This window comes from Carassius carassius, chromosome 8 (genome assembly GCF_963082965.1).
Source record: "Carassius carassius chromosome 8, fCarCar2.1, whole genome shotgun sequence".
Lineage (NCBI taxonomy): Eukaryota > Metazoa > Chordata > Actinopteri > Cypriniformes > Cyprinidae > Carassius > Carassius carassius.
The window spans coordinates 11,557,761-11,700,748 of NC_081762.1; the positions used below are offsets into that span (position 1 = coordinate 11,557,761).

Here is a 142,988-nt window from a genome sequence, read left to right on the forward strand (position 1 = left end):
ATAAAACTTCCAGAGTGCAAGTTAAAATGCTGATGCTTTACAGCTCATTTAATGGTAAAACTATGTTTGTATGGATCTAGAGCAAACAAAAACCATGCAAAGAGCCTTAAATATAGCCTCAAATATAAAATGTACACCCCCCGTAAATGTGATCTATAAAAGGGTAACTCTATAAGGGGCAACAGACAGGCAGCTTCAACAAATCAATTAAAAAGCACATCAAACATGAGATGAATGCATCACATCAGGACTGCTTTCTGTCTGAGTAAATTAAATCCAAAAGACTTGAATCAGCCAAGCTCAAGACATCCATTAAGATAAACACGCTCTCTGATCCTTGGCTTATATGGATCCTATTTAGAAAAAGGGGGTTGCTAACAAACCCATATGCGTGCACAAGTGCAGATTTCATCGCCTGCCCTCATCCTCACACATTCAGATAAGAGAACGGAAATCATCTCCACCCCTCCAAGGCTGATTCACTGATAATGAATCTTTAACTGGGATTTCACACGGACATAAGTGGCCTCCAGAGAAGTGGAAATGAATGGTAGAGAGCAGAGAAGGCAAACTCTGACCCACTTAAACACATTTACATTTATTAGGCATCTTGTAACTGCACAGTCTGTATGGATTTTACTTCATAGATGGTACTTTAAAGATTACAAATCTGCTGAAAATGAACTCACCTTCAGCCTTAGGCCAAATTATATTAGGTTTTTAAAATGAATTTAACTTTTCCACTACAGACACCAACATTATGGATAGAAGACTTGAAGTTAAAGACCACCTTGTTACTACAAACACAGCATTCCTCTTCACATGGTGTTAATTAAAGGAGTTGCATGGATTACTTTAAGTTATATTTTTGGAGCTTTTTATTCCTTGATTTAGACAGGACAGTGGAGAGTTGACAGCAGAGTTTTGGGTAGAGAGAGGGGAGTGGGACCAGTTTAGGACCTTGAGATGGGAATTGAACTCATGTCCCCGTGAACCCAACTGCAATGTATATGTCTAAGTTTTTGAAAGTCACAATATTTAGGTATCACACAAAACACAATGGAATAAAAGTCTTTTATTGGTTAGCCATGTCATTATCCATGTTCCCAAAAGAAGCCACACAGGCTAACAAACAATGACGTTGCTTCAATAGAGAGACTACCTCCAGATAGCATAGAAAAGATTTCGGTCTCTGTGTATACCTCATAAACCCCATCTAAGCCCCACCCACCCTTGCTGCATCCACACCCTTTTTGGAACAGTGACACTGAAAACTGCTTCTCCTTGCTCAACTTTGTAAGAATGCATATAATTTTTTGTACTCCCAACAACCACCATTTTAACTGATCATATAAAAAAAAAGCTACACATTGTTACACTTTCAGTCAGATTACATAGGAACCAAGATTAGTGTTGTACACTAGCACGTGATAAAGATCCAGAAACCAATGAGGCAATTCCACTACAACTTAACACTATAGAAAACATACAAACAAAGAAAAATATGGAATACAAATTAAAATGGCAGACACGAAAAAAGATCAAGCTAGGGTCAGTACCATGATAAGGCTAATTAAAGGAAAAGGAAAAGAAAAAAAAAGTTAAAAAAGTTCCATCTTAAAAGATCCTTTTCATGTGCACTCATCAGCATCCGCATCACAATCCCTCTGTACTTGCATTTTTCCATCCAGGGCAAAAACAAAAAAAGGGGTCGTAGCAATAAAAGGAGACTCATATCCACCATTTCCCCATTAGATATGTTTCTTTTGTCTGCGACAAGTGCGTGTTGTGTGTCAGGCACTTTCTGAAACACTAGCCCACCCTCTGGCAAACCTTCCACGACTCTTCAAATCACAATGCAGATTCATTCAACATACAGCTGTGAAGAGACAGAAGTTCATTAATGTTCACTTAATTCAAACTTAAGCAGAATACAGTGAACAAGTTTTTGAAGCTCATCTTACCATCCATACTTGTAGACCGTGAATGTTTAGAGGTCCGTGTCGAACCAGGCCAGCTGATTGGAGTCTGTAGGGGGCAGGCCATCCATCAGGTCCTGAGTGTGGCCCAAGTCGGGCAATCCCTCTACGGGGTACTCTGCTCCAGGATGGTGGCCTACCATCTCATGCTCCAGCATGCCATCCATACCCAGACCATCCTGACCATAGCCAGAGTGGAAAGAACGATAGCTGGGGTCTAAAAGCGATGAGAGATTGGGAGTCTTGTTTAAATAAAATGTCTAAATACATAAATGTGTTTTCAAATATATGAAGTGCTTTCAAACATTAAAAAAAAAAAAAAAGTTTACATAGCATGTACAGTGTATATTTATTATGCATCTATAAATACACACATGCATGTATACATTTTAGAAAAATTTTACGTTTATACATTCAAGATTTATACATGATCTACATTATGAATACAAATCACAATTTTCAAAATATATGCTGTGTGTGCATTTATATACACGTATACACAATACACATACATTATGTAAACAAAAGCATTTTGGTTGCAATTAATCGTTTGACAGCACCAACGTATATATTTATATACATAATCTATTATAAATACAAACAAATAATTCATTTTTATTTGAAAGACTTATTCCATTTTAAACAAATTTATGCATGTTATTTATTAAAGTGATTAAAATCAAACTAACTTTTGATAGTTAAAATTAGTTCATAATAGCAAAAAAAGTTACAACATTAAAATTAAATCAAAATGTTTTGAACTTTAAATCAAACATTTACATGAATAGATGTGATTAAATTGTCTTAAAATAAATTAAATGATTTCATGAAATGATAAAAAGGTTAATAAACAATTGAATTTATTTATAAATAAAATACATTAGTGTCTTACCATCTGGTCTGTATCCAAGAGGCTCTCCCTGAGCACCAATATCAAGGCCTAGGTCACCAGTCTGACAAAAAAAACAAAAAACCCCAACGAGGATTTTTGGTTTTTAAAAGTATATTCATACAGACTTAATGATCTTCATCTGAGAGCAGATGATTGTTTGTACCTCGTTCCAGGCCATGGGCTCCGTTCTGAAAAGAGAGCTGGTAAGTTCCACAGAAAGACGTTTCTTGTAGTCCTGAGGCTTATCCTCAGACATGCGGAACAGAACTGCTGCAGCGTATGTGGCTACACAGAGATAAGTACACAAGAGAGTCAAGATTAAAAGAAAGCTTCTGTGTCCTAGACCTCTTACACCCTTCAGCTGGTAATACGATCCACATCAAAGAAAGAAATTGGTAAGATTTGTCCACTGATATGAAGAGACTTTTTTGTTATAATGCTGTATGGTGTCTGTCAATAGGGGGCAGTCACTCACCCACTCCTTCGTTCCTGGAGTGCAGCAGCTCTGTGAGAGGAGCTGTGGCTCCTTCTGCCTCAATGGCCTCTGCTGCCTCCTTATCCTGAGCCAGCTCACACAACACTCCTGCTGCTACTCGCTGGATATTCTCAATAGGAGAATACAGCAGCTATAGAGCAAAAGAAACCCTTTGAAAAACTCACAGGTTTATGGAGGTCACAACAGCAGCAATCTTGCATGTAGAATGGCGGACATAGGCAATTAGCAAGTTAGTCATACTTGTACGAATAAGGGGATGGTGTTGAGCCCCCTGATGACGATTCTGTTGTGTACGTCTCTGGCCAGGATATGAAGTGCTCCAGTGCAACCTTCAACAATCTCCTCCATACGAACTCCCTCCTGAATATTACGAGCAGACAATTAGAGGAAAATTAAATGTTACAAGTACAGAAAATGCCAACAAAATCCAAACCTAACATACCACAAACTGTTGCTGTGTGCCACCCATTGAAGTGCGCCTTTGGGTGTCCTGGTGTGCCCTCACCAGCAATTGGACCAACCGGGGAATTGCACCCTGCTCACGGAGTGGTGCATGATTGGCTGGGCATAATGCCAGATTACGGATCAGCCCGACTGTGGCCTAGAAGGATGTGGGAAGATTTGTTAAAATGTGCAATATTTCAAAAGACCACGCACAGAAAAACTGGCCACATACTTTAATTAAAGGCCAGTGTGAGGGTGGGTGCAGCAGTTTGACCACTACAGGCAGGCCGTAGTGAAGACGCACTGCATTCTGAGCCATCTCAGCATCTTGGTGTCTGGATGTTAGATGGCGTAGCGCACAAACAGCAGGTTCGGTTATGTCCTCTCTGTCGCCAGCTCTGAGAACAGTACGGACCAGGGCCTCGATTCCACCCACTTGGCAAACCATCATCTTGTTCTTGTAGTTGTTACACGTGAGGTTGGAGAGTATACCGGCGGCACATGTGACCACATTGATGTCATCGGAAGCAAGAAGCTGAACCAGAGTGCCAAGAAGTCCTTCCATTCCTTCCTACAAGGCAAAATGTTACTTTAATAAAAGTTGTGCAAATATTCATAACACAAAGGGTTAATGGTTTACATGAATTTACCTGCTTGGTGGCAGCATCTGACAAGTTTCTGAGAGTCCACAGGCAGTTTTGAACCAGACGCTGACTGGGATCAGTCAAGTGAAGGCCAAGAGCCTGCATACCACCTAAAACACACATAGAAGCATAAGATGAGACCTTGACATAACATACATGAACACATTCTTAATCGGCACAAGCAGAGATGAACGTACCAGCCTCAACAATGGCTGGTTTGTTGCTGGAGCAGACAGACAACACCTTCAGCACACGACTTGTGGTCCAGAGCAGTTTCTCATAGGTATATGTTCTCATGATGTTGACCAGAGCTTGAGGTCCTCCACTGGCCAGGATGATCAACTGTGGTGGCAAGAGAGGAGACCAATTAACATGAGAACATCTAGTACATTCTCCCCCCACCCAGTTAGCAAGACCAATTCATGCAATATATGTACCTTGCTCTCCTGGTTGCCATATGCCAGGATCTGTAAGCAGTCTGTGGTGATGGCAAGGAATTTGACATTGGTTTTGTTGAGCAGGGCCACCATCTTCTGAAGTCCTCCAGCAAGACGGACAGCCATTTTAGCACCTTCCTGATGAAGCAGGAGGTTGTGAAGGGTGGTGATGGCATAGAAGAGCACACTATCAACGGGGGACCTGGAAAACCAATCATTTGAGATCCATTTAGTAGAGAACTGGTACAAGCAAGACAGCAAAAGGGATTAAAGCTTCAGCGTCATGTTCAAATTGACTAGTACAACACGAAAGCATCAGTGTGCCAGATTTTCTACTTTGGTGCTCTTACCCGAGCATTTTGACAAGGGCAGGAATTCCTCCTGACTTAAAGATAGCGAGGAGGCCCTCTCTGTGATGGGACAGGTTGTGTAAGGTGCCGGCAGTACAACGGGCAGTCTCTACATCATTGGTGTTCTGCATGGTCCTCACGATTGCAGACACCATCTGGGGAGAGCGCATGATGGCGTGGCGAGAGGCCTCTTTCTTGGAGAGCTGGTTCACCATCACTGCGGCTTTGTTCACCACCACCTGGACAGGAAGAGTGAATAAGAGGGAAGTGAGACTGAGCAGATTTGAACTTGCTTGACTACTTTCCATTAAGCAGTGCAACTGCAGAGAAAATCTGGAGTGAAGGGACTAATTTGCTTGTCAGATGCAGAAATCTTTCAAGGGTCACTTCAAACTAGTGATTTTCTCTACCAATCTCAGATCTGCCAACAGGAAACCACTAGCTTATGCAAATGACAACATCCAAAAGCAAAACTTAAGGGGATTCAGACAGAACTGTCATTGCTTTCCTATATGGCTAAAAATAATCTTAATGAAGGCTCTTTTTGCTAACAGATCTTCCATCTTTAGGTTTCAGCTGCAAATAAACATTCCCTGAAGAAGGAAAGCGTGTCTTGTGGAATGAAATCGCAGTTTTGATGGCTTAAGCATGAAGTATGGGACTTTTCTAACCTGGTCCTCATCATTGAGAAGTTTGGTGAGCTCAGGGATTGCTCTGGTGGCCAGTTCAGCATCATCCTGGTAGTTAATGAGATTGACAACGGCATGTTTGAGCATTTGGGAAGGCTCGGCCAGCCGCTGCACATTGGTGGGGTGGGTAGAGTCGAACTGGGTAGAAGTAATCTGCATGCCCTCATCGAGAGTCTCAGGAAACATGGCAGCACGGACACGCTGTGCACGGGTCATGGCATACTGCCCATCCAGGTCTAAGAGAGGAAGTTTGTGATCAGCCAGAAAAAGGGCAAGACTAAAAATATCCAGTTAGAGGGGCTTCCATTTTTAACTAATGCAGACATCATGTGTTGGAAGCAAATACAGCCACATACCTGCCACCTGCTCAGGTGTGAAGGGCTGGTTGAAGCCCTGCTCCCACTCAAAGAGCACCTGGTTGTCCAGATCCTCTTCCTCAGGGTTGCCTTTGCCTGACAGAGATGGTGCTGTGGTGGTGGCCCCAGAGTGAATACCTGAATCCAGGTAGGACTGCTGCTGCCAGTGACTGACAGCAGCTTTACGATCCTGCTCCATGGCCATATCAAGCTCCATAAGGTCAGCTACAGGACATAATACATCAACGTCAAACATTCAATTTAAAGTTCTTCCAAACCATTTTCTTTTTTAAATCTACTCTAAAGTCTCATGTAGGGATGGGACGGTATGAAAATTTAATATCACGGTTATAGTGACTAAAATTATCACGATTATCAATATTATCACGGTTTTGTTGAAACGAGATGAAAGTGTTCAAAAATAGTTGATGCTCACACTGAAAACATTTCAGCAAGTTTTATATTTAATAATCAACAAACAACTAATAAAACAAGCAACTCTATGCACTTAATTTAAAGAAAGATTAAATTCTGTGGCATTTCCTTCCTTACAATGAAAAGTGTAAAAGCATAGAAAAGTCACTGACTTTCGCCATTCCTTCTCGAAAAAAAACAAAAAAACATTGTGCGCTGCGCTTGCGTCAGACTGTTGCTGGCTGGACATGATTTAATAGCGAGTTATTAAAACCGCGATAATCAAACATGGTTTTAATGATAATTCATTTTTAAACGATATTACTAACCTTCAGCACATTTTATCACGGTTATCGATAAAACCGGTTATCGTCCCATCCCTAGTCTCATGATCATGCAATATTCTTACACCTCATTGAATTTGCAGTTAAGATATTTCAACACCTGCAATGCCCTCTATAAAAGCAATGCTGCTATTTTTTTATTGCCATATCAGCAAAGGCTCTCTTCATGAATAAGTTCTACAACATTACAATTAGGATGTCTAGTATGAAATTAACTGTGGTTAACAACTAAATGAAAAAAAAATCCAATTCCAGTTCCATTGCAGTACAAACAGTATTTAGTATTCTTGGCGATATATTGGGTCTGTGAGGGTTAACCGAAATCATTCAGTAAATAAACCGGTTCTTTATCGGTTCATCTGTGTTTGTGTCCGCGTCAAGCTTCAGTGATTGGACAAACATGTTGTTAAACTGACAGGTTAACTTAAAAAAAAAAAAAAAAAAAAACTCACACTGGGTAGCCATCGTTGTGTCAATCCCTCAGTCTGAGTGACGTCCAAACCTGTTGAAAAAATACAGATAAATAAAGTTAAACCGATAAAAGGACAAAAATGAATCTACATAACAGAACCAGTCAAGTATAGAAAGGTCCAGAAAGAGCTCTATTTTACAAATTAGCAGCAACATTTGTCTATTCCCCCTCAGACACCAGCTGTTTTACAAGCGAGAAAGAGGCTTTAATCTACATTACAGACCCTAAAGGTAGAGTTAACTGTGGGGAAACTCCCCTCATTTAATCTTTAGGGTGTCACGCGAGAAGTCGAGAGAGGGAGACAGGACTGTGAGTCATCTTGGCAATGCCAGTAAAAACATGCTGAGGGGGTTACTCAGCTTCATTCATCCAAAGCGGAAAATAATACAGCATCAAGCACCACAAATTATGCGATTCTAAACAGCCAGAGGACACAAAACCAACACCGATCTTAAGTTGCTTATTAGGATCTTAACTTAAAATCAGATTTACCCCTTTCATTATTAGTGCAGCAAATTTCACTATAGGTTCCAGACCATTATTCTGGGATAATGGGATAGACCCAAATTTAAAAAAAAAAAGAAAGATGATGAAAACAAGCAACAAATTTCACAAAAATGTGTAACTAAATTGACCTTTTTGGGTTATAAGTAATCAGCCATTAATTTACAGGTGACTCAAGCTGAAAACTCTCCCCCGACTGTATATTCAGGGGGTGGGATGGGGGGGGGTTAGATCACTACAGAAACAGATGTGTCATTTATTAGCAACTAAAATACAATGAACATACCCTAACATGTAGGGTCACACAGAAAGGAAGTGATTAAAAGAAAGCAAAAAAGTGTATGAAGTAAATACTAAACCACCAACTAGACTATTTACAATTTAGCATAACTTATTTAAAAAAAAATAAAGACTTTTCCTAAGGGTATTTACACAAGACACATTCTTGTTCAAAAGCAGCTGGATGGAGTGCAACAAATGAACAGAACACAGGGACCTCAAGACAGATTTTAAGTTGGACTATTTTTAACTTGACACACGGTCAAAAAATGCAACCTTCATGTTGCAAGATGCTTAAGTGTAAATGACTAACGTTTCCAAGGTTTTTACGTGACAGAATGCTGACAGCATTATTCGGTGCTTTAACTGTTATTTAAAGAATGGAACAACAAGAAAAAAAAAAAAAAAACTTACCAAACCCTTGGGTCAGTAAGCTTTTGTAATGGTCAAGTCTCCTATGCTTACTAAGGCTGCATTCATTAAATTATGATTTCATGTTACTACTATTACAATAAAAAAAGGTCTTATTTTAATCCATTTTAAAGTGATTTCTTCTGGTGATGGTAAAGCTAAAGATTGTTAAGAATTTCATGATCTCTCAGAAATCATTGTAATATGCTGATTTGGTGCCCGAGAAACATTTCTTCTGCGTCAGACATACGCCGTAGACTCTATGCCATGGGATGTACGTTGGTTTCCCTTTATACTACTGCGTTCATTGTCCGCATCAACGTGCGGTACACATGCAAACCGCTAGCCTGCAGTGTCCACGGGCATGTTGCTCATGTAACCGCAGACAACGGCAAAAGCTGAAGCAGCAGCAGTTTGTTGGAGAAGCATCAAATAAAGAAAAGACCATTTATTTAAGAAATAAAAAGAAACAGAACAGCAGAAGATGACATTCTTTCAATCTCCACAAGGACTTGTAACCATGGCACAACAACCGTTTGCTGCGGACAACAAAGTGATATAATGCTACATTTTATAATAAGGGATGACACTTGTTCTGTGATTGATTTTATTTTGTAACATTAAAATATATTAAAATGCAAAACATACAAAACTCAAATAGATATGGAGGGAGGGGTACTAGCAGACCAATCACAATCAGCACGGTGACATTTTTGGAGAGGGGCACGTCAGGCTACGCAGCAGCCTGCATGTACTACGCACAACCTACGGCTTCGTTTCGATTCAGAAGTATAAATCAGCCTGTCAACAATGTGGGTCTCCTTGCTGAATAGATCTTAATTTCTTAAAATTCTTAGTGAACCCCAAACCCTTGAATGGTAGTGTTTAAACTTAAAACCATTTAAAAACAGTATTCATTGTAGGAGAAAATGTAGGTGTCTGAAGTTAAATCTGAGTGCTATAATGACCTCTCTAAAACTCAGATGCCTAGAATTCTCCAGAATCTCGCGCAGAGCCTCAGGCTAGTGATGCCAGTTCATGGGGTAGAGGACACATTTAGAAGCGTGAAAAGATGCCACAACGAAATGAAAGCTGCCAAGCATTTAGAACGTGAAAGTTTCCTCATGCTGGCCTCAAACCAGAGCAGTCGATTTTTCTTTCCATAGGAAACTGCTCATGTCTTCCTTCCTGCATGAGCCTACAGTGCGCCAAGCAGCAATTAAATCAAAGAAATGAGTCTAACATCCCTCCTTGGCTCAAAAAAAACCTAAAAGCTGTCTAAATCAATGCAGCTTTCAGTATAAATCAGCATAAGATTAAACTCTTCCATATAATGAGGTTAATTGATAGCCTTACTGACTTGAGGGGACATTTTCAGAGAATAAACGTAGAGAAAGTGGACAACCCTGGGAAACGGAAACGTTGACAAAATGTGTCTTCCTGCAGCGGAGAACATCAGCTTTCACATCCTGCAAGCCACAAAAGACCCAATATGCGTCATGTTATCGGGGTTAAATGTAAAGTACATACTGCGACAACATGGGAAGAAACCGAAAGGCTTGTTTCCAACTTAACTACACATTAGGTGTCATCAATCAGTGGAGTTAACCCGACCACAAACAAATATCCGAAGAATTAATTTGGTGCCGTGGAAAGAAAGAGCATCACGTGGCAAAGGGGATCAGTCCAAGTTTACAACTATGAACACAGTTCAAATAGTTACAAAGACAACCTAGTGCTCGACCAATATTGATTCTTGGGTAGCCAATGCAGGTATCCTTCAAGATTAGTAAATAGGGCTGCAACTAACGATTATTTTGATAATCGATTAATCTGTCGATTATTTTTACGATTAATCGGTTTATGTACTTATATTTTAGTTTTTTCAATTTTTTCCCCAAGTAAATTATTAATAAAGGGTCTTTATCATTCAGCATAGATTTAAGAGATTTTAACCATTTTGCACTGTCATATCCTCATTAAAATTTACCTGGAGTTGTTTTATTATGTTAGTAATCCTTTGTCGAACTCTTCTGCAATCAGAACACTGACCCATACTCTAGCAAATTTCACAAGGAGATATCAAATAATGTTTTCACCATGGCAGTCCTTAGAGCTCCTAAAGTAGTTTAACATCCCGAACAAAGCTTAAGGAATCTTTCAGAACATATTTTCACGAAGAATAAGGATAAAACAGAATAAAATTGCAGTGCATTGTATTTTATTATTTACTGGGAAAAAGCTTTATAGCTTTTGCTGTGAAATTGTAAACGATCCTTCAAAAAAAGTGCCAATGGCATGAAACCTGAATGGAACTCACAATTTAAAGTAAAATCCATCAGAAGGTTGTCCTGAAAAAAAAAAATAGGACACACACAAAAAACCTGCTGTGTGAAAAAGAGCAGTGAATAATACTTTGGAAAAAAGTGCATTTCAAATACCTACATTTACCTCTCTCATTCAGTCATAATTAGGCTGCACGACTGAATTTTGAACTGGTAAACGACAAACTGATCACAGAACATGTTTGTAAAGCTTTAAATGTTAACTGTTAAAAAGCAATGTTATCAGCTTTTACGACTAAACATTTGCAAACAACATTGTACTGGAGAATCTGCACAAATAAAAGTCTTAGGGGCCGTTCACATATCGCGCCTAAAAACGCGCCTGAAAACGCTAGGCGCACCGCTTTCTCCTTCTTTCCAAAGCGCTCGCGCAGAAGCGCCCCTGAGGCGTCTGCCTTTGCTAAGCAACCATGACGTGCTCTCTCCTTGAAGACGCGGAAATTTCAGCAAAGGATAAATGGATTTGCAGCTCAAAAAAATCGCTTGCAGTAGCTCTGCTACTAAATTTATTTCAAAATGGAAATCCATATACAACTATGATCAGCTGTTCCTTTCATCTTGACTGAGCTTTTAACGTTGTTACGGGAAAGGATGAAGCTGATTGGTTAGTTCTTGTCACATGACCCGCGGTGCGGTTGCTGCATTCTGAAAAGTTTAAATGTTTTTAACTCGATGCGGTGCGGTGTTGGAAATAACGAACTTGAGCGCGCAAAAGACGCAATATGTGAACGTCCCCTTAAACAGTTCAGTAGTGCAGAGTTTACAGGTTACTCTTCTTTTTTAAAGGCTCAATGTAAAGTACTCCCACATCACGCTGAATGCTGCAGACATAGACATCATATGATGTCTATGGCTGCAGAGACGCTGTTCGGGAAGCACGTGACATAAAACAAGGCCAGCTATTGGCTATTCGCTACTTCTCCTGTTGTACTGGCTGAGTAAAACCTCCGGTGGCTCATTACTGCCACACTTTGGTCACCGCAGATTTGAAATATGCACGAAATGAGCCGCTTACGGCAAATAAAAGTTATTTAGCAATGAATCGATGACTAAATTAGTTGACAACTATTTTAATAATCGATTTTAATCGATTAAATCGATTCGTTGTTTCAGCTCTATTAGTAAATAAAAAAAAAATCTAAACAAGGCCTTGAATATCTAACAAACATTTAGTGTATGAGTGTGCATTTTCTGAATACTAATGGTGAATGAGGAATAACATTTGCACTATTACTAAATCAAAAAGCAAACAAACAAAAAAAATTTGTAAAAAAAGTGTACCTTAACAGTTTGAATAATAATAATAGTTAAACAAATAAAGTAAACTAATGAAGACAGAATGTGAGCGCCATGCAAGATATTCCTCCAGATATCGTCAACACAAACAAATCCCTAATATCACATCGGCTGACCACTAAGAATCTATGCACAGTGTCACTGAGAACAAGTGTAATAAGCCACAGAATAATTTGCACACCAGTAAGTGATTTTAAAGCTAGAACATTATTATTGTGACCATAAATTAAATCTGTATTAAATATTGCAGCCTTTTTTTTTTTTTTTTTTTTTAATCGCTAAATTTACAGGTTATTTATGACAAACTTAAACTCTAAAAATTGTAAAGTGTCTAAAATCAGAAGGTACAACAAGTGTATTGGCAACTGAATTAACGTGTAAAGAAATTCCAGAACTCAATCTTAAATTCGAGAACGCTGCAGGTTATTCTAAAATGAATAAAGTTGTCAAGTAAATTGAACTTCTACAGATGTCCCACTGTCACGGCTGCAGAGACTGTGTGCATCAGAACACGGCTCAAGTCACATGCACTCCAGCTCTTGTGCTAAATTGCAACCCTCTGCAAGTAGGTTAAGTGCTGGTTCTCAGCTGGAAGTGCATCCAGGCTGTCTGAGAACATACGGCTGAGTGAGAACCACTTTTTAATGATGAAGCTGCAGAATCACAGTGTCATCCTTCACACAGTCACCAAAAAAACCACCTTGGTACGTACAGCGTTCTAAAGCACTACTGTAGCAGAAAATTTTGACATGACCCTCCAAAATATATCAAGAGCTGCTTTCACATACAGGTATTTACAGGAAACCTTGCTTATTATAACATCCTGCAGTCAGCGATGGACATTCCTTTCCTGTGTGTGTGTGTTTGTCTGCATGACACAAGATACAGCACTTCAAATACAGGCCTGCACTGAAAGACCCCACTAGCGGGAAATGCATCGCTGTGAAGTTGTGCCAATGTTAATAAATTAGGCTTTTTAAGGGTGCATGTGAAGGCAGAGGGATGATTTGAGAGCAAACAGAGGCAGCTGTGGTAGTTTATGCAAAATGCATGTGTAGTCCTCCACAGTGGCGAGACTGACCTGGAATTAGTTTACCAGACAATAAACACTGAAGGGAGTCAGACATAAATTTACAGGGTTTTCCTTGCGGCACCAGTCAGCATTCCATACAGGCGCACGGGAGGCGGACGTGCAAACGAATCACTGTGTGATTATGAGACAGATTTGGACACTGAACCTTCAAGTAAAGGAAGGCCTTCTGATTAGCCCTCTTGATGGGCTCATTTAAGGTTTATTCACTGTATCCTGTTAACAGAAGCTGAAATGTTGCTGCACAGGGCCGGAGCAAAAAAAAAAAAAAAATTAAGTTTACAATTAGTGCAGTCAAATGATTAATCATATCCAAAATAAAACGTATAGTTTACATAATGTGAGTGCAGTTTGTATATTTATTATGTAGATATAAATACGAGAGAGCGCACAGATGTATACATTTAATAAAAATGCTGCTCATTAAATATTTATATATAATGTATATATCAAAATGTATATGTAAATATTTTCTAAATATATACACCATACACATACAAATTATGAGCACAAACTTATTTTGGATTGGATTAATCGTTTGACAGCATATTTACAAAAGCCATTCAAGAAGTGGTTCTCTTGTAGTTTTGAGTGGCCTGTCCCTTGTCAGAATAAGACCATTTACTTCATTACAAACTCCTATGCGGATTCACAATCGTAGTGTTTGTTTGATAACAAAAAACTGCAGAACTGGCAGCCCTTTTCACACTAGAAAGTGAACTATTTCTTATTCATTCATATATATATATTATATATTCAATTCCACTGAATCTTTTCTCTTGCTCCTCAATACAATGAAAGTGAATATACTACTTTTGGCAAAGCCATACAAGTTTGTAACATAAGGGCGAGTGTCAAGTTTTGTTTTGGGGTAAACAATTCCTCTAAACAATCTTTTGTTGAAAGCATTTGATATAATTTACAAAAGAAAACATGTATGTATATTAGACAAGCACTATCTTCTGGTTTGCTTAAAGCGGCATGAAAACATCCCTAGTAAACAAGCCCAAATTATGTTCCAGAGGCGATCATTTTCTTATCTTCTTCCATAAACCCGGCATTTATGCTCATTATGGGAAACCGAGGTTGTTTTTAAACAGACTTCTGCGGGTATTTCCCAAACAGGTACGAAACTCATAATACATTCGCCGCTGAAAACGCGACCATACACGCGTAATCGTGGAAAAGTTTCGACCTTCTTCAGTTTCCAGAGCACACGCTGCCGTCGGACTTTAGCCCCGCCCACACTTACCCCAGCGGAGCTGATCTGAGGTCAGCTCTTACCGAGCCTCTCAAGGTGGGGACGTCTAACTAAAGTGTGTGAAACAGCTGTGCCCCGGACTCTGGGAGCAGATAAACCCGAGCCCCTCTTGGAAGCCCGCAGGAAATCGGCCACCAGGACCTTTGTTTCGAAGAAGAGTAATGAACCCTGAAATGTTTCGACTCCGATCTATCGGATGACAGAGAAATGCAATTATAATTCATCACACCAAATCTGTGAGGAGACGCCAAAACCATCTTCTCCTCACAAATCATGGTTATCCTCTCAAACAAAATGAATTGACAATTTATCCAGCAACACCTTTCGAGAAAACCACTTTAGATACGTTAACTCATTTCAACCTAACGTCTGATCACTTCAAACTGAATTAGGAGTTTCCATTACACTCTTTTAAGCTGACTAACACGTAATTTACATAGTTATGCAACAGGACTGAAAATATTTTACAAATAAAAGGTAAAACTGATTTTTCTCCATTCTCACGAATGGATAAACTATTGATTTTCTTGCTGACATACTTTTACCCGACTGACTTGACAATCTTACGGACTACAACGATCATAAACGATCGGCTCGGTTTCCATTATTATTTGTAAAAGACAAGCACAAATAAAAGTTCCCCGGTACGATACTTATGACGACATAAACGGTTGAAGCCGAGGAAACTAAATCACGATGCGGTTAACAAAAACAAGGGTAACGTTATAATATTAGTGTGAAAACCAACACGGGGAGTCCCAGGTGAAATCATGTGTTATTACCAACACTGTTTATCGTTTTGAGATCTGCGGTTTGCTCGCTGCTCGAGCCATAGACCTGAATGAAAGCTAACGTTAGCCAGTGTGCGCGGAGCTAACGTTACAGTAAACAAACACAAGAGTCAATGTGCGGTGTGTATAAACCTGCAATTTAGATCAACACAAGCATAAAATAAGAGTAAAAACCTAAACAATGCGAATTTAAATATTCAGCTCGCGGAAGGTAGATCCAGCCTCAGGTTGAGCATGGAAAACCCTGGGAAGATCCTCCCGATGCTCCGATCTCCAAACTACTAGGAATTGTATCATTCCGCGTTTAAAACGCTTAACGTTACCTGAAAATATAAAGATGAACTCCTTTGTTTGGCCGGCGAAGTCTGACCAACGCGTCGGTATCCGAGAAGGAATGAAACAGCCAAACCAGCCGGTGAGATTCCCGGACGGGTCGCGACTCTCCTGTGTTAGCGGCGCTGCAAACCTTCCGCGCTGATGTGATATAGACCTTAAAATGGCGTCGCTCAGACGCAGCTCTTATACGAAGAATGCAGTTCATGTATCCTACCGCATCCGAAAAACTAGGGCGCAGCAGCGGCTTAGACCAGCATGAAGCTAAGCGTTAGAAATATACATATATATAAAGTGACATATGATAATCATGAAATACTTTTTTATATTCCAAGTACCTCGTCTGAGATCTAGAAGTTCTTTAGTCGACACCGGGAATGTGATATGCGCGGAGTAATATAGCAACTACAGGAAGGGCGAGGTGCGTCCATTAGGTTGGAATGTGGGTGTTTTGAATGGGATGACGGGAGCAACTATACAAAGGTAACAGTTGTATTAGGGTTAGAGCAAACGCTGCTCATGCTGCAGGATGCAGCATTTTCCCCATTTTGTATTATAACTACATTTCTTGAAACATTTTATATTGCTTTATCTTTGTTAAAACATTAGGACTAAAACGGAAATAATAAACACTGTAAGTAGCTTTTACTGAAAAAATAATAAATTATAATAAATTAAAAATAATAAATTATAATAAATTATAAATAATAATAATAAAAAACACCACTTTATTATTTTTACTTCAGCAAATAGCTGTTTGCCTTTAAAGTTTTTTTTTGTGATTTTACTTAGCCTAAGTAGCCTAAAATAATGTGCATTATTTCCTGTTTTCAAAGGCATTTAACAATTCAAATCCAACAGCACGATATAAATTAATAAAGGCATAAAAAAGAACACATGCTATCTAAATATTCTGGATGTTTTTAATATTTTAACAAAGATAAACAGAATTCATGTCCATCTGAAATTCACATATCATGTTTAAAAACTGGCAGATTAAAATCTAATGATTATAGAAAAAGGAACACACAGCAGACTCCAAATGAGAAATTAACAAATGTATTAAATAAGATAATTGAGACTTACAGATTTAAACAGCAGCTGTCTAACACTGAGAGTGGTGATTAAGGAGGTAGGTTTAATCACTGTGTATTCTGCAGATGTTTTGTGTGTGTGTGTGTGTGTGTACAGTCCTCATTCATGACATTATTCAACATGCAGAGGTAAAAAAAAAAAGGTTAGCCTATTTAGCACTTCTGGCAAGAAAACATCAATTTCCCTTAATATAAATGTTAAACAGGTGATGACAAGCACAATTACATTCAACAGCAAGTAAATATTCATCATTTTAATAGGAATATGCCTTGGGATGGATGCAATTTAGAGATCCCATTGTTTTATAGATACAAACACTTAATTTGTGTTAGCACATCAATTTTAAATCCAGTATGTATAACAAAAGACCTGGAAAATGTCAGTTTATTAATTAAAAGCATTAGTGTTTGTAAGTGCTTGTGTGTGTTTCCATATCACCCTCCAATGGTAATTGTGTTTGCAGATTTTGGGGAGTGGCCACACTAAGTGCTTTTGAATGGTGGGAGTGCCCTTAACAACTTTAAGTGCTTTATGCCTTTCATCAGACCAACCCCCATGACCCGCTCCCAAAACAGATAGGATCTCTTATATTATGGGCCTGTTCACCTTAAATAAATAAATAAATAAATAAAAAAAAACTCTATAGGGCTGGTAATTGCATTATTATTAAAATTATTTGGAATTGAAATCATTAAAATGTTATCATTAACATTTTTTAAATATTTTTTTCTTATGTTGCTGTTACATAATGGAATATAAATAAAAAAAAATACATGCAGCTTTATAGTAAAAAAATAAAATAAAAGAAAGCTGTGTGAGGTAGTCAACTAAAAACCGAACAGTCATATTTTAATAACCTCCTCCTGTTCCCTATTTCCCTAACACGCCATTCCCCAGTATAGACTTGCCAAATTCACTGCAGCCTACAGAATCTGTCTGTCTACCTTAACAGGCAGATACAGAAACTATACCCTAGAAAAATATTGATTTTGTTACATCTTACAATTTTGCTTTTGAGCATTTTAAGGAAATATTTATTTAACTGTTTATTTTAAATTGGAGTGGATCTGATGCCATTTTAGCATTACACAAAAACATATTTTTAGCATTAACCATTTTAACAGTAAAGTAAGTAACTCTGGAGTTTAAAAAGCATTAAAAAAATTTAAAAAATTATAATATGAAATGTAAATCGAAACTGTGTTATAAAATAGCATGACAAATAATCCATGATTCATTCATTTTTAGGCAATAAATGATAATTGGCGTAAACATATTTTCTATATCTAATTATTTCACTGTATAAATAGATTATTTGTTTGTCACAAATTAAAGAATTATAAAATGCTATCTATTTAAGGTTTTCTTTGTGATGTGGTTTATCAGACAAATATGGAACAAATATGAATTCGACATCGACATTGTGTGTCCTTAGGAAATCAGTGAGACTGAGGCTTTTGTAATGAAGATTAGCAAGCACAGATCGATTGCAGATGGCACGCAATAAAAAGAAGATAAATTATCCATATTGATGCCAAGTTAGTTTCACCTTAAATCACATTTACATTTACAGCATAAACGCCACCGAAATCGAAGGAGCTGGCTCCTCGGGTCATCTTAAAATAGACTCCATATCTTGTTCTGCTTTCACAGAACTGCGTTTGACTTTTTTTTTTTTGAAAGGATCCTCTTTAAAACCAGAGCACACCTTAAACCTAGTAGAAAATCAATCAATTCTCATCTCCTTGCCTTAAAAGGTGGGGATGTGTGTGCGTGTAAACAGCAGAGCAGGTGTAAGGAATCGGTCGCTTCGTATAAAGTTTTGACAATGCTGCGCTTCACTAAATAAACTCTTGTGTGTGGTTGGATTAAACATTATTCATGGAATATTGTCATCTGCATGCTTGTGAACATGTAATAGGGTATTGTAATGAACAAACAGATGCAGTTAGGATTAAAAACCTCTCCGTCTGTCCTTTTTTGCCATGTATTTTCCCACTAAGCAGATTCCTAATGGAAGTATAGTCTATATGTTCAATACACTATACAGAGACTTTCCCGTTGGTCTCATTTATACACTGCTTGACTATTGTCCCTTTTCTCTCTCATCCTCTCCAATGATCTAATCCTTTCCTTCTGCTCATGCTCAGTTTGCAGACACTCACATACTCTCTCTCTCTCTCTCTCTCTCTCACACACACACACACACACACACACACACACTAGTTTTTATTATATTTTCTGTTATATATATTTTCTGTCCTATAGCTAAATCATTTTAATTAAAGCATCCCTTAGTAATATGTTTTTCTCATACAGACCACTGACTGGTAAAAAAATAAAACACACAATGTAAGGGATTTTAGTGTTTTACTATCATTAACATTTGGTCCTCAGTGCAGGCACAACCTAAGCTTCAAATTTTTATTCACTATAATGACAGTTCAAAAGTGCTCAAAATAATCATTCAAAGTGCTATTTAATCAGTCTTATGAAATCCATTTCATTATTTCATATGCAAGCTGAAACCATTTTCATCATACAAGTTCATTTTGCCATCTTGGTTTCTACATCACATGCTGCATTCCAAAAATATTCCATGTCTGTTGAACCTTAATTGTCCACTCTTGAACACTGTGATGCTCTTGAATAAAATATCTTCATCTTTGATTTCTACTCCAAACCCACCACAGCAAAACATGAATGTATCGAATGTATTCAAGCAAAATCTTACCCATAATAAAGTGCAATTTCTTCCATTCCTGATGGGTCAGATTCACATATAAGCAGCCCAGATGTTCACCAGTATATAAAAAAGAATTTGATTTACAGCATATAACCCAAAGTGACTGTGGTTGCTCACGTTCACCGTTCGCAGCCATTTCTGAGTTCATCTCTTGTTTCTCCTGGGATAGAAGGGGCATATGCGCGCTCCAGGAGGGGTGGGTTGGCGGGGGTGGCACCCTGAAATTTTAAGCCTAGTTTTCTAAGCTCTTTTTGTCGGGAAAAGACGCTGCAATCTGGGCCTCTTCTCCCCAGGAGCCATTAGGCATGGTTTGGTGGCCAGTGTGAAAGGAGTACAAGGACTTGGCACAAAAGGGAAAAAAAAACTTTATGCTCTTTATTGAAAAAGAGGGCTTCAGGTAGATTTTTTGTGCTTTTTGGTAAATGACGCAACCCTGGAGTTTTGGTAATGTGTGAGCTGAGAAGTGAGGGGCCTCGGCTGGCATTGCAGCTCTTCAAATGAAAAGCGGGATGTTTGGCCAGAAAAGAATGCAGGATTATGCTCTGATAAGGAGTCTGTCTACATTATTTCTATTTAGCAGTCTCTATTCATTATATTTATCACTCTTTTACCATCCATATTTTGAACACAAGCCTACAAACAAATGCACACTCCTCTCTGCACTGGATTCATGATATTATATGCCTTTTTGAGACCTTTTTTCACTAAATGTGTTCTTGCGTTTGGAAAAATCCGAGATGGATCAAAGCAGAATTTTGAAAGGCTCATGCACAGTACAATGAATTTGCCGAGCAATGGTGGATGTTCACATAAAAACAGCGCAATAAAATGGATAAAAAATGTTTGGTGCAAACTGACTGTTTGGGGCAGACTTTGGTGCAAAAGTATTCAACTGCAAAACCACAATGTTAAAGAATGGAGAAAAGACAAGGTCTCCAGGTGAATTTTGAAAAGCTGAACTTCTTTTAACTCGAAAATGGCATCTTAAAAATGCAGTGCTTATGTGCAGGATGTTGAACAATAGCGAGAGAAAAATGACAGTCAAAAATGCATGTCTAGCTCATGTTTACATAGAAAATCAATTAAAAAGCAGCATAGTGGAACACAAACTGTTACCAGTCAAAAACCAACAAACACAAACATTTAGAAATGGCCCCATTGTTCTGTTTTATACACCACTTAAACCCGTTTATGGGAGATTTTTTAGCTTAGTTAAAACTGAAAAAGAATTGAATTGAAAATGTGAGGGAACGTTTGGACAACAGAAACCACAACGTAAGCAGATATTGTTCAATATATCTGAAATGCATTGTTTTGCAAATATTTCGAAATGATGCATTATTCGGTGTGTTGGCTTTACGCAATTTACAGTAAACCGTATAGTCACTTCCTGTGGTTTTATGAAATATTTTAACCAGTGTCAATCTTGTGAAATTTCTCCTTTATTTTCCCTCCAATAAGTCATCAACAGTTATGCTGGTAATTAAAAGCATACCAGTTCTACTAAAAATAAATTAATTTCCTGGAATAGATCTTATGTGCGTGAGTGAGAGAGGGTGAATGAGAACAAGCATTGTGAAAGCTATATCACTGAAATTATTTATCTCCATTTCACATCCTCCTCCTCCTCATCCCTCACACATAATCACATCCAGAATCAGATCTAAATTGTGCATATGTATTTCCGTCTCAGAGAATGAAATGAAACCTTCTGCTGGATTTTACTTCAATACAGCATAACTAGATGTTCTTCCTCTGATCAGCATCATTCACACTGCCGCTGTCGGCTTTCACAACACTAGTATATGCGTCAAAAAATAGGACATCATCCTGTGACAGATGCTGCACTTTGCATTATTTATAGACTGTAGTAAAAAACAGATGCAATTTTGCAAACAAAATGCAAATATTCTGTATATCGTTTGAAAGAAGCCTCTCAAGGCTGTAGACTTGAGTAAAACAGCAATATTGTGAAATATTATTATAAACTATAAGAACCATATTCTATTTTAATATATTTGAAAATGTAATTAATTCACAAAACTGTGTTTTCAGCATCATTGCTCCAGTCTTCAGTGTCACATGATCCTTCAGCAATCATTTTAATATTCTGATTTGCTACTCAAAAATAAAAAAATAAAATAAATAAATAAAAAAATATATATATTTATTATCAGTATGGAAGTATGTGGTACTTATTTTTCTGTAAACGGTAATACGTTTTTTTTCAGGATTAAAGTACAGCATTTATTTGAAATTATAAATGATCTGTTTATAAACATTATAAATATATTTAATTATTATAAATATCTAATTATAAACATTCTGAATATATTTACTGTCACTTTTGATCAATTAAATGTGTCTTTGCTGTTTAAAAGCATCAACTAATTTATTTCTTTGTACATTTTTGAAAGAATCTCCTATACCCCAAACTTCTGAATGCAACGTATCACGTCTCTGTTAGATTTTTCTAAGAAAATAAGAATAATAGTATTTTAGTATTATTGTTTTACTGTATTTTTGGACCAATAAATTCAGTCTTGGTGAACATAGAGATTATTAAATATAATCTTAAGAAAATAAAAAAAAACCTGCCAGCCCCAACCTTTGACCAGTAAATGAAAGGGTCAATATAAAATGAACTGTGTTAAATATATTTCATTAATCCATTATTAATCTATTAATACATTCATATATATATATATATATATAGCGAATAATTTGTTTACACATATTCACACACATTTAACATCAATGTGAATAGGCTTATTTTACAGATGCTACACTCAACATGAGCTGGCATGGAAAGGTTAACAGAATTGATGGGGAATTACCTATCTTTGTTTATTGTGTGTATTGATTAAAGCATGGGGGAAAACTAAAAACACGTCACACAAACAATCCTCACTCACACACTTATACTGTCAGCATAACCTTGGCATCAAGACGTGTCCATAAGACATCCACGTATCTTCAATATACACACAAGCTTTCTTAGCCGCTGCTGGAAAGATGACCTCATCCAGCGTCAACCTTGACAGGAAAAAAGGGCTGGAAAATAAATGAAAATTTATGTCTGTGCCTTTTCAGATTGTATTATACCATATAAGAATACCCAGTATAGCCCATCACTTCAAGATGTCCTTGGACTCAACAGCCTTTGAGATGAAGGCCTCATTTTATATCAAAGGAAACATAAATTCCATTTTGCTGCCTGACTTTATAGATGGACAAACAGTTGATGTTCAGTTCTGAGTGAAAATGTAGGGCAACAGGATCAATTTAGATGAATAGTTTTCCCTACAGCAGGCCTTTATTTTTATACTAAATGTGTTATTTTGTCTGACATTATTCCAATTAAAGCTGTGGTTTTCCTTGATTAATCGTAATGCTCCAAAAGAGTTGCATAACCTGTGGTACGAAATGAACTAAATTATTTTAATTATTCTGCTGGTAATTATATTTCAAATTGCACCTCTTTCAAGCCAGCACAGTTTCAGTCTCCACTGCACATTTCTGATTGGTTAGTAAATCACCTAAACACATAATAACAGTTTCTGATTGGCTACAACATTTGTTTGTATGATTCAGAGCTGTAGGCGTAGGACATCGTGTGCCTTAATGTTAGACATTCACAAATGAGAAAAATGCAGAGATCAAAGCTGTGTCATTCTTTAAATATAAAATCACGTAGACTCCCAATATTATGCTGCCTATTTTCACATGCAGCAATGTAATTGACAAAATTATATAACGTCAAATTATTTTTATTAGTCTCATTTAATTCATTCTCTTGCTATGTTTGATGTTTGAACGGGGGTGAGTGGGGGGGGGGGGGGTTATAAAGAAAATGTCAGATCTACTCTGTATGAAGATTCAAATTATTAGAATTAGAAGACTTCAAGTGGGAGATAAAAATGTTTTTAAAGAGAAACATCATAAAGCCATTTATTCTTTTGAAATATCAAATGTTAATGTACAGTAATTAGTAACAGAACATTGTACACTTTTAAACAAGAAAATCTTATATATATATTACCTAATTGGTAAAGGCAATTTTTAACATGTATTAAGGCAGTTACATTGTTTGTCACAATACATTTTCTATTTTTGAAATCAGTTAATCAAATTACATCAAAATGGAAATCAGAATAATTGTTCAGATTAACACACAGAATGAAGTCATGTTGTACTGAAAGGGATATGCAAGAATTTACAGTTCAATACCCGTAGAGCTGTTCAGGCCCGTGTTTCATGTGAATCTGTCTAATACCAATGTTCTTGTGTTCCTTCTAGATTGATACGATGGATTATAAATTGTCTTTCATCTAATAACAGTTTGCATTAAAGCCTTGTAATCATCCTAAACTTATATAATGCAACGTGCAGCGAAACAGCCCATTTCATGCATGCCCTTGCTTGTGATGAATCTAACAGCACAAAGATACAAAGACTAAGCTACAAAGACTAAGATTTACACTTTGATTATATTGCACTCACAGATGCACTTCTTTGTCATGGTTAAGGAAAGTGTTTTTTTTTTATTTTTTCAGGGTTGATTTTAAATCACAGATTTAGACTAGAGAAATTTCAAACAATTTAGCCTTGTATACAAACCCATATTCATGTTTTCTGAATAGGTTGTAAATTTAGTTGCTGCTAGGCCCGCAGTGACTATTATGGCATTTTCAGCATTGGCTTCCCACCAAACCAAACATCTCAGACTCTCCACTATGGCAAGGATTTGAACTCGAGCCAACAAGAATATGAAAATGAAAGCATATGCTGACTTTAAATGGTATTTCACCACAAAACTGCTCTTATACGGCACACCCAGAGAGGTGAGCCAAATATTGATCAGCTTCTAAAAGCTGTACGATTCTACCTCAGTTACCACATTGATCGAATTATGATGAATCTCCTCGAACCCATTTTATCATTATGCTTCTATAATGAGTGGGAATCCTCAAATATTAGCAACTCAGTGTATTGCCAGAATAGCATTCCGTTACACAGAATTAGTTATGACTGAACCCATGAGCCCATAACTTTACATACCTCAGATCTTCATCTCATCCTCAGAAATATATATATATATTATTCCAAGCTAGTCGTGAAATGGCTGGAATATCTGCATGTCGATTAACTCAAACTGGATTCTCCTGTTCCGGGTTTGACGTCCAGGTCCAGAAGGACATACAATTACGTTAAACTTAAGAAACTTAAGAAAATTAGTAAGCAGACCAAGACCGTGTTCAGTCCTCAATGGCTTTGTAACAAGAAAGTGAGGCTGGAAGACTGAAGATTTCGCTTTTCTTTCCCTAAATAAGTGGCTGCTGGAGCTTCAGGCCCCCCAACTGTGCACAGCATGGGCCTAGAGCTGGGAAAGCCAGAAACAGACTCGCTCAGCACAGAAAATGATATAAGGAGCATTCGTTTTATATTACATAAAAATGAAAATATATCAGAAATATTTAGGCCAACTTACAGGGAGAATTCCAGGTCACACCACTGGAGTAGTCCTAATGAAATAAAGACAAATTACTGGTTTTAAAATTACAATTTATTTTAAAACATATTACGTTATAATAGAATTAAATGACTCAAAAACACACGAACACCTTCAACGATGCATTGACTCACAATTGTAATGTCATGCATTTTGAAGTGACAACCAGTAATTAGGTGTGTAATGCTTAAATAAAAATCTGTTATATCCACCTAAACATTTAATGTGCCTTTGTTGTAGACTTTATTTAACATTTCCAGGTATAATAATTAGCATCATTGTAATATTAAAGTGTGTTATTAGGACTAGAAACACATTTATTGATCTACACATGCCCAGTATTATCCCAAAACCTAATAACATGGTATTATTTAAATGCACTTGTTCCAGCACTGCTTTTGCATACAATATAAAAACAAAGTATCTCCTCGCTACATACAGTCAGACTGTAACATTCTGTCTTTTCAGACTGAGATAGCAATGAAAGGACCAGTGCAGCTTACACACTAAACAAACACACACACATACACTCTATAGTCTGCGTCTGGAGATAATATCATGTTAATGACCCTGTGCCTAAAGGCTGCTGTGCATTAAAGCGTTTGTGAGTGGCCTGTCGGTCGCTTTAGAGCGGGTGGATTAGGGAAATAGTGTTGCCCCAGTGCTCGGCTAAAGAAGAGCGGGGTCGCAGGACTAAAGGGTTTACTCTGCACACAGACACAGACCGACACTCTCTCTTTCGGCTGTCACATTGACTCACCTCTGTGAAGCTCCGCACCCTCTCCTCACAAAAGCGTCTCTCTTGTTTTCTTTCTCTCTGCAGCCAGACGCTTCTGCCTTTGTCCACCCCCAGCTTCCTTTTTGTTTTCTTTTTTGTCATCGAGTCTTTATTTTTTTCTTGCTTGCTTTGTATTCATCTATGTTTTGTCCTTTATTGTAACCTGATATTCATTGCAATGTTACATTAAAAAAATTGGTAAAGCATGATTGTTTAAAGTTTTTAGTTTTTTCAAATGCCATATTAGCATCAATGGTCTTATTCATTAAATAGATTAAAAAATATTACAATTATAAAAAATATGTAAAAGCACACTACGGTAACTATAAAATTACGCATTTTTATATTTGAAACGTTTTCAATTGTAAAATTTGAATGCAGAGCAAATATATTAGTGATCGGCATTCACAAATATGAATTTCTAGTCACAACTTATTCTCTTATTTCTATGCTTTTTGCACCCTATGAAGCTGATTGGCTGATCTGTCATTACTTTTTTAATAAAATGGAAAGGTTATCTATTCATGCATTTATTAGCCTAGAATGCAGACACATATTACTATTGGGATTCAATAGGAGGCACAGAGACTGCGGAGCGCAGTTCCGTGGCTTGCTGTTATGCCATATGTTTTGACATAACAGGCTGTTTTCCAAAAATAGCATGACCTGAAACATGTTTGTTGGTCATATTCAAAACTATACAGAAGGCCTAAATAAACAATAAAGCTTAAATGAGGTACAACGTAGAATACTTTTGGCTCACTGAGGCTTTAAATGCACATACTGCAACAGGCTATTTGTGACAGAAACAAACACAAGCATGCAACAATCATGGTATCTCAATTGTGAGCCCTCCCATATGCTTAAAAAAACAAAAGGATTTTAGCTTCAAAACTTATTCCAGTGGTTCAAGACTAACTGTTGTTATACATATGGATTGTGTCCTAAAATATATAGAGATCAGTAACTGTGTAGTGATCTACAAGTATACAAGTAATCGCTCTGCATACTGTAAGTATGGATACAAATCATTTTTAATGTTACTGTGACAGCAACCTGGTAGAAGAGAATCGAACACATGCCGCCAGATGAATACTGATTTAAAATAAACCAAATAACACTGTATAATCTTCATCATGCAAATCAGGCAGAATATAAATGCTTAACAGACAGATGTTTACTTGTAAATTTAAATTCAAATCGTCCTAAACCACACAATCTATTGAAACTTATGTGTGCGGTCCCAAAAACCCAATGTTAATTTCTAATTTATGGTAACAATCCAACAGCAATTTCAAACAATTAACCTTATTTTTCCATTATATGATTAGAAGTAGTTCCTCTTACCTAATCAAAAGCCATTAGACAGATATTACTGAAGCCTTAACCATCTGTTTGAACAGTTATGATGTTTCCGTTTCGATCACAATGAAAATATGGGGTCTCGGATACCAAACATATGTAACATCTCATAGAATGCGCTGAAATGTTAAGATTAATATGTTTTTCCATCTAATTTAATGGATATTTCACCCAAAATTTAAATTTCTTTAATCACTAAACACACTCATGATCTTCCAAACATGTAATCATTCATTACTTTATTTTGTGGAACACAATTGATATTTTGTCCACACAATAATGGTCAATAGGGTCCAACAGTTGACCTTTCCTTCAAATATCTTCTTTTGTGTTTCACACAATAAAGTAAATGACACCAGTTTTCATTTTTGGTTGAACTACCACTTTAGGCAGCAGAAACCAGACATTTCACTGTATTTTGAGCTATTAAAATGTAATCTTTGAGACCCCAAACAGAACAAGAGGATTAAATCATGAAGACAACATAATATCTGAATTGAAATTCTTTTTGCGTATACTGTAATATTTGCACTTTGCAACTTCACTGGAAAATCGTATGCATTTGCAACCTTAGCCTGCACTTCCACAACACCATTTCTACCGGCTGCTCGAAGAGATGTCTAAAGTAGATATTTATGTGTGTGCGTATGATAGACAGGAGCACTGTCTCTTATGTTTTATTATCATTCCTGTTGCAGACCCTCCATGAAAGAGCAAAAATCCAGAGATTTATGAGGCGGCTTACCCCCCACAGAGCACACCATCAATGCTCTGCGCTTACCAGACTAACTCACAAAACACACACATATATACTTAGACTCTTGCTTTGCCCTCATCTATGGCTAAACCTTCATATGAGCACATACACAGATGCTTCATGACGTTTGCATACTGACAGACAGCACTGTATAGGGAGGCTTAAAATAGTCCAAGTGCACACTGTCAACGGACTGTCGCGTCGTGTGAGGACGTGTCTGCACGTGCAATTGGTAGTTTTTTCTAAATAAGAGACATATCAAAGTGTGATTCCTGCTGTGCGGGCTAGTTAGAGCCAGCAGACAAGGGAATTAATTTTTCACAGGCTAGCCTCTCTTCCCCAACACACACACACACACACATACATACAGTCCCATTCTGCTTTAAGTCTTTTTCATAAATAATAGTGTGTGCAATTTGAATGACAGTGTGGGCACAGGCAGTACAAATACTAATTAAGTTTCACAGCAGGGGGTGGAGCTGTAAGAATGATTACTTTTGACAAAGAGGAAATTAAACTCGCTGTACAATAACATAATTTGCATAGATATTTATTCACAGAGATATGCTATAGTTGGTTTGGACTGGACTGTTAAGCGAGAGCTTAGTTCTGTCTGCAAAACAACTAGTCCTTTCCAGAAAGATAGCCCAGTGGGTAACTTGGATTTTCACTTGTTTTCAAACTACTTTTCCCATGTAAATTCCTTTTTTGAAGACCTCATGAAAACTGTTTGGGATCTCAGCATTTGCAATTAAAGTTTGCTTTTGCTTTCGAAAAATATGTTCTCAAGTAAGACAGATGTGTATCTATGTGTGTTACAAACACAAACAAGTCTGCCAGGTGACTCACCTCAGATACTAGTGAGTTCATGCACGAGGTGAGGGGGAGACAATGACCTCTTTGGATAAAAAGAATGAGTCATTATGAGTAACCCTACACGTGCTGTCATACACACCCATACACACAGTCCCGCGTATCGGGTTAAAGAGCTAGCTCACGCAAAAATGAAAATTATGCCACAATTTAGGCCAAGAAACGTTTGGTACATACACAAGCGCTTGGCCAGTGTGTGTTCCATTTGAACATATCTAACGTTACCTGGGTTTAAACTGGTGTGTACCATAAATGTATTATCTTTATTATGAACACACTGGTTTGTACCATTTATGGCACTTGTTATTCTTCTCGTTATTTCCCTTGCGGCTAATAAAGCGGAAGTCTCACACATTTACAAAAAAGACTTACTTCTGCGTTGAAAAATAAAGTGGATTTATTTATTTATTAATAATTTTATTTTTTGACTGTAGCCTACACTACTAAAAATGTGTATTTCAGTCTGTTACTTACATAGAACTATCGTATGGTTTCAAAATATAGTGAAAACGTTTTATAGATCACTTTTAAGATGAGATATTCGGCCTTTGGCGTTTTTTTTTTTTTTTTTTTTGTCAAATTCTGGTCGCCATCAGCTTTCATTTTATGGAACTGAGCAGCATGAACATTCTTCATAACATCTCTTTCTATGTCCCACTGAACAAAAAAATTTGGAATGACACGAGGGTGAGGAAATTATGAGATCATTTTTATTTTGTGTGAACTATCCCTTTAAGGTGAAACATGTCTTTGTAGTAAAATGATTGTACTGATCAGTCTCCAATTTACTTTTTTTGTATATGTGTGTGTTTGAGTTCTTTCACAGATGTTTTGTTTCTTGTTTTTAAGTATAACTGTTACCCTGTGTAATAAACGCACACACATGCTATCACATACAGGAAAGGGGCCCCACCATTTGATGCTGACTTCCTGCCATTCTACTTTTAAATCAATGCAAAGTATAAAAAAAAAGAAGAAAAAAAAAACATTGCGTGTGCTTGTGAAGGCCAGGTAGTAGTTTGTGAGAGATGTGTGTGGGTGGATTGTTAATGGCTGCGAGAAATGGGGACAGTGTGTTTATGTGCGTGTGAGCAGAAGTGTGTGTTCAGTCTTGTAAGTCACTGCTGAGTGAAGCACAGTTTTTGTGTGAGCAGGTGAGTTTGCGCACATTTGAAAAGAGAGCCAACATTGGCTTAGTTGTAAATTCTGCAGAACCATGGTTGGATGTGTATTGTGTGCTTATATGCCAGCTTTTATTACTTTCTGTGACTGACATTTCATTATTTATCAAACACTGTTTATGATGTTTTAATCTCATGTCAAAGGACAGAATCCGTCTATTATATCTGACTGCTGTGCTGGTATGGCGTCTATTATGTCTGATCACTGTGCTGTACTGCCATCTAGTGGCATCTCTGCAAATTCATTTAGTCTACCATTTTTATATTATAGACTAATAATCTAATTAATAGAGTAATACTTGCTTTAAAGGCTACGAAACAAATATTGAACAATTGCACTATTATTATAATATATGAGATTCATACGCTGAGGTTCACACGTTGTGAGAAGAAGTTGTAATAATAGAAACACACTTTGCCTCGTTGCAATAAGAATAGACTACAATACCCAGTGCGCAATGCGCGAAGTGTACGGTTGCTAAGCAATGTATTCAGACGAATATGGACGCTTCCGAGACGCTAACAGATGAACTTACTTCACCAGGTGAAATAACATTTTCTATACGTTAATTCGACTCAGAAACAATGTGTTTTGACAAATACTTCATGTTCACGCAGTTCTTGTGCAATTTTAACAAAATCTGAACGTTTTAACTCTAGTCATCATCAGACGTAAACAAACTTGACATCTGTTTGCCCAACAAACAATTACTGTCACGTAGAGAAATATAAAATGTTGATTGATTAACACTTATTATCACATTCATCTTATATATTTTCTAATTTGTGTGTCAAATGCTTAATGAATCCATATGAAGCTCCTGATTTAATGGAGTTTTTATTTCAGAGCAGACAGTGGGGGTTGAGGAGTGTGATGGAAACCCTGAGGAAGAGCAGAAGAAGTCGATCCCAGATGACATGCATTACAGCTATGAGGAACTGTGCTCCAAACCCTTCATCACTGCAGACTCCAACATCCCACAGAACCTGCTGCACCTCTCGTATCCACAGCAGATGACATAAATATATGACAAAAATGCATACTATATATTACTTCAGTAATATATATATATAGCCAGTCAAAAATTTGAATAACTGATATTTGTAATAATATTTTTGAACAATCTCTCTAATGCTCAAAGCTGCATGACTTGATTTGATATGATCAAAATTAAAAATTAAATAAATTAATATTGTGAAGTATTATTACAATTTTACAACTGTTTTTAATATATTTTAAATATATTTTAAAATGTAAGTTATTAATGTGATGTTGAAGATTAATTTCCAGCAGACATTACTTCTGTCTTCAGTGTCACATGATTCTCCAAAAATCATATGCTGATTCATGAATCATTTTCAATGTTGATCTTTTGGGAACCATGATACACATTCAAAAGTATAAAAATATTTAAAAAATAATATTCAGTTAGGACACAATAAATTAATCAAAAGTGACATTAAATACATTAATGACAAAGTAAAGATTTATATTTTTATATTTTTATATAAATTTACATTTATAATGTTACAAAAAATTTGTATTTCAAATAAATGCTGTTCATTCACTTTCTATTCATTAACGAATCCTGAAAATGTGTAACGGTTTCCACAAAAATATTAAGCAGCAAAAACTGTTTTCAACATTGATAATAATAAGAACCATTATTAATAATTTCAGAAGCATCATGTAACACTGCAGACTAGATTAATGGCTGCTAAAAATTCAGCTCTGCCATCACAGGAATAAATTACATTTTAAAATAGATAAAAGATAAAACAGGTATTTTAAATTAAAGCAATAGTTTACAATATGACCGTTTTTGATCAAATAAATGCAGTCCTGGTGAGTGAACGAGACTTTTAAAAAACATATAAACTGCAGTTATTACAAACATATGACCTGTAGTAGTTTGTTGCCCTGTGATGAAGGGTGGTGGATTCATGAATATCTGCTTATTTCATTTGATCCTTAAACTGAGCCCAGACATTCATTTGGCTATGACTGTGGTCGGAGAGGAAACCTACAGCTGTTGGATGAGCATACGTTGACCTTCATAGCTGGGAATCTGCTTATCCTATTGGATATGCACACCAAAAAACAGCATTACATCCGCTCTAGCAGCGGGGGAGGAATCGGAGCCATTATGGTATATTAATACTGTTAGTTAGATGGTTATATATGTGAATGAAAAATGCAAGGGCAAACTAAAATATCAACAGCAACAGAAAAAAAAATGTCCTGATACATGAGTGTATGAGCAACTTAAGGAAGGTTGTAGCACTTATCAGGCTTTGTGGACCTGATGACCTAATATAAGAACTAAAATATAATTTCTCTCTTCAAAGACTCATCCAAGTAAGCAGTATCTTGCAGTGGCAGAGAAAGGCCATCAGCCTAACATCATCATATATGAGTATCCATCCCTGCGCCCTTACAGGATCCTCAGAGGTAGGACATCAGAGGCAGCTCAGATACAAGGCCTACAACAGCATTACTCAAATATAAACAAGAAATGGTTTGAGATAGAAGCATACATGCATAATTTTAGTGTGTTTGTGTTTAATTCGAAGGTGGCACAGGCTGTGAATACAGCTTTGTGGATTTTAATCGTGATGGCTCTTTACTGGCCAGCGTGGGTGGAGCTCCAGACTACATGCTTACGCTGTGGGACTGGAGGCAGGAACAGGTGACACTGTGCAATAAAGCTTTCTCGCAGGATGTCTACAGGGTCACCTTTTCACCCGACAGTGTTGGACAGCTCACTACATCTGGCACTGGGCACATTAGGTTTGTAATGCTGTCATTTTTTCGCGTATGCATTTGCATTTAATAAATTTACACTTTTTTATGAAAACATATGTTTTCTATATTAAGGTTGGAAGGTTTGGGGTCAGTAAGATTTTTCTTTCTTTTTTTCTTTTTTTTTAATACTTAATACTTTTATTCGTCAAGTTGCATGAAATTAAAAACTTTTATGCTTTTTGTTAAAAATATTTATTTCAAGGAAATGTGTGTTCATCATCATCAAAAAAAAAAAGGTCAGGTTTCCACAAAAATTTTAAGCTGCACAACTGTTTTCAACATTCATATTTCTTGAGCACTAAATCAGTATATTATTAGAATGATTTCTGAAGGATCATGTGACAGGAGTTATGGCTGCTGAAAATTCAGCTTTGCCATATTCACAAGAAAAAAATTACATTTGAAAATATATTCAAGTAGAAAACAGTTATGTAATATAATTTGTAATAATATTTCCACAGTATTACACTTTGATCAAATAAATGTATCCTTTCAAAAACATTATCAAATCTTACTGACCCTTGTGAATGTTAGTGTATACATGTGCTGATAGAGGTTTTTTTCAGATTCTGGAAAATGGCTAATACATTCACTGGTTTAAAGTTGCAAGGGTTGCTGGGAAGTTTTGGAAAAACAACAGTTACAGATATAGAAGGATATGTGGAGCTTCCTGATGGAAAGGTTCAGCCGCTTATTATTTTCCATGTTTACACAAACAAATCTACACACTTTTTAAATGAACAAGTTCTTGAAGTGAATTCTCCGTCTCTCAGGTTGTGTCAGGATCAGAGTGGGGTAACATGCTCCTTTGGGAGGGGGGTCTGATAAAAGTGGAATTATGCCGTAAAGGTGGACGCACTTGTCATAGCGGCACCATTTACCAGTTTAACCTGGATGAGGGAGAACTAATGACCATAGGATCTGATGGAGCAGTCAGAGTAAGTGAGATCGTGCTACTTCACTGATTGTTGCTATTGCTAAAAAGTATAACCTTATTTGAGGCAAATGATGAGGATGTTTTGTTTTTTGAAAGTGTTAACAGCGAGTTCTCTATCGTTTTCTCAGAGCTGGAACCTGGAGACCATAGACACGGCAGATGCAGTTGATGACAGCGGCCTGTTTGAGATTGAACCCATGAATGAGATAATAATCGGCCGTAATGTCAGCTTACATTCTATGGTCAAGAGCTCCATCCCAGAAACTTCCATCTGGTTTGCTCAGGTGTGCAATTTTATTTTATTTTTTAGATATGGACTTGCTTTTTATTTTTATTTTTTGTCAATATTTCAAAGCAACTATAAGGCCCAGTCTGAATATTTTTGTTTTTTTTTATTTTAACAGGACTCTAATGGCTGTATTTGGAAATTGGATCTCTCATTCTCCAACATTGTGAGTCATGTTAAACGGTTGCTTAATCTTTTTTATTTTTCCATGGTAGGTTCGATAAGATTTTTTCTGTTTTGCAGACCCAAGATCCAGTGTGTCTATTCTCATTTCATGCTGGTGCCATTCAGGGCATGGATGTTTCTGAAAAGAGCCATCTCACGGCCACTACAGCCTTGGACTGTAAGGAAAGATTGAACCCTGACCAAACATGCACCCACATACACAGACCTATGATGTGCTTTATGTGAACATTGACAAATACCTTTTTATCTTACCCAGCCTCAGTCAGGGTGTTTGACTTTCTTTCAAAGAAAGAGCTCACGATATGCCGCTTCAAACAAGGAGGGACAACACTCACATGGGCTTCAGACATGGTAATGTAAATCAATATCAAATAAAATAAATAAAATGGCTGAAAATAATATAGAAATAGTCGAGTAAAAACATGCAAAAAATGTTGCTTTGGTAACCAACTAAAATAAATAGTTAAAGTACTAAAATTAATGAGACTAATACTGAAATAAAAACAGAGCAGAACAGAAATGTTTTAAAAAAATAATAAAAATGTCAAAAGCAGTTAACAGCATTTCCAGAATTGAAACGAAAAATGAAAACAATGAAAATATAAAAATAAAATCTAACTCAAAACATTAATTGAATTGAATGCTATAATAATAATAATAATAATAATAATAATAATAATAATAATAATAATAATAATAATAATAGTAATAGTAATAATATCACATATGCCGAAGTCAATTTGGGCACCACAACATTATAATGTACAGTTTCAAAATATTAATTTTGGAGATTTGCTAAAGATTATAGTGTTCTTAAGTAATTTTTTTCTTAAATAATGTTAAATATTTTTTTTAAGTAATAGTTTTTTTAGATTAACTTTAAGTCAGAGCAATTTAAATGTAAAAAATCTGATCAAATAAAAATAGATATCAAATCAAACAATCGATCATTATTATTATTCGAATAATATCAAATGATGACCAGTATGGTACCAATTTTTGATGCATCCCTATGTGGTCATATTGTTTGTCTCTGCAGGTGAACACTGCCGGGGGTCTGCTGGTTGTGGGTTTTGAAGACGGCGTTGTACGTCTCTTGGAGCTGTTTAACACTCAGAGTCTGCACGCGGTTGCAGGACGCACACGCTCTGGAGATGCTGAACTCCGCCTGAGACAAGCTCTCAAACCCCACAATGCACCTGTGACCGCCATCGCCTACGAAAGAACTGGAAAGATCATGGCTACTGGGGTAGGGGTTGAGTGAGTGAGAATGATTTGTGTCTCTATATTCTGCTGTGTTAACATGATATTATTTTGCACTCTCTCTTTTCAAGAGCGCAGACAGCACTGTTTTCTTCTTCACGGTGGGGGAAAGATACACACCAGTAGGGTTTGTTACAGTCCCAGGTCCTGTGCAAGGTCTGGAGTGGTCACCTCAGTCACATGTGAGTGATGATTGGTAGCTTTGAAGCTTGCTTAGTTTCATGTGGTGACCATATCCTATGTGATTTATTGACACTGAAGATTTGTGCATTCGTTTAAAGGAGAAAAACACTCTGCTGATCTTCTGTCAAAATGGTCATGTGGTGGAAGTTCAGTGTCCTGATCCCGGAGCTCAGACTGGTGGAAACACCTTTCAACTCTCAGATCTTCCCACAATGCATTTCTGCTTCAGCAGCATCAAGTCCCGAATTAAGGTTATGCCCTGACTCTCTCTTTGACGTTCTCTCTTTGTTTCTCCTAAAGTGTATTATTTCAAAATAAAACCTTTTAAAAATAATATTTAAACTTTTATCAATTTATTCTATTTGTTTTAAATAATTCTACTTATTGGCTTTTATATGAATAAAATTGATTCTTAATATCAACTGTGATGATACACACACAACTGAATATATTGTTTAATGATCTGCTGCTGAATGCATGTGTGTTTGCAGAGAGAAGCAGAGGTAGCACTCAGGCAGGCCAGAAAAGAGGAGAAGAAGAAAGAGAGGGAAAAACGCTTGAAGAAATTAAAGGAGCAGAAGCCAGATGCCACAGAGGAGGAACTACAGGAGGAAGAAAAAGAAGAGGATGAGAAGGAAGAGGAACTGCCACCTCTTTACATTCCATCTCCACCCAGTCCTCTACACTGCGGCTTTTACTCAACACCAGGGTCATTCTGGCTTTCTATGGTACATACATATTCTCACAGACATGCATTATATTTGAAAATAATGGAATAAATCGGGAATAAACCATATTTTATATATTAAAATAGAAAACAGATATTTTGAATTATTATAATATTACACAACACTAATGTTTTTATTAACCACTTGAGCTGTTATTTTGATTTTTTGAGAATTAGGCATATGCAATATTGGACCCACCGGTGGGTCCCCAGAGTTGATGTGGTTAAAGTTTAAAAACATTAAAAGTTTTCCTTAGTAATCTCAAACTTTTGAATGATAGTTTAACTTGTTGTGCAGAACATGTGTCACTGTAATGCCTCCCTCGTTCTCTCTCAGGGTGGCTATGACTCAGGGTATTTGTACCACTGTAAGTTCTCTGAACAGCAGAGCGATCCATTAGAGAGGACAGATGAGCCCTGTTCCTTCATACCTGTGCATGATGCAGACAGAAACCCCATTCTCACCATCAATTTCAAGTGAGGTTCTTCTGACTCTACACTAGTAGCCTAGGACTGAGTAATCATGGTTATATTCATGATTTGATTTTATTTCAGTTTTGAGTCAGTATTGTAGTTGATAATTACCTAATAAGTAATTTCTTACTCTTCTTGTCTTCAGTTCGAGCAGACAGTTGTTGTTATGTGGCATGAAGGATGGCAGTATTCGGGTGTACCCTGTACAGGCCTCAGACCATCAGCTCAGCTCCATGCAGGTGTACTGGGCCCTCAGCGTCCATGACAACCACTACGGCCATGTGCGCCACATCCGCTTCAGCTTTGATGACACATTTGTCCTGACCGCAGGAGAGGATGGCAACATCTTCTCTTTCAGCTGTTTGCCAGAGGAGGAGCTCCAGAAAGCCATGCTCAAACATGCCAAAGTGCCCTCTCCACGGGTCAGTGCATGTGTTCATTTCCAGAGGGCAGTTGTCTACTTGTGTGTTTCAACTCTACCGTTTTACTCTGTCATGAAAACAGGTTGGGCTGGAGACGGAGAAAGCGGTGCAGGACATAGAGGATCCTTCTGCTTACAGGTGACTATGTGCATTTAAATAAAACAAGTAATAAGGGTCAAAGCGAGTGCCTTTCTATTTTGTGTAGCCCCCCAGAGGGCTACATAGGTACTGCATAAGGGCTGTCAATTATTAAAAAAAATTATAACTTTTTAAAATCATTTTATACAGAACATAGCACATTGTAAATATTAATATTTTGATAGACCTATTTACATCTGATTATACATATATGTAATCATTTATGTTACATTATAGATAACAGTGTGGTAATTTATTTAAATTTTTTTGCCAGTTTAATTTTTTGGGCCACAAGTTTAGCCCTGAATAGTGTCATATTTATTTAAGTTGTTTGTTTGTTTATTTATGAAGAGCCAATTTGCAAAAACAGACAACTCTGTTTTTAACAATTTTCAAAAATCATGTTTTTTCATTGTGCATTCCAGTTAATCTCAATCAAACTGCAGTTGGGTTATTTTGATTAGTTTTTTGTTTTGTTTTTGTTTTTGCAAATGAACTCTTCATATATAAAAGTAAATAATGATCACAAGAATTAAACTTTCTCAAGATTCAAGAACATATTTATCTTAAGAAAAGAGTCTCATTTACAAGATTTTTTTTTTTTTACATTAAATGCACTTAAATATGGGATTAAACATATCACATAATACAATACTATGAATATAGAAAAGTAGATAAAAATAATAAATATAAAAAATCAGATTTCAAAAATCTCACTGTTCTTGATTTTAATTCAAATAAATTTTACAATAAACAATAAACAATTTAACTAATTAAGCATTTACAAATAGAAAACTTCTATTTCCTAAATATGAATACACTGTGATTTTAAGCTATGAGCAGGAGAAAGACAAAAACAGTATTTAATTTCAGTTAATTACAAAAACAAGAAAAGCTATATATTTTTATCCATCACATCATACAGCTTCAGAAACACATATTTTTTTTGCATTTTTATTATAATGCATAACCGGAGCTTGTTTATTTATCATAAGTGTGTGTGTGTGTGCAGCATAGAAACAGCTAAACAGAAGCTGGAGCTGGACCGCATGCATAAGAATGCAGAACAGAGGAAACAGGAGCGGCGTAAGAGGCTGGCGGAACTGCAGAGTCGATTTCAAGCTTTACTGGAGCAGAACCAGAGTCTTCCTGAACACATCCGCCTCCATCGCTCGGTGCATAGATCTCACACCTCCTCGCTCACTCACCTATCTCAGTGTAATGATTACACAGACACAATGATCTTACATAATGTTTTATGGGTGCTTGTAGGAGTTTGAACTGGACCCGAGCTTCCGTGAAGAGACTGAAAGACAGACAGAAGAGAGAATGATGGAGGTCAGGAAAGAACTGGCCTGGGAGGAGGAGAGATACCGCATCGGCCTTAACAAACTACAGACAATGTACTATATCTCCATCCAGAGCTACTTTTCTCCATTCTTTTTCTGTTACACAATTTTTCTTCTTCTCTAAAGAACAACTGCTTTTCTTGAAGTTTCATTCACTACCAGTCAAAAAAAAAAATTCAGCATCATTACTCCAGTTTCCAGTGTCACATGGTCCTTCAGAAATAATTCATATGCTATGTTGCTGTTCAAGAAAAATTTATTATTATTATAATTATTATTATCAATATTTAAAACTGTTTTTTCATGATTCTTTGATGAAAAGAAAGATCCATGGGGGGGGGGGGGGGGGGTGATTATAGAAATGAATACTTTTATTTAGCAAGGATGCTTTAAATTGATTAAAAGTGATGATAAAGTAATCATAAAATAAATAATAAAATAAATGTTTTTTGAACAGCAAATCAGAATATTAGAATGATTTCTGAAGGATCATGTGACTAGAGAAATGATGCTAAAAATTCAGCTTTGAAATCACAGGAACAAATTACATTTTAAACTATATTCAGAAAACAGTTATTTTAAATAGTACAACTATTTCAAAATGTGACTGTTCTTGTTGTACTTTGGATCAAATAACTGCAGGCTTGGTGAGCAGAAGAGACTTCTTTAAAAAACAAAAAAAATCTTACTGTTCAAACACTTGACTGGTAGTGTATATATATATATATGTTAAAAACATTTACTCGCCTTAATGTTGTAACAAACTTGTTTGACTTACTTTCTTCAGAGGAACAAAAAAAAGATATTTTTAGCAATGTTTCATCCTTTTTTTAAAGTAATATTTTTTTTTAAAGTAAAATTAAAGTAGATACAAATGAAGCTATTGTAATATAGGTCTATAAAAACAAATACTACAAAATACTACTCAAAGCCTGTTTTTGTAAATCTCAATTTGCTAATTTAATTTATTGTCATTGAATTGCGGGAAGAAACGATTGAGCATCACTGCTCTTCTATTGCTGTTGTCTCTGTAGGTTCTGGGAGTCAGTGGTGGAGGACACGATTACGGTCCATGCGTTTAAGAGTGGACATAAGGTTTCTAACTACAGGCTGCTGGCTCTGTCTGCCATTCAGATGCACCTGCACCAGCATGGCACAGCGCCATCTCAGAGCGGACCCATGGAACAGGATCACTGGCAGAGCAAAGCACAGCCTGGCAAAGAAGCCAGCAACATTTCACGTAAGACAGGATTAGTGTGTTAAAAGAACATTTAGACTTGTGTGTGTGTGAAGTAGTCATGGTTCTCCTTCTCTCTAAGCAGTGCAGGATGAGCTGGTAACAGATCCGGTGATGCAGTCGGGAAGCATGCAGGCAGGGTCTCGTAAACTGGCCAGCAGAGAGGCGGAGAAACTCCAGAAAGCTGCCGAGAAGGCAGAGAAAGCCCTAGCCATGATAGAGAAGAGGAAAAAAGAGTGGGCAGAACTGTAAGCACCAGTGTGTGTGTATCTTTCTGTCTGTTTATATGTGTTTGTGTATGTAACATTGTTAATGCTTCCTCAGCTATTCCTCTAAGCCTAGTGAGGACTATGAGGACCCTAAGGATGTGGAAGCGATCCGATTGGCTAAGGAGAAAATGGGCGACTTTAAGCTGAAGTCAGCAAAAGACTTTACTGTTCCTGAGCACCTGCGGATGAACGTGGAGAAGAAGAGACTGCAGTTAGTCGAACTGGAAAAAAAGGTGAACGATACAAATGTATCACCAACAATGAGGCTTTCCATAACAAAGACGTAATACTGTATTAGTGTGAGTGAACAATATTACAGTATGATTGATGTTGCCATGTGTTGATACAATATTTTTATAGATTTTAAAAGATTTATTTAAATAAAAATACAGTTAAAACAGTACTATTCTGAATTATTATAACATTTTTACAATCAGCAGTTTTTATTTTAATATGTGAATGTAATTTTATTACTGTGATGGCAAAGCTGAATTTTCAGCAGCCATCACTGTGGTCTTCAGTGTCACATGATCCTTCAGAAATCATTTGGAATATACTGATGTGCTACTCAAGAAACACTTATTATAAAAGTTTATTACTAACTTTATTATTAAAGTTGAAAACAGCTGTGCTGCTTAATATTTTTGTGAAAAACCATGACACATTTCTTTAGGATACTTTGATAAATGAAAAATAAATATTTTATATGATCGCAAATTTAATGCATCCTTGTTGAATACAAAGTATCAGTTTCTTTAAAAAATCTTACTAACTTCAAACTTTAGAATGTCAGAGTACATTTTCTCATTTTTTGCATATTTTTCTCAACAAAATTGTTGTTTTCATCAGCAGAAGAAAAAAACATTTTAGTGAGATTACGATTTTTGAAAATGATCAAAATGAAAAAATAAAAAAACATCATTCTGATTTTTTTTTTCCGACAAATGAAGTAAAAAAAGTGGATCCCATAACAATAATTGTCTATTGTTATGACAACATCTTTATACCTCTTTTTGTGGCTTTTTAACTAAAATAAGCCGAGCTGTTATGATCTTTGCATGTGGTGATCTATGTACTTTTCTATATTTTACAGATCTTTGAGAAGAAGTCTGAGATGAACTCCCGTGTGATGGCTCTTAGGGACAGTAAGATGGAGATTGTGTCTCAGCTCCAGGCCCAGGTGGAGCAGTTACTGGAGGTCCAGCAGCACCTGCCACCTGAGAAGCATTGTCCACTGCCAGCTGTACCCGTCTTAATGCCAGAAGAGATGCCAGAGAGGAAACACAGATACACCCGGGCCACCCTGGAGCGTTACGCCACTCTTAGGGACAAGATGGCTTCCACTGGCCTGGAAGAACAACAGGATGAGCAGAATATCCTCGAGCTGCTTGAACAAGAGGAGCAAGGCACACACACTGAGGCTCAGGACACACACATTGAGAACGAAGGTGATGAAACGCACTCTCATAAGCAGGAAGTGGAGCTCACAGAGCTAGAAAAAGAGATTAGAGATATTGAGGAGTTCAGAAACCTGTGCCAGCAAGACCAGCTTCTTAAACAGGTGAGTTTGGTAACTTAGGAATCTCAAGGGGAGTTTATTTATCACAGTCGTTTAAAAGATCCTTCTTTCAATCTTTCTGCAGATGGAAGAGGCAGTGTGGCGCTTCGACGCCGAGTTGTGTGTGTTGCGTCATGAGAAGCAGGAGATGGATGTGTACATGAAACTTGCTGATCTGAGACACGTGACGCTTTTTGAGGAGCTGCTGCTTCTGAAGGAGTTTGAGAAGAGGGAGGACATACTACAGGAGCGACTGACCACCTATTTACAGGAAGAGGAAGAAATCAGGGTGGGAGTGTTTTCATTTGCACGTGTGTTTAGTGTATGCAGTACAGAAGAGTTTCATATTCAGCATTTTGTTTTGCAGACCAAGATGCACGAAAATAAGAAGCAGATGGAGCTGAAGAAGAGAGACATCCTGAGACTTCAAGGAAAGGAGAAAACAATCGCCGCCACTTTTCAGGCCTCACTGGGGGAGAACAACAAGTTTGAGGAATTTCTCACCAGAGTGTTTAAGAAAAAGATCAAGCGTACAAAGAAGAAAGAAACGCAGGGACGTGACGGTGAGCTGCAAGTGTTCTGTGTATTTCACAAAACCTGTCTAAAAGTCACATTTCACATTTCCAAATCTAATACAAAGAAGTCATATTTTGCATAAAGGAAATGTGTTAAGATCCTTGGATTTTTTTCGTTTTTTCATTAATTAATATATATATATATATATATATATATATATATATATATATATATATTGTAATGATAAAAACTCCATAATCATCGGGAAGAAGGAGGCAGGAACCGGCGGACAAGCAACTGAAACTTTAATAATCAAAATAAACACAAAACAGCGCACCAGCCCCTCACGGACGACTGGTGCGCTCAAATAAAAACCAAAACACAACTAAAAGCCCAGGCCTGGTCCCCTCTCGTCCTTCACTGTCGTCGCTCCAGTTTTATATCCTTCCATCTCCTCTGTGGGACTCGAGACCGGCAGTGGGTTGCAGGTGTCACTGATTTCCCAATCATTGCCGGCCTCCCTCCTTGTTCCCACGTCCCTCGGCCCCGCCCCACTCGCCACATATATATATATATATATATATATATATATTTTTTTTTTTTTTTTTTTTTTTCAATATGATAAAGCAATTGTCATTATTGTCTGATATTTGTCTTCCTATTTTTTTAAATATTTGCAGTTATTAATAAACAGATTTCTTTTCATAAATTAGATACACATAAAATGATTATTATTTATATCCTAGTATAGTTTTTATTATTTTGAATAAGCTTTTATTTAATATTTGTAGTTTTTGCTATGCTTTTTTTTTTAAATTAATTTATAAAAAAAAATTGTATATATCTTTAAGATTCATTTATATTTTTGGTTAGCAAATGTAGTGCTTCTTATTGTAATTAATTTAATTTTAATTAAAAGTTTTTCATCTAATATTTATGTTTTAATTCAGCTTTATTTAAGTTAACAAAATGTTTGTAAAAGGTTTAGTTTCATTCAGGTTTTTGTTCATTCAAATGTAATATTCGTTTTGTTCCTCCTTCCATCAGGTGGTGATGTGACGGAGGAGGAAGATGACAGCGATGAAGACTCTGATGAAGAATCAGATGGGGATAATGATGAGGATTATGATGACCCTGAGACTGGAGTTCCTCTGGATGACAGTGTGTGTCCACAAAGTAAGATCAACAACCAGCTCCTCAGAGAGCAAGTGTCTTGTTTACACCCTGTTGTTCACCTGTGCATTGCACGTAATATATAACATACATTTTGTTATGCACAATACCATTCAAATGTTTGTGGTGACTGAAATTGGCATCAGATGTTTCCTTAAATTAATACTTTTATTAAGCAGGGACACATTAAACCATTCAAAAGTGATCGTAAAAAACATTTACAATGTAAAAAAAATATTTTCAATAAATACAATTCTTCAAAAAACCCTGAAAAAAAGTATCACAATTTATAAAAAATATGAACTGTTTTAAACATTGATAATAGGAAGAAATGTTTCTTGAGAACCAAGAAACATTTTTTTTAATTGTAGCATTATTTAAATTACAATATAACTTTTACTTTCTAATTCAGACTTTCAAAAACATGCAAATAGACACGTATATAAATCATGAAATATATATGTCCTGTGTGTGTGTGTATCAGACTGTGATCCCGAGCTTTTTGAGAACACACTGAGGTTGCGTGAACATCGTCTGGATGTGGAGGAGCAGCTGCAAGAGGAGATAAAAACTGTTGACGGTTTAAAGAAGGAGTATGACACACTGACCAAGAAAGTGAGAGAAATAGTTCTTTCCACTCCTCTCTCCGTTCGTTCTAAACAGCCTAAAGAGACAGTACCTTTGTTTTCGTAGGAGAAGATTGTGCAGAACAATCGTAAAGCAGCAGAGGGTGATCTGGAGCTCATTAACCGAGAAAAGCAGCAGAAGCTGAATGAAGTGGATGTGGTGGTGCCACTCAGACTGCATCAGGTGTGAACATAATTAAGTGCTGATTATCTTTTGTGTTATATTGTGTAATTTACATCCAGTTTCAAGTCTCTGTCTCTTTCTCTCTGTCTGAGCAGATTGAATATGTGAATAATGGTCTATTACCGGGTAAGCTTGACTCAGCGTTAGTCCTGAACACAGCCGATCTACAACATCTGGAGAAGCGCATTAAGGAGCTGCAGCAGGAAAAGACTGAACAGCGAGAGCTCTATAAACACGCCAAGCAACAACACGTACAGCTCAGACATGACCTTAAAGACATGGAGGCCAAAATAAAGGGTCCGAGACTATTTCAAATCACACACCTGCTGCTAGTTATAAAATGCAGCTGTAAAATATACTATAAACTGTTACTTTCACACTGAGGGATGAGAATATATTTCCTTAAACTTGAGTTTCAGTGGATGAAGTGTTACATTAAATATATTTCTTTGCAGTGTCGGAAGTACGTTGCGAGCAGCTGATGCTCAAGAAGTTCGGAGAGCTGGTTGATCTTGAAGTTCTGCAGACTCTGTCAGGCAACAGGAGAGTAGAGGAGATGAGACAGGAGATCAGAGAGCACGACACCAAATACACTAAGGAGCTCAAACACTGGGAGGTACAATGACACTTACCCTACCTTTGCCTTACACTACCATTTAAAAGGTTTGAAATGCTTTTTGAAAAAAATGATCTTATCAAAAATGCAATAAAACAGTAATGCAGTGAAATATTACTATTATGATAATATTATTATCATCATCATCTTTAACTGTTTTCTTTTCTAACCCTTAATGTCTCCTTGGGGTCCAGCTGATACCATTTGAATTTTCCTTAGTTATTAAAGTGTTCCCTTCATCTCAGTGACATGAGATTCTGTGACTTTTCCTAAATAATCTAAACACACAAAAATTCGGGGTTTGATTTGGTTGTTCTAAAGGTGTTAAAAAATGACTGTTTATAAGGCTCAATATATTAAAATCCAATTTATTTCTGTAATGGCAAACTGAATTTTCGGCAGTCATTTCTCCTGTCTTCAGTGTCATATGAAATCATTCTGATACGCTCATTTGATACTCAATTTTTTTTTTTTTTTCAGTTTTCTTTGGTATTTCAGTATTCAGTGAATTTAAAGTTCAAAAGAACAGCATTTATTTTAAACAGAAATCTTGTGTAAAATTATTAATATATCTTTTGATATATGAATATATCTGTTACTTTTGATCATTTTAATACTTGCTGAATAAAAGTATTACATTCTTAGCAGACTTAATATGTGAATAATGGTCTATTGTCACGTGAACTTTTAAACACTCATATATGTAATGAACCAATTATGATGTTAAATTGAACAATCTAGAGGAATTTTTCATGATTATGTGTTTACCAGGCAAAAGTTATAGAAGCAAGAGAGGCACTGACAGAAATCACGAAACAAAACACGGAGAGACTACGTAAAATGAACAGCCTGCTCAGCCAGAAAAAAGCATTGGATGAACAACTTAATGCCAGACAGCAGAAGACGGTATTTTCATTCACTATACACATTTGATCAATTTCTTTATTGAATTCTTCACATATTTGTTGTTAATGAAGTCATGCTTCTGACATGATTTAGTTTACTCAATTCCAGTTTGAAAAACCATCTTGAACGGCTGCAATATTTACTGCAGTTTATTCACAAATTAAGCAGTCGCAGCACCTGCAGTTGTGAATGTACAGTGTATGCAGGACACTCCTCAGACATTCAAAACGTGTCTGTGTGTGTATGTTTGTTTAAGGTGGGTCAGTTCCGAGGCCGTCTGGTTGAGAAACAGGAATTGCAGAGGCTGCAGCAGCTGATAGCAGCTCAAACACAGGACATCGAAGCTCTCAGTGATGAGATCCATGCTCTTTCACGCAAAGATGGCCATGTTCTCCCTCCGCTCGAACCTGTCCTGCCTCCCATTCCTACCCTGCAACACAAACACACAGCAAGCAATTCTGGTGTGCACAGGAAACTTAACCTCAGCAGCAAAGCTGTGAAATAGATCCACACACACACTTTTACCCTAAGTGCAAAATCAGCACGATAAAACACAAACCTCAATCTATCAGTCTGTTCCTGTAGACATGTACGACAGGCTAAAAATGCAATTGTCTAATTGTAATAAATTCTTTCCTTGGTGATTTTAATGTGTGATATGTCTCCTTCCACTTGGGGTTTCCTATTTAGAAAATGCTCTGGAACCTTGGGGATTTTTCCCATTATTTTATCATCTTAATAAGGCAAGTGTCAAATCTAGAAAGATTGCAATTAAAGAGCTTTTAGGCCTGAAATATCACCTGTGGTGAGAACATAAATAAATGTGACCCTGGACCACAAAACCAAAGTCATAAATGTCAATTTATACTGAATAAACAAGCTTTCTATTGATGTATGGTTTTTTTTAGGATAGGAAAATATTTGGCCGAGGTACAACTATTTGAAAATCTTGAATCGACTGGTGCAAAAAAAAAGAATCTAAATATTGAGAAAATCCATCATTTTGACTAATACAATGTGTTGTTGGCTGTTGCTATAAATAAACCCATGCTACTCATGACTGGTTTTGTGGTCCAGCATCACAAATAGACCAATTTTTCTACTTTTGGAGCTGTGGTGTGCGAACTTTGCTTTTCAAGCTTCAAATCTAGAATGTGAAAGCACTACTCAAGCATATAATAGAAATATAAAAAGAAACATCTGTATATAAGCAGTTAGAATGTGACAACATTGTGCTGTAGTGTGATATGATATATCTAAAAGACTTAATTTACATTCATTATATGTGTGCTTTTTGTGAAATCATATTAAATAAAAGAGACTCCTGACCTACTTAAGTAAACTAAGTAAAATTATAACAAGTAAAAAGGTTAACAGACAAGTAAAAATTTGATAAAAGGTGAAATATGACAACATAATGAATATTATTAAAATAAATATTGACATCCAAAAATATAAACAGATTTGTCTGGCATAAAAAATGATGGTGTCATTTCCAAATATACCTTCTCCTGTTTCTAGTATCAATGAATAAACACATACATTAAATTAAATTTAAAAAGCTATTAAATGTAGCCCAGTAATCGTATACAGAGAAACTATGTCACGTCCTTTGTGTGACATTCTGGTGTGTTGTGAGTTGCTGCAGTAGCGCGAGGCTTGCGCGTTTGACGTGTGACGTCACAGACATTGCGGCGCTCTCAGATTGAGAATGAAAGGAGGTGATACAGGAGGAAAGGATGATGAATAAGATGGGCAAAATAAGAGTAACTAAGAATTAAGGTTCAGCGGTTTTTGGAGATTCGACGCCTGCTGTTGAAGACATCTGTAACAATCCCGTTGTAACGTTAGTGAAACAATCCGACAATCTAGGTTCTCGGTTCTTTAGAGACAAAAGCAAAATTGAAGACTGTGCTTTATGGTTGACGTGACTAACGCCGTCCATTTGGAGAAATCGGTTCATCTGTGGTTCATCTGCGCGTATTATCCGGACGACGATAAATGAATTAACGTTAACGTTACATGATTTCCACACGAACTGGAGTTTCCTTACTTGTAAGTAAGCAGACTCATCTATATAGTCACTATCACAGTCATGACATTATTTTGTTTGATAATATGTACCAGTGGCTAAAAGGTGGTCTACAATGAAATACAGATGTTCATTTTTAATGACTTAAAATCTTGTTTACGCAAGGTGTAGGTACCGCAGAAGATACGAAGGAACGTCATGACGACACATGCGTACACACGCCCATTACAAAAACAAACCACGTGATCTCGCTTTACTATTCCTGTATCTGAGATGTTCTGTGTGATTTATAATCTCTGACTGTATGTGCACATTGCCAGAATCTGCAATATTTTCTGTAATTCTCTGTGATTAAGATGATGCGTTTCATTCTACAGGGAATGTGTGATCTGAGCATGTTTGTCATTTAAAATGTTTTCTAAAATGTGTGTGTGTGTGTGTGTGTGTGTGTGTTCTTGTTTATGTTACATTGTGGACCAAATGTCCCCACAAGGATAGTAAAACCTGACATTATTGACGAGAGAAAAAAATAATAAAAAAAAATAGTAAAAGTGTAACAATGAAAACTGTTTTCTGTAAGAGGTAGGTTTAGGGTTAGGGATATTTTACTTTTAATATTATTTAATATTATTTTGTAATTATTACAGACTGTATCTTTTTTCTACGCACTGTTAGTTTACCTTAAAGGATCCTCCTTGCTGCACCTGGTGGCCTAACTGTCAAAAATTATGAAAATCGATTTCTAAAAAAAAAACCTTTACAAAAACAAATACAAACCGGCCTACATGTTTGTGGTTGTTAATGAAATAATTTGTCTGCAAGATCCTTAGATAACTAATACCAAAGCAGGCCTAAAACAGCATATAGGCCTACTTTTGTTTTTTATAATCTTTAATCTCATTTGTCTGTGTTGTTTACAGAGGGGCAAAGCTGGGCATGTTGTAGTATCTCACTGAGAAGTTGCCAAGCTGGACGAGTCCAGTTCTGAGTGCTCAAGATCAGATCCTACAGAAGCTGTACACCTTGGACCCATCCCAGAAGAGCAGTATGTAGGCGAAGGAACCGAGGAACCAGTGCCTCAAGCGCCACACGCCTTCTACAGGGACGCAGAAACAATCACAGGTCAGAACGCATGTGAATGTGTGTTGTTTCGTACTAGTGTTGATTTGCACATCTCGGTCTCTCTCTGTTGTAGATGTTTGTAACAGCACAGAGCTTCCTGAGGTGGAGATTATCAGTCTGTTGGAGGAGCAGTTGCCGGTCTACAGGCTGAGGGCAGACTGTGTGTACGGCTATGAGCACGACGACTGGATCCACACACCTCTCATCTCGCCCGACACACGCATAGACCTCACCTCAGAGCAGATCGAGGAGACACTCAACTACTTTTGTGAGTGAAACAGGCTTGTTGTCATTAGAAAGAATTTTGACCACTAACAGGGGTTCTGCAGGCCTTAAAAAGGTCTTAAATTGGAACTAAAAATCATAAATTTATGTAATTAAATGTTGCATGTGCTGCAGTAGTATCTTCCTCAATATTTTTGTTTTGTGTTCCAATGCAATTATCTAAATATCCTTAAATTAAAATACATGAAGTTTTGTTTTCTGTGAAATTAAGCAAAATTAAGTGTGTTTATGTTTAAAACCAGAACAAATATCTGAGTGGGGAATGAAAACTTGTTTTCCCTTGGAATTAAACTGGCTTTTCTAAGACCACTGCCTTTTTTTTTATTATAAACTCATTTGATTTTGATAAATTTCTCAGAAAACAAGACTTCTTATGTAATTTTCGTATTTAGATTTTTTTTATCTTTATACATTTGCACATACGTTTGATCTCTAATTCAATTCGTTTTAATTTTTTAATTTTAACATTCAATGATCTTGTCGTGCATTTCTGCATTGTGCTGGTTTTAGAAGCATGAACATTGATATTAAAAAAAAATACATTTAGTTAATAAATGCATTTTATATTTCATATAAAATGCATTGCTAATAAATCAAAGTTATATTTCGTGGTTTAGTTGGCAGAAAAAAACATTACTTTTGAAACTTTGGTAGCTACCTAAATAATTGCTAGACTAGAGTTCTGCAGATTCCTCTTCCTTTTATCTAATGGAGTGAGATCTGCTCTGATATTTGAGGTTTTTTTTTTCTTGCCATATAATATGGTTTTGCTGATTTTTCCATTTTTAAGGGACCTAGATGTAACAGAATATGTAGTGAGGATATATGAAGGTCATCGTGAAAAGTGAATGGTGTTGTCACTGAAATGGCTCAGCCAGTAGATGGCGCTGGTTTCTTTTGTATCCACACTTGTTTGGTGCCTGAGATACAGAATTTAAAATAAAGTGAACTGGTGTAAGCCCATATATATGCTCAGTCAGACCACATATTATGTAACCAATATATGTCACCTTTACTGTTTTACACGCCTCTGTGAAGTTGTTCTTGTTGTTGTAATGCGACCTGTGAACTGTTTTGTAAGTTAAAACATATACATGTTAGAAGTTAGAACATATAAATATCACATATTAATGTAGAAGTGTTCATAGTAAAAGATCAACTACCATACCGTTATGTATTTAAAGTAGTCTCTTTTGCTCATAAAGGCTGCATTTTTCACAATATCAGTAGTGTATGTTTTTTCCACTTTAAATAGGTTACAGCACGTATTTCTCTTATTTATTTGCGCTGAACTTAAACTTATCATTAGCATTCTGAGAATTTGTGTAATTAACCTCTCAGCAGCCTTTATTATTTAAATTGGTTCTGGTTACATAACTGTTATAGATTTCCCCTCCAGGGTATCAGACATATTGGAGAGTCTGACGCACATACATCAGTGTAAAAGACTAACGCACAATTCTAAAGTTTCACTGATTGGCTGCTGCATGTGCTAGTGTGGAAAAGCAATAATAAGTTGACACACTTTTTTAGTTTAAATGTTTCAAACGGGTTCAGTTGGATAATTGTGTACAGCTCTTGACTCAAGCCCATCTGAATAGCTCCTACTGAGTCATGTTTACTGTCTGAATCATGCCTCATATCAGCTTTCTGTGCAGACAGAATATTACTGAATATTAATATATACTGTCAAAGACTGAGAAATCAGCTCTGCCTTTGCCATAATGAATGATAATACAATAAGTAACAGACTGCAAGGATATTATATTTCAGTTGCTGGACAGTTAAGGAATTATTCCAGGAAAACTGCATTTAATTAATCCTAGAGATAATACTAGGGTGGTTTCTGTTATTCATTACCCTTTGAATTCTATCTTTTTTAACTATTTCGATTTCTATAGAATATTACAGACTTTCAGAATCATGCTCTGGTCAAACTCAGGCTTGTAAACTGGTTTACAAATAATTAAAAGACCAAATAAGGCATTTAATAAATGATTATAATGATTATTTGCCATTTTTAAATACATTTTTAATTGTCATTTGAAATTTAGATATATAGTATCATATATCAGTTAATCAGTTAAAAGGTCACAGAACAAGGGATGCATTAATTTGTCCGGAAATGCAGTAAAAACAGCAATATTGTGAAATACTGTTAAATTTACAAAAAAAGAAACATAATAATAATTAAATGTAGTTTACTCCAGTGATGGCAAAGCAGAATTTACTCCAATCTTTAGTCTCACATGATCCTTCAGAAATCATTATAATATTCTGATTTGGTGCTCAAGAACATTTCTTATTTATCAATATGAAAAAACTTTTTGTGCTGCCTAATATTTTGATGTGAACCAGGATACGTATCAGGAATCTTTGATGAATAGAATATTTAAAAGAACAGTAATTATTTGAAAATACAAGTCTTTTGTAACACTATCAACTTCTTCATTGTAATTTTAGATTGGATTTTCTTAAAAAATATATTTTAAAACATTATTATTACCGGTACTAAATACATGTTTCCAAAATTACCTGACTTAACTAAATAATAAAAAAAAATATATATGATTACCAACTTTACAAATTATATTTTATTGGATTATTTTATGATAATCATGGATGATATTGCATAGTCATGTGTCAGAGTCATAGAAATACACTGACTCGTATGAATGACCCACTAGTTCACATTAGATCATAGTCCTTTACATTTGACCTTGTGATATCAACATTACCTTCATGTTTCCCACATCCCCCCCACCACTACAGCCCCCCCCTCTCTCTCTCTCTCTCTCTCTCTCTCTCTCTGTCTGATTCCTTCCCTCCCACAGTCTCTCTCTCTCTCATCATAGAGTTAAATATAGTCACTCTACTCTTATTGCTGTAGCTGACCACACTCTCAGCATCACTCAGTACGGTTACGGGAGGAAGGAAGTGTAGCGCTAACGCTCGGTCTGGTCCTCTCCTCTCTGCTGAGTGGAGAGGGAATAAAAGGATGCACAAGATCATGGGAGCAGAAGACTTTGAGCTGGAGTGGTGCTATGAGCAGTATGCTGATGGTAAAGTCATGCATTTGTAGTTCCTGCCTTTATTTCTCATTATCGGAGGGTGTTTTTGAACATTTGAGGCATTTCTTTTGCATGCTGTGGGCTAGTTTTATCTGTAAATGTTTTGGATGGGATTCAGATGTGCTTTAAAGCTAATCACATTCTCCTTTTAACCCTTTCTCCCTTTTGAGTGTAGCCTGAGGCCTCTGGATATCTTTGTGTGTGTGTAGAGAGGACAGCAGTGTTGTCTTATTTATTCCTCTGTCCAGAGTCTGACACTATGTCCTCATAAAACTTTCTCATTACTAGTCTAGAAGCGTTTTAATATCTTTACAGTCAATGTCCCGAGTTTGATTTTAGATATACAGTCCTCATTAAAGCAGGCTCACTGTGGATGGGGTTGCTGAGTAACAGAACCATGGAAACAGTCGCGGGGCAGTCATGCATGGTTTGTCATTGATGTTATTGTAATAGCATGATGGTGCGAGGTCAGCAAGCCAGTAGCTTTTTCCCCTTCTCTTTATCTACTTAAATTGACATTACATGTCTGCAAGCTTGAGAGTTCTCTTATCAGGGTCATTTTTAAGGTCAGGATGTAGGACGTTTGCCTCATTGTACTGAACTATTGATTTGGAATTTTTTGGGGTTCAAGTGAAATTGTTTAAGTGTACTCAAGTGTTTTTTCGGTCTGTGTTTCAGTACTATGTGCTGAGCGAGTGGGCCAGATGACCAAGACCTACAATGACATCGACGCTGTCACAAGACTTCTGGAGGAGGTGAGGTTTAAAAAGATATTGTGTGTTTATTATGATGCTAAAGTCTTGGGTCATTAATAAGAAATAATGCTTTTATTCAACAAAGATGCATTAAATTGGTTAAAAGGGGACACTAAAGATACATTTAATGCAACACAACATTTCTATTTCAGTGCTGTTCTGAACTTTCAATTCATCAAAGAATCCTGAAAAAAAGGAATCATGGTATTTACAAAAATATTATGCAGCACAAAAAAAAATATAATAAATTTTGCATGAGCAAGTCATTATATAAGAATGATTTCTTGAAGGATCATGTGAGACTGAAGGCTGGAGTAATAATGCTGAAAATTTGCTTTGTCATCACAGGAGTAAACTACAGTTTAAATGACATTAAACAAGAAAACGTTTTTTTGTTTCAACTGTTATAATAATTCACTTTTTCTCCTGTATTTTTGATCAAATAAATGCAACCTTGGTGAATAAAAGAGAAGCATCTTACCAACCCCAAACTTTTAAGCAGTAGTGGATTTTCAACTCTTTTTTCTCAACTCTACAGAAAGAGCGGGATCTGGAGCTCTCTGCCCGCATCGGTCAGTCCCTCCTGAAGAAGAACCATGTTCTGTCAGAGCAGAACGAATACCTGGAGGAACAAGTGGGCACCATCAGGGAGGAGGTACTTGAACAGATTCATTTCAAAGTTTTCTCTCGCTGGGAATTCATTTAAAATGAGTTGCTCCTGCTGATAAACTGTTCAGTTCTTAGTGAATTTGGCTCTCAGTTATCAGAAGCTTTTTTATGGTTGATCTCAGTTCATGTCTGTAATACTGAATTATAATTAGCAATGAACGAATTCTTGCTGTTTAAATTGTGTTTATATTATTGTACACAGGTGGCTCAGCTGCACCATGAGTTGAATCTAAAAGACGAGCTCCTGCAGTTCTACACTAATGCAGCGGAGGAGAGCGAAGAGGGGTCTGGATCGCCCACGTCAGTCCACTGTTTTATAACACTGTCCTCTTTTACCTATCGCTCAAGGCCAGTGAAGCCGGTTCTTTTGGCTTCAGTTAGGATATTATTAGCTCAGGTGTTTTTAAGGACTTCTCAGCTGTAGTTTCAAATGTATAATGTACAACAGTTTTCAACAACCTCAACACTTGTTATTTCTGTTGAATCAGACAGTTGTTCTTCAATGGAAATAAAGAAAACAGAATTGCAAAATGCCCACATTAGGATTGATTTCTTAGCCATACAGTCTTTTGTTTCTGGATCAGGAGTCAGCAGGGAAGGGCAGGAGTTTCCGCTCGTGGTGGTTCCTCTCTGGACATTCTGCAGCAAAAACTACGAGACCTGGAGGAGGAAAATCTCTCTCTCAGATCAGAGGTACTACATTTAGAAACGCATTATTGTTCAAACGTTTGGAGTGGGTACAAAGTGGAAAATATAGTCAAAGTTTATTGCAATTTTGTCAGTAATTGCATTTGTTTTTTTTTCCCTAATTTAATATATTTAATTTAATTTATTCCTTTTAATGTCTAAGATAAATTCTTTGATATATCAGAAATTTCAGAAGTGCAGGTATTACTGGAAGTAGAAAACTTTTGAAACATTATGAACGTCATCCCTGTCTCCTTTGATCATTTAACGGGTTCTTGCTGAATAAAAGCATTGATTTCACTTAAAATGAACTACTAACTGGCAAGACTAAGCAAAAGAGAAAGAAGACTTTGGGCCCCGGGCAATGTGTGTGCCTCTGCCAAATTTCCATGCGTGAATAGAAAAAGAATTGATTTCTATTGTGCGTGCATGCTGCGATCACAGTAGATTGAGAATCTTTCCGAATGTCTATAACCTCTGTTATTCAGAGTCGTTCTGAACACACAGTGAACAATCATGGATGGGATTTCATGTTTCTGGAGGTTTATGGACTCCACTATACAAAGATTGCAATCGTTTTACTTTTATTAAATGCCCCACCTTGATTTGATGATTGAATGTTCTTAGAAATGACACAGACCAGAATGAAACAGACTTTTTAAAACACACTTGATCTTTGTCCTCAGGCGAGTCAGCTGAAGTCTGAGACTGAGTCCTATGAGGAGAAGGAACAGCAGCTGGTGAACGACTGCGTCAGAGAGCTAAGTGAGGGAGATGTTGTTTTAGGGATTAAGTGGAGGTGTATTGCTCTATATTTTGACAAAACAAGAATAAGTCCACCCTTTCTCCTCATAAAGGGCAGTCCAGCATCCAGATCTCCAGTATAGCAGATGAACTGGCCAAAAAAACTGAAGATGCCTCTCGCCAACAGGAGGAAATCACACACCTTCTCTCTCAGATAGTGGACCTGCAGAAAAAAGCCAAAACCGTGAGAACCGTTTCATCTTTTTTATTGGTGAATGAATTGTACAATACGTGAGATAACGATGTTCTGAGATGTATGCGTTTGTGTATTTTTTGGACAGTTTGCTGTCGAGAACGAAGAACTTTCTCAGCACCTTTCGTCAGCTAAAGATGCTCAAAGACAGCTTACAGTCGAGGTACTTTATTTTAGACATAATAAATCAATATTCCACGTTTTTCACCTTACAAAAACATACATGTACCTTCATAATATATGAATTCATTCTTTCTGTGTTAATGTTATTGTAAATGTTGTTGGTTTCTCACACACACACAGCTCCAGCAGCTGGAGGAGAAATACTCAGAGTGCATTGAAATGCTCCATGAGGCTCAAGAGGAGCTCAAGAACCTACGGAACCGCAGTGTGTCCGCAGGAACTCCTCGACGCTATCACCCTCTGGGACTTTTTCCCATGGTAGACACACACACAAACACACACACACATACAAAGAGTTATATAACTCATGCTAGGCCAGTGCACTAAAATTCAGCTTTGCCATTACACGACTAACATTTTAAAATATATTAAAATACAATATTACGTTTTTTTATGCCTACTGGAAAAAGCTATTCTGAAATCTGGTAGTTCTTGTTTTAACCAGATTATAATGTTTTCCAGAAGGTAAAGATCTGAAAAGATTAAATGCAGGATGTAAAGGATCAGGGACAATCCTCTAGAAAAGATCCCCATGTAGATAGTTTAGTAAAAGTTTGTGCATGTGTGTTTAGGACTCCCTGGCTGCTGAAATTGAGGGAACCATGAGGAAGGAATTGAGTCTGGAGAATCCTGACAATGAAGAACAGAGGTTTGAAATTTTCCTCCCTGTTTTTCCTTTTCCAATACAGCATATTTTCTTTCATTGCCATAATCTGAAGTAGTTAAATATCTCCTAACAAAATATGCTTTTGTCTCAAGGGTTCGTCATAAGCGTGTGTTTGAGACCGTGAAGAACATCAACCAGTCTGTCAGACAGCGATCTGCTAATTCTGCTACCAACATCCCAGGGTCCAATCAGACGCTCTCCTCCCTTAGCTCCGCCCTCTCTGACAGCAATGCAGCGCCTGATAACCGTACACAGAGCATGCTCCAGGAGACCGGCCCCTCAGATGCTGCGTGAGTCTATTATGAAGCCATGTTTACAGAGACTGTATGCTAATAACTTGAAATTGACCTTTAAGTTTTGTATATTTCATTATTATTTTCTTTGAAAAGGTCAGTGCTGAATGTCCAAAAGTCATATTTTTCAGCTACACTTAATTTAACTCATTACAACTGATGTACTTATCATTTTGAATAAGTTCTAGTACTATCATTCAGATTTCATATTTAACACTGTTAATGTTATTTCCCTCTTGCAATGAATGTTTAAACTTTTGATTCATCATTTGAACGTTTTATTCATTGTTTAGGATGTTTCTATTTTTATTTTTGGATTATTGAATTTTGAATATTTTGTTTGTTGCTACCCCAAATGAAGAAATTAAATCACATATGAGATTTAGATTTATCATATGAGCAGCTGCTTTGAGAATTTGTTATCATTTATTATTAGAAGTGAAATAAAAAATATAATAATGATACGTACTGTAAGACTAAACTCACATCTGTCACCTCATCATATTACTATTTTTAAAATATCAGACAGTTTTTAAATAGGAGAATCCCTTAGCATACCGGGGTTAAACATTATGTGTGAATACAAAGACAAATCCAGTATTTTATCATAAAATGTTCTTTTTAGGTTAAAATATATAATGCATAAAGCGAGTTATTTAATTCAAATAAAATCTGAAATTCACTATTCTAACCTTAAAATAACACGTTTGCAATGTAACTTTGATAAATGGGGTCTTGCAAATTGCCGGACATTACTAATGGAAAATCATACATTTAAGGATAGAATCATTTTAATTTTGCATTACAGAATAAACAAATTTGAATCTATCAAATAATGTAACTAATTTCAGCATCCTTTAAAATAATTTTAAACAATTGACCTAAGAATGAGTCTTGTTTTCAGTCACACAACTCTCCTTGTTTTCTGACTGCAGTGTGGACGCCCCTGAGAAGCGATCTGGCTCTGATGAGCTCAAACTCGCTCTGAGGCGACTGTCTCTGCGACGGCAGAACTGTCTGAGCGAGCGTCTCTTCTTTGAGGGGGAGCGGGAGAGGCGTAACCGAGAGCCAGCGGACAGTGGTGATTACTCAAACAGGCTGGTGCACAGCGAGAGCATCATGTCCCTGGGCGCTTGGGCCAGCCGGCCCTATCTTCCCGACAAGCTCCAGATTGTCAAACCTCTGGAAGGTGACCGAAATACCCAAAATGTCTATCCTAAGACATTTCTTCGTTACCGTTCCAGGCCACGTCCACCCACTATGATGCTTTTCAATTCGCTGTGGGGGCTAATGCATCCTCGCAAACACTCGTACTTCAGAGAATCCCGCTCCTGGATACATTTACACTAGCGATCAGGTTATGGCATACTTTTGAATATTGATAAATGTAAGGAATAGTTCACCAGAAAGTCAAAATTCTGTCACCTAACCCTTTCATTTCAAACAAATGATAATTTTGAAAGGAAAAACTCCCTCCACTGTATTACATGGCTAATGCAAATTATTTTTCATATGATGGTGCTGTTATGAATATCCATATATTCTATGAAGGCTCTTTACTATAATGAAAAAGGCAGGACTTCATTTGTTTCATCTGTGCTAAACCATGTATGTGAGATGTGAAAGAGTCTGATCAGTTACATATATTCTAGTGTCGTGATGAATTATAGTGTAGTGCTTAAGCTGCATGAAGTAGTGATTGAAATACTGATTTTAAACTTTGTTGTGAGAGTTTTTACTTTTATTTTTACTTTGTCTCACTCTTCATCCATATTTTCCGTTTCTGTAATTCTTTTATTTTCTTATATTTTTTCACCCCTCATTTCGTTTAAAGTCTGTTCTGTTCACTTTCAATAAAGTCACTTCTTCTTATTCCTTTTTGGCATTCTCATTCTTTCTTTCCTTCATTCTATATTTTTCATTATCACATCATTGCACCATTGTTAACATGTGTTTGTTTACACACTGATCTGATATAGCTGCAGTTTAAGGTTATATAATCACACACTTCTTCTCTGCATCCCTCGTGTCTTTTTCTTTTCCTAGGCTCAGCTACGCTTCAGCACTGGCAGCAGTTGGCTCAGCCTAATCTGGGCGGTATCCTGGATGCTCGACCTGGTGTGGTCCCGAAAGGCTTCCGTCCCTTGGAGCTGGACCTGGAGGAAGTCTATCACTATGCCGATTATGAGGAAGATGAGCCTGGAGAGCAGTATTTCCAGAACCTTCCCACCACAACCACATCCAATTCCAGTGTCCCTCCTGCCCAAAGCCTCGCCCCCTCAGCCTCCCCGTCACCATGTCTCAGCACAGGTCACGCTTCCATCGAGTTCTCAAGTAAGTTTTGAGTCATAGATTGACATTATAATACTATTTATGTTGCTTATTGTATGTTTAATATGGACATACGTTGTGTAAATATATATCTAGAGAGAGAGAGAGTCCTTATTCACTATTTGCTATAATTTTTATTATTATTATTGTTTATTTATTTATTAAAAATCAAAACAAACAATTTCCTATATGTTAGTCTAACAAATTTCTCAAATTATTTTAAAACCAAATATTTGGTAAATATTAATTTAGATAAAATTAATTGAACTAAATATTTGTTGTGACTAGTTCTTATATTAAATATGACTTCAGATTCTAAACTAAGTATAAAATCTATTTATTTATTAAAAAAAAAAACTGCATTTGCCCATTGTCATGGATTAACAGATTTTATAATTAAAAATTTCTGAAATCAATATATACACACACACACACACACACACACACACACACACACACACATATATATATATATATATATTATATAATTGCGATTAATCACATCCAAAATAAAAACATTTGTTTACATAATATATGTACTGTGTATTTATTATGTATATATAAATATACATATAGTTTATATTTTAAAAATATTTACTTGTGTGTTGTGTGTGTTATGTTCTTATATTTCATATTTAATATATAAACATAACATCTTTTTTAAATATATACATGAATGTGTTTGTATTTATAATACACATAAAAAATATACACAGTATACTCATTATGTAAACAAAAACTTTTGGAATTTTGGATGTGATTAATCGTTTGACAGCTATAGATATATATACAGATATAGATATATAGATATAGATATATAGATATATATATAGACATATAATAGATATATATATATATATATATATATATAATGTGCTTTTTTAAAAATACATAATTAGAACACTTTTCATAACTTATAAATTATTCATTTAGATAAAAATAAATGAAAACTGTTTGTTTGACTCTCAGCTTTTGTATCTTTTCCAGTGTATTTCCCGGGCAAATGCATGGCTCACACAAGTTCAACCTACACCTTCACCACCTGCAAAATCCTCCATCCATCTGATGAGCTCACAAGAGTGACACCCAGGTAATGTACTGTCCTGTCACTGACACAATAACTGACTAGCCAATCGGCACATCATTTTCTGCTTTTCTGTCCAGTTTAAACCCCATCCCCACCTCGTCCTGCGTGATGTCAAGCAGTATCCGCTCGACCCCTGCCGCCACGCCGTGTACTCCTCGGCGAATGAGTCTGTCCCAGTCTCAGTCATTCACCAACCTGCGGGACTCCACCAAAACCTTCAGCACATCTTTGGGCCTGGTTCGCCTCCTGCAGGAGAGGGGCATCTCTGCTGCCGTGTACCAGCCTCAGAGCTGGGACAGAGGAAGCGGAGGAGTCCTCTTCTCCACCTCAGTTCTTCCTCCTCCACCTCCCGACCCGAACAGACCCACCACTCCGCCAAATTCCCCCACCCGTTGCACTCCCAGCCCAGGTTCATCGGTTTCTGATGCGGACACCTCCATGCCTTTCTCTTTCAAGAGCCCGTCCTATGAAAACTTCTTGGCTTCCAAGCCAGCAAGGTCTATTTTGAAAGAGGTGGCAGGGGTGTCTGGGGCTCAGGCTAAAGACTGTGAGAGCCAAACTGATGTCAGTATGTATAGTCTCAACTTGGTTGATAAGCTGAAAAGGTTAGGGTTGGCAAGCCCTGGGGCTTCTGGGGCAACGGGGGGAGGGATTCCAAGGCCAAGCCCACTTATAGGTCCTCTGGGTGGGCTTCGGAGGGCAGGGTCCCCCTTTAGTCCACTAAACGAAGGTATGAGGAGGAATCGAAGCTATCCTGCTATGGTTGGGGCCAGTATGGCAATGAAAGGGCCCGGTCCTCAAGGGGACGAAATGCTACTGGCTCCAAAACTACCCAAGCAGACAAGTCTTAAATAATCAGTTATGCATAATAATGAATCACACAATCAGTGGATTGTACCTTATTAACTTACTAACACAGAATTCAAGTCATAACTTAATATATATACACTAAAAAAACACTCTCACATAAAGTGATAATTCACCCCCCTCCAAAAGGACACTTTTATATTTACTCACCCTTATATCATTCCAAATCTGACTTCACAGAAGAATACATTATTTGACCTTGTTGACTTGTGTTGCCCTTTTAAGAAGAAAGTTAATCATACTGAAAAATGTTGATTTAATTTACATGTTGTTTCAAACCTGTATTTCTTTTTTCTGCTGAACACAGAAGAGGATATTTTGAAAAATGTTGGCAGCTAAACAGTTAAACAATATGGACAATAAAATACATTTGAAATCACTGGGAACCAAAACTATTTGGTTATAAACACTCTTGAAAATATCTTCTTTTGTTTTCAGCAGAAGAATCAAATGCTTACAGGTTTGCAACGACATGAAAGTGAGCAAATGATGAGAGGATTTTTATTTTTGTCTTAATAAAAACACATATGCAGATGGTAGTTTATTTTTATTCATGCTGATCTGTCTGTATGTTCTCTCCTCACTAACTCCTTGATTTGCCCTGTACAATCTAATGTACGTATCCTGTACAGATGGTGCTGATTGTATGTAACCTTTGACCTCACTTTGACTTCCCAGCCAGTGCACATGCAGGAAGGAATAAATCAACAAAAACCAAATGAACTAGAAAATCTGCAGTCACATGTATGGTTCATTCACTATGAATTAGAGCGAAGTTCAGTTATCACACTTGATGTGTATTTTTCGAGCTGAGGGCATTTCCAGGGTATAGGATAATGTATCGATCCGGGATCAATGGTGTTCTGTTCCTGCTTTTGGCATCTATAAAATGTATGTTCCCCGGTTGCCTGCTTGTTTTGAAGGATGGCATTTGAATTGATGTATTGATGCTAGCAGATAGGATGTGCAGCACTGGTTTAATCACCCACCTTGACCAATTCTCTTTTCCTCCATTACTCTGTCTATATTTATCTTTCTGTCTCAGGGCCATCCTTAGCTGATGCAGGGCCCGGTGTGAGGTAGGAAGCAGGGACCCCTCGGACCGTTCGCTGCGGGGCCCAGTTTTGACCGCACCAGTTGCACTGCTCAAAGGATTGCCCTGGTATGTCTATACCTTTTTTTTAAAGTAGATAAATCTTTAATAATGAAGTGACAAGTGTAGCTTTTCATACGATGAGTGGGTAAATGAATTGAGGGTTACTGGCTACATGAAAAACCTGATTTCAGAAAGTGCTTGCTGTCTTGCTGGTTTTCTATATAAAAAAGCGAGTGCCTGTATTTCAGTCATCTGTCATGTCAGAGTTTTTACTGAACAACTGGAAAACGTTGGAGAGCACTAATGAGCACTGAGCGATTTTATTCTCTTTATTTATTCATTTACCTTGTTTTGTTGTTTCATGTTATTTGAAATGTGCACTTTGTCTTTCTAATGTGCTGTTTAACACCCACCTGTTTCATAACGTTTTTGAGATTTAGTTGCTCTCAGGTAATGGTCGTACAAGGGAAAAGCTTTTAGATTAGTGACTACGCAATAATGTTCGTTTGAATTGTTTTATTTTCAAATAAAAATGTATGCTTCTTGTCTGTCGATACCCATAACTGTCACTAGAGGCCAGTGTGTCTTCACTCATTTGTTTTCCTTCCTTATTTTGCACAACCTGCTGATGGAAATTACAAATAAAATTTGGGACTTTCTTGAGACTGTGTGTTTCTCATGATAGAAAATAAATTAAATAAAAAGGCTTTCAATCTAAGTGTCCATAATTAAATGTTTCATGAGTAACTGAGGGTTTCAACTGAGTTTGGTATGAACCTCAACAATTTTACTTTTAAGATAGTTAGATTTGTTAAAAAATTTGGTTACTGCTTTATTCCTCTACCTAGATTTCAGTACTAAACATGTTAAAACAAGCGTTAAATAGAAGCAAAGGTAAACTGAAGTAAATTCCTATTTTCCAAAATGGCACGAAGGAATGAGGTAAGCAGTTTTTGTCATATTATGTTTATTTATTTATTTATTTTCAGATTATGCCTGATTTGGACTTGGTTTCATAGTTTTGATCAGTCAGAATGTTTCATGTGAATGGGTTGCATTTCTCCCATAACTGAATGGTATGGTTTGTTTGAAGAAGTACATTACAAGACAAAAGTGAAAGGGAGCAATTTGTTATCCCAGACATGATGGCGGCTAACCTACTTCAGACATTCTCTCCAAATTAAGTGTCCAAAGAAAAAAAAAAGAAAAGACCTAGGTTTTCATTATATTGCCATGGGAACAGGACTGAAATAATTTATTTTGGAGTATTTCTCATAAACCGCAAAGACCTCCAAAGATGAAGGAGCCCAAACAGTAGCATTTAATATCCTGAAGCAGGTAGGGCATCATTTGAAGATGTTTCTTAGGTAAGACTAAATATGACTATTTTTGTGAACTGCAATGACTTTTCCACTGTCTTGGGGGCAAATCCTTTATGAGATGTTTTAGGGGGAAAAAATCCTCAATTATATCATGAGATGTCCATCAGCGAATGTTAATCTCTGGTCACAAATAAGTAGCCATGTTTTGTTTTGTCCATTTGCCTCATCCAACCAGACACAAAATAACACAAACAATTGCTCAAGGTTTTAATTGAGGGCAAGAAGTTTAAGCTAACACAGGCACCAAGAATCTAACCAATGGGCCCAGTGAGAAAGTTTTACCTCAGTGTCGCCAGTTCAGTGTTCCTGCCCAGCAACAGTCCTGACTCCAATAACTTTATTCCCATTTGACTAAATAATGACAAGCTGAATCAAATCCACTGGTGGTCTAATGTGATGTAATACGTCTTCGATGTTGGATTAGATCTATAATTGAGGGTTTGATGTGATTAACATTCGTTCTTATTGGCCAGTATTAGATTACAGCTCAGTAGCATTTCGCCTTTATTAAGGATCAGTAGAGGAAAAGGGTGATGTTTTGAATATGACAGTTCTGTCCAGCTCTTTGCCTAATTATAGCAGACAGTGACGTGCGTGCATGTGGCGGCTGACCAGTCTGAAGACATATGCCATATCCACCACTGCAGCTTGATGGTTGGCCTGTTATTATATAGAGAGGTCTATTGCATCTGTCTGTCTTCCAGTCTATTTACGTCTCTGTGTGCCTGTCAAATGAAAATCTTTACCCTTGGACAGTGTATGAAGCTCAGTGAATCCCTTGAGTCTGCCTTGAAGCTTAAGAAACCTTCTACCCTCTCTTTTCTAACTCTTTCCACTTTTCTTTGCCTTTGTCTTAGTAGAGCATCTGAATAATTCAAATGGTCTTTTTTAACCAGAAATGTTTCCACTGCCTCCACTTATTGCTCCTTTAAAGCATTTCCTCCATTAATTCATTTACTCATTCATTGATTTTTCACTTTCTTTCCAAGCAAAGAGGCTTCCTGACAAAGCAGTTTGAGCCGCAAAGTCTTGTTAAGCCATTTCCTTCCATTAAAGGCGAGTTCTTGTGGTTGCGAGCTGTTTCGATGGACAAACTGCTGGAGTCTGTAGGATTTTAAGGCCAAAGTTGAATGCTGACCTGATTTATTGAAAACTGTGGGTTCATGAATCTGACAAGCACATCAGCTTAATGGTTCCCTTTATGCAAAAACCACTGCATATTTGACAAATAAAAACAACAAGACTGAAAAACAACAACAATACTTTGAGACTTTTTTGTCTTTTTTTGCAAAATTAGGCATATGTGTATATTGCATTATACTGGTTTCTTAACAAATGTACATTAGAATAATAATAACGGTAGTAGTAATAAATATACTCTTTATTTGTAGGTGAGGAACCAGCTGATATATATGGATTTTATGATGAGTATTCATATTCCTCAGCACTCCGGCGGCCAAAATCCATCCAGCCCACGTAATCCCGATCTTTTATCCGGTGGTTAATGCTGTTTGCTCTGTTGTTCATGGAGGAGCTGCGATGAACAGAACCTAAGAGAGAAAGAAAGAAAGGAAGAAGTTAATGCAAAATCTCTTAACATCCTAAATATATAACTAGTATTGACATGGTATAGATATGTAAGTAGAAAAAGTGGACTACTATATACGCACACATATCAGCATAAATCATCACTTTTAGACACAACTTCTAACATCTCTTACATAAAACCTTGTTCTAAATGGCAAGAGATCAATGAAGCTGGCACTGTAGCCAGTTTTCTGTCACCCATTAAAAAATGAATCATACTTAAGTAAGCGATTGAAGATGTTAACGGCAAAACAAAACAAAAAAAGATGTCAGTGTGAACTCTGGCTTATATTTAGATGTGTCAAAATGGCATTTAAAAAGTCAGGATTGTCTTGACTTGCTGTGAATTGTAATAATTATTTTTAATAGACATGATTGGAAAAAAAAATGATTTGAGTTTAGTGGCACGCTACTGTGTGTGGCAATGTTTGGGCAACGTTTCAGCTTCATACAGCATGTTAGGTGTCATTCAATCTTGTTGTCAAGGGTGTGATACTGTTTTCAACAGATGGGAGACTTTTAACACACTATACATACTATCTTTCGTTGTTGACTTGTTGTGACATGCTGACATGTGAAACTTGCACCTCCTACTCACAATTATTAAAAGAGAGAGAGAGAGAGCTGACCTTAGTGAGAAACTGAGTATGGTGAGAATCTAGGACTCTCTTTAATGGGATCAGTTAATTCCCATTACACACACTGAATATTTTCATCTCGTACACACACATTGGACATTCCATTGGCTTTTTGAAATACTAGGCTAATGATATTATCTGCCCCCTAACCTAAATTTAACTCTTGAAGAAAACCTTTCGGCTTTTTTAGACATTATTTATCTGTTTATTAAGCTATTTTCCTTTTGGAGATCATAAATGCTCCCCATTTTGTCCTTGTGAGAATATTTGGACACTATCGTGTATAAAAAAAGCCTGATCCACATACACAAACACACATTACAGATGCTCCCTGTTTACAATTTAGTGTTAATAAAATGTCATTTCACACTGAGCTTGCTTGTTCAGAGGTGCAATTCCCTGTTCCTGTGATTAGGAATGATAATAGTTAGATCCCCTTTGAATAGGAGACGCCCTAATGAGTGGTTATGCAATTTAATGGTGCACACCTGACCCAAAAATATCCGCCCCTCGTACACCTCCGGCATAAACAGGCTTCTCTCGGCTGTGTTTGTGTTTGTCAGTGCCCAGCAACGCTAACCTGGAGCTACTGTACAGTGCGTGACAAAGGTTTTCCTTTCATTATGTGGAAACCTGTAGTTTCATGTAATGATTTTACCTGCTTGTTTGTTATTTTACCTTCCTGTTGTTGTTCTCCTAAAAATGAACTTGCTCTAAATGTGTGTAGCAATATATATATATATATATATATTTTTTTTTTTTTTGGAGTATTTCTTTGTTTATGGTAATGAAGAATAAGCCAATTTGAATTTTACATTGTTTTAGCACATATCTATAATAAATAAGATTTTTTTGAAAAGGAAATTCTGAGCTAGTTTTCAAATGAAGGCAAAAGAAACGTTCGTACACGAGGACATACACTGAGAAAATATGAGCACGAAAGTCATGCAGGAAAGGCAGAGGAGAAGAGATGGAAACAAAGAGAAAGAGCAGATCTGTCTGCTTCTCCTTCCAGCTCTTCCTGTTGTCCATTTATGTATGTTCTGCAGTATGAGTTAGTTTCACTGTTACTCATTCTGTGTTTCAGTCTGTGCGGAAAACATTTGCTAAAGCTACATTTTTTGGTTTTCAAGACAATTTAAAACCATTGTCATTCTTTCTGTCATTGTGGATCATTGTTTGTTGTTCAAGTGTCTCTCACCTTTTTTGGACATGAGTTTGGCCAGCAGTTGGCTGAGGTTGGCACGAGTGTCTGGGTTTGTGTCTGCGGGCTGCTGTTTGAGGGTGAGGCTGGTGGAGCGGGCGACCCGGTGGTGCCCACTTAAACTGGCATCCAGCTGCGAGGGGAGAGGGCTGTCATCAGTGTCAGAGGAAGAGGAGCGGGGCCGACCCAAACAGGAGGCAGAAAGCGCAGCCAGGATCAGACACACGCACACCCCGCTGTTCATCCTGCAAATGTGAACTAGAGGAGGAGCAGACAGAGGCAAGCTTGTTAAAAGAAATCCTTTTTCTAAGACTTCCTAGTTTTTGCTGCCATGCAATTTAATGCATTTTCTTTTAAAACTGTTATTATAAATTTGATTATTATTAATATTAAATGTATTAGCATTTTTTTCTTAATGTTATAATTTTTATTATTTCTAATATTAAATGTATGTGCATATTGTTTGTTTTTACTGCCATACAATTATACTTTTTTATTATTATTATTATTATTAATAATACATTTTCATATTTACTTGTATTGTTACTGATACATGGTTTAGTTCATTTAATTTATGATTTACTGATATACCGTTTTTCATTCATTCTACTATAAATATCACATTTTGATTCTTATTTTAATTTGGTTTTAAATACGCAAAATGAAAATTTTAGTTATTAAGTAAAAAAAAAAGATTTATCCTTTAAATTAAATTAATATCAATATTAAATCATCAGTAATCAATAAACAAATTTATTTGTCTAAGAAAATAACAAAGAAAATAGATATTTGATGTAACAGTTATTTGATGTAACAGACCTTCTGTCAACTCGGTCTAAAGGATGAAAGACATTTTAAGTCTATATAGATAAAAAGTATTAAGTAAATCATTTTTGAAAGACAAGAAAGTTATCAAGCACTGTTTACAATTATATTCTGTTACTCTAATGTTTGAAAGTTAAAGAATAGATAGACAGATGGATAGATAGATAGATAGGATCTCTTACCTTATTCTGTTTTGCGAGCTTGGAGGAGAATGAAAGTGGGTATTCTCAGGAAGGAGGGAGAGAGGCACTTATATACCCAGCTGTGACGTGAATACACATGCATTCACTCACACACTTACACAGACATGCACGCACATGGAAAGTGTTTAAGCATATACATATGTACATCCTGCTATTTTTGCATCTGTTCTACAATTTGTTTTTTATATTGAAATCATTAAATTGTTCTATCAGACTATTTTAATTCATTTATTCTGAATCTGGCGATACTTTAATCAAACCTCAATTACACAGATAAAGCCAGCATAACAGGTTTAAAGATCTGCAACAACTTAGGGTCAAGAGTCAAGGAGAACAGTCTGGAAGCTAATTTAACTCATATCTGTATGGAAAAACCAAACATGTCATTTGTATGCAATTTCTGCGTATTAGATATGCTGGCCATTTCAGCTCCTGCTGTGTAAGTGAATGGCTGCCATCATGGCACCAGCCTCACCTGTACTCTCTGTCCAGGTGCCAAAGTAGACACACAAGTGTCGGAATCTAATAGTTATAGAAAATGTTGTGTGTCATTGATAAAAACAGCTGCAGCTATATTTAAACAGACTTTATATAACTCTTTATGTAACTTACAGCTTTACGTATAGAACTTTCTGGAAGTGTTTCAGCACCAGCACTTTTACACTTAGTATGATGTAAACACACTGCTTTTATAAACCCTTGTAAGCAGAACGGAGATTGAGGTGTTGGACAAAAAAATCTAAAATGTCATTATTTAATGTCGTCCTCATGTGGCTCCATATGACTTTCTCTGAAGAATATCCAGGTTTCACTATAATTTATCAAGCTATTAAGATTCAAAATGAGAGATCTAACACCATAAAAGTATCATTTTATGGTGTTATTTTTTTGTAGCTTGGACCTTGATGTGCTCATACACTTTCATTATAGAAAAGCGTGGCCAAAAAACAGGAGAAAAAAAAGTCTCGTCTGCCATCCCTCTTATTCTTGGCTGTCTATCCCATCCTTTTTTGTAGCTCTTCTCATAATTTACATCTTATTTTTTTTTTTTTTTTTTTTTTTTTTTTTTAGCTTTTATGAGGTGACAATTGAAGTACTCATGGGGTACTTTAATTTGTTTTCACAGAGAACAGCTGTGAAGGAATACATCTGTCTGTCCACCTGTCTCTCAGTCTTTCTCCCTCTCTTCGTTTCTCTCTCCCTTTCATGGTTATCGGGGTGTAACATTTGCGTGGTCGGTGTGGGAACACTTGCGTGGGAGGTGCTGTGAAGCATGAGAATCGATTGGCTGGTGTGGGAGGTGTTTGTGTGATTGGAGCCTGTCTTAATGTGAAGGCAACCTGCACTTCAATTTGCTTGACTTCTTTACTTCAGGTGTGAAGGATAGTCACACATGAGATGCACTCGTAACCTGTGTTTGATGAGGAGATTTTTATAGCAAGGTTCATCAAGACATCAAGACTTTTAGTCCAGAGTCATTTCCCACTTCCATCACCTTACATAACAGAGTCAAGTCTCAAGAGATTTTATTATCGATCAGAGGAGTGGCTAAAGTTTGAATCTGGCTTGCAACGTTTTCCATTCCATTCAATGCTTTCTCCTTCAATTCCTGTTCTATTTTTATTCGTCTCAACAAAAATGGCAAAATGGCTCAAATGATTTAATAGACAGGCAATAAGCATTCAGTAAAGTCAGGAATAATTACTCTTATTCACACATAATATGTTAGTATTTTTTTTTTTATTATTTTTAAAAAGAAATGTTTCTTGAGCACCAAGTCAGCATATAAAAATAATTTCTGAAGGATCATTTGACACTGAATACTGGTGGATAATTAGCTTTGCCAGCACAGGAATAAATTAGATGTAAAAAAAATATATACTAAAATAGACTTTAAAAATTTTTTTTTTTTATTGTAATAGAATTTAACAATGAACATTGTTTTTAATGTATATTTGACCAAATTAAATTTTGCCTTAGTAAGCACAACACACCTATTTAAAAAAAAAAATCAACCTTAAGTTAAAGAATAGAAAGATCAGAATGTCTTGCCAGAAAGTTTTGCCATGATCAGTCGTGTCAAACCAAGCGCTTTGCAAATCATAACTTCAATCTCTCTCAAAACAGGTCCATGCAGAAATTTTGCATTAAATGATCCTCATCGTATTTTATTCTGATCTGAGTCTGCCATGACAGGATCAGCTATAAATCGAGGGCTAGGAGGTTAAACGACAGATGTAATTGTGCTCACCTCACAGTCTTCTGGAAAGAAATGAAACCAGCACCATTACTGAAGATCATTCCACAGTAATTGAGGATGACCTATGTAAATCTATGCTTCTTACAAGATGGCTAAACTTTCCACTGCACACATGAATAAGTAATTTAAAGCTGTTTCTCTATTTGCTGCTGTCCCTCTCTCTGTCTCTAATTACATACTGGGGGCATGTCAATTAATGACACTTAATTACCACATTTCAGACCAGAAAAGACCAAGTAAAATGTCCATGTTAGCTGTGAAGGGAGAGGACCAAGCAAAATTGACAGACTTGTGTCTTATGCAAGATCTTATGAAATCAAAGAGCTGTGTAGACAAATATATGCTAGAGTATTCCTGAAAGTTAACAAAATTAAAATCTACATGGTTTCCTTTCAGTGGAAATGGACCAAAGATATTGATGACTAGCATCAATTCATGCAGAATTCATTCAGAATTGTCCAATCAAATTCTCAGTAGAATGGGAAAGTATTAACAAGTAGCACAAGTCTTTGAAAATGTACATTGCATTTATTTCCATGATCTCTGGGAAATGAACCATTGGTTTATTGAAGGATCAAGGTAGGGACCATATACAATGTCCTTTGATTCACAACTAAACAAATGCATGTTTTTATGTGCAACTCTTTGTCACCTTTACAATCCGATTGAGATTTGAATGAGAAAAAATATTTCACCTTTCTGTTTATGGACCTTGAGTGTAGTAAAACTCTCTGGCGGCTGTGTTTCATTTATTTTTAACTTTTAAATGGTCAAAGCACATGCTTGGGATAACAAAATCTGCATTGATAAGGGGAACAAACTAATTTGGTTTAATGGGATGTGCCCCAGCATTACTATGACGCCACTGTAATTATCTTTGTGTAGGGTGCTGTATAAGAAACGGCATCCTATTTTGCAGTGTTTTATTGTGTGATTTACCTTTAGCTTGGCCAATAACACTTGAAGCAGGATGAATTAGGACTGAAGAGCCAGCTGGGTTGTGCTGAAAGAGGCACCTGTCCTCCCCCTGATTGGCATTGCAAAAAACATGTTAACGAGAGGATAGATGGGCAATTATCAAATTGGATTACCCTGCGAGGCTGCTTGCGTAACTCTGCTGTATTTTTGGTAGGCAAAGTATTGATTCTGTTGAGTGGGGAGGATTTCGTTTTACATCGTTAATATTAATAGACACATTAATAGACTGGCCATTTTGAACCATCTTAAAAAAAACATTAAGACAAAAACAGCACTGACACCTTTAATTTCAAAGCTTGTAAAGGCAGTTTAAACTTCACTGGCATTTTACAGACTTTATTTTATAAACTCCCCAGGGTTAAATTAATAATTTGTGCTAGTTTCTTTTAGCTTAGTACCATGACAAAATCTCTGCATTGACAATCACCCTTTGTTTTCCTAGCCAGCTGAGATGTAGCATGAGTTTGCCATAGGGGATTCATAAAGTATCCCTATCTATCAGTCTATGAATATTTAATAATGCTGAGCTCCACCACCCAAACAAAATGCATTACAGGTTTTCCCTTCTCTGCAATGTCTGACTATTTATTTAAAGATTGTTCTCTTTATCTCTCAGCCTGTATATTTTTATATTGCAAGGATGTTGGCTGAATCTAATTAAAACTATTATCCTAGGAGGTGTTAAGATGTGTTAAGTCGTCTTTAAAAGGTGCAGGAAGTCAATGATATTGATTGAAGCCTCTGGCTAATAAAAGGGACTGAGCTACTTACTCTAAGCATAACATACATTTTGTAAATCAAATGGTGCCATAGCACATAGGATCTTGCATATGCGCAACCAAACGGTCTTGCACGGTCTCACATATGCACTTTTCTTGGAGGTTTCTTGCAAATCCTTGACAAACTTTGTATTATAACACAAACTTAAAACAAAGCAAAATACTGTGCCATACAGTAAGGTTTTTAGCTGGCACTGCAGTTTTCACTAACTTATATTTGGGGACATCCCATAGGTGTAATGGTTTTTATACTGTAGAAACTGTATATTCTATGGCCCTACACCAACCCTACACCTAACCCTAACCCTCACAGGAAACTTTGTGCATTTTTACTTTCTCAAAAAAACTCATTCTGTGTGATTTATAAGCGTTTTGAAAAATGGGGACATGGGTTATGTCCTCATAAGTCACCCTCTCCTTGTAATACCTGTGTCATACCCATGTCATTATACAGAGTTGTGTCCTGATATGTCACAAAAACATGCACACACACACACACACACACACAAAAAGCAGCAATTTAATAAAGATAAATATATTACTAAATAAATATGCTTCTTGAGTCAATCAATCATGTGCTTAAACCTGCCAACCACCAGGATTAAATGTCTATACAAGTTCCTGACAGGAGATCCATGTAATAGTATGCGCAATTTCAGGATACTACATCGACTTTAATGCCCCAGCTGTACTTTTCCCATTAACATCAGTGTTGAATCTTAAATCACAATTGCGGTGTCATTATGATGAATTACCCCCCAGCTTGAATAAGTTTGACCTGACAGGCAGTTAAAGGGCTTGCGTAGGATTTGGGCAACAATCAGAGGCTGATGCTTGTTTTTAACAAAATAAATGACAGTCAATTGTGTTCGAGTTTCCAAGGGGCTTTCAATAAATCAGGCTTTTGATATAATAATGAAGGGATGTGCCTGTATACACAAAAGGAACGCTTGAGTGAAAACTCCAGAGGAGGATGCGAAGTGGATCAAATCATGACTCATTCTCGTGCCAATATATGTCCACAAGCAGCTAAAAATGATCTCAAGAGTGAAACACAAGGTTAGTAATCTCATTTACCTCAGCTGTCTATAAACCATACAGGTATACAAAGGCTTTTACCAGTTCTTCATATATTCTGCTTCAATATGCTCTTAGATTTGCACTTTTTATCTGCACTGTCTGAAAGCTTTGTTTTCCTATTGTTAATTGTCATCCATATTTTTAAAAACCTGAATAATCTAAGCTACAGAATAGCTTTGTGATTCAGGGCAGGAAATCCCCTGTAGAGTCAGGCCATTTGAGAAAGTTCAGCTTGTACTTTAAGCACGCTGGATTCAGTCTCACCGGAGATGAATCCTTCTATTTATAAGCATCAGTTAGTGAGACTCTTAATCGATAAATAAGTCTTAGTGCAGTTTGACTATTGAGTGCTTTGATTACCATGAATGAGTCTAAATTCTAAATACTCGAGACTCTTAGGCTACGTTTACATGACAACGATAGTCAAAAATGGAATAGATTTTCCCTTGCATTTTTTAAAAGTTTCACATATATACGACAACGCTTTCAAAATTATTCGCGTTTTCACATATCCACAAAAACGGCATATGCTAGGCCAGTAGTTGGTGCTGTCACCTTGTTAGTAAACAGTACCTGTGGGTTACTGTTTACTCTGCTGTTGGTTGTAATATTGATGAAGTAAATCCACACTTTGCTGAAGAAGCGTTAGCGAACTCTTGAGCAGCAACAACAGTACCATGTACTCCGCCATTGTTGTGTATGTTTGTTTGCACTTGCCTTTAAAATCGACACATACTGTGCATGTCTACTTACCTAACACGTACTATGCATGCGCATGACGTCACCATTTTTCAAAGATTCCCATTTTGGGTGTTTACACAGAAACAATAATGGCAGTGTTTTAAAAAACTTGCACTTTGAAACCCTTTTTCAGAAATATGCGTTTTCAGTCCCCAAAACGCCTGTCAACGAACAGGGAAAAAGCATAAAAAGTTTCCCATTTTTGGCTGAAACTGTTGTCAGGTAAATGGCCCCTTATTAAGAGCAGTTCATAAACTTTTCAATACAGGTTTAACAATGATTTTTACAAATGTAATTATTTCTACAATTTCTGTGGTGATCAACTGATCACTGTTTACCAGCTTCATTAAAAATATATATTTAGCTTTAAAAATATCCTGAAAGACATACATTCTCTATGATGTATTGACCTGATTGAAGGAAACCCCCATCCCTGGTGTGAATGTTATCCCAGTAATCCTTCATTCCAGGGGCTCTCTTAGGGGAGATCGAGTCAGATATACGCAAGGAAGATACAAACGACATATGCTGAATTATGAATGAATCTGGGCTCCATGAGAGATCTGATATTCCTTCAAAGCAGTGGGGTTGGTAGGAAACACAGGAGTCATGGACATTTCAAGCCAAAAGGATTTTGAATTCAACTTTCAAAAAAAGAATAAAATGTTGCATGATTGTTCTGGGTAAAAAAAAGGTGTTTTTCTAAAACCTTGTGGCAGAGAATGATGGTGCTCTTGGTGGGAAATGGAAATAGAGAGCAAGACAGATGAAATGAGGATGTTTTCTGAAGGACTGGGCAGATGGTTCATGGAGCTTCATTGTATTTCAGTCTTCGGTGAATAACTGAATTTGACATCAGAACAAAATGCACGTATGACACGTCTCAGTCAGTTAATATCTAAAAACATTTCAAGAGTTTGTGGGAAATTGCGAGTCCAATTTCCATGCCAACCTGAAATGTCTGAGAGCATTTTAATGTACATTTCTCTCAAGGAATCTAGAAATGTACAAACATGGAGTATTTTGCACTTCAGTGCTCTGAAACAATTTTCTAAAAAATATGTATTAAATAGTGTCATTCCCTAATCAGTTTTTTTTCCCCATTTGTCCAAGGGACCTTTTTTTGGACTAATAGGGAATTGCAGCTATAAGTTCACATTTTCCTCTTCGTGCATAGACTAGACCTCATAAAATAAAACCTCCTGCTTTCCTACCTCTTGTCTCTCTCATTCCATAGTTCATCATTTTCTGTAAAAGGCTTCAATTAGTAATGGCAACCTAGCAAAACAAATGTCAATGTCAAAACCGATTGTAGATTGTTGACATAAGTGATAGTCCCTTATTCAGGATAATTGGCCCCTTGGTGTTTGAATAGTGTGCTTTATCATGGGTAGTGCTTAGTAGATCATGAATGACTGCCATCATTACACACGGCTTTCCTGTGTATAGGGAAGTGTATTAATTGATTGTTTGAGATGATTGAAAACATTGCTCTCCTGTTACTAATGTATGCCATTGATAAATATCATACTATTATATCATACATCATTTTCGTTATTTCATGAGGTCACATCTCTATCTTTTCCTAGAAAGTGCTGAAGGTAAGCCGATTGGTAAGGGTAAACATGTTTGGTTTGCAGGAACACAAGTAATGCATCTCAAAGCAGCTTTTTTTCTTACATTTCTCACAGATGTTTAACGTCTAAACAACAAGCACAGTTTAGAGTTAGTTTAATTCATTTTTTGAGTTTAAATAGACCTACACTGAAAAAAAAAATTATTATGGTGTAGCCATTTCCCAGCATGCACTGAAGCATGAATAATTAATATGGTAGAATTGTTGCTGTTTGCCAGTTTCATTTATACTGTTGTTGCTGATTCTGTCATGTTGTAATAACATGACACTTCTTGTCTTGTGATGTCAGGATGTAGCCCTATTTGTTTTTATATTTAAAAGGATCATATGTAAAAACTAGTGCTGTCAAATGATTAATCCTGATTAATCACATTCAAAATAAAAGTTTTTGTTTACAAAATATGCTTAATATATGTAAATGATCACATTAATGTATAGATAATTAGGCAGTAATAATTCTAATGTCACAGAAAACACAGTTCATTAAGTAAATCAGATTTTGATTCAGTTCAGTGGAGGATTCATGATTCAAATTGGCAATAAAGTAAAAGAGCATGCTTGCTCGTTTGGGATTCATACTGTTTTGGATTCACTAAAAAGAACCAGTTCATGAAGAGTCATTTGTTAAAAAATTTGATTACACAAGTCATGCTGAATGTTTATGATTCACTGAAAATAATCACTGTTAAGCATCCTGTTTTCATGATTTGCACTCCACTAGTAGCGTTGTATTCCTGTTTACTTGTGCAGCCCTTGCGGACAACTCGATTCTTGCTATTATTTCACGAAACACAGTCCATTTATTTTATGACAAGCAAGAAAGTGAATGTGAATTAGTGAATTAGTGGGGTAAAGAAATTAGTGATGACGATCACTGTTGAATAAACTAAAACAGACAATGCAAATTAATACTATGATATTCATCTCTAAATGAGTTTGAGTTTGTTGCAAGCACTTACAGACAGTATGCCATTCCAAATGTGTTAAATATTTTACAGAGACTGTTTGTAAGTTTTAATTGTCAGACTTTGAGAATCTGCCAGTTGCTGTCACACCAAAGCATAAATCTCTCAGCAAAAAACTTATAATTATAAACAGAGTTTAAAGAGCCCTACACCCATGCAGCATCTTCAAAGTCAACATCTGTGTGCATGCACACCTTAACCAAAAAAAAAAAAGCAATCAAGGGAATGTGTAACCAACAAGGATGACTTTGAAGACAATTTTGAGTGTTTCAGACTGCCTTACTGAAATCAATAACATACATGCAGTCTGATATGGAAAATCCAAGCCTGCTCTGGAATGATGGAATCATGTCACATTTTGTTCTGCTGAAAACAAGTTAATAAAAATACAATTTCTTCCTGCTGTTGGAATGAGTCACATTCAAAATCTAATTTTCAAATCCCCCCAGACACATGTCTGTTCGTTACAACTTCCTGTGATACTTCTGAATAAATAAGGCATTGAGCCTTTCTTAGATCAAAAACAAAAGCACAAAAAGACAGAGAAACTTCTGTAGATCATTTTGACAGTTCAGGTAAATACTGCACTGTATAAAGTGCATCAAGATACTGTAACAAATATCAAATCAGCTCAAAGATGGAACGAATGCTATGGAAACTCTAGTAAATGCAAATAACATGAAGAAAAAAAACTTATGGTATTGAATTTGTTTTCAAATTAAAATATTATATAGGTTACTTTTCCAATTTGAAAAACAAATGATGTGAAAACAAATTGTATATCTCACAAATAATTACAATCGAATCAAAACAAAAGGATCTTCCATTAACAGAATTAAACATGAAATTTTGAATGACTGAAATTTTCTTGTAAAACAAACTTTTCTTGTAAAAATAAATAAATGACTGTATAATGTTGAATGCCTCTTACAGCTGGCTTTCAGATTGCTCTGTCTCTAATTACACAAGGTACTTTCCTCGAGCAGCATTCTGACTAGGATCTGCTTGTTTGGATTCTCTAATGGTGCTCTCATTAGGCTGGAAGCTTGTGGTTGAGACAAAAGTCAATTGGAAAGTGTGCTATCCCTTGGAGAACTGTTTATTTAGTGGATGACTGTGTAATCAGATGGACAGAAGGCACATTACAAGTCATGATGTCTTACAGAAGTTGAATTCCTGTATTGCTTTTATATAAAAAAATAAATAAATAAAAAATGTAATGTGATTAGGATTCCTTATTGGATTTTTATCAAACTGTCTTTTAATAATTTTTGTATTGTGTTATGTTGGCATATCATGAGAAGAATCCCATTAGGATCCTTTAGGATTAGTCCTAAATTATTATATCTTTTTTTTTTTTTTCGTTTCTGGATGGCATTCATATGTAGTGCCATTTGATTTGTCATCAAACAAATCGAAAGTTCTGTCAGTCAAACATTTAACCGATATTCAGGTATAGGATGCAGCCAATAAGGTTATTATTGTTTTCCGGTCTTATACGAGTTCAGGTTTTATCAATGTTTTCAGTCTGAATTCCTATGAGGTGTAGATTCAGGTTCAGTCATTTGTGAATGAGGGGTTCAACTTATTGATGTCACAACTGGAGTATAATTGAAAGAGGCTAAAATGAGGTACATATTCTTGGCTGTTGACTAAAATGTAAATGAGCTAAAGCTCTGGCCACAGCGGGGACTTATGATGAAGTGCAAATAAACAAGTCAAACACACTTTACCCATGACACCAATTGGTTTGAGGCTTTGTCAAATGTGAGGGTGTGCGAGTGACTTACATATGCATGTACACTCTACTGTGAATGCTTAAACAAGTGTGTAAATGCATGTGAGGCTGTCAGCCATGTCTGCCCATACTAAAGTGTAAGAGTGTTTGTATGTGTGTGTTTGTCGGCTTATGAATATTTCATCCCTGGCATGTCTTGCAGTAGCAGCAGATGGCTTGTCTCTTGCCTTCTTAATGTGCACCTGTACCCTCACCACACGTATTTAATTAAGCCATGCCTGGAGATCTTTCCATCTCTCAGCATTTTCAGTGGAATGTCCTCTTTTCCATCATCTCCATCTCCTATCTGCCTTTTCTTTATCAACAAATTAGATTAGTGATCATAAAAGCAAATGTAGAAATGGACTAATCAATAAGCAGTGCCAGATTGACTCATATTAAGTTATCAGACTCAGAGTGCATGAGTCTGACTGGCTCGGTGGATGAATTGCTGGAGCTTTTGTCACAGAACAATATTGATTGGGGGTTCAAGATGTTGTTGTCATGCTGGCATTAGGACTCAGACCTATCAGGTAAAGTCAACATGTGACATATTTGTTAGTTTTTAATCACCTGTAATACACGGAGGGTGGATTAACTGAATAATCATTAAGCACACAGGACACAGGAAGAAATGCATGAACACGTCATGCATGAGTACACAGTGACATTTCATAGATGTAAGAGCACCTTGTTGTTCTGTTTGTAAGATTAAAGTTACATGGAAAAATAAAAAACAAATACTTTATTATACAGCAGTGAGCAGCTGTTTGTGGTCATCAGTGTGACATATACGAATGGGGCTAGTTGTCACAATTATTTCTTAGATTATACTTCCAGGAATTTTTTTTTTTAAATTGAAATTGAATTTTGGCTACAAAGTTTGTTCATTAGGTTTTTTTTTTAGGTTCCTAAGCCATGCACTTGAATGTTGAATGTTTATTCATAGTGATGTCAATAAAGCCTATTAATTATTGAATTTTGTTTAGCAAAACATGTTGGCATTTTGCAATAACTGTTAGTTAAGATGTTGTAAAATGTATAGTTTACACAAAATATATCTGACATGAATAAAACACATTGTCAAATTATGTCTGAAAGGTTATGTTTTCTTTTAGTGTTTATTTTAACACTTTTTTTAACTTTCACTAGCACTTACGTGTAAATGACTAACAAAATAAAGATTACGGTTAAAATACGAGTATGATATATGCCTACAACAAGTGCTGAGCGAGTTTGTCTCTGGCCAATTTGAATTAAGCAGTATGATTACATCATGTTATGTATTACATCATTATGTATTCATTCTCTAGGCACTTATATAGAGAGATAAATCATAGAAGGAATGAAGAAATGATGGCTATGGACATATGGATGTCTGAAATATTGAAATATTTCTCTGTTGAACTTGCTATAGTTTGGTCCAATATTTCAAAAGGCAGTATCGCCCACATTCTGTCTTTCAACTTTGCTCAAAGATTTGACTTTATACCCTAAACAAAGAAATCTTAAGATACCGCTGCTACACAAAGAGGAGAGAATGATAGAAAGAGACAGTGATAGATGAAAGTTTGCTATTTGCACTTTTAGCTTGCATCAACTTGACATGTTTAGACCCTCGTTTTCCAGTTCCACTAGTGAAACTTCATCTCAGGGCAGCTATAGAAATGAGCACACAAGAGCATAGACTTCACAGGGTGATGCCTTGAGAAGTTGAAGAGTGAACTTTGAAACATTAATAATGGTTATTTCTGTGGTGAATATTGGAATTTTAGTGCGTAGGAGGCTGACTGACAGTCTTCTCAGTGGATTCCTGATGTCAATGTAGAAAAAGGCTAATTACTACGGTCTTTTGAGACATCAGCTCTCATATTCATATTGTGGACCTCTCAGTCCTCTTTCCCACCATTAAAACATCACTTAACAAGAGCGGACAAGAGGAAATGGAATAGATCTTGGTTAGAGGAATGAACGTATGATCTATATGAGGGTGTGGCTCTGCGTATGGTCCATTAACATGTCTATTAACACTCACTCACCATTGATATTGTTTAACAGAGTGGGAAACCCGGTCATTAAGTCATCGATAGTACCCCAAAATTCCAAATGAGAATGTTAATCAAGCCTATTGCTACAGTGTACCTTATTCTCAAAAAAGTGTTCTCTTACATCAAAGGACTTTGCTATCTGGCCCCAAACAAGTGCAGATTTTTCAACTTTTGAGAAATGAACCCTTTTTTCATCTTCTCATGGTAATTTATTCATCATTCTCGTGTCTGACGTGTCACAGGGAGAGAGTTGGTTTTGCCATGTGTCCCTCAGGCTTTAATTAGGGTCTTCATTCAGAACTTCTGTGGAAGCCTGAGAGAAGCCAGTATTTGCATTTCAGATGTTACAAACGTCACCCCTTCACATACGGCTCCATTGTTGGCTAATTTAAACAGTGGAGCGATTACAGGAAATATGGATGTTGCACCTATAAGGAATTATGTTTATAATTCGATATACTGGTGAATGCTATTATATAAAGTGATTATTCATTTTGTATTAGAAGCCAAAAACGTTCCTCCTGTTGCAGCAAACTGTTGATTGCATCTGTGTCTATTATTGTTGAAGTCGTAGCATATTGTTGCAGTATTTCGAAGGGTTCTGAATGAGTTTGATATAAATCAGCGTTGATTTCTGTGAAGGCACTGGGGATGAGACAGGCGAGAAAACAGCAAATGCTGTCCACATCGTAAATCTGAGAACATATCCTTGTGAGGATTTCACGCCGAGGAGTACGAGAGAGACATATGGTTGTTTAAGCTTATACAATTTTAATGTCGCTCTTTGTAAATATTTGATGTCTTTGTCCCTGCGTTTATCCAAGACATTCTTGCACAGACACTTAGGGGTAAAACTGATGGACAACAGATGTGATTCATAGTAGAAGTGTTTTTTTTTAAGCAGACTGTGCTTATCTGGATGCTGTGGCCCGTGTTTGTATGACGTTGTCAAGGTGATTGTTGACGAGAAACTGAAGCCTTATCAGCGAAACTGCACCATCACTCCAGCACTTATTGAACAATCTGAAAGACAAAGTTTAGAAATGTATTTATTTACGTTTGAATATCTCATCTGCAGGTCTGAGAATGTGAAAATGTGACGTACAGAAAATGCTTAATCAATATTCTTTGGAATATTTGGTTGAAATGGGAGAAAAGGGTTAATTTAAAAACCTCTAAAAAACTATTGATTTTTATACTGTATAAATCATATATTCTATCACCCTGCACCAACCCTAAATCTATCCCATACAGAACACTGCACATTTTAGATAAAAATAAATATTTTCAGATTTCATATATTGCCATCATTGTGGTGACATTTTGTCTAACATAGGGTTTGCCAGAATCCACAAACACGTGAGAAAAACCTTTTTAGTGAGAAAATTTTTACCAAAAAAAACAACAACTGGAAAATAATTAAGAAACATAAAGTGTTCTAACTATTCTATTACCAATACTGTAAATTATATATTATATAGAATTCCACAGAAACAGAAGTTATACTGGAAATGTAGTTTAAAGGATACAATTCACTAAAATAATTTTTTATTAAAGTGTCTTTTTCCACGCTTTTTACAATGTCACTGTTTTACATTTTTCCATTAAACACTATATGAAATACAGTGTGTGAAAGTTTCAGAGAAGCAAGCACTGTTGAGTTTATGATTGATTTTTTGCTGCTAACAGCTGGCTGTTACATAGTAAATACTTCTGGCTACACAGTGTTTGCTTTAGATGAATATCCCTGTGCTAGAAGTTGAGTTTTACTTGGGGTTTAAAAGACAACATCCCAGGCTGAAGAGCTCTGTGAAACACACAAAGTTACCGGGTTGTATTGTTAACAGTTCTGATAACCAGTTTCATTTTTTTGACTATATATAGTATAAATAACTGCTTACCTCAGTGCCTGCGACAATTCTTACAACATTCCTCTGCCAGCAGTTAAATTTGAAGCTCCCTACAGGAGCATTTGAAGGGCTTGACATAGTCACAGATTTACACACATTACTGAAGTGACACCAAGAGTTACAGCTGTGGAGAAGCGTGTCACAAAAGTTAAACAAGCTTAAAGAGCCCCAGCGCCGGTGCACCTGCTCTGCGTGGCTTCTGTGACTGGTGGGGCAGAGAGTTGGGAACTCGCTGATATCTACAGGAATTATTTTCAACCCTGAGGCTGTTTTCCTCAGTTTGTGTTACTGCCGTGGGGTTCAACACCACAGTCAACACATGCTGGGACACATTTGCAAAGCAGATTCCTCCGGATCGACCTTGTCGTTGAATTGAAGTGGAGCTTTTTCGAGGAGCTGAGGTTTATTCCCTGTTCTCTCATTCTCTCCTTAAACGCACTTCCAGATTTTTCCTCTCACTAAATCACGTTCCTCTCTGCTCAACTTGTTGGACAAGTCCATGTGGACATGGGCAGATCCATTTTGTTAGATACATGTTATAGCTGGAATTAACAGGAATTCTAAAGATTTTTATGACTCACTGGCCATAAATTAAAACCATAATTTTTTTTTCAACATTTTTACACACAAATGTATTTGTAAAATATAAGACACATTTTGTAAATTAAAAAATAATACAATTTGTTTATAAATCTAGAAAATGTTAAATACAAATACTAAGCAATTAATGCCAAATAATTTGTAATTTTGTATGTTTTTTGTTTTTAATCAATACCTTTTTGCTTCCAAGATTATCACAAGTGATTCTCACATTAACCAAACCTCTTGTCGGTGTCAGCCAGCTAGAAAACCTGACATTTGAATCAGTAATCTAAAAAAGTATTCAATGCAACACAAAACAAATGTTTGCCAGGCACAAAACACATGTGTATGATGAACAAAACATTGGAACGCAAGAACATGAGCACTGGCCCAACTGGCAAGTAACAGCTCCATCAGCTGGCTTGAGACACACTCATACTATTAAAACGGAGAATACAGATCTAAATAAACAAAATCTAAATAGACATTTAATAATAATAAAGTTTAAAATCCACATGTCTGTGTATTCCTCATATGCTGCTGGACCTTTATTTCCTCCACTAAAAGCAGCTGTTACAGTTATACTTTATTTATTTGTGTAAAACTTTGACAAAATCAAATGAGAAAACAGCACAAAACACTTAACCTTTTAACTTTTCTTAACTTGCTCAAAAAGTATTTTTTTTAAATTATTATTCATTTATAATATCCATGTCAAATATTCATGCCTTTGAAATTGCACTGTGAGTGCATTGTGCATTAAATTATTACTATTTTTACATTTATAAAGCAATCACACATATAGTGTCAGTTTTGGTTGATCAAGCTCACATCAGACGACAGTCATTATCATTGAGAAACATCATGTAGTACAGATATCATTAATGTTGCCTCAGTGCTGCATAGATGGATGTGGAGTTCTTGCCCAGAATTAAACCATACCATCCATCCAAACTGTATGCAAATTGTTAATTATCTTAGATATATGCCCTTACACCTTTTTTAAACTTTACCAACCAGTATGGTGAAGCTAGATGTCACTAAACACATTTCGCTTGCAGGAAGTTACCTCAGGCTAGGGAAAATGTCAGAGATACAGTGAGTAAAAAAAGAAACTGAGGAAATAAGTGAAGCTAGGCATGGACCAGGCCTATCCAGCCTGAGGCACTGGTACTTTAAGAGTGGGCACAGACAAACGATTGGGCAACCGGTCCTTAAGGAGAAAAGAAATGACAGGTGCATGTTCCAAGAAACAGACAATAAGTTGTCTTTTTTTAATTAGTTATAAGATAAAGAGCTATTAACCAAGACATTTTTAGATAAGGGCAAGCTGTGACTTAAGTCATTGATTAATTTATAATTAATTAATAATATTGAAGACTTCTATTTGAATCCCCATCAGAACCTCGTTTAGAAAAGAAGTGTTAGTGTTGAAAATTGTACCTTTCTTGTTGTCAAACTGCAATTTTGCTGTTACTCTGTGAGGTTTATTCAGGCAGCTCTCCTGCCAACTTAAGTCAGATGTAATTTATAGACTGTGGTTCTCTATACATTATGCACACTTGAGCTGGTCTCAGTGGCAGTGTGAAAGGCACGGCTGGAGTCTCATCCACCCTGAGCACTGACCTGATCAGGCAGATAGCAAATTGACCCAGTCAGATGATGCCATGAAGAACAGAGACTCAATTACTCTTTCTGTATTTTTGCCGAATTACACATCTGGAGCTCCTGCCGAATCAATATGCTTCCGGGCTTTGCTACTTGAATGATTTATTTTCTTACACAGTGGGTCAGAAAGCCCTGCTAGTATGTTTGATTGCATTTGTGTGTCATTTCATTTATCCAAAGTAAAGGGTTAACTAGTATGTCATCATCGAAGTCTAATCACAAAGCTTTATCGCATCCAATTATTCCTTTTTATTTATTTCAGCCCATGAATGGCGTGACGTCTTTTCGGTCTGTCAATGTGAATCTGAACATGTGTATTTAATATTTGCATAATTTGTATACTATGTGATTTTTCATGTTCTTGACAGGCACAACTGTTAATCTAGCATCACTGACAATGCAGTGAAATCCCAAAACTGCTAAAATGATTGTCAAAACTGTAGAGCTGTTCTGGCAGGGATGTCTTGTCAGAGATATTAAAACAACCACATTTGATCCTTTTCCACAATATTTTGTACATAAAACTATACATTGTCAGACAGCTTGCAAAAAAATCTATCCAAGTGCTTTGGAGAATTAAGCACAGATGGTCTCTCAGAAGGACAACCTCGTTTCAAAGCATACAGCTGCTCCAAATTCAATTATGATGATGAAAAGTTGTTATTCTCAATTCACTGTGGAAAAGAAACAGGCCGATTCCGGTTTACAAAATAACAATGAATGATCCCAAACGTCCGCATGGTTTTGAACACAAATCTTGCAAAGCTATCGAATCACTATTGATCTTACAAGAAATGTTTACTACTGATTTAGTGATGTCTGTCACGTTAGCTTTTAACTTGGGATCAACGGAAAAGAGTTTTAATAGTTAAGCTAGGTTAAATTCAGATCAAGTTGAACGAACCAAGCATCAGTATTTGCATAGTAGTATTGTAACTACATATTTTCAGCTCTGAGGAAGTTGCTTATTATATTTCCTTCAGGTGAAGTTAAAGCAATAGTGACATCAAGTGGCTGGTATGATACACACTTGAAGTGCACCGTTACACCTGAACGTCCCAAGTGTGTATGAGGGACACTTTAACACACCTGAATAAGAGAGAGTAGAAATCAAATTATACCTTCAGTATAATATAAATAACATATGTTGTGTTATTTATATTATGCAACAATTTCGGTCTTCAAATTTGATTGGCTGAGCGGCACAGGCTATATACAGTTCAGGGAATCTACGAAAGACGGCCTAATTTTGTTAAATAACATTTCTTATTTAAACTAAATATTTAAGAATTAATTAAATTGTGTGTAATAATATGCCTACACGGTCCAGAAATAATTATAGTTCATGTGATCATAACTGGTAAAATCACTGCATTTAAATTACATCATAATCCCATTCCCTATTGCCCGGTTTGCCCTTGGAGTCATTAAATTGTTCAACTGAATAGTAAACCGGAAAATGAAACCACATTAAGGGCTTTTCACACCAAGGACAAGAACTAACTATATAGCCTAACGTTCTTCATTTATATAAAGCTCTGTGTATAAAGCAGTTCTGTGGTTTATCTGCTATCTGTAATGCCTGAGCCTTTAAAAGTCAGATGGATTCTGATTGGCCGTTAATGATTTTATTGTTCAACAACTGGGGAAAAAATGTTCTAAAAGAATTTCCAATTTTATCATTATGTGCCTTTATCATTGTAGTTACGGTGTGGAGTCCACTATTTTTTTTTAAGTTTAGAAAGATTTTTTAAAAATCATATATGGACCTTGGAGCCATTTAATAGCCTATACTAAAACAAGCATTAATGTTTCTAAATATAAAGTACCTAAATATTAAATTTTATGGACCTTGGAGCCATTTAATAGCCTATACTAAAACAAGCATTAATGTTTCTAAATATAAAGTACTTAAATATAAAATTTTATATGACATTTTTTTTGTATTCGTAAAAAAAAAAAAACCGGGCTTAAATAACATTTTTTGCTTAGTAAACTATAAAAAAAAATCTTGTTTAAGCCAATTCACAATTCAATTCAAATGAGTGAATTTCAAATTGGATTCACATGTTTCTTATTTACTGGCTGTACATATACAAGAGACATTTTTTTTTTTTTTTTTTTTACAAAATAAGTGTCAACAGTGAAAAGGAAACTTGTCCAAATAGACTTCCATTGGCCGTGACAAAAAATAGGATTCAAAGCGTCATACAGCAATGTATTCTCATTTTTTAAAAGAAAAAAATTAAGAAAATTGTGTCGTCTCCCTGTGGACAAAATACAATAAAAAGTAGACTTCAAATTGGTATTGATTTGAAATTTATTTGTAATTATATTCAGTTAAACTGAACAAACTGAAATGTGCACACTGCAGAACTAGACAATTGTATCCAATGATGGAATGTCTTTCATATGAAATGTACATAAGTGCCTTTCAGAGCTATCATGTGTTACCATACATTTTTGCAGTTTAAATCACCAAATGAATCAGACAATTTCTTATTGGTAAGGCAAATAGTAACAGTGAAAGTAACTCTGTTGAATCTTTATCAAAGCCTTTAGTAGAAAAAAATGTAGAGTTTCAAAAATGCTAAACTATTTTAGACTTTTTATATTTATATACTTGAGGCAACAGTTATTTTTTGGTCGTTGTCAATGTTTTTTTTTTCTTTCCACATGAACGACTTCCAAGTTTGCAGGCTCAGATGTAAATCTCTGGAAGTTGAAATTGTTAAGAACATGAAACTAAATATTACAAAACCTTTCTTTTTACAACTCAAAACTAAGCAGTCTTGTCCTTCGATAATGTTTTAACAAAGAAATATATAAAACAAACACCACAAAATATTGTGCAACCAGTTTCAAGAAGTCTCAGTTTTAACAGTCTGTAACATATAAATTAACCTTTGATTAGACTGAGACAGTTCACAAGCATGTGTGTGTGTGTGTGTGTGTGTGCTAGCTTGCCCAAATCTCTCGTGCCCAACGCTCGTTCTGCAAAAACCATTTGTGGGCAGATGCACGGTCCAGGTGAAAGAACTGTTCTTGGCTTTTATTGACAGCTGTGTAGCGGATGCTCAATTTAGGGTTTGGTATGAGAGCCGCAGAGAGAAGCCGACAACCCGCCGCCAAGTACACACTCTCCGTTAAATCCTCAATATCGGCATGCCTAAACCAAACAACTCGCATATTCAAATCATGACTAAACAATATTATATAAGTGCTCGTAAGCTCATTTGTCTATTATACACACTTACCTTCTGAGTGTAATGAGAAGTGGTTGGGAGGCTCCAGAAGGGGCCAGTAGTTTAGTATTAATAAAGGTGATGAACATCTCAAATGCCAGCGTCATCTCAATTTCACTGAGATTACATGGCAGAAACAGAGAGTCTCTTTCACATACCACCGCAGAGTAAAACCCTGCTGACTGAGCACCTGGAACACATACAATGCTACATCAAAAACATCTCACATTTGACATAAATATCAGGTAAAAAAAATTAACTAAAAATAAATTGTGACTGTACACTAAAAAGGACTCCTGTATGATCAGTTCCGGTGACGCAACAGCAACGGTTAACTTCGAGATGTGAAGTTATCTTACTCACGTTTAAAAAGGGCCCTGGCACGGCTCCAGTTGTTCTGTTTGCCCAATTTATGGATGAGGTTCTGTAGCTGGAGGGTATCAGGCACCACACCATGTATTAGCATGAACTCAAGGATATCTGCAGCGACTGGTAATGTCTGCTTTACCAAGCACAGACGCAGATGAACATTGAATGTTTCAGCATATTCGTTTATCTGCACACCATCTGAAAAAGTGAATTCAAGTTGGATTCATATGCAGTAAAATTTAATTCAATCAATTAGTCAGCATATTAAGAAATTAATGTGACTGACAGTCCTAATTGTAATAGACTAAACTACAATGAATACGGTTTCTGAGGTAAAAACAAATGCATAAACATCCTTGCAGGATAAAAGTTAATTTCTCTGAAAAAAAATTACTATAATTCTTACTTTTAAATGGTAGTGTATATATATATATATGTGTGTGTGTGTGTGTGTGTGTGTGTGTGTGTGTGTGTGTGTGTAAATAGGATAGAAAAAAAAGTTTTTAAATTTTAAAACATTTTACTGTAATTAAATGCAACCTTGGCTAAAAGAAGAAAATTCTTTAAAAAAATCTTTCTGATCCCAAACTACTGAACAGTAGTATATTGCGATGAGAGATGATGATTCCCAATAACTCACTTATCGGTTGTCTGATTCCAGGTAAATTGGTAATAATCTCAAAGGCATCTCTGTGTGACGTCTTCTCAGCTAAGAGCGTCAGGACATGTTTTCGATTTTCGATGTCGACCTGCTCACAAGGCCACATGCTGGAGTTCACAAACCAGCCATCAGCTGATGAAACAGAAACACATACACAGATGATCCTTTATTTACTGATTCTGAACTGCACACACAAAATCTCCCCTTTACCTCTCAGCATTTTCAAAGCCCCCTCAATACTCCCGCTATGGAGGAAGAACTCTGTGGCCATAGTGACCAGCTGACAGCGAGACACCCGGTTCTCATTCCCCATTAGCCCTTTCAGAGTGATGAACTCAATGTGCAGCCTGAACATCACACTGACCAGCTTCACTCCCTGAGCACATGCAAGACATACAGTGCACACAGCAGTCAGTCAAAGGTTCACTGCTGTACAAAACGCTTCCACAAACAGGACCCACTCTCACCTTATTCCAATCTCGTGTCCTGTGGTACCTGAAGATCAGAGAGACTCCAATTCTTCCCAGGATGGTTTTTATCATGTCATTGGACAAGACTTGCTGACATACTGACAGAAACAGACATGACAATCCACTTCAAATATGAACGTTCCCAAAACTTTCAAACAATTAAGGATCCCGTCAGGATTTATTCAGTTAGTTGAAATCATTGAGAGACAGGATTTCAATTAGAAACTACGTCCTCACTTTCCAATTGATACTTTTTTTTTTTTTTTTTAAACATAGCAAACCTATGACATTTTATGTAATAGAAACTGACTATATGTAAACAACATTAGGTTTTATTTATTTTTATTACTTTTTTCTATTATTATTTATTAATAACCTTGGCACACCCTGATGCAAAGGCTTATACTTAAAGCACTTATTAAATTAAAGTATGGTAGCCTACAGTATACTGTTCAAAAGTTTGTGGTCGGAACATTTTGTTTTTTTTAATATAAAGTAATTAATACTTGTAATCAGTAGGACTGTAAAACATAGTTAAAAAGTGACAGTATTAGACAAAGTAATAACATTTTTCTTTTAAATAAATGCTTTTCTTTGGAACTTTCTATTCATCAAATTCAGAACAATATTAGTTGTTTTTCAATATGTGAAACATGTACAAGAAAAATATTCTGGATTTGTATGTTCTATGAGGGGACCTTGAACCTTTTATGGACTTGAAAGGACCATTACCAAATATTTTCCTGATGAATGTTTATTAATTTTATTTTATTTATTTCTCTCTCTCTCTCCTTCAACACTATTGGGAGAGTAACCCCTGATATAAAGTTAACTGTATATGTAGCCCCTAGATACCTGCCTGTTCTGTTCTTTTGCATGTGTTTCACTAAGAGCATATAAAAAAAAAAAAAAAAAAAAAAAAAAAGTGGACAACAATAAGGTTTTTAAAAAAATCTTTCCAACTCCAAACTTTTGAGTGCTACTGTACATATGAATTACTTCACAGTGTGCACCTGATTCAGCAAACAGCTCATACGGTAGGGTGAGTTTGCCTTTGGGCTCTTTTAGCAGTGCCATGGTAACACAGCAGCAAAACCGGAGAAGTTCCATTTGACTGTGTGACCCAACACAAACATTGCAGAATACTAGAGCCAGTCCTGCCCAGTCTTCCTGATGCTTCAGCATCTGGCCACACACACACAAACACCAAATTATACTGAAAGCATTTTTATGTTGATAGAAGTATATAGAAATGAAAATGGAGCAAAAAGTGTATATACGTCTACAGAAGTATTATTTAAAATAAAGAAGTGATCTTACCTCAACTCTAACAACAGCCTGGGCCAGATCTGACAGCTCGGAGGTATGGGGATTAGTTACCAGAGCTCTACAAATGTAACAACATGTTTATGTGCCATCATATGACTTCACTGTAATGTAACATAAAACAACAATGTCCACAATAACAATAATAATAAGTCCAATAATGTATATGATCTGCTGTGGGAGGGTGCATACCTGCATTTAACAGCGAGGAAAATGTCCATCTGATGTCTAGGAACCTGCATCATTTGGAGATGATTCTGCATGACCTCACACTGATCCACACTGAATACACATCCTGCCTCGACAATCTAAACATGCAAAAACACAAACACACATTATATGGATACTAAAGCTCATCTGAAATAAGATGCAGTAGGGCACCATCTGTTAACTCCATATATAAATTCTCAAAGTTGGGATGGGAGCTGGGTCTATACTAGGCGAGTTATGATGACTTTCACCTTGATATTTTAGCGCAGATGTTTACCTAGCCGAATCTGTAGGGGGAGAGAACGAGTCTTTAAACCTGTGTGTATGCCTACTGTGAAATTACCACATCAAACGTGATGTGCTAACATGGATGCAGCTGAAGCCGCCGGGTTTGCTTCAGAGAATTGTTTTTTTTTTTTTAAGAAGCTTCCCAATGGAAACCTCGACAAGACGCACGCCTGTTTCACATAATCCGTCTGCAGTGCGTATGCAGTCCGTGTGCGTTACGTATGTGGTGCTGAAGCAGCACGGACTCGATGTGCTTTCACACGTGACTCGTTTGCAGTCCGCTACTCAGACGCACTGCTCCTGGAACGCACTGACGGACCCCAACCGCGTGAACACTGGAATCCGTTAACATGGGTACGTAAAAAAATACGAAACGCATACGCACTGCAGACGTATGTGTGAAACAGGCACAAGGTTGTTTGCACCTTTTGTAATGTGGAATTCATTTACAGCTTTCTCAAGCACTTTGTGATGCATTTTGGAAACAGGAGATGAGCCCCTGGTCTAATGCACCACCTGGCTTGAGAAACCCATTCTAAAAGACTTACTTTTAGTCATTATTTTATTTGGGTAGCACACATATTCTGAATGCCTTCGGCAGAATTCAAATGAGCCATTTTAATCTAGATTAATTCCAAGATTACTCTAGAGATTAATCTAGATTAAAAAAAAATTAATCTATGCCCACCACTAATATATACACTGTGATCTGATGCTTTGAATATGAGAATTACCCTTGAGGTGAGGTGAATGAGCTCAGGTACAGAGTTAATCAGCCCTCTTTCCATCACAAGTTTGAAAGCAGCTAACATCATCTCAGGTGGAGGCTGACATAAGAAAAAAAAAAAAGTATTATATATCAAAATTAGATTCCAAAAAGGCAAATGATTCCAAAAGGCAAATGATTCCAACCAATCACACTCACCCGCCTCTTGTGTTTGAGAAGCAAGTTAATGACTGCATCAAATTCTCTCAGCAGACAAAAATTAAGGAGAGACGACAGCAGAGAATTGACAATCTCCTCGCTGAAACTCACGCTGGGAGAACAACTGCTGTAATATGCCATAAACACCTCCACTTCACATAGGAAGACAGACAGAAAAAGCCATTCAGTCAACCTGGGATTATACATCAGCATAATTGCTTTATTAAAGTCCCAGTTACCTGCTCGCAGAATAAGACCATGCTTCCCGGTATGACAAAACTTCTTCACTGTATCCATGCAGAACTGAAATATAAAAAACAAGTCTCAAGACAATCATAGTCTACAAAACACATGACTCAGGCGCAACTTGATCTGAATTTAACCATAAGGGGACAATCGCATCAACAAAAAAAAAAACTGTATCAGAATGATATTAGAACACACCTTTTCATCTCCATCTCTTGGTACATGCATGAACCAACAGACACTTCGCATGCAGGAGTTATATTCACTAAAGTAGAACCAACAATACTGAAGACAGAGATAAGTTTGGTTGGAAATGTGCTATTATGTAGATAATCCATTCAAAAACATGTAAAGTCATGGTTGACTGAATAGAATAGTTTTCTCATCTATCCATGTCACAGATGGAGTATACTCACATTACTGTTAAAAGTTCTCAAAGTGGAAGTCTCTTTTGGAGTCACTTCATACCCTTGGACATAAAACAGAATGTGACAGTTTTGCTTAGATTCATTATTTGAACACACAGTCAATACAAACTTGATTCTTAAGTGAAATTATAAACATCTCAGGTAATCTCAGATTTTCTATATTTAAAGTGCCACAGAACCAGATGATATTTGTTCTGGACCTACCATTACTACATGGGTCCATCGCAAGTCTTGATGCTCTTGTGTTTATTACTGAAATACCATTTGTTTGACTCATCTCTTTGTTGTTATTGCAGTCTGTGGCATTCTTCAAGAAGAAGATATCAAATATCAACCCTCAGCTCATCACAATGTATTCAGAACTAAATAAATCATAATTGTTCAAAAAAAGTATGGTTTAATTTTTTTTGTCAATAGCAGCAACAAACAGATTTCCCCTTTGGGAAACATAATGGCTAAATTAAAAAAAAAGCACAACCAATTATCACAATGCTGTTAAATGGTCAGCAATATTATTACAAATACAAAAGGTTTTAGAGACATACAAACTGACCTCTGAATTTGAAATACTCATTTCCTGGACAGGCTGAGCTCTGTAATTGTCTGTCTCCTTAACTGTAGGTGAGAAACAGAAGTTGTGTCACTTTTTTAGTAAAAATAAGATAGAAAAAGTCCAAATGTTTGAAGGACAAAATTGTATCTATAAAGATAATGGGACCCTTGCACAAACTAATTAAACTAATTAAAATAAATCAGCATTAGGACAGAAACAAAAATCGAATTAAGATGGTTTCAAATATTTCAGTCAGACCTGTCAGAGAACCGCCATCTGTCATACTATCAGTCTTGACATCTGCAGCAGTTGGGCAAGACTCACTGGAACTTAAAAAACAAAACAAAAAAGACATGAAGGCAAGTTGAAGAGACAGAACAAATGCTTTATATACAAAAAAAAAGACATTCATGCATACAGCAATCTTTCAGACATACAGCCTTCTTCGGGCATTTAAAAAGATCTATCATTATGTAAAATTATTAAATAGTGGTTGACCAAGATTGGTTTTTTAAAAGCCGAAGCCGATATCTTAGAGAGCAGGGTCTCCGATGGTCGATATAAAGCCGATATATACAAGTCGTAGCCTAATGGTTAGAGATTTGGACTCCTAACCCAAAGGTTGCAAGTTCTAGTTTCGGACTTTAGGAAGAACCAACTGACAACAGCGAACAAGAGGGAGAGTGTGAGCACTGTGTGCTCAGGAACTGCCATTCTCAGCACCATCAAAATAAAAGTCCCACCTCAAAAACATCGGCCAATGCAGATAAAAAAAAAAAAAAAAAGCAAAATATCGGCCGATATATCGACCTTCACGATTTATCGGTAAAGCACTATTATTAAATATTAAATCTTACCCATCTGCATTTTGGTCCCAGACAATCTTGCAATGGTTCCCTGTTTGTAGTTTCTCTGTCTTCGGCGGTGTCTCTCCATTCTCCTCTGCTGATGTGTCCTGTTCAATCAGAGTTTCAGTGACAACAGCCCCAAATAACTCTGGATCATCTTGTATCACGTCCAGTACAAGAACGTCTTCTTCATATGCTCTAGAAGCATCCAGGAAGCTGTCAGCATCCACTGGAAATTGTGGAGGACTACAGCCTTGTTCTTCGTTATTCATTTGACCTGTCCCATCGCCATCAGATTGTGAGCTCACAGCAGCATCATGTTCCACAAAGTCATCTGATGACAGACTAGGGACATGTTCGTTTTCATCTTCAGAAGAGGAGTCTGCAACTGTACAGCTGTCAAATTCTTGCTTTTGCTTCTCATCTCCTGAACAGTCAGGATTGCTGCCGGCTGTATGCGGTGTGGCATCAGCATCCTGGTCCATTATGGAAGTTGTCGTCACTAAAGGAGGATGCTGTTCTTTTAGCATTTCTACTTGAAGACATATTACCGAAAGCGATCCAGGGTTATACAAAGTTTGTCCATCACAATTTTCATTCCACTCTTGATCCTCAACTGTCTGAGCTCTTGAGGTTTGGCTAACAGGACAGGCACTGATCTCAAGATCCGAAATGAAATCAGCTTGAATTTCAGGCACACTTGAGAGCATTTTCTGATTTGACTTCTTGAGCAGGCACTGATTTTTTAAAAGACTGCACTCCTCTAATGATGTTGCATAGTCAAGACCATTAAATTTGCAGATGTTAACCTGTTCAGTCACTACAGGTACAGAGGACTCAAGAACATCTTTCAAAGCTTTCTTCAGACTTTGGTTTGACTCAGGCTCTGCAGGTTTGGAAACATGAGTCAATAGGACGTTTGGACTGTGCACTAGACTCCTTGGAGTCCTTTCAGGTGTGCAATTGTGCGGTTTTTCACCAGATGCAGAAGGATGCTGCTCCAGCATGTCTCTACTTTCTGAACTGCAACTGTTGTGGTCTGCAAGTCTCAAAATAAAACTATCCTGTGTCATTGTATGACTTGGATTAAGACTTTGTACTCGACCTTTCTGAGTACTTTCCAATGTGTTCTCACCTGGCACAAATGAACAAACTGGTTGCCCCTCCAGTAGCTCTCTTGTGTCATAACTGATTTTGCTTTGCTTTGTGGGTTTGTACATTTCGTATTGAATGTCTTTGTCTGATAAGCATTCAGGTGCTCCACTGAGAGGAGTTTGAATGATAGCAGGAAATGAAGTGGTTACAATCCAACGGGGTCCAGTGCGAAGGTGTGACCTGGGGTCGTTAGGAGGGCCCATTCTAGGGAAGGGCCAGGTCTTGTATGTGCGAGCGCATGATGATTGAGGGAAAAATATGTAGGCTTGCACTCGCTGGCAGGAGAAACTCTCAGGCGAGTTCACTTCACTGTCAGAATTCTCATTACTACTGTCTTCCTCTTTCTCTTCATCCAGTGAATGACCACTGTTCTCCCCATCATCATCACCACCACCTCTGAAACCAAAGCCATTGACAGCAACCCGTCTGAGTATTAGAGGTGGTACACGACGAGCTGGGCTGGTAGGACTTTCAGATATGTTTTTCATTGGACAAGCCTTGTCTTTATCACAGAAATGCAAAACAGGGCCACTGTCATCGCACCCTGGGAGTACCAAGTCAGTTCCTTCGACGTCGGTCTGTCTCATACTCTCGCAGTCTAGATTCCTTTTAAGACAAGTATCCCATTCCTTGGCAGATCCATCAGGAGTCTCAGCTGTATCTGAAACATACGTGCTGGCCACAGCTCCAGATAGTGGATCACCTGATGAAAAAGAAGCACAGCTATGGGTTGGTGTGGAAACTTCCAAGGACTGGTTGGCAATCTTACTTCTACACTCCTTGATGCCGTGGAGATGAGGATTCACAAGAAAATCAAATTCTTTCCTTAAGCACTGCACACTTTTGCACTTCCTCTTTTGTCTTAGTACGGCTGGTAAGACGCATGAGAAATCATGAGAGGCTATGTCAAACACTCTGGCTACATTGCACAGATTCACCACAGGGAATTTCTCGAAGCGGAAATTCATCGCGGTTGGGGACTTTGAGATATGACCAGCATCTTTCTGGCACACAGTCTGGCTGGGGTGGCCAGCTCTAGATCTGTGACTGGGTAAAGGGGCCAGATTCTTACTAGGGGGAGGAATGTATTTCACATCACCACACAAAGCACAGCACGAATTTTTCACCAATCGTTTGCAATTTTTCCTTGTGTTTGACCTAAGCTGTCGTCTCAGCTCAAGTTTTGAACTGATATCTGCAATCAGAGACAAAGAAGGTGAGAAGGGTGAGAGCAAAAATGCAATACTAACATAAAGAGCCTTGCTATAGCTATTTCCCAAAACCCTGATATTTCCATCAAATTCCATGAATTGAGTAATTTTATCTTAAAGGGATTCTTCACCCCAAAATTTAAATTCATCATTTTACTCATCTTCATGTGTTTACAGATATGCGTTTTTGTTCAGATGAACACAAAGATTTTAAGAAAAGAAAAATCCATCTCTCTGATGGTATATAACAAGTAGATAATGATGCAAAAGTTGATGCTTCAGAAACAACACCAACCTTGTTCACAATGTTGCTTATATTATGCTAGTGGATAAATAAATGTATTTTAAAATTAAACAATAGGCATATGAAAAATTACAGAATACGCTTACATTTTTTATTTATACTATAACCATCACCTCTGGCCCATTGATTCATTCATTGGGGTCAAATGGATTACCATTACGATCTCACTGTGTTTTTTTTTTTAAATCATCAATTTTTGGGTTTCAATCCACCTGGATTATATAGACTCACAGACATGCATTATTTTTTCCAAAAATGTTCATCTGAAGAAAGTCACATCAGGGATGACATAGGGGTAAGGTAAACAATAAAAGAACTTTCATTTATTAGGGTATCACTTTTTTCCACTATTTTGCAAATGCCCTTATGATAAACTCTTGCTCATTTCTTCTACCTCTTGAAAGGGCCTGTAGTTACTGATTTTTTTACTGCTTGTGAAACATACGGTCTAAAAAAAATATATCATATAAACATGTTTTTCCACTAAATTAGCCCCAGTATTAAATCTTATTACTATGTTTAGGAACGTCTTGACCCTTACTTGGTGTTTTTCCAGAAAAGGCACGCCTGGCTTTACTTGCACGCGCTCGCCGAGCGTCCGTCTTGATTGTCGTTTTCATCCGTCCATCAGGGCCACCAAAATGATCAATAAACAGTTTCCTCGGTCTTCCCCTTCCGGCACGAGGCTTTCCTTGCCCCAGATTATCTGGGCCGACAGTGTTTTGATCGTACTTTGGATCTAGTTGGGCAGGTGGAGTTTGTTCCACTGATTCTCCACAGACCGTGGATTTAATAGAAATATTATCTGACTCAACCGACACGTTACTGTTTATATACGACAGAGCGTGGCACTGCACTTCTGTCTGCCCGTGCATCACACGCTTCCCGCCATTTTGACGTTTTAAGCACAAAGCTAAACGCAAACGATAGAAAAACTCTTTTCTATGTTCGGACAACCGTTTCGGCGTCTTTTTGCACGGTGGCTGATTCCTTGTACAGGTACTCTGCGCTTTAGTTCCTCCCCATGGACAGTCATTAAAGCCACTAACTGTGGGTGGGAATGTACCTTGATTATAACCCCCTCCGCAGCCGTCATGTTCCGCACGAGCGTCTCGTTTGGAGCTCGCTTGCCCGTCAAACCCGGACGCTGGTTCGCAGATTTCGTTGGTGTTTAGTTCGGAGTAAACGACATCTGCTGTCTCCAGACCTGGGGAACTGGCTTTGTCTTGTACCTGTAAGCCACGATCAGCAAGTTGATTTAAACCTGACACAGTTTTAAGTCCAGTCCATCTGCGTTTGTTCGGTTTTAATTTGCTATTGCGATTAAACGAATCCCTCTTCAATTTGATCCTCGAAACGCCGCTGCACGGAAGCATTACTGAAGCTAACCGCGATTAAAGTTAACAGAAACGTGCATTTGTGTGCTAACTTAACTTGTGTCCTGCATTACTGAACTCCGTTTTCCTCAATGCACTGGGAAAATAAACATATTACAGTTTATACTGAGCACAAATTGTTGAGTTAAGAAAAACTGCTAACTAAAATATTCACAAGAGCAAACGCATTTAACGCGTAGACAGCGCAGCACTGAATCTAACGCGTCGCTCGTCAACCGAGATAAAGATGGTAGAACTTAACGCGACGAACTGTATAACCCTGGCAAGAAACCTATTTTTTTTTTAAAGACAATTTTAATGAAACATGAGCTCCTCAATACCTGTCCATGTCACTGAGCGATTATTACTAAAAGATTAAAAAATCCCTCCCCCCTCCAATTTCGACGTATGACATGCGCAATTGATGTGACATTGTTTGATGAATACTGCCGCCGCGTGGTTTAGTGAGCGAACCATAAAACAAGTTAAGTAGACCCTCTTTAAATTACCGAAACATGCACATGGCTAAATTAAAATATCTGTAACCAGTGCTACATAAGAAATATTCTCAATTGGGCATGCATTCACATACAAAAATGATGCTACAACACACTCCAATGGAGCATAAAACAGCCCTATAACCTCCTTAGAAGTATAACTAAATTTAAATTGTATGTGTGAAATTAGCAATATACATTGTATTTTTGTTCTAACAATACACACAACTTACTTTTTTAGCAAAGAAAACATTCTGTTTTGTTACTATTTCACTACTGTACTATTTTAAGGCTATTACTATTTCTAATGTGTTGACAGCAGTGCTCCAGACAGATCAGATTTTTGCATTCTTGTTTAGAAACACGACGTATGATTTATTTTTTATTGCTGTGTCTGTCTGTATTTCTATGTCTCTGTGTTTTTTAACAGGGCTGCCATCATTGAGCGCATTCCAGCTGGAGTCACGGGAACATTTGAGTTTAGGGACTTTAGAGGACAATATGTCAACATTTTAAAATATTTTTTTCAGATGTTAATGTTTAATTTGCTACATGCCTTTATGATTACTATGTTAATTTCTGTTTCTTTTTCTATTTGTGCTGCAACTGTTCTGCTCATTCCTCCTGGAGGCACAAAAACATTTGATTTTAAGCCAATCTAAGGGAGATATTTCAAAATTGTTCTATCTGGGAACAGGAAAAACTAAAAAAATCAAGGTGTTTGCAGGTGAGAGTTAAAAGGAGAGAGAAGGTGGTTTGTTTATGCACATGCGTACTGCATGTGTTATTATTAAGGATTCCTTGATGATGTTCTTATTTTATTAGCAGACTAAGTGATGAGCAACGAGATAAAGTTACACCTCAGTCCACTCATCCCTGAAGCAAAAAGAAAAAAAAAAAGAAAGAAAAAAGCATGGTAAGTCCACTGTATTTTTCTTAAAGTGAAAACTCTATACAAAATATCTAGCCTTTCCTTAGTTGTGGCACTAAACATGTTTTACATGTGGATGCATGTTGCTGGTGTTAATTTTTGTGCATGTTACTGGTGTTTTTGGGTAAACTGAGGATGCTGCTTGTTAAATTATGGGAAAAAACAAATGTTAAATTCGCATTTAGCAGACGGTTTTATCCAAAGTGACTTACAGTTAATTCATACTATACATTTATTTTTTACCAGTATGTGTGTTCCCTCCGAATTGAACCCACAACCTTTTGCGCTGCTAACGCATTGCTCTACCACTGAAACACAACTCATACATGTTATACACACAAATGCATGTTAAACAGACACACACAAAAAAGCCTTTGGTGGTGGCATTGTGATTACATTGCAGGTGTTGTGTTGGATAGTGCTAAGATTTATGAAGTGTGTTATATTGTGTGTGAGTTTATTGCTATCTTGTTTGAGTTGCAAGCATTTATTAATAATCCAATCTAGAACTGACTGAGAAATGCATAAAGGATGACTTGATAGCTATTGTAAGTCATTTCCAAATCCCTATTCTGAAGCAGGCTCTCAAGGGGAAAATTAAAAATATTATTTTGAGTCTTTAGGAAAGGGTACCTGTTTTGGTGTCTGGGTGCTGATCGTGATGTGGACATACGCCCTCGAGGTGCTGGCTCTGAAATTGAGGATGATAATCAGATAATATTGTGACAGATTGAGCTGGAGCCAGTGAAGGCTGCAGACAGTTTTGCCGTGCAATTGAATCCTGCATGTCTCTGATGTCTCTCCACCACTTGATCCATCCTCTGTCTCATTTGATATCAGTAAACATACAGCCATTGTGCCCCAGTTTAGGGAGGTTGATCCATATTTCAGTGCTTAGCATGCTCCACTCTTTATTTAGAACAGTGGTTCCCAAACTTTTATATAGTGTGCACCTCCACCTGCCAAACACCCCACCACTTTCCTCTGGTTAAACATCACATTTTTTAACTGCAAAAACTAAATACAAAAATATTTACTGTATTCAGGGCATGACATTGACATTTTTGCTCACCAGCCACTGTGGCTAGTGGTTTTCCAAAATGTGTTTTTCCACCAGTCAGTTTTGTTGTTAGGAAATTGCATTTTATTGCTAAAGTTATTTAGCCTGATCAGTTTAGTTTGTGTGATCTTTCATACCAAATTCTTAATTTTATTAAGAATTTCACTTAATATAATAAGACACGAATCAAAATACAATCAAATGAAATCAGTGTTAACAAAACCCATTTCCACTGCACAAGAAACAGAAACAGAAGTGGTATTTAGATATATTTACATAAGACAGTTTAATGAAGCTGAAATGTAGCATGAATGAATTTACAATGCAAAATTACAACAGCATAAAAAATATTATGAGCTTGTTTTAAATAATAATTCGTTTTTTAATGAAATATTTGTTGGACAAAAATGCAAAGATGAGCTACTTTTAAATGTGAAAGTAAATCAACAGTAGGTGGCAGTAAGTGAATGTCATAATAAGTTAGTCATTGAGGCATTCATTTAAACGATTTGTTCAGACGGCTGATTCATTCAAGAATGAAGCAAGAGCCTATATTTATGAATATAAATGTATATAAACGTAATCATTGACTGAAATTATTAATTAAAAAATGTGAATCATGCAGTAACAAAACACTGCTGTATGTTGCTCAGAGATGCTGTTCTGTTCTGCTGTGATCTTTGTTTGGAACTAGTTTCATCTTTAACCAAATCGAGCAAAAAGAGTCAAAATGGACTATATTGTATTAAAATGTAAGTCACTTAAAATTAGCTACTCTTGTATAAATTATTGTCACAATTGCAGTCAAACTGGTTTTCAGGGAAAACTGCACTCTCTGACAGTGGGAGTGAATGACCCCAAAATGTTTGTTAGACCATGATTTCTTACAATAATGGACGAGGCCAATAATGTTGACATTTTTAGGCTATTGTAAGTTTACACTACATAAAACATAACTCAAATGGACAGAAAATGAAGTAATTGCAAAACAATAATTTTCTTTATCCACCAATGATAGTGCATCATTACCTCAATGATCCTTCCAAGATGGCTCCTTCAGTTTTATGTGTGTCATAAAGCTTGAATTATATGAATGTTGTGATTTCTTTGACAGGAGAGAACTATAACCTTGTACATTTTAGGTAAGCATGGTCTTATATGCACATGGAGTAAAAACATCAAGATTTGGGATGTCTACACAGCAAATGAAGGCTGGATGTCAGTGTAGAAGGACTGAGATTGAGTGACTTAGTTTGAAATGTTGAGTGAATTATTTGAATAATTATTGTAATTTATTTTATGTTACCTTGCTCTTGCAGACCGGAAGTCAACCAGGGCGCATTATGATATTTTGGGTTGGGGCTGTGTGGATTGCAGAATTAAATTTAGATCTGATAATGTTGCATTATATCTCTTTTTACGCATGTTGCACATTATAACCAATCACACACGATTCTGTTGAAACCATAGACGGTTGAAACCATAGACTGTGGTTGAAACTAAACAAATCACTGTTGAAACACCAGACTGAATTTTGCACTCTCTCCCGTCCTCATAAACAACAAAGTGCAGATGTAGGCTATTTTTGATGTAGAGATTAAATAGTGCAGACGATTTATGTAAAACAATATTCTCAATAAAAATTTTTTTGCTTGCTAAAATTTGCTTGCCAGTTATACTTTGGATATATAAGATTACATTTTAGACATATTCCTTGCCTTTGACAAAGTAACAACCGCTTATAGCAAAGAAGCATCGTCCTGGATTTGAACCCGACCTCTCACTCAAAAAAGTGAGAGCATCTGCCAGCTAGTGCCAGCCAGCTGTCACACACTGAACTCCATCCAGAGGGCACAATTTCTGTCAGCACACAAAAGCAAACTGGAATATAAAAGCAAAGCTGTTTATTTGTGCAGTTTCCTATTTTCACTTGTGTAATACACTGACATATTCAGAAGTACTGGAGATTTTTCCTAATGAAAATAAATCACTTTGTCATTGTTGACATATAACAGATGTTACATGAGTAGCCTTATTTGCAAAGGCCTATGTATTTTGTAAAGCATGCTTGCAGAAAGCTATAAGTGATCGAGCAAGTTTTAATCTTTCTTCCCTTTATATTTCTCTGTATCACCTTTTGCCCTGTCCCTCATTTCACACCTTCATCTAATTCTCCTGTCACGTACATGACTTGGCCTACCCTCTCCCCGCCATGCAATTTTTGTTCATTTTTCTCTCTCTCTCTCTCATTCATCCTTCCCATTGTGCTTGACATTATTGCAGATCTTGAGCACAGCCTGGTTGAAGTCCTTGGATTGGTCCGCGAATACGTAGTGACCTGCACCCTGAATGACCTTAAAGGAATTGGGAAGAAAAAGGTGACTGGGAAGTTTTACAGGGGAAGACAATGTGATCACTGAAATCAAACTTACTATGATTTCTGTGTGTGAGTTGGGTCTCATTTCTTGAATGGCTTTTCCTGATTGGCCATCGATGTTGGAACGTGATCCGTAGATGAAGGTCATGGGAAGAGAGGGACTGATCATCTCCACACGGTCCATCATGGGGTGCTGAGGCCATGCATATGGGATTGTCATGTTTTTAAACGCTGTCTCACCGCTGACAAAGCACAAGACAAATTATTAGGCTAAACATTTTTTTAATTTACATCCGTTAGGTCAGAAAGTAGTTATTCCATCCGGGTTCGCGGTTTATACCTGGCTGTTTGTGCGTTCACATGGTATATGTAATCAGCCACTGTGTCATCGGCAAATACAGAAGCATATTTCTGCTTGAAATCTGATCGCAAAAGCTGTAGCAACAAAGGACCTGAAAGAGAAATACATTAGAAAAATATAGATCAGTCACCTTACTATGGAAGATTTCCAAATCAGCATAAAATTTTTTTTTTTTATAATTTATTTATCATGATGAGCTTATGCAGTATTAGGCAGGATCACAATTGCGATGCAACTTGTTTTTCTTAACGGCATAGTTATTTTTCACATTCTGAATTTATATCTCGCGATTCATTGCATATTTCTTATTAAAGGTAAAAAATTTATGCATGGTTCAGATTTGTGTGTGTGTGTGTGTGTGTGTGTAAGTTTCAGATCAGTGTTTGAATATTCAGTATCAGGCCTATATTCCATATGTATTTATAATTTTTTTTAAATATAATTTTTTATTTTCAACCTATTTTTTTCATTTACAATTAATTTGAGTTAAAAAAAAAAGTTTTTTTAGCTTTGTTTTTAATACTTCTATTATTTTCTTATTTCAGTTTTATTTTTTTTCATTAATATTAATATTTTACATAATTTCAGCTCAGTTTTATTTACTGCAAGTGATTTTTACTAGTTTTGTTAGTTCAGCTGTGATAATAACACTGTTTCATACCCAGTGGGCCTACCAGCCTAAGCAGACCAAGAGGGTTAAATGGATTCATTGCTGCTCCGAATACTTTAATCCAGATGGGAACCCAATGCTCCTGAACATTTGGTCTTGCTGCAAAACCCCAAGGCTCCACCAACACCAAGTGCTTCAATCTGTGACAAAATCATCATAGCAGACATTAAAAGTATCCTTGAATGATTCAGGATTGCTAAAATGTTATTTGAATTCCAAACACACCTGTGAGGATATTTCAGGGCATATGCAGTGGACACATATCCACCAAGATCATGGCCAAGAAGAATCATATATTCCAACCCTTCTGCTTTTCTCCAGTCCTCCAGGGCTTGTACAAACTGCTCCTCTGCATCCTTGGCATCACTGCCAAAAGTTGGTCGACTGCTGCGTCCAAAACCCAACATGTCCAGTGCAAATACAGGCCGCCCTTCCAATGCAAGGGCAGGTAGGTTTTTTACCCACAGACCCACTCCACCCCCAAAACCATGTAGCAGCACCAGTGGGACCTGATGGCATTGATCCCCAGATAAGCTTTCTCTTTCATTAAAGCCAAGAGTCCATATGTAGTTTCCATTAGATATGGGAACATATCCTTGAGTAAACTTCTCTTTGATGGCTGAAAATACAATGGAGATGTTGAATGGTTTCTATGTGGATCAGAAACCTTTTCAGAGTTACCCTTAAAGTACACTTACATTTACATTATTTAACATTTATGCCCCACCTGAATCTGAAAAATCCTTTTATAAAACAGTGTTTGATATTATTACTCAATGGGATACTGATTTGTGGAGGGATACTGGAACGTTGTATTGAATTATTCTCTGGACTCCAGCAGTACGAAAAAGAATAGTAAAACACATCTGGCTCGTTACATTAACACAAATTTGACAGAATTAGGGGTAATTGATGTTTGGAGAGAATGTCATCCTCTGGAAAGGGATTATACATTCTATTCGGCCCCACACAAGAATACAGTTTCTATTCGGTTTACACAAGAATTGATTACTTCTTTATGAATGTTGAAGATCGTTTTAGAATCATGGAATGTGGGATAGGAACAGCTGATTTATCAGACCACTGTATTCTATATTTACTTTTAGATCTCAGCAGGAGAGTTAAAAATACTACTTGGAGATTGAATGTGGGGTTGCTTAACGATTCAAAATTAGTGGATAATTTAAAAAAAGAGATAAATACTTATAAGAATAAGAATGAAAATGATAAAGAAGGTACAGATCCTACAATGTTATGGGATGCTATGAAGGCAGTAATTAGAGGTAAATTAATATCCTATGCCTCATTCATTAAGAAGAAAAGACTTTTAGATTTTCAAGCTGCCTCGAAAGAATTGGGAAATTTAGAACATCAACATAAAATCAATAAAAACCCAGAAACACTTAAAAAAATAAAATTAGTAAGAAGAAGAATTGATGAAATATTAACAAAAGAAGTAGAAAAGAAAATTCGATATCTAAAACAAACATACTACGAAGGAGGTTCCAAATCAACCAAATCTTTAGCCAGACGATTAAGAAATAAACAACAACTTAATACCATACATAAGATTAGAGATCCCAACACCAAAAATTTAGTTTATACGCCAGAAGAGATCGAGAAAGTGTTTGAAAAATATTATGCAAACCTTTATGCTCAACCTGCAGCAGCAGATGATGCAACAATTAAATCTTTTTTGGATTCATTAGACCTTCCAAATATAGGAGAATCACAAAATGCTACGATAGGTGCATTAATTACGGAAAAGGAATTGGAGAATACAGTAAAAAGAATGAAATCCAATAAGGCACCGGGAAATGATGGATTCCCTATAGAATTGTACAAGATGTTTAAAAAAGAGTTGAATCCAATGCTGCTAGCTTCATTTAATCAGACACTTAAAAATGGTGTTCTCCCTCCATCATGGAAAGAAGCCATAATAACTGTTATACATAAAGAGGGAAAGGACAAGGAATTCTGTGGACATAATAGACCTATATCAATACTGAACTGTGATTAAAAGATATACACATCCATTTTATCTAACAGATTCCAAACATTCATGTCTGATTTGATAGAGGAAGACCAATCAGGGTTTATCAAAGGGCGACAAACTGCAGATAATATTAGGAGAACCTTGCATATTGTAGAAGAAGTTCAGAGAAGAAAGGAAAGTGCCATTTTGCTAAGCTTAGACGCGGAAAAAGCTTTCGACTGCGTTAGCTGGAGGTTTCTGCATCTTAGCTTGGAAAAACTAGGCTTTAACCCACAATCAGTCAGATGTGTTAAAACATTGTGTCAGGATCCAAAAGCTAGAATTAAAATAAATGGTAACCTCACAAATTGGTTCAAACTGGAAAGATCCACACGGCAAGGGTGTGGATTATCCCCCACCCTTTTTGCAATTTTTATAGAACCTTTGGCACAAGCGATAAGACAAGATAAGGAAATAGAAGGAATTCAAATTAGAGACGTTGAACACAAAATTGGGCTATTTGCCAAGATATTTTAATATATTTAAAACAACCAGACAAGTCTTTACCACATTTAATGAACCTATTGCAACATTTCGGTTATCTGTCAGGCTATAAATTGAATATAGGGAAAACGCAAGTTCTTCCTCTAAATTTCATCCCATCCACAGAAATGACTCAGAAGTATGATTTTAAATGGAATAAGAAATTTATTCAATATTTGGGAATAAATATTCCAAGTAACCTTTCTAAATTGTATAAAATCAACTATGAAGCCCTAAATCAAAAACTTTATAAAGACATGGAAAGGTGGGGCGTCTTATTGTTAGACTTATGTCAGAGAATTGAAATAATCAAAATGAATGTGCTGCCAAGAGTATTATACTTGTTTCAATCTTTGCCAGTGCCAATACCGAAGCCACAGTTTGTGGAGCGGAATAAAAAGATTTCAAGATTTATTTGGAACAGGGCTAAACCTAGAATCAAGTTCTCAACACTTCAACTACCAAAGAAAGAGGGAGGATTGGCGCTGCCAAACTTTGAAGAATATTTTATCGCCGCTCAACTCAATCATATGATTAACTAGTGTATTCCGGATTTTACAGCAAAGTGGAAACAAATAGAGTTGAACACTGATGAGTATCAGGTACGGGCCATGATTGCCAGTAAAAAGATGCTCAAAGAAAATAAAAAAAAGTTGGATTCAATAACCAAATTCACCTTAGAGGTCTGGTTCAAATTAGTAAAAAGGTATAAAATGGAGAAGGAGATAAAGATATTTAGCTGGTTGGCGTACGATTCAAATTTTAAACCAGGAGTTTTGAATTCTAAATTTAAAAACTGGACTAATAAAGGTTTGAACATACTAAGTAATTTTATTAAAAAAGGGGAAATTATAAGCTTTCAGAATTTAAGACAGAAATTTGATTTGGAACATCAAGACTTCTATATGTATCTTCAGGTTAGAGACCATTATCAAAAGGAGATAAGGCCAGAACTCCCAGGTAAAGTAAATGTTATAACTGAAATTTTGGGGTGTGCTTATAGAAACAAAGGAGAAAAGTTGATATCTAAATTGTATCAGGGATTGGTATCCAACAGAAGAACTTCGACACTTTATATTAGAGATAAATGGAAAAAAGAGTTATTAGTAGAAATATGTGATGACGAATGGTATGACATATGTGAAACTCAACTATCCACATCTAGTTCTAGAAACTGGAAATTATTTTGTTGGAAAAATGTGGTAAGAGAGTTTTTATAACACCAAAGATCAAGAGGGCTACCTCATCAATATGTCAGCCCTGCTGGAGGATGTGCGGTGAACAGGATGTGGGTCATGCACATATTTTCTGGCATTGCACAAAAATATCCCAATACTGGGATAGTATCTGGGAGGAATCAGGGAAAATACTTGGATATAAACTACCAAAGACATGCTTAGTACTGTACTTCGGAAGTCTAACAGAAAAGAAAATACAAAAGAAAGACAAATACTTAATTAAAATCCTTCTGGCAGCATCAAAAAAGGCCATTACACGAAAATGGTGTAAAAAGGTCCCCCCAACCCTGGAAAACTGGAGAGACATTGTGGAGGAAATTCACAACATGGAAAGACTTACATATATATTAAGACTACAGCAAGAAATGTGTGAAGAGAGATGGAAAAAATGTACTTTATACACAAACTTGATTCACTATGACCACTGACACTGTGTTGTTAATTTTCTTTTTGTTGTTGTAAAATTGGAAATATCATTAATAAACCTTAAGTGAAAAAAAAAAAAAGTACACTTACATTTCAGGATTTTGTTTTCTGCTTTTATAAGATGGGAGAGTGAGGTGGGACACCAGGATGGCAGCCAACTGGAGATCCACCATGACCTGTGATATACAGCAAACAAATACAAAATGCACACATTAAGCACGAATAATAATGCCTATTTTTTTGCAAGAATATGCCTAAATGCACACATGATAATGTCTAGATTTTTTTTTCATCTGCTTTCTCATCATTCTTCTTCTTCTTTTGTAAGAACATTTTCATGTCTAATATTTAGAACATGCCCCTTAGGTATTTCACAATATGATTACATGATCCTTACTTATATTTATTTAACATTTTCATCTTACTTATATTTATTTAACATTTTTCCTACTGTCATTAATAGTTAATTAATACATTAATACATACATTTATGTAGGCCTATGTATTTAACATTATACCAACCAAAAGCAAGTAATACAGAATAGAATTTTCATGTGTAAAGGGAAAAAGTTCTACTCACATTAACATTTATTTTTTAATTTCGTGAACACACGCATATAGAGATGTATATGTGCACAGCTTACCTCCTTTGTGTAAGTACAAATTCCTCTTGATCTGTTCTCATAGCTCCTCATGTATTGTCATCACTGACCTATTATTTTTGTGAGAAAGAGGACGGAAACACAGGCAGTGTAAATGGGGAAGAGGTCAAAGAAGATCCCTAAGGGCCAAACATGCACCTTTCACCCACTCTTGGTTAGAGTTCATATTCATTTTCATTTATAGCCGACAGAGGTCACACATCTCTATACAACCAAGTCCTATGCAGTACCTTTGGATCTCTCCAAATGATATACACTACCGTTCAAAAGTTAGGGATCAGTAAAAAATTGTGTATGCTTTTAAAATAAGTCACTTATGCTTATCATGGCTGCACTTATTTGATCAAAACTGCATTAAAAACAGTAATATTGAGAAATATTTTTGTAACTTAAAATAATGGTTTCAATTTGAATATACTTTCAGATCAAATTAATTCTAGTGATGGCAAAGCTGAATTTTCATCAGCCAATACAGTCTTCAGTATCACATGATTCTTCAGAAATCCTTTAATATGCTGATTAATTATTGTTGAAAACCATTTATGGAAATGATGCTTTTTTAAGGATTATTTAATGAGTAAAAGTAAAACGAGTAAAAAGAACAGTGTTTATTCAAAAGAGGAATTTAATAGAATTTTATTTTAAAATAAATTAATACTTAGTCAGCAAGGATATGGTAAACCGATATATATATATATATATATATATATATATATATATATATATATATATATATAGTGTAAATTATTTAAATAATTTATCATTTAATTGACATTGTTTTTTGACAGACAGTGATGAGCAAACAAATAATAAAGAAGTGACCATTTGAAGCATCTGAAAAAGAAAGGGCTCGTCCGGGATTTGAACCCGGGACCTCTCGCACCCTAAGCGAGAATCATACCCCTAGACCAACGAGCCTCCTGGAGAAAACTGTGGGACAATATTCTTTCAGCACAAAAACCTGCCACGTTTACTGTAAAAAGTGTATTCACGTGTAACTGAGACTCTGACGGCGCTTGTTACCGCCACCCAGCGGTCACACATTGTATGCGTCAAAATGATTGATTTTTCTTTTATGCCAAAACAAAAGTAAAGATCATGTTCCATTAAGATATTTTATAAAGTTCCTACTGTATATATATTATAACTTAATTTTTGATTAGTAATATGCATTGCTAAGAACTTTATTTGGACAACTTTAAAGGAGATTTCTCATTACTTAGATTTTCTTGCACCCTCAGATTCCAGATTTTAAAATAGTTGTATATCAGCCAAATATGGTCCTATCCTAACAATCCACACATCAATGGAAAGCTTATTTATTCAGCTTTAAGATCATGTAAACATTTCAAAAAATGTACCTTTATGACTGGTTTTGTGACCCAGGGTCCCTGCACTTTTACATACATACACTTTTACATAATCCATCTGTATAGTATGTTCAGAGTACACCTATCTCTTTATCATGCTGATAGTATTTAAAATATGTAAATTATGTCCATAATACTTATCTGTATAGTTATTGTACATATTGAAGACCTTGTATATTCTGTAATTATTACTGCTTATTACACTTCTGGTTAGATGCTAACTGCATTTCGTTGCCTAGCGTGTACCTGTACCATGTGCAATGACAGTTAACTAATCTAATATATGTTTACTCTGTGATTTGTTCCAAATCATATTATTAACAGTGCAATTTGGATATGTTCTTTTGAACATTCGTATCAAACTGCTTAAACGATTTGGGCCATTAATAATTACAAGATCACATGGTCCCTGATCTACGAAATCTGTACTTTTTTTTGCAGTCTTTACTTATGCTTAAATTTGCCTGTGTAATTAATCTTTCTTTTAATAAATAATAAATAATAATAATAATAATAAAAGACACTGTCACAGCACACTCTATATATGACTTGTATATTATAAACTGTTAAAAAATGAAAATAAACAGCTGTAATCCTTCTTCTTCTTCTTCTTCTTCTTCTTCGTGCTTATTGGCGGTTCGCATTCTTTTTCAGAGCATTACCGCCATCTACTGTAGGCAATGGATCAGAGACTTAAATCCTCACTATAGTGGCTAGTTGGGAGTCGTGCCCTTCATGTTGCTGCGTGTTTCAGCTCCTCCATGAAAAGCCCAATTCCCTTCCACCCACGCTAATTATAAAAAATAAAAAACCCTATTCATATATTCTATGTATTAGCTGTAATCCTCTTCCAGTCCTACACGATTGTAGACGCCGCGCACGCGCAGTCCTCAAACGGAAGGCTCTTCATTCCAGAGCGGAAGTTCTTCGTTCTTTTTCTACCACGGTCTGCCATCATGGTGAGTGAACTGACTTACGCGGAGTCTAAAATCAAATAAATATGGTAGTTTATGAAACATTACAGGCCAAGAAAGCATCGGAAACGTATTCTAATAACACAGTGACCCCACATGTAGTATTATTGTAGTATAAGTGAACCTTACAGCGCTATCGGTGAGAAAATAAGCTTCAGACATGTCTCGAAACAACGTGGTGGAGTGGATTAACAGTAGGCCGGAGTCTACGCGTGCATCAGCCGTCAGATTGTAAAGTAGTCTTACACATTTAATTACCACCAAGTGATGCTAAAGTAACGAAAATAATGAATAAATTAGTATTATAACGGGAATACAGTGCTTATGGAGGCATGCGTGATCATTCAGCGGGGCAGTTGTGCTGGGGACACAATGTCTGGGACATACAGCTAGAGACTTTTGGAAAGGGAGATACTGCCTAAAATAGATTTAGATAAGTGTACTTGTGTCTTATAACTAGATAAGACGTCAAATAAATGCCCGGTGAATAAACTTGTAAGAGACTCCCAAAGCGAAGCCAGTCGTCATCACTGCCATTTTCTCACTGGAATAAGTTTGAATTGAAAATGCATCAAAACTCATGTCCTGTGTTCTGTACATTCATTCTCAGGTGTTTAAGCGCTTTGTCGAGATCGGCCGCGTTGCCTTCGTTGCATTCGGTCCCTACGAGGGCAAACTGGTGGCAATTGTAGATGTCATTGACCAAAACAGGGTGAGTTTTGAATACACCTATACTACATAGTATGAAGCACACAGTTTTTTCACATTAAAAAGATGAATGAAAATATATTGTATGGTCCAACCACACATGCAGAGTCAGAACTGAGGTTGTTTTTAATTGTCCTCAGGCACTGGTAGATGGCCCATGCACTGGAGTCAAGAGACAAGCTTTGCCATTCAAGTGCTTGCAGCTCACTGACTACGTCATCAAAGTACCTCACAGGTGAGTCTGTGTCTGGATTTTATAGGAACATTGCTTGCATTTTGCTGGTCTCATTGTAGTAGTATTTGATCATCAGTGGCTCTTGTGTATCTTAATTTTGCTCTGCTTTCAAATGTCAAAATTGATTTCTGGTTTTCTCTAAATTGCGTGTTTAAAAGTTTACACCAATGTCAGAAGTTATTTTGGAACTTACTTTGAAAGGGCCATATTTGGGTTTTCATTCGACACTTGAAGTGCGGTTTAATATTAAGATCTCTTTAAATATACTTGCATTTACATGATAAAAAAGATCCGGTGCCTTCAGTTCACTATAGTGCTTCTACATCCAAATTAATAGACATTTTTCACATTTCTGGGTTTCTCAGCAGCAAAGACGTCTTTGTTGGGTTAACTTCGAGAGCATGAAGATTTTTTTTTTTTTCATTTTCTGAGACATTTGTCACTTTTGGGGGCGTTTTTGCCTTGAAAACTAGTTGGTTTCTGTAGGTTTCACTCAATCTTTTCTGATTTGGTTTGCTTCAGCGCCCGTCAGAAGTACGTGAGGCGTGCCTGGGAAAAGGCTGAGATCAACAAGAAGTGGGAAGAAAGCAGCTGGGCCAAGAAGATTGAGGCCAGAAAGAAGGTATGTAACAATATACAGAGCCAGATGACATTTCTTGCGCTTATGCCAGTAGTTATTTGAATGATGTTTGTTGAATGAATGGCACCTTTTAGCCTGATCTAGCAATTTCTTCATTTTTTTTCTCATCATGCTAATTTTCTTTTTAACAGAGGGCCGCAATGTCTGACTTTGACCGCTTCAAGGTGATGAAGGCCAAGAAAATGGTATGTTTTGTCGGACTGTAGTACAAAAAAGATCTTGCAGTGTATATGATGCTGCATTGTCAGAAGATATGATTACAAGCTAACCTGTTTTTTGCTTCTCTCTGCAGAGGAACAAGATTATCAAGCATGAGTTGAAGAAGCTCCAGAAAGCTGCATCACAAAAGAAAGCATGAACCATCTTAAATAAACATGTTTGACTTGTAAACTCGTAAATGTCTGTTTTGTGTCCATTGTCTTATGGATGATTTTGTACCAGTGGATAAAATGTGTGTACACTTGTATATTTTTGATGAGGTTACACTGGTCTTGATTTCGTGAAGAGGTATGGAAAAAGTAAATGGCATAGATTTTATGATCTTTGAGCAACATGAATATAGTGGTGACGCATATATTAGGTATCATGAATGAAAACATTACAATAAGGTCTCATTCGTTAACTAGCTAAAAATTAACAAAATATTTTTATGCAATGATTAATCTTGGTTCTAATAAAGTACATGCTCATGTTAGTTCACAAGGCAGTAATGTTAATATAATGTGAGAAGTTAATGAAATGTTAATAAGAACAATAAGATTTAGATGTAGCGTTCAAAGGTTTTATTAATTTGTTCCTGAATCTATTACTTAACAACAATTGTAACTTCATACACATAAGAAACAATTTCAGCTCTTTTATTGGTACTACACGTCTACTCTCGGCTATTTAGGAGTTGATTTATTTTATATGGTCATTGTCAACAAATTAAAATCTTTAAAATTATCATACTATCATTAAAATGATATACTTACAAAATGTCATTGATGCACACAATTAGAAATTAAAATCCTCTGAAACCAGTCTGTTGAAATGGATCCAGCTGTAGGTCTAATAAAAATGGTTTTTGGTGAATTGTGTAATTCTCATTGCAAATGTAAACAAACAACAATTAAAAGAACAGACTTTATTAATATTCACAATTGATGTCATGAGATTAAAACATTTCATTCAATTATGTAACAGTTAAAAAATTTAAGGAAAAAAAGTAAAGATTTAGCCAGACAGCAGTGTAGTTCTATGAAGTTGAATCATGTTACAAAGGCCTATTATTAAGTCACATCAGATATTCAGCGACAACCCACAAAAGACTCGTTATATAATTCCATCTTTTTAATTGAACTCCGACGGGAAGTGGGTTTCTGTTTGAAGATGGGGGAACGCAGGAAACGCGTGTCTGTAAATTTGTCACCACGTCGAAGTTTCCTAAAAAATAAAAGTGTGTTAGATGACAAAAAGATCATGCCATAAGTGTAAAAAGATTCAATACCAGAAAGAGGAAATACCAGGCAGTTTGAACTATTTAATCTTCCAAGAACTTACGAGTTGATCGAGGGCTCCTTGTAGTTGACACTACTCGTACAGCGGCGCTTACGACTGGTGCTTTGAGGGGTGTTCTGAGCAGACATGGGCTTCTGATGGGCTGCGGGGGAGAGATTTGTCACATCACTCAAACCCAAGCCCAGAAAGGAGCGAACAACCAGCCCACCTGCAGAAACACAAGTGCATGTGTGTGACAAATTCATTTTCCTTCTACCACTCCTGGAAAAAGTGACCCCAAGTAATGTGATTTTGGTGAGTGAATATTTATAGATAGATATATGCTAACACATGACTAGAAACGATATTGAGATTGACAAGAGAGCCCAGAACAACAGATGTAACAGAATCTAAAGTCAAATAGAATTAAAAAAAAAAGAAAACAAGTAGAGAATTTAACCTTTTCTCCTGCTTCTATTCACCAAGGGCATTTCATTTTCCCGGTCGGATGAGCTGCAAGGGTGCTTTGGAAATTCAAATATTGGGCAGTCAATCATCATAAGCTCCGCCTCTCCACCAGGAGTAATCGGGATCGGAGACTCCACTGAAACAACAGAAGGTGGCGCTAAGGCAAAATATTTCTATTGTTAAAACAGAGTTTCTGCAGATTTTATAAACAAATGTAAGACTTTAGAAGAGCAAGTTAATTAAATTCAAAGTAAATTAAAGTTAATTAAAGTAAAATGAAAATAAATACTTCTGTTGTTAAAATGGTTTATGAAAATAAATGTAAGACCAAAAAAAGAGAATTTAGGGAATACATTGAATATTATGCTAATACGGCCTCTAAATTCAAATGTCTTGTATAAGCAATGCTTCAAAGTTTCATCATTTCATCAGTACTTTCATCAGTATTTGTCTTGTTTTCCAATGCCATTATCTACAGATTCTTAAATCAAGATACATTTACTTAAGAAGCAAAAAGACATAAGAAAAAAGTCCTGTTTTCTTTATAAAAAAAATAAAATAATAAAAAGAGCAAGTTTATTATTAAAACAAGATAAATTTTATTAAAAGGAAAACATGTTTTCATACCCTGTTGATTTGTTCTTGTTTAAGCATAAACATGTTGTTTTATTTCTAAGAAAACAAGGCTTCATATCTTCAATTTACATAGAGGTTCGCATTGGAAAATGCTGAGGACGATATTCATTTTTTTGCAGTGCATGCAACATTTAATGCATGACTAAATGTAAGAATTTGTGCTCTAATTTAAGATCTTTAGATGCCTTAATTTGTGGAAGGGAGAATGAACAAGAAAAACCATTTTGAAAGCTGCAAAAATCCTGAAAAATGCTATAATGTTTCAGTTTACTGTTCCCACATTCAAAGTTACCTTGGCAGATATCTTGGCTTGGTTCTGATTGGCCGGGATTCTCAGGAGGAACACAAACTGGTGAATGTCGGAGCAGAAGGCCTGGGTCAAGATCATCGTGGAGATACAGGCCAATTTCTTCAGTTTCAGGCCCACTTTTTTCTGTAGAACATTCATTTAAAACAATGAAATCAAACAACAGAAAACACATCCATTCCATATACAAAATAACATCTTTGAATGCTTACCCGTGGACTGTATTTCAACATGGTCCTGCTTTTCTTTTCCTTGGTTTGCTCTGGCCTCTTGAGCGGACCGTCTTTTAGAGCTAGCCCGTCTGGGCGGTGGACTCCGAGCTCTTCTGGATCTCCTCTTCGGTACGTAAGGAGAATCATCCTCATCCTGTTCATCTTCCGAGAGGCTGTTGTTGGTTTCCATGGCAACAGGACTGGGCAGGACCTCGTCCTCTTTATCCGGAGCATCAGGTGATGGTTTCTCCACAGCTTTGGTTCCTGCTTTGAAAGGCGTTAGATGGATGGCCTCTTCACAGTCGAAGTCAAAGGTGTCATTGCCACCCAATGAGGAGTTAAGGCGATCGGCAGGTAGATGCGGCCCTTTTACACGACTCTGAGATCGGTCCCGGCTCTTGGAGCGAGCACGGGGTTTGGGGTTTTCCCATGGTTTCTTCAATGGGGCTCGGTCTGGTTTGCGTCCCCTCTCTGGTTTGGGGCGGGGAGCAGCTTGGGTAGGTTTCTTCTTGGGCTGTCTGGTGGGCCGCTGGGGGGGCTCAGGTGTCGAGTGCTGAATGGATGGGACTTCAGAAATCTCTAGGTTGAACTCACAGTTCGGCATTTTTTGTCCAGCTTGTTCCTCATTAAGCTCTTCTTGTTCATGACACACATCCTCCAATGGTGTGTTTAGCCCCAGCTCTTGTCTGTTATCAATAGTATCTTCTCTTTTCACATCTACTGTGTCAAATTTCTCAACCCTGCCAGAGTCAAAACGTGAGCTTCGCCTCCTCACAACCTCAGAGCGTCTCTTTCGCCTTGTTCCTACTGTGGGGGGCAACGAAACCTGTCTGTCACTGCGACAACCTGGAACAGCCTCTGCAGACATAAACCAGTAAAGATTAAAACTACGAACATACAGACTGTTTATAGTATTCAGCAACTAAGGTGATAAGGATATAGTCCAGTACCTGCAGCAAAAGGTGGTTCTGCTGAGTGATGATCAGGGATATCTGTCTCAACCACATGTACGGGTCTGCACCACAATGACAGAAACAATATGATCATCAAAAAGTTGAACGAATCGTGAAAAAATCTGTGTTTTGGTCCAAATGGAATCTGAAGTATTAGAAGTTCTTATTCAAGTGACAGTAAAGAATTGTATAGTGTTACAAAATAATTATTTCAAGTACCGGTAAATGCTGTGCTTTCGATCAACAAATCCGCTTTCCATATTAAACAGCAAAACTATTTTCAACATTGGGAATAATAATCAGCATATTGGAATGATTTCTGAAGGATCATGAAACACTGAGGACTGGAGTAATGTCTTTTAAAAAATACAGCTTGGCCATCACAGGAAAGAATTACATTTTAAAATATATTAAATACAAAAGCATTCTTTTAAATTGTAATAATATTTCACAATATTGCTGTTTTATAATCAGTAAATAAATCCTTGGTGAGCATAACAGACTTCTTTCAAAAAATCTTACTGACCCCTGATGTTATACTTTTTATGAAAAGCTTTAGAGCTACAGATTTGCTCTTTCTTACTTAGGACTGATGGGATGAGGTGGACTCGTCTCAACGGGAGAAACCTACAAAAAACACACACTTAAAACACATCATTTCATATGCCCATACAAAGAAAAATCTGTACATGGATGCAACATCCTACACTGCATTTCCACCCATGTCTCCATCCATGAAAACTTTACATATAAGCACCACACTAAATAAGTAGTCCACATCCGGTGACACCTTGTGTACACCTCCCACCTGGGCACTTTCAGCAGGTTTTTGATCTTTAAGCGTCCTCTTCAGCATCAGCAGGTGAAAGATGAGCGCTTGTCTTTCTTTCTTGAGCTGCAGGATGACCCCCTGCGCTTGCCGTACCTTCTCCCTCTCTGTCTGTAGAGCCACTGCAAGAGCTTTGTTATTCACCTGGACGCTCTTCAGGACAAACGGCTTCACTGTAGCTGTGGAGGACAAAATATATTGGAAAATTATGATTTGCAGGCCTTTCATTTTCTTACAGGCCTGTATGACATTCTGTGCAACATAACAGTGTATTTGTGTATTCATGGAGATGTTAGGGTTAATGGAAAACAATGCAAAGAAAGTGAATGGGGACTGAGGCTATCAGTCCTTAACATTTCAATTTGTCTTCCACAGAAGAAAATCATTTATATGGGTTCGGAACAATGCTTGAAGGTGCTTAAATGACACAATGCATAATTTTATGTGAACTATCTCTTTAATAACTGAGAGGTGTGTTTCCATAGACCCAGTACTGGTACCAAACGGTATCATTAAAGACAATCTAGAAGTTATAAACACAAAAACACATCAAAAGGTACAACTAAAGTAACAAATATACAAATACACTGGCCACTGGATGCAACACAAAGCCAGATTCTCGTGTAATCGCACCTGTGTGTTTGTTCTTCAGTTTGGACAGGCCGTGGCTGGCAGCTAAAGCGCTGGCGAGACGCCTGTTTCTCTTTTCCTTCATTTTGTCCTTGATGTCGTCCAGACTTTGCTGGAAGGACTTCTTCTGCACCACACGCTCCCGAACCATGGCTGAGCTGCGCGCGATCAGTCTCTCATCCACGAAATAGAGCAGCGTGAAGTCTATCAGTTGATCAACGGTTAACGTTTATCTCCATATTACGGCGACATTCACCAAAACACGGCGTACGTCTCACCCAATTAGTTGCCACTATCATAAGATGAATAAACAGCTACTTTAGATAGGATAGTGCGTAAGTTGTGTATTTTGTGTTAGTTGCTTCTGTGTCGTATTTCCCGTCGGGGACGTTGACGTTCGAAATCGTGCGCTGTGAGCTCTGATTGGATGAACAAACGTAGAGTTACGTCACTTCCGCGAGTGGTTCCTGCAAATGTCGTCTGCAGGCGGTCTTCTTAAAATTTAGCACTAAAAATTTTAACACACAAAATTTTAAATTCGCTTAACTGGAACTAAGAGTTTAGAAAGAAAATTTGTGATTAGTTTCTTAATTATAAATGGAAAATGTCAACAAACAAAAATGGGCAAACAATAAACTGAAACCACACGGTTTGAAGCTGAACTGATATATACTGATACTCTGAACGATTAAAATAACATTAAATAAACAAGCAAACAAATGAACGAATGAATGAGTGAACAAACAAACAGACATACAAGCAAACGAATAAATAGACTAAATAAAAGGAAAAAACGAGTGTGTAGAATAGGCTACTTATTTTAAGGATGTTTTCCTCTGTTTATTTCCTTTGACGCTATATCATGATTATAACACAATAAATAAATTAGATATTTTGTTTGAAATATTCTTGTTCTGCATAAAACTTTCTGTTCTAAAAAAGTTTACTTTAATAAATGAGATAGGCTACATATAAGTAGATGCAAAATATGCTATAGAGTATGTAATTATGTATAATTATTAGATAATACATAATTATATAAGTGAAAGCACATTTTATCTCCTTTTTATTATACTTGTTTATTTATTTATCGAATCATGATTTAACAAGATAAGATTTGTAAAATGTTGTTTATTTAATATTCTGAATGACCTTTCTCTTGGTTTTGTTCATGAGAATGAAAGAAGAGTCTCATGATTATAAGTTCTCTATTTCACTATTTATAGACATGTGAGTAAATAATACACTTACTGCTATAGAAAGACTGAAATGGTCTCATAATGCATATGGGTTCCAAAAAGTTGTATGGAGGAAATTCTTCATAAAATCATAATGTAGTGTGATTCAAGGGCAAACAATTCTTAGTTTATTGTTGTACTTGCCAAAATATTTGAACTTTAGTGGACCATAACAAAACAAAATATATATATTATTTTGCCGAAATGGAATCATTGTGATCTAACAAGATCAGCTACGTGACCTGCTGTTAAAGTTCCCTGCTAAACAAAGCATGATTTACCCGGTACGGGAAGTGCTCCTCCCCTTTACTGACTCCGGTCCAAATGCTTTAGCTTCTCACACTGTGATAGAGTATAATAATATATTGGAACCATTATAATTACTTAACCTGAATGCTTCCTCATAGTCTAAAAAGATCATTTCTTGAAGTGAAGTTGTAAAAAAACACGACCATCTACATATACACAAACCTTTGTCAGATTGCTAAGGTTTGTAATCTCACTAGTAATCAGTGTCATCCAATTCCATGTGATCGTCACAACATGAGGAACATCAGTTATATAAAAAAAAAATGGACATAGTTGTATTGTTTCTGATCCGAACAAAATGTGCTTCAACAACACAACCCATGGCAGTGTGATGCCTTTTAGTACAATCAATTGTGTTTGTTTATGCAAACCTGAACTTAATGATTTTTTCCTAGTAGCAAAACATTTCCTCAAATTGTGGATTATTTTCCCCAAACTATAATCACAAAACAAAACTGCATTCCAGAAGTTATCTGTGAGGGTGATTTGTGAGCAATTTCTTCGTTAGCAAAAAAACAAACAAAAAAACAAACAAACTTGGAATCAGGCGTGTGTTGTAAAACCAGAGAAAATTTTAACACCTTGACAGTAAAAAGAGGCAAATATCCATAAACACAGTGACTAACCATATAAGACAAGTAAACAAGTGAATGCTGAAAAATAAATAAATAAGGGTAATAAACCGGAAAAGGGACCAACAAAAGCATTTATTCAGTCATGGAGACTAAATGCCAGGGGCTATTGATGATGATGGTGCTCCGTGTGAAATGTTCCATGATCATTTAAATCAGATTTGTGTCACATACATAAGAGTGATTTTGCATATTTAAGTGGTCTTTATCAGCAGTATTTAAGAAGGTGGATGGAGGTGGGTACTGCCACAGACAAAGCACGTCAACTTAGATCCAAACAACTGGGACAATGAGACACTGTGCTGTCCTCTATATGTGCCTGCTTCTCGGTATTGTTCAGGTGAGTGATCATCAGATACAACCTCTGAAACATCAGTGGATATTTATTACATCTCTTATTATTTTATATAAATAATATATATCAATATGCATCAAAATATTCAAATGTATGGGGTCAGTTAGGCTGATGTTTATTTAGCAAGGATGGATTTAGATTAATCAAAATTAACCAAAATGTATTTTATAATGTATTTTTTCATAAAATAAATGCTATTAAAAGAAAAAAAATCTAATAACTCTGGGGGGAATGCATCACAGTTTCCCAAAAAATATTAACCAGCTAATACGTTTTTTACCAATAACAAGAAATGTTTTGTTGAGCATGCAAAACAGCATATTAAAATGATTTCTGAAGGATCCCTTGGCACTGAGGACTGGAGTAATGACACAACTGAGTATTATAATGTTATTTTAAATTGTCACATTACACTACAATTTAGCCTGATTTATTTAGGCTGGTTATTCTTAATGATCCTTTTATTCATTTGTTTTATTCTGATTCATACTAAGAAAATCACTTAGTTAAGGAAACCTACACAAGCTGCTTAAAATATTAACTTTCCTTTTAACGTGAAAAGCATTCATTTACATTTACATTTACATTTATTCATTTTCCAGGTGCTTTTATCCAAATTGACTTGCAAATGCACAACAATTTGTTACTGGAGTCAACACTATTCATAAAGAAAATTACTGATCCTCAACAGTAAAGGTGGTGCTTAAAAAATGCTTCTAGTTGTAAGAAAATATTTTTCCTAAATGAGGAAATTCATTTATGAGTGGAAAAAGTCAGATACTAAATGAGATAATAAAGACAGAACATTTAAGAGGAGATGAAAGGGAACTGACAGAAAAAGCCTAAAGGTCCAGGATATGCAAAAGAGCAGTCTGGGCTTTATATATGAGACAGGAGTCGTGTACCTGACATGAACTTTTATTCACCCTGTAGCGATGTTCTAATCATGTTCTGGTACCATTTGCCTGTCCTGTTCTGATTCAGGACCAACCTGCACACCCACAGTCTAATTGCCATCTGATAAACATACAAGCTGGACTGAGATTTTAACAAACAAGGTTTTAGAAAAGTGGCTATGGTGCTAATAATTAGCCACTGAACAATAATTCAACAGCATTGATTGACCTTAGTTAATGATCAACATTTATTAACAGAATTTGAAAATTAAATTATGTTAACATTAGTTTATGCACTGTAAACTAACATGAACAAAGGACAACTGTATTTTATTAACTAACACTGACCAAGATACATGTTAGTTTATGTTAGCTAAAAATTAATGTTGTAAAAATTTTTATGTATTTATTTTGGCATGAGTCAACTCAGGACATTTCCTGCAAGCATGAGGGGTCATTGTCCATTTTGGAATGTATTAGTCATGTGTCAATGTTTGTGTCATGAACACCAGTTAAACTGCATATAAACATATATTATAAGCACATATATAAATTCAGCAATATCAGATTTGGCAGTTCACTTCAATTTGCTTTCCAAAGATGCATGAGTTGATTCCTCTTATTATGAGAAAAAAAAAAAAAAAAAAAAAAAAAAAAAAAAAAAAAAAATATATATATATATATATATATATATATATATATATATATATATATATATATATATATATATATATATACTTTTGCCATCTGGCCGGCGCCTCAGAGCCGCAAATACAAGAACAGCAAGGCACAAGAATAGTTTCTTCCCCCAGGCAATCTACCTCATGAACAGTTAAATGTTTCCCACTTAAACTTATGCAAAAATGTGCAATATCCTTATATTTATTTGTTACCCCTCCATCCTAGAACATTCCTGCATCTCACTCAATCCTATTCCATTATCATTTATAGCACAATTGTTTATACACTTATTTATTTGCCAATTTGTAAATCTCCTGTAAATTTTTTTTCTTTTTTTTTTTTTTTTTTGTCTGTGTGTTGTTGTCTCTGTTTACTGGAAGCTTATGTCACTAAAACAAATTCCTTGTATGCGCAAGCATACTTGGCAATAAAGCTCTTTCTGATTCTGATTCTGATTCTGATTATATATATATATATATATATATATATATATATATTTTATTTTTTTTATTTTTATTTTTTTTATTTTTTTTTTCTATACATATATATATTAATCATGCCTCAGTTTAATGTTCTTCTAATTCTAATCCAGGGTGATTCAGTCATACTATTCCTTAACACAGCTATTATTTTCTTTTCATGCTTCAATTAAATTGGAAAAAGGAGGAAACATGTTAGAACTTTCTATCATTCTAAGTATTTCAAATGACAATTTTATTCATAAATTGTCTTTATCTGTTCCTTCTAACAGAGCACACCTGAACAGACCAATATTAACACAACAGTCAGTCCTGTGACTGCATCCACCCACGATATCTCCCAAACTATGACCAACTCAAACATCACTACCAATTCCTCGACTCATATTACCAGCCCTTCTCCAAACCTTAAATCCCAGAGCTCCTTGATCACATCACCACATCCCACCATAACCCAACCTACGTTTACCAAACCTGTGGTCACAACCAGCACCATGGCAAAACCCCTGCTGACTCCCAGCTCAAACCCTGACTCCTTCGACCATTCTCATGGCAGTGCTTCAGCCCAGTTTGTCGACTTTGGATTTCTGCTGATCTCTCTGATGTCTCTTGTCATAGTGGATCTTTAATGCAGTCAAATAATGCTTTACCTGCATTAACTCTCATTAACGTCAGGATCTATTAATCATTCTTCAGTTATTTTTGTAGTTAGTAGTCAGGAAATGACTTTTTGTGGCACTTTCATGTTTATTTTGCTATATAGATAACTCATGCAATGCTAATCTCGTCAGTCCATAACAATGCCTTACATTATCTTATGAGAAATGTTCTTAAAAAAGCTCAATTTAATGTTCTACTTTGTCTAATACAGAGTGCTAATAATGTTTGAGCATTCCAGTCATGCCATTGCAATTGAATGTGTCCTACATTTCATAATCTTGATACTGGACTATCAATAATACATTGTCTAAACGCGTGGAAAGCATGATGTAGCAACCAAACTAAGAAAATGCAAATTGTTTTCTTAATCTGTATTTTGTCTTGCATTATTAATGTCTCAACATCATTTGAACAAGACACATCTAGTTGAGAAACAAAATTGTGTAAAACTTATTGAAAAGTTAGACTTGTTCTTAGAGTTTTTTTTTCTTCCTCTTTAACCTTTGTTATATTTATGCTTATAATAAGAGTTTAACAATAGGAAAATAAAAAAATAACTATATTCAATGACAACAATGTATCTTTATTTATTTTGCTGTATTAAGATAAAACTATGATTTTTATATTTGCACTGGAAAATAAGAACTTTTTAAAGAAAAAAAAAGAAATATCATTTTGAGTGCAATGAGTGAGAGGCCAGCTGATTGGATGTTCAACATAATGTTAGTTGTTTCTGTTAATAGCAAAGGGGAGTAGCCTATAAAAACTGTGTGCACGGTATACTGTCCATGTCCAGAAAGGTAAGAAAAACATCATCAAAGTAGTCCATGTGACATCAGAGGGTCAGTTTCAATTTTTTGAAACATCGAAAATACATTTTGGTCCAAAAATAGCAAAAACTATGACTTTATTCAGCATTGTCTTCTCTTCCAAGTCTGTTGTGAGATTTCAAAACACTGCAGTTTAGTGATATCTGGTTCGCGAACGAATCACTCAAAGTATCCGATTCTTCTTGAACCAGTTCACCAAATCAAACTGAATAGTTTGAAACTGTTCACGTCTCTAATAAGCATTAATCCACAAATGACTTAAGCTGTTAACTTTTTTAATGTGGCTGACACTCTTTCTGAGTTAAAACAAACCAATATCCTGGAGTAATTAATTTACTCAAACAGTACACTGACTGAACTGCTGTGAAGAGAGAACTGAAGATGAACACTGAGCCGAGCTAGATAATGAACAAAAGATTGACTCAGCAACAGCAGCAGCAATAACAACAACAGTAGCCAAAACAGCAGCAGCAACAACAAAAACAGTAGCAACAGCAACAACAACAACAAGAGCAGCAACAACAACACTGGGAACAACAACAACACGAGCAGCAGTAACATCAACAATAGCAGCAGCAACAACAACAACAGCAGCAGCAACAGCAGCAACAAAAGCAGCAACAACAATGACACAAGCAGCAGGAACAACAATACAGCAGCAACAACAACAATACAGTAGCACCAGCAGCAGCAGCAGCAGCAGCAACAACAACAACAATAGAAGTAGCAGAGGCAATAACAACAGTAGCAGCAACAATAACAGGAACAACAACAGCAGCAGCTGAAGCAACAACAGCAGCAGCAGCAATAACAACAACAGTAGCCAAAACAGCAAAAGCAACAACAAAAACAGTAGCAACAGCAACAACAGCAGCAGCAACAACAACAACACCGGCAGCAACAACAACAACAACAACACGAGCAGCAGGAACATCAACAATAGCAGCAGCAACAACAACAACAGTAGCAGCAACAGCAGCAGCAACAATAGCAACAGCAGCAACAACAACAGTGGCAGCAGCAACAATAGCAGCAACAACAACGACACAAGCAGCAGGAACAACAACAATACAGCAGCAACAACAACAGTAGCACCAGCAGTGGCAACAGCAATAACAACAACAATAGCAGTAGCAGTGGCAACAACATCAGTAGCACCAGCCGCATCAGCAGCAGCAACAACAACAACAATAGCAGTAGCAGCGGCAATAACAACAGTAGCAGCAACAATAGCAGGAACAACAGCAGCAGCTGAAGCAACAATAGCAGCAGCAGCAACAGTACAGTGTTTAATAATTGTGATAATAAAAATGAATAAAGAGTACTTGAAATACATAAATAATATTATTCATTTTATGAAGACATAGAAAAACTAATTTCAATAAATAAATAAACATGACTGTATGTAAATTATTTTCACTTACCCATATTCTTATTCTGATGTTAATGACAAAACTCTAAACTCTAAGCTTCCGCACCCAGGTATTTTCATGAAAGATGAATTGTCTACATATAGCACTGTCAAAGTGTAGATTGCATGGCAAAAATAGAATTACACGACATGTTTCAAAAGAAAAACATTTCTTTTTTATGTGCTGTAGCTATACTCACTCCTAAACTGACAGATTTACAGCTTTATAAAAAAGCATTTCTAAGGAGTCTTGTTTTTGTGTTCATTGTCTTTGTTTTATGTGTATTAGAAAGTCAGTTTTCAAGAGGTTGAGAATGCAAACTTTTGGGAAAATTTTGTGCAAAGACTAAAAAAACCAAACTCTAAAAATTACATAATATAATATAATATAATATAATATAATATAATATAATATAATACATTACAAATTTTGATGTTTGACCTACAATTTCCAAAATTTTGAGGTCACTTATTTGAAGTTATCTTAATAGGAGTAAAAGAACAATTTTTTAAGCATAGTTCTATTAAATATATTCTTAAGCACAGTCTAAAAACCTCTGAACAAAATTAGAGTACCTCCCAGTTATTGTTGTTAATTTTTCACCTGGTGCTAATTTCACTTATCTGATAAACTGTATTTAACTGCTAGCTTAATATGTGAGTGAAATCCTCCATCACCCTGTCGTCAAACTGGGGAATGACTGAACCAATAGTGTGTGGAGAAGAAGAAGGTGGAGGAGGAAATGTCATTGTTTGGGGACATTTTCTGTAGCAAGGGTTGGGCAGCAACATGAATGCAAATATGTACCAAAACATCTTGTCGCGATACACAGTTTCTTTTTTGTGTTCATTGCCCAATTAGCCAGGAATTTTCAGGCAGGACACTGCCCGTCACACAGCAAAACAGTTAATTACTTGAAGGTAAAACATTGAAATAATGAAACGGATGGGCCAGAGTCCTGATCTAAGCCGGACTGAAAATCTGTGGAAAATCCAAAATTATGGCAAAGAAACACACTGTAGTCACCGAACTGTGGAATACATTGGAAGAAGAGTGGACGAAGATCACACTAAAGTAGTGTGAGAGACTAGTGATATCCTGCAGCTGCAGATGCTAAAGTCATTCAAAGCAAAGGCCTGAACACTTCCTACTGATTCTTGACTACTGTAACCTGATTCTTGACTACTGTAACCTTCAGAAAGTTTAGTTGAAATCTTACTAAATAAAACATTATAAATAAAACATACATTTCTGCACCCTGAATTCAACAGCCCTTCAAAGCCTGTGTCAAGAGTACAGAGTCCTGTTGAGGAGCATCCATACACATTATCCTTTATTAATATTATTAAATAAATCACTCTGCAAATCAGTTCAATTCAAGTTTTTTGAATAGCGCTTTTTATGTTACAAATCATTACAAAGCATATTTACAGAAAAATACTGTAATGATTCAAACTTCCTAATCATCGGGAAGAAGGAGGCGGGAACCGGCGGACAATCAAAAAACATTTTAATAATACAAAATAAACACAAAACAGCGCACCAGCCCCTCACGGACGACTGGTGCGCTCAAATAAAAACCAAAACACAACTAAAAGCCCAGGCCTGGTTCTCTCTCTTCCTTCACTGTCGTCGCTCCAGTTTTATATCCTTCCATCTCCTACGTGGGACTCGAGACCGGCGGTGGGCCGCAGGTGCCACTGATTTGCCCAATCATTGCCGGCCTCACTCCTTGTTCCCACGTCCCTCAGCCCCGCCCCACTCGCCACATACCCCCATCGCCCCTCGCAGGCCGGGGGGTACACACGAGACTGCGCTCTACCCCCCCCCCCCTCCCTCCGGGGGGACTGCTCACGGAGACCTGCGGGAACCTGGGGGTAGGACAGACGAGGCGAGAGGAAAGGAGATGGAAGGAGGAGCGACAGAGACGAGAGAGGGGAGAGAAAAAAAAAAAAAAAAAATTCCGGTTCCCAGACGCACTGCTGCCCGCCCATCCCTGGCAACTCGCTCCAGCCCACCGCCTCGAGCGTCCATGTCGGCATCCTCCTCGCCTGCTCTGTGGCACCGCGGATTCCCCACAGCGGCGAGGGATCTTCAGCAGCGCGTCCCTCCTTCTCCCGGGCTTCGGCACCACTGTAATGATAAAACCGTTCATATTCATCCGGAAGAAGGAGGCGGGAACCGGCGGACAATCAAATGAAACTTTAATAATAAAAATAAACACAAAACAGCGCATCAGCCCCTCACGGACGACTGGTGTGCTCAAATAAAAACCAAAATACAACTAAAAGCCCAGGCCTGGTTCTCTCTCGTCCTTCACTATCGTCGCTCCAGTTTTATATCCTTCCATCTCCTACGTGGGACTCGAGACCGGCGGTGGGCCGCAGGTGCCACTGATTTGCCCAATCATTGCCGGCCTCACTCCTTGTTCCCACGTCCCTCGGCCCCGCCCCACTCGCCACAAATACGTTTCTACAATATTTAGTAGTAGCTTATCAGTGGTGACTCTCAGTTTAAGTGCATATGGCAGAAAGGTACAGAAAAATCACTTAAAGATGTAATCAAACAGACGATGAACACTATTAACAGTAATTTTTATCTGATGCAATCAAACATATAGAAAAATTTGGTAGTTCTTTATGTTGTTTCAGGGTTAGCATCATCTGAGGTCCTCTGAGGGGTGAGCATCATCTCTTCTCAGGTGTTCTGGATCCAGACTGGAGCTTGTGTAAATCCTAGTTACGGCAAAACAGAGAAACAAATAGAGACATAATTAGCGTAGCTGCTGTTCCAACCAAGTAAAATTAATTAGTTTAACCTAAGCTAAAGAATAATAATGCACATTGTATCAGATATAACTGCAGTCCAAAATGCATTATTTGAATGCTTAGCCAAAGAGATTGCTTTAATCAAGATTTAAACAGAGACAAATAGAGACATAATTAGCGTAGCTGCTGTTCCAACCAAGTAAAATTAATTAGTTTAACCTAAGCTAAAGAATAATAATGCACATTGTATCAGATATAACTGCAGTCCAAAATGCATTATTTGAATGCTTAGCCAAAGAGATTGCTTTAATCAAGATTTAAACAGAGAGAGTGTGTCTGAACCCCGGACAATATCAGAAGGCTATTCCAGAATTTGGGAGCCAAATGCAAAAAAGCTCTACCTCCTTTAGTGGACTTTGTCATCATGGTAGAAGATTAGTTAGGTATGCAGGAGCTAAATAAAACGTTAAGGGCCTTATAGGTAAGTAATAATATTTTGTAACTGATATGGAGTTTAATAGGTAGCCAGTGCAGAGACTGTAGAATTGGGGTAATATGATCATATTTTCTTGACCTGGTAAGGACTCTAGCTGCTGCATTTTTGACTACCTGTAGCCTGTTTATTGAAGATGCAGGACAACCACCAAGAAGTGCATTTTAATAGTCCAGTTTAGAGGTCATGAATGCATGAACTAGCTTTTCTGTATCAGAAACAGGTAACATATTTCGTAGCTTGGCAATGTTTCCGAGATGGAAGAATCCTGTTTTTGTAATATGGGAAATATGGTTTCCGAAAGACAAGTTGCTGTCTATTATAATATCCAGAATTTTGACTGTAGAGGAAGTAACAGTACATCCATCTAGTTGCAAACTGTAATCTATGAGACACTATGTACTGTTTTTTGATTCCATAAGTAACATCTCTGTCTTGTCCGAATTTAATAGGAGAAAATTGTTGGTCATCCAGTCTTTTACATTTTTAACACACTCTGTTAGCTTAGATAATTTAGAAGTTTCATCTGGTCTTGTTGAGATATGTAGTTGAGTATCATTAGCATAACAGTGCATACTAATCCCGTATTTTCTAATAATATTACCAAGGGGCAAAATGTATATTGAAAATAGCAGAGGACCTAGAACAGATCCTTGTGGCACTCCATATTTTACTGTTGATAAATGAGTTGACTCCCCATTTAAATAAACAAGGTTGTACCGATCGGACTGGTAGTTACTAAACCATCTTAAAGCCTGTCCTTGAATACCTGTATAGTTTTGTAATTGATCTATGAGTATGTCATGATCTATGGTGTCGAATGCAGCACTAAGATCAAGTAAAACTAGCAATGAGATGCAGCCTTAGTCTGACGCAAGAAGCAAATTATTTGTAATATTTACAAAAGGGCAGTTTATGTGCTATGGTGAGGCCTGGAACCTGACTGAAAATCTATTGCCACTGTAGGTCAGTGTGACCTACATTGGCAATAGAGGAAAGAGTTTTGATGAGAAAAAAATCAGGAAGAAGAAAACAGAAGCAACTCTAAAACCAATGAGTTTCAGTTGAGTTGTGAGTTTAAATGATACTATAAATGTATATCTTTATTGAGAGCATTATAGGACTAATTTGTAGATGTTTTTCTTTATGGTCACATGATCCAGAGGAACAAGGAAGCAAAAGTATTTTTCCAAGAAATATGTTCAGCAGCTGCTCAAAACAGTTTGTTACAGTATACCTGGAAAATAGAGTGGAAAAAAATCCTCATCATGAGGAAACTATACGGTCATAACATCAATACATTGACATATCAATGATCTTTTAACACAGTGAATCTAAATAATAAGATGACATATATTACCACACAGTGTGAGTGGCAAAGAGGACAATTGTTTGGCTTCTGTTTACAGGAAAAAGTTAACCAGTAAAAATCCATAAAACAGTAGCATAAAGTCAATAGAAGCTGGGCAACCAACCAATAATAAATGGCACCATCATCCTGGACCAGGGTGTGGTTTTTACTAATTCACACCTGTGAAAATATGACATAATTACAGCTCATAAACGAGCCCTATATAAGAGCGGAGGAGGGCCACGGAACACATTGGAAGCTGCTGGATTGGTCGCATTTTGACATCGTATCGAAGCAAATCTCATTCTCTGTGGCATATTTTACTGTTTTCTCTCCATCATGAAGTGCCTGATCACACAATTCTGGATGTTGGCTCTGCTGGTCTCCCAGGCTCAGGTAAATACACATACATCCATCAAAAACTAGTGTGTTTTACATTCACACTCGATGTTGTCATCTTATAATATAATTATGTGTTATTAAAATATGTGTGACCAGATGGTCTTGAATAAAATAAGATGAAGTGAAATTCTGATAAGCATTTATCAAAGCTGTATGAGTTAACTTTTTGGGAAAATAAAATATAATATAATATAATATAATATAATATAATATAATATAATATAATATAATATAATATAATATAATATAATAATTGTGTGGTTTTCCATTGAAAAAATGTCCAACCCCCCCCCCCCCCCCCCCCAAAAAAAAAAAAAAACAAAAAAAAAAAAAAAAAACAGCAAGGAAGGATTTAATAAAACCTGTTTTTAGAAGGTTTATTTTGAATTATTTTTAATTCTGGTTTTAACCAGAGATCTAACAAAATGTAGTGACATTATTAAAAAAAAAAAGTCTACACAATTGCTATTTGAAATTTAAATCTATTCATTAGAGTCTATGGAATAAGAAAAAAATAGACTTCTGTAGTCTTTTTTATTCAAACAATTATACACATTTTTGCATTTAGATATAGAAGAACTTTGCCTGTTGAATATTAAAAACAAAAGAACAAACAAAAAAATCTGGATTTCCATGTCTGCCATGCAAATCAACTGTTCCTGCTCATCTCCAGACTGGATCTCTTCTCTCCAGATTCATTAATTGCAGATTCAATTATTAGATCTGACAGCATTATTATTATTATTATACCTAGACGTTTTTGGGGGATCAAACTGTAACACCGTGTGTCCCAACCAGACGTGACGCGACAAAACGTAGCTATCTTTTCCAACCACCCGCGACAGCGACACATGACAATAATAAACGCCACAGAATTCTATTTTAGAAGTCGCAGCAGGAACAACATACAAAATATGACAGTGATAATCTCAAGTAGCCTAATGATTATGTTTTATTCAATGTTAAAAGTGTCTAATGTGAGATTGAATATTAGTTTGCGTGATCTTTATAGCCATAGTTAAAGCAACAATGGATATTTCTACCTCAGGTCTTTAAAATAAATTAAGCTAAAGCAAGCTTACGCTAAGACTGTGAACTCACCGCGAAACAGCATCCGTAACAAAGACGGTATCACTCACTCTTTTTAAACTGTTTTTCAGTCCATTCACATTTGAATCATCTATTTTCAGTGTCCACTTTTCTTTACTTAGCACCTGCCATGTTTTTGCCGTCACTTCGTACATCTACACTGGACAAAGCATTGCAAATCTTTTTTTTTCAGTTTTGTGTCAGCACGTCATAAATGGAACGAGTCAGCAGTTTCCTCGGGGATTGAATTTTAATGCCAAATTATTTGAAATTAGCGCGGGCTGCCTATTGAGGAACCCTGCTCTATATATATATATATATATATATATATATATATATATATATATATATATATATTAATAAGTATTCTACAATATTGAGAATGGTAGGGAAGGGAAGTTTCACAGCAATGAAATCTGAGGAACAAACACTGTATTGTGTTTTATTTTTAACATCTAAAATTGGCATTGGTTAATAACCTTTTTAATTGTTCTCTAGGCTAATGTGACAGTGGCAACAACTGATAATACTTCAAATACATCTTCAACCATTCTGTCAACAATTAATGCAACTTTAGTTACAAGCACAGAACCAACAACTTTGCAAACAAGTGTAGATTCTACAACTACAACTACAGCTCAACCCACTGTGCCAACAAGTGTAGATTCTACAACTACAACTACAGCCCAACCCACTGTGTCAACAATTTATACTACTTCACATACTTCAGAGACAACTCAACCCAATTGGACAACTTCGCATGTAAGTGTGAAAACTTCATCAGATCGGCTAACCACAATTTGGACGACTACATCATCCAGCAACTCACTGACAGTTTCCGTCATCAGCTATACTCTATCCATCCTGCTTTACATGCTGTTGAATTGAGCATTACCTGATTCAGCCCTGGACTAAAAAAAAAAGCAAACCCTGACTGTTTAACAAAGAACTGTAGTATATAAGTTATAAATGAAGGTATAGACTGTTATATCATTATTATTATTATTATTATTATTATTATTATTATAACCAGTATATGACTATTACATTTGTAGTAGTATAAGCCAAAACTTAACAGCTCATGCTGAAATGCTTGAAATAAATTAGCTTTGATGACAAATTTAAACTATTTCTATGGATGAATTTATGAAATTTGCTTTTAAATGACATTTTATTCAATGAATGAGAAAAAGATGTGACTGTTGATGTATTTAATGTTTAAGAAAGTGAGCTTTTTCTGGACTAAAATAGGTTAAACAAAGTCAGTCAATTCCTTTTACTCAGTTTATGATATCACCCTGGGGAACCTTTATTTTAACCTTTGGCTAAGAATCAAACAAATGAGTCAAGCAAGATCTACAAGATCAGAATGTCAGATAATCTAGCTGACCATGTTTCTGGTTCAATAAGTTTACTAGTCTGATACTGAAGAGGGGGTTCATGTATTTTTCTGGTCACAAAAATATGACGATCAAAAACAACATGTGTATATATATAAACACACACATATATATATATATATATATAATGTATAGGCCTATACTGTATATTAGTGCTGTCAAAAAATGAATCGTGTTGAATTACATCCAAATAATTTTGTGTATATTATGTATATATAAATACAAACATATTAAAAATGTTGTTTACATATTAAATATAAAATGTAAGAATGTATTTATATATATATATATATATATATATATATATATATATACATATATATACACATATACACACACACACACATGTAAGTATTTTCATAAATACTGTATGTGTGTGTATTTATATAGCCTATACATAATAAATATACACAGTACACAAACATATTTTATTAAAAAAAATAATAATTAATTGATTAATTGCGATTCGTTGTTTGACGCAAGCACTACACACACACACACACACACACACACACATATATATATATATATATATTAGGGGTGGCACGGTTCAACTTTTTCACGGTTTGGTGTGTTTCACGGTTTTAGATTCATGGTTTCGGTACAGTTTGGTATGTGCTATGTTTATGGAAAAACTATACTTTCAAAAAAATAAAATAAGAATATTCTATCTATCTCTTTCCAGTTGAAGTTTGTCACGAAGCTACTTCCGCATTTGTCCACGACACTGTTGTCCCGTGGTTTCTACGTCAGTAAAGGCGGTAACAGGGCAACTAACGTTGAAAATGGGAATTTTCTCATGATTTACAAGTAGTTGAAAACATTAGAGATATTGTTAGTAATCAGCTGGACAAAATATATAACACTAACCTAGTGGTTTTTGGATATTTTACTGCAAATATTTCACAAATTGTACCATTAAATGCGTTTAGTTTATGAACACATTAACGTGTGCTATTCAGGTCTCATCTGTGAGTGCGCGCTATCGGCACCCGATTAATGACGAAAAAAATGACTGCTCATATTCCGACATACTGCATTCGCATTGAACAAGAGTGAATGATTTGTCCACGTTTTTTTCTCTCATCGCTGCGGCACCCAGGGAGCAGCTGGGGGTTCGATGCCTTGCTCAAGGGCACCTAAGTCATGGTATTGAGGGTGGAGAGAGCACTGTACATGTACTCCCCCACCCACAATTCCTGATGGCCCGAGACTCGAACTCACAACCCTTCGATTGCTAGTCCGAATCTCTAACCATTAGGCCACAACTTCCCCACGATATAGATGACAAAATTCTGAAATGAAAAAGTAATGAAAATTATGAGAAAAAAAGTCATAACTGACATAAAGATGAAAATTGTGTTATTTAAACTACATTGCTTTCCACATGGATACATAAAGTACAGTGCTGCAATTCTCAGTTACATTTTATTTCTTTATTTATTTTCAGACACAAGGCTTTTGTTTAACAGCAATTAAAATGAATGGAATGATTTCACTGAATGCACATAAATGTTTATCATTTGTGTCATACACAGTATTACTTCTAATCTTCTGCACGACATATAGCCAACAAACCCTGCTGGAGTTCACCTTTAAACTGCTTCTATTGAAAAAAAGAAAGAAAACAATAATAATGTTGGTGAAATGATGGTGAAGTTATAAAGATGTGTGTGTGTGAATGGAGACCTGTAAGGCTGTGTACAGTGAAGTTCCTGTTGACTGAAGGTATGCAACTCTAACTCTCAGTAGATCCTCCTCACTGTGAGCCACCATCACACCCTGGACCACCGGTGCCTTCAGAGTACAGGACAGAGTATCGGTCAACACATATCTATAGCTGAGAATGATACAGTGTATCGACAAGCAGTGATCTCAATATCCATGTAATGTTGTTTAAAATAACTTGCTGTTTTGCATTTGCAAGTGCTGTGCATGGATCTAGCTTATTGTATTCAGGAATTAACATAATTTTATATTGATACATACCTGCCATGCAAAACAATGTTTATACTAATAAGTAAGTTTATACTAGTATTTGTAACTGTGTACACATAAAACATTTTCTATGATGACTGAGACTTTGAATTTGAATTAAGCTAATTTAATTTTTTTTATCCACTAACCTTATACAAAACCCTCAAATAAACCTTTTTGTATTTTAGGCCAACACATAGATGATTTTAGGTTTTACTTTACTCTTAGTTGGGATATTTGGTGCCCTTGGTTGGGATATTTGGGATATAAATGCTGGTAAAATCTGATCATGCACACAGAAGTTTTAAAGTAGATAATTTAGTAGCAGCATCAATTAATGCTTAAGATATTTCTAAAACAAAACAAATACATCGTACTTTCATAGTTTGGATCCGTTGTGCCAAGAATAAATTCTGGTTCTGTATACATCGTACTGATGAGAAAAAGAAAAAAGATCAATTGCAAATGTTTTGTGGCTTTACATTAACTGATCATTACACATTAAGCACACAAGCATTAATACATCCTCAAACACACATAAACCAGTTTTACCTAGAGTCTTTAAGCCCTTTTTCAGGTCTCCAGAGATGAGCCCTTTAAAATGTCCCTCTAAAGCATCCTCCACTGTCTGGCCTTTCTCAAACTCCAGTTTTTCAAGCACTAAAGTAGAAATAACGTTACTGTTCACACACATTGGAAATATTTGTCAATGTCAGCCTTACAAATACCATACAAGAAGGCTTAAACAGTACAGATGGATATGTTCCAAGGATTTGCATGTTACAAGTGTGTATGATACAGGAAACACCAACCTTTCCAAACACTAGAACTACCAACAATAGATATAAAACTGTAATAATGAAACTATCTGAAACATCTCATGCACATTTCCCAACAAATTTGTCTCTGAAATTATAGCTCAGAAACACACACACACACACACACACACACACACACACACACACACACACACACACACACACACACACACACACACACACACACACACACACACAAGCACTTGCAACCCACCAGTCCTGAGATGGTCTGGGTTTCTTGTGGTGAGTATTTTGATCCAAATATCAGCTGCAGGTTTCTTGTTTTTCAGCTCCTCAGATAAAGACTGTAAAACAAAATAGAAAAAAAAAATTATACTGATTTCAATCACACAATTCAATCAGGTATATGAAATATGCATCTTATCGGAGTTGAATTCTAATAAAAGTCTGTTTATCTGTCAACCCTGTGATCTAAATCTGAAATTCCTATAACCAGATCCTGCTTCCAATGTCATCTAGAGGTCTCAGTAGGGGCAGTTGCAGTACAACATATCAAACAAAGAAAAGTCAACATCATGGGCACAAGTGTTTTTGCTAGATTCAACCCCTACGCAGTTCCCAGTTGCGTTGTTTAAACAGCAAATGCATTTGCACCCATTTGTGCGCCCATGGGCGTGCTGGTCTAAAAAAGATCTGTGTTCAGGCGCATTGTTGGTGCGGTGCTATTTTGAGGAACTGAAATTAGACTGTGGCAGACCAACTCATTCCTGGTCTAAAGTCTGGCTCAATATTTTTTCTTTGTTTTTTAAAGAGTGCATTAGTAATATGCGCCTATAGGCGGGTGCACAATACTCGTACACTTTGCTTATTCCATACGCACGTGCATGCGCTGACCGTTAAACTAGCAAGACTGGATTTGGACACGCACTGACAGAGGGCACCTGTGCCGAGTGATTTAGACCATGGGCTTAGAACATTAAAATAGTGCCCCAGAGGTTAAACGTTCATTAACTAAATCTCCTAATATGACATGAAAGCAGTCACGGGAGTGCAGGGTGACTTGAGAGCACTTGAAATCTTTTAAAAGAACCATTCATCCTAAAATGACAAATCTGTCGTAAATGTATATGGACTTACTGCTGTATCCTGGTCAATCATTTCTGGCCCATTATCTTTCTGATAAAAGAGAGAGAGAGGGAAAAAATACTGAGAGAATGAGCATAATTACTAGCACAAGATACTGACATAGCCTATGATGCTGTATCAACAAAGTAAAATTGGTGGTGATAAATATTTAACTGCGATTCAAGACAGGAGGCATCACACTTCTTACCTGCAACAATGCCACAATGAGCTTTGAAAAATCTCCACTGGTTTCACTTATCAAGTCTTTCTCCAAATCCCGCTTATACTCTGTTAGAGTGACAATGTTGAAACATTCAAACACAGACTATAGAAACCTATATGCAAAGCTTTAAGTGTGAGCAGGGTTAAATGTGAGACGCTCCAAAAAATGAGGCATTTAATTGCATTAATTAAATTAAACATTTTTCCATTTTGAGAATAATTCCTAAAGCACCTTGATTGTATGCAGCCCTGATGTCAGAGAGCTGCTGTGGTGTCCTTGTGCACAAAATCTCTAAAAGAGTTTCTTCATCTGTACCAGCACCCTGGACACACACAAAAAATGAATACAGTCTGAATGGATACTGAACTATAATGAACTGTTTGCTGATGATCACCCACACAGTCATGTAATTGCATACTCATAGCACTATAGATCTAGCACTATACTAGTGATTAATGCCAAACCTCCATGGCTTTGCGTAAGCGATAGGCCTCAAACTGCTCTGGTATCATCATCAGTCCAAGTATCAGAGACTGCAGATCACCAGAAAGAACCTTCTTCAGACTTGCGTCCAATTCCTGTAGCACACACACACACACACACACACACACACACACACACACACACACACACACACACACACACACACACACACACACACGATCCACTGTTATGTCACACATATCACACACACATTTCTGTAATATGATAAGGATTATCCATTGACTTTTATTGATTTTATACTGAGTTAATGATATTTCATATCCTCTAAACCAAATCCTCACAAGCCTTTCTTTATTTTTAAATGTACATTAAGACATTATTTAAAGTGTTTAGTATGTTTATAAGGGCATTTTCCTGATGGGAATTATATGTGATACTAATTTTTACTATCCTTGTGGGGACATTTGGTCACTTCTTATAGTAACTGGCCTCTAAAGAACACAACCTGAACGCCACCCACAGACAGACTAGCTTGTGATGATTTGGAGATGAATTTGTTTCTGATTTACCTTTTGTGAGAAATTCTTGTATGCCTGGGCAAGAGATCGTCTCTGAGCATTACTGCGATTGGTTAGTATTCTCACAATTGTGCTCACATCTTTAACAGAAATATATGGTAGTTTGAAATAACTTTTAAGTACAAAGGAATACTAGCAGATTGACTTTTACTACCACAATCATACCCCATGAGCATTTATATAGCTGTACCTTTCTTCTCCAGTGCAGTGTGTAGGACTGTAATATCTCTCTCGGGACGAAAATTTGGGAAGGGCCGCACAGACCCCAGGGTGCCCCACCACATGCCTTCAGACTGTGGGATTATAAAAAAAAATAAAAAAAAATAGGCGAGGGACGATGGAGAATGTAGAAGAAAAGAATCCTGATTTAGAAAAACAAAGGGATTGAGATGATTCGGAGTTTCAGAGAAAAATGTACAGATGAAAACATTCACCGTAAGTAGAGATGTTTCCTGTGACTTAGCTTCTGTCTCCATGACAGGAAAAGGACGTTATGCACAAGCTGTGCTGAAAAAAAAAAATAAAAATTTCACTAATAAAGTTTCACATTTACTTTCACAATAACACAATGAATTATGGATGACATTTTAAAGACCGAAAAAAAGACAAAAATAATAAAAAGCACATTGTTCTCCAAGAAATAGTGTAAATAAATACATTTATTTCTTTTAGCAAAAATAGAGAAATTATTAAACAATGAAATTAACTTCATTCTCACTTAAAATATCAGTGCAAATTTAATTGAAATCAGCTATGATCCTTCTTAAAAAAAGGAAAGCAAATATGTTTAGAAGAAATTTTAGTTTACCTACTTAAAAAAGACTATTTAGGTGAAGATTAGTTAAAGTAGTTAACCTGCTGAAGACTTAGAATTGAAGGGTCCGATGAGATTTCAGTCTTTCTTTCTTCCTTTTTTTTTGGTGACTCCTGGTCTGCCCTTTCAAATAGTGCAAGATGAAAACTCACGGTTTTAAATCGTTATTGAGAAATAAATGGCACCCATACGCCGTATTTCTCAGGCTCGCCTGCTGCAAGAAGTACAAGATGTCTCAAACCAAACAAGCTCTCAATAGCTTAGGTCAGATCAGATATCCCATGGGTGTAACCTTGACTCCACACACAAGAACTTTAAAAACCTGCGTAACTGGAAGACTCAATTGACTAGATTGCTTCCCAAAACAACCATTTCTGAATTACCAAGATTCTTAGAAAGAGAACTCTCAAATTAGTAGATGTAAATTTAAACAGAGTTCGACGGTAGTTGCTAAACGCTGCATTAAAACAGGTTGTAATTTGAGAAATGTGTGAACGTGTTATTAATGTCAACAAAGGCGTTAGTGGAGCTGAACTTGAATGTGACGACTGTGTACATAAACTCAAGTCAAATGTTGAAAATATCACGAGAATTGACCTCCACCTAAAAGAGCAACATCATCAGGTGTGGCGTTTGATTTGTAAACCTGAACATACAAAATGGCATCAGTACAAGCATCTGCATACTTGTCATTCATCAGCAGCCATAATCAGACATCTTACACGCAGCAACCACGCAACTCTTGACCTCGCCACTCCAGTCCGAAACTCATGAAACTCATTAAAACTACACAATAACAAAAATATGACAATGCAAGTTGTTTTTGATGAACAGTTATACAATATTTACACAGATACTAAAACTTCAATAGCCAACATTGAGGTAAAAAATTGTGAATTCCGACATGATTATTATTTTTTACAGTTTTATTACAAAATTAAAGCCACTCCCTGTTACATATTTCACATTGTGCTTTGAAAATAACATTTATACATAAAGTTTCCTGGTTGTCCAAACACATGGCAACTTTTTATTGACTGACATCAGCACACTTGAAAAAAAACAAAACAGTGCAGACCGAAATCTGCAAGGATCAGCTCCAGTACTTTTGCAATGACTATAATCTTATTGCAGGCATTGATATTAAAGCTTACATATCAGAATATACCCAGTCTGTCAAATGTTTATAAAAAATAACCGTTAGCTTGTAAACAAATATAATGAGCAGAAAAAAAAGAATGCTTCGAAAGATTCATATACGATGATGAGATTTTCATGTGATGCAAGGGAAAACAAAAAAAAAGGTTTTTGAGTGACTTAACCACCAGCACCATCATTAGTGTGTAAATAACCTGTAGGTAATATGTTTTATTCAAATTATTTGCAAATAAAACACATCACAGGCGAGAGATTTACATTTCAAGAACACTAGCATGTTAAATGATATCTGACATCTACTTCTTTCTCATTTTTAAATCACAATACATTGATCCATTTGATCTATTATACAGTCTCTACTGACACGAGAAACTTTTCCTGTCCAGCATCTTCTGATTGTATGTAAGCATGACTCAGAGCAGAGGTCCCCTAATAGTATACTGTATCAGATCATAGACAGTGTTTGTGTTGTTGGGGCAGGACGAGTGGGTGGAGTCAGAAGGAGAAGGGGGTCAGATGAAGGAGAGACAGGGCGAGATCAAACGAATTCCAGCTCCCACTGTTGGCTGGCATGTTCCTCGTTCTCTTCTCGAATCACTAAGTGTTGTTTGTCGTATTGCTTACCCCCTGTAAAAAAGAGTAATTATATTGCTGGAGAATGTTTTTTGTCTCTTTAGTAGTTGTCAAATAACATGGATATGGAAATTTGTTGCCAAAATCATGATTTTTAGGTCTAAATCCACATATTTATAAAATTTATATTTAAAATTACTGTTTTCTATTTTAATATATGTTTAAATTTAAAATATTTAAAATGTCATTCATTCCTGTGATGTCAAAGCTGAATTTGCAACAGGCATTACTCAAGTAATGACTTTTCATTGTCACGATCCTTCAGAAACATTTTGCTATGCTGATTTTCTAGTTGAGAAACTTTTCTTATTTTCAAAGTAGAAAACAGTTGTGCTGCTTAAAGGGTTACTCCACCCCCAAATGAAAATGTTGTAATTAATCACTTACCCCAATGTCCTTCCAAACCTGTAAAAGCTTAGTTCGTCTTCGGAACACAATTTAAGATATTTTGGATGAAAACCAGGAGGCTTGTGACTGACCCATCAACTGCCAAGTAACCTGCACTGTCAAGGTCCAGAAAAGTATGAAAGACATCGTCAGAATAGTCCAGCTGCCATCAGTGGTTCAATCTGAATTTTATAAAGTGACGAGAATACTATGTGTACGCGAATAAAACAAAAAATAATGACTTTATTCAACAATTCGTCTCTTTTGTGTCTCTCCGCATCACCATAGCGCCATTTTGGAGAACATCCGCTGAATGCAAACTGCGTACGCTTTTCTGTATCAGCCGCGACAAAAGGATATGTTTTCTACATGTGGTTAAGCTTTGACTTGCATGAAAACAGTGCATCTGTGCAGCGCGGCTGACACAGAAGAGCGTAAGCTGCTTGCGTTAAGCGGAAATCCTCCAAAATGGCGCTACAGTGATGGGGAGAGATATAGAGGTTTTTTTTTTCTTTGCGTACAAAAAATAATCTTGTCGCTTCATTAAACTCAGACAGAACCACTGATGGCAGCCGGACTATTCTGACAATGTCTTTCATACTTTTCTGGACCTTGACGGTGTAAATTACTTGGCAGTCCATGGGACAAGCCTCCCGGTTTTCATACAAAATATCTTAAATTGTGTTCTGAGGACAAACAAAGCTTTTATGGGTTTGGAACGCCATGGGGGTAAGTGATTAATGACAAAACTTTCATCATGGGGTGGAGTATCCCTTTAATATTTCTTATTAATAAATATATAATATAAATATATTAATATATAACTTTTTTGTAAAAAAGTTTACATCTCTACTGACAATTTTTATTAATTTAATGTAGCCTTCCTGGTTAAAAGTATTCATTTCTTGAATGAATCAAGTATTGACCCCAAACTTTTGATTATTTCTCAAACTCTCTTTAATGATAGCTAACATAATTAACAAAAAACTGAATGCATAGTAAATATAAAAGTATATAAAGTTCAGAATATTGATATTCTATTGATATTTTTAATGTATTAATAGGAATGATAATAATGATAATGGTAATGATGGTAAATAGTAAACAAATAGCAATCTTATAAATAACTAGAATGTACATTTCCTGAAGAAAATGTGAGTGGTGCTTGCAGTGGCAAAACTCGGCGCCCTGTAGCCACCCATGATGCCTGTGTGATGATGTGGAGCCATGATATAAGTACTTTATATTGCTATATGGTTGCTAGGGTGCTCTATATGGTTGCTATGGTGTGGCTATATAGTTTATGGGGTGTTATTTAAAGACTATTGGCCAGCCTGAATCCAAAAAGCCAGAGTCAGTGTTTCTGTATTGTTATTTTGCTGATATATAGCTTTTAAATGTAGCTAAACAGTTGCTAGGGTGCTAAAAGTGGTTGCTAGGGCATGGATATTAAGTTGTCAGGTCACTACATATGGACTGCTTGATAGGCCGAGTCAAATGAGCCCACTCCCAAGCCTCTATGTCTTTCTGATCCAAAGAAATAAGGTCAGATAATTTTTCCAATGTTAAGTCTATGGGATATTTTTACACATTTTCTTCGTCCGCTGTACGAATATCGTATGTCAGATTGCTTAGAAAAGTCATAGCACACCTCTCCTCAATAAGCCGCACGTTTTGACATCTCATT

The 142,988-nt window shown here is 36.4% G+C and overlaps 11 protein-coding genes, 1 long non-coding RNA gene and 1 other non-coding gene across 26 annotated transcripts in view; 5 read left to right on the plus strand and 8 right to left on the minus strand.

Moving 5' to 3' along the window:
• Positions 1–1,060: 1,060 nt before the first annotated feature.
• On the minus strand, positions 1,061–19,680 carry LOC132145275 (catenin beta-1-like). 2 transcript variants are annotated; one of them, XM_059556158.1, is made up of 16 exons: positions 19,657–19,680; positions 7,498–7,547; positions 6,288–6,512; positions 5,914–6,167; positions 5,243–5,481; positions 4,893–5,094; positions 4,653–4,797; positions 4,462–4,565; positions 4,044–4,382; positions 3,810–3,968; positions 3,608–3,727; positions 3,347–3,497; positions 3,035–3,156; positions 2,872–2,932; positions 1,965–2,196; positions 1,061–1,879 (listed from the first exon to the last, which is right to left on the minus strand). In XM_059556158.1, the coding sequence occupies exons 2-15, from the start codon at positions 7,508–7,510 to the stop codon at positions 1,991–1,993; spliced, it is 2,340 nt and encodes a 779-aa protein (XP_059412141.1). In that variant the 5' UTR covers positions 7,511–7,547; positions 19,657–19,680; the 3' UTR covers positions 1,061–1,879; positions 1,965–1,990. The 2 variants fall into 2 exon arrangements, with proteins under 2 accessions (XP_059412141.1, XP_059412140.1); XM_059556157.1 differs by lacking the exon at positions 19,657–19,680 and adding an exon at positions 15,818–15,985.
• Positions 19,681–30,598: 10,918 nt separating this feature from the next.
• Positions 30,599–46,637, plus strand: LOC132145276 (cilia- and flagella-associated protein 44). Of its 2 annotated transcripts, none has more exons than XM_059556159.1 (33): positions 30,599–30,675; positions 30,979–31,132; positions 32,119–32,281; positions 32,481–32,583; positions 32,706–32,922; positions 33,504–33,618; positions 33,711–33,875; positions 34,003–34,158; positions 34,279–34,326; positions 34,404–34,503; positions 34,603–34,697; positions 35,386–35,595; positions 35,681–35,791; positions 35,891–36,043; positions 36,284–36,520; positions 36,857–36,996; positions 37,139–37,415; positions 37,498–37,553; positions 38,566–38,728; positions 38,826–38,956; positions 39,937–40,142; positions 40,225–40,387; positions 40,464–40,641; positions 41,502–41,969; positions 42,052–42,255; positions 42,334–42,529; positions 43,530–43,658; positions 44,140–44,270; positions 44,349–44,465; positions 44,561–44,762; positions 44,921–45,081; positions 45,853–45,987; positions 46,244–46,637. In XM_059556159.1, the coding sequence occupies exons 1-33, from the start codon at positions 30,633–30,635 to the stop codon at positions 46,490–46,492; spliced, it is 5,376 nt and encodes a 1,791-aa protein (XP_059412142.1). In that variant the 5' UTR covers positions 30,599–30,632; the 3' UTR covers positions 46,493–46,637. The 2 variants fall into 2 exon arrangements, with proteins under 2 accessions (XP_059412142.1, XP_059412143.1); XM_059556160.1 differs by having other exon boundaries at positions 30,621–30,675; positions 30,984–31,132.
• A 2,347-nt stretch (positions 46,638–48,984) lies between these two features.
• trak1b (trafficking protein, kinesin binding 1b) lies at positions 48,985–62,792 on the plus strand. 2 transcript variants are annotated; one of them, XM_059556162.1, is made up of 16 exons: positions 48,985–49,141; positions 49,215–49,409; positions 53,176–53,252; positions 53,791–53,907; positions 54,124–54,221; positions 54,506–54,614; positions 55,295–55,373; positions 55,466–55,596; positions 55,694–55,768; positions 55,909–56,046; positions 56,361–56,437; positions 56,548–56,745; positions 57,684–57,937; positions 58,795–59,082; positions 60,067–60,169; positions 60,244–62,792. In XM_059556162.1, exons 3-16 carry the CDS (start codon positions 53,202–53,204, stop codon positions 61,019–61,021), a joined length of 2,496 nt encoding a protein of 831 aa, XP_059412145.1. In that variant the 5' UTR covers positions 48,985–49,141; positions 49,215–49,409; positions 53,176–53,201; the 3' UTR covers positions 61,022–62,792. The 2 variants fall into 2 exon arrangements, with proteins under 2 accessions (XP_059412145.1, XP_059412144.1); XM_059556161.1 differs by lacking the exons at positions 48,985–49,141; positions 49,215–49,409 and adding an exon at positions 52,315–52,488.
• A 1,828-nt stretch (positions 62,793–64,620) lies between these two features.
• cckb (cholecystokinin b) lies at positions 64,621–68,083 on the minus strand. The gene is made up of 3 exons (XM_059556163.1): positions 67,948–68,083; positions 66,938–67,198; positions 64,621–65,061 (listed from the first exon to the last, which is right to left on the minus strand). The coding sequence occupies exons 2-3, from the start codon at positions 67,182–67,184 to the stop codon at positions 64,931–64,933; spliced, it is 378 nt and encodes a 125-aa protein (XP_059412146.1). The 5' UTR covers positions 67,185–67,198; positions 67,948–68,083; the 3' UTR covers positions 64,621–64,930.
• A 19,234-nt stretch (positions 68,084–87,317) lies between these two features.
• Positions 87,318–98,338, minus strand: topaz1 (testis and ovary specific TOPAZ 1). Of its 4 annotated transcripts, none has more exons than XM_059556167.1 (19): positions 97,698–98,338; positions 93,971–95,819; positions 93,372–93,442; positions 93,114–93,175; positions 92,765–92,867; positions 92,549–92,601; positions 92,331–92,417; positions 92,126–92,189; positions 91,887–92,038; positions 91,696–91,788; positions 90,656–90,771; positions 90,458–90,524; positions 90,151–90,322; positions 89,135–89,235; positions 88,878–89,043; positions 88,647–88,799; positions 88,001–88,204; positions 87,650–87,827; positions 87,318–87,561 (listed from the first exon to the last, which is right to left on the minus strand). In XM_059556167.1, exons 1-19 carry the CDS (start codon positions 98,005–98,007, stop codon positions 87,351–87,353), a joined length of 4,212 nt encoding a protein of 1,403 aa, XP_059412150.1. In that variant the 5' UTR covers positions 98,008–98,338; the 3' UTR covers positions 87,318–87,350. The 4 variants fall into 4 exon arrangements, with proteins under 4 accessions (XP_059412150.1, XP_059412149.1, XP_059412148.1 ...); XM_059556166.1 differs by having other exon boundaries at positions 97,173–98,338; XM_059556165.1 differs by having other exon boundaries at positions 93,372–93,436; positions 93,971–96,311; positions 97,173–98,338.
• Positions 97,746–104,256, plus strand: LOC132145282 (uncharacterized). Of its 2 annotated transcripts, none has more exons than XR_009434453.1 (5): positions 97,746–97,865; positions 99,135–99,231; positions 99,330–99,424; positions 102,779–102,873; positions 103,899–104,256. It is a non-coding gene; the product is annotated as an uncharacterized LOC132145282 (long non-coding RNA). The 2 variants fall into 2 exon arrangements; XR_009434452.1 differs by lacking the exon at positions 103,899–104,256 and adding an exon at positions 103,010–103,293.
• On the minus strand, positions 102,162–108,961 carry LOC132145281 (1-acylglycerol-3-phosphate O-acyltransferase ABHD5). The gene is made up of 7 exons (XM_059556169.1): positions 108,730–108,961; positions 108,176–108,261; positions 104,129–104,522; positions 103,895–104,043; positions 103,213–103,324; positions 102,928–103,114; positions 102,162–102,849 (listed from the first exon to the last, which is right to left on the minus strand). Exons 1-7 carry the CDS (start codon positions 108,768–108,770, stop codon positions 102,742–102,744), a joined length of 1,077 nt encoding a protein of 358 aa, XP_059412152.1. The 5' UTR covers positions 108,771–108,961; the 3' UTR covers positions 102,162–102,741.
• Positions 108,962–109,593: 632 nt separating this feature from the next.
• trnap-agg (transfer RNA proline (anticodon AGG)) lies at positions 109,594–109,665 on the minus strand. The gene has a single exon. It is a non-coding gene; the product is annotated as a tRNA-Pro (tRNA).
• Positions 109,666–110,973: 1,308 nt separating this feature from the next.
• Positions 110,974–113,072, plus strand: rpl14 (ribosomal protein L14). Its single transcript, XM_059556170.1, has 6 exons — positions 110,974–111,076; positions 111,702–111,803; positions 111,940–112,034; positions 112,557–112,656; positions 112,806–112,859; positions 112,967–113,072. Exons 1-6 carry the CDS (start codon positions 111,074–111,076, stop codon positions 113,030–113,032), a joined length of 420 nt encoding a protein of 139 aa, XP_059412153.1. The 5' UTR covers positions 110,974–111,073; the 3' UTR covers positions 113,033–113,072.
• Positions 113,073–113,785: 713 nt separating this feature from the next.
• On the minus strand, positions 113,786–118,655 carry LOC132145284 (shugoshin 1-like). Of its 3 annotated transcripts, none has more exons than XM_059556173.1 (9): positions 118,192–118,655; positions 117,538–117,737; positions 117,313–117,356; positions 116,727–116,791; positions 115,777–116,634; positions 115,550–115,690; positions 114,614–114,778; positions 114,217–114,316; positions 113,786–114,099 (listed from the first exon to the last, which is right to left on the minus strand). In XM_059556173.1, the coding sequence occupies exons 1-9, from the start codon at positions 118,337–118,339 to the stop codon at positions 113,964–113,966; spliced, it is 1,857 nt and encodes a 618-aa protein (XP_059412156.1). In that variant the 5' UTR covers positions 118,340–118,655; the 3' UTR covers positions 113,786–113,963. The 3 variants fall into 3 exon arrangements, with proteins under 3 accessions (XP_059412156.1, XP_059412154.1, XP_059412155.1); XM_059556171.1 differs by having other exon boundaries at positions 114,217–114,382; positions 118,192–118,653; XM_059556172.1 differs by having other exon boundaries at positions 114,217–114,382; positions 114,614–114,757; positions 118,192–118,652.
• Positions 118,656–120,557: 1,902 nt separating this feature from the next.
• On the plus strand, positions 120,558–123,463 carry LOC132144710 (mucin-2-like). The gene is made up of 2 exons (XM_059555261.1): positions 120,558–120,707; positions 123,051–123,463. Exons 1-2 carry the CDS (start codon positions 120,657–120,659, stop codon positions 123,405–123,407), a joined length of 408 nt encoding a protein of 135 aa, XP_059411244.1. The 5' UTR covers positions 120,558–120,656; the 3' UTR covers positions 123,408–123,463.
• Positions 123,464–134,618: 11,155 nt separating this feature from the next.
• Positions 134,619–139,894, minus strand: LOC132144711 (annexin A2-like). Of its 5 annotated transcripts, none has more exons than XM_059555266.1 (14): positions 139,770–139,881; positions 139,165–139,334; positions 138,744–138,816; positions 138,500–138,602; positions 138,301–138,389; positions 137,752–137,865; positions 137,519–137,609; positions 137,273–137,352; positions 137,077–137,115; positions 136,193–136,283; positions 135,713–135,820; positions 135,538–135,593; positions 134,873–134,980; positions 134,619–134,789 (listed from the first exon to the last, which is right to left on the minus strand). In XM_059555266.1, exons 3-14 carry the CDS (start codon positions 138,783–138,785, stop codon positions 134,730–134,732), a joined length of 981 nt encoding a protein of 326 aa, XP_059411249.1. In that variant the 5' UTR covers positions 138,786–138,816; positions 139,165–139,334; positions 139,770–139,881; the 3' UTR covers positions 134,619–134,729. The 5 variants fall into 5 exon arrangements, with proteins under 5 accessions (XP_059411249.1, XP_059411248.1, XP_059411250.1 ...); XM_059555265.1 differs by having other exon boundaries at positions 139,165–139,337; positions 139,770–139,876; XM_059555267.1 differs by lacking the exon at positions 135,713–135,820 and having other exon boundaries at positions 139,165–139,769; positions 139,846–139,894.
• A 565-nt stretch (positions 139,895–140,459) lies between these two features.
• The window catches only part of LOC132145285 (uncharacterized), a 40,655-nt gene continuing 38,126 nt past the window's right edge, over positions 140,460–142,988 (minus strand). The window contains exon 22 of the mRNA XM_059556174.1: positions 140,460–140,908. Within this exon, the coding sequence (XP_059412157.1) occupies positions 140,820–140,908 (89 nt within the window). The 3' untranslated portion in view covers positions 140,460–140,819. The remainder of the gene's footprint in view (positions 140,909–142,988) is intronic.

Bases quoted from the DNA above. Each gene is read 5' to 3' on its own strand.
- cckb (XM_059556163.1), bottom strand. From the start codon at position 67,184: ATGAACAGCGGGGTGTGCGTGTGTCTGATCCTGGCTGCGCTTTCTGCC. The intron at 65,062-66,937 runs GTGAGAGACACT...TTTCTCTCTTAG, and splicing joins CAAACTCATGTCCAAAAAAG to GTTCTGTTCATCGCAGCTCC.
- LOC132145275 (XM_059556158.1), bottom strand. The intron at 3,728-3,809 runs GTATGTTAGGTT...CGTAATATTCAG, and splicing joins GCACACAGCAACAGTTTGTG to GAGGGAGTTCGTATGGAGGA. The intron at 3,498-3,607 runs GTATGACTAACT...TTTGCTCTATAG, and splicing joins CCATCCCCTTATTCGTACAA to CTGCTGTATTCTCCTATTGA.
- topaz1 (XM_059556164.1), bottom strand. From the start codon at position 98,007: ATGCTTCCGTGCAGCGGCGTTTCGAGGATCAAATTGAAGAGGGATTCG. The intron at 93,176-93,371 runs GTCTGACTGAAA...TCTCACCTACAG, and splicing joins AGATGGCGGTTCTCTGACAG to TTAAGGAGACAGACAATTAC. The intron at 88,205-88,646 runs GTGAGTTATTGG...TCACTTTTTCAG, and splicing joins TGGAATCAGACAACCGATAA to ATGGTGTGCAGATAAACGAA.
- LOC132145284 (XM_059556171.1), bottom strand. From the start codon at position 118,339: ATGGTTCGGGAGCGTGTGGTGCAGAAGAAGTCCTTCCAGCAAAGTCTG. The intron at 116,792-117,312 runs GTAAGAAAGAGC...ATTGTGGTGCAG, and splicing joins CCTCATCCCATCAGTCCTAA to ACCCGTACATGTGGTTGAGA. The intron at 114,383-114,613 runs GTTAAATTCTCT...GTGTTTCTGCAG, and splicing joins GAATAGAAGCAGGAGAAAAG to GTGGGCTGGTTGTTCGCTCC.
- LOC132144711 (XM_059555266.1), bottom strand. From the start codon at position 138,785: ATGGAGACAGAAGCTAAGTCACAGGAAACATCTCTACTTACG. The intron at 137,610-137,751 runs GTTTGGCATTAA...GTGTGTGTCCAG, and splicing joins GCTTACGCAAAGCCATGGAG to GGTGCTGGTACAGATGAAGA. The intron at 134,790-134,872 runs GTCTCCATTCAC...TTTTTTCAATAG, and splicing joins CACTGTACACAGCCTTACAG to AAGCAGTTTAAAGGTGAACT.
- LOC132144710 (XM_059555261.1), top strand. From the start codon at position 120,657: ATGAGACACTGTGCTGTCCTCTATATGTGCCTGCTTCTCGGTATTGTT. The intron at 120,708-123,050 runs GTGAGTGATCAT...TCCTTCTAACAG, and splicing joins TGCTTCTCGGTATTGTTCAG to AGCACACCTGAACAGACCAA.
- trak1b (XM_059556161.1), top strand. From the start codon at position 52,425: ATGCACAAGATCATGGGAGCAGAAGACTTTGAGCTGGAGTGGTGCTAT. The intron at 55,374-55,465 runs GTGAGGGAGATG...CTCCTCATAAAG, and splicing joins CGACTGCGTCAGAGAGCTAA to GGCAGTCCAGCATCCAGATC. The intron at 59,083-60,066 runs GTAAGTTTTGAG...TATCTTTTCCAG, and splicing joins CGCTTCCATCGAGTTCTCAA to TGTATTTCCCGGGCAAATGC.
- LOC132145281 (XM_059556169.1), bottom strand. From the start codon at position 108,770: ATGAGAACAGATCAAGAGGAATTTGTACTTACACAAAGGAG. The intron at 104,044-104,128 runs GTGTGTTTGGAA...ATTTTGTCACAG, and splicing joins GCCCTGAAATATCCTCACAG to ATTGAAGCACTTGGTGTTGG. The intron at 102,850-102,927 runs GTAAGTTTGATT...AATTCCTTTAAG, and splicing joins ACTCACACACAGAAATCATA to GTCATTCAGGGTGCAGGTCA.
- LOC132145276 (XM_059556159.1), top strand. From the start codon at position 30,633: ATGGACGCTTCCGAGACGCTAACAGATGAACTTACTTCACCAG. The intron at 32,923-33,503 runs GTTTGTAATGCT...GGTTTTTTTCAG, and splicing joins TCTGGCACTGGGCACATTAG to ATTCTGGAAAATGGCTAATA. The intron at 37,416-37,497 runs GTCAGTGCATGT...TCATGAAAACAG, and splicing joins CCAAAGTGCCCTCTCCACGG to GTTGGGCTGGAGACGGAGAA.
- rpl14 (XM_059556170.1), top strand. The intron at 111,804-111,939 runs GTGAGTTTTGAA...AATTGTCCTCAG, and splicing joins ATGTCATTGACCAAAACAGG to GCACTGGTAGATGGCCCATG. The intron at 112,035-112,556 runs GTGAGTCTGTGT...GGTTTGCTTCAG, and splicing joins GTCATCAAAGTACCTCACAG to CGCCCGTCAGAAGTACGTGA.